This window comes from Dipodomys merriami, unplaced genomic scaffold (assembly GCF_024711535.1).
Source record: "Dipodomys merriami isolate MVZ:Mamm:240054 unplaced genomic scaffold, mDipMer1.0.p SCAF_40, whole genome shotgun sequence".
Classification (NCBI taxonomy): domain Eukaryota; kingdom Metazoa; phylum Chordata; class Mammalia; order Rodentia; family Heteromyidae; genus Dipodomys; species Dipodomys merriami.
Genome location: NW_027205604.1, coordinates 6,334,888 through 6,479,066, shown reverse-complemented (window position 1 = coordinate 6,479,066; position 144,179 = coordinate 6,334,888). Strand labels below are relative to the sequence as shown.

General features: G+C 43.4%; 3 protein-coding genes and 1 long non-coding RNA gene across 4 annotated transcripts; 2 read left to right on the top strand and 2 right to left on the bottom strand.

Moving 5' to 3' along the window:
* Window positions 1–102: 102 nt before the first annotated feature.
* Window positions 103–17,113, bottom strand: Tnfsf10 (TNF superfamily member 10). The gene is made up of 5 exons (XM_069991886.1): window positions 16,905–17,113; window positions 12,890–13,024; window positions 10,148–10,190; window positions 6,266–6,370; window positions 103–3,112 (listed from the first exon to the last, which is right to left on the bottom strand). The coding sequence occupies exons 1-5, from the start codon at window positions 17,079–17,081 to the stop codon at window positions 2,673–2,675; spliced, it is 900 nt and encodes a 299-aa protein (XP_069847987.1). The 5' UTR covers window positions 17,082–17,113; the 3' UTR covers window positions 103–2,672.
* A 3,718-nt stretch (window positions 17,114–20,831) lies between these two features.
* On the top strand, window positions 20,832–22,491 carry LOC138806522 (endogenous retrovirus group K member 7 Pro protein-like). The gene is made up of 2 exons (XM_069991956.1): window positions 20,832–20,921; window positions 21,994–22,491. Exons 1-2 carry the CDS (start codon window positions 20,832–20,834, stop codon window positions 22,489–22,491), a joined length of 588 nt encoding a protein of 195 aa, XP_069848057.1.
* Window positions 22,492–81,468: 58,977 nt separating this feature from the next.
* On the bottom strand, window positions 81,469–139,323 carry Nceh1 (neutral cholesterol ester hydrolase 1). Its single transcript, XM_069991885.1, has 5 exons — window positions 138,951–139,323; window positions 100,501–100,729; window positions 98,150–98,219; window positions 87,690–87,861; window positions 81,469–85,771 (listed from the first exon to the last, which is right to left on the bottom strand). The coding sequence occupies exons 1-5, from the start codon at window positions 139,086–139,088 to the stop codon at window positions 85,154–85,156; spliced, it is 1,227 nt and encodes a 408-aa protein (XP_069847986.1). The 5' UTR covers window positions 139,089–139,323; the 3' UTR covers window positions 81,469–85,153.
* LOC138806532 (uncharacterized) lies at window positions 114,595–120,103 on the top strand. The gene is made up of 4 exons (XR_011365909.1): window positions 114,595–114,681; window positions 116,802–116,905; window positions 118,032–118,113; window positions 119,935–120,103. It is a non-coding gene; the product is annotated as an uncharacterized lncRNA (long non-coding RNA).
* Window positions 139,324–144,179: the final 4,856 nt, after the last annotated feature.

Here is a 144,179-nt window from a genome sequence, read left to right as displayed (position 1 = left end):
GCTTTCTGGGTGTGTTCTTATCTACCCATTCCTTAGTTCTAACTTCTAACTCAAAACTCCTCATTTTACAGCTTAACATTTCATATTATTTCACAGCACACATACATTCAACGTATTTTTATTTAATAGTTCAATATTTAATATCATGTCAATAGTTAATAACACTCTATGTCAGTACATACTATGTCAGTATTCAACAACACACACTATGTCAGTATTTCATAATATTCACCACAGAGAGAGAGGGAGAGGGAGAAAGGGAGGGAGGGAGGGAGAGAAGGGAGGGAAGGGAGGGAAGGAAGGAAGAAAGGAAAGGAGGGAAGGAAGGAAGGAAGGTAGGAGAGAGGGAGGAAGAGAAAGGGGGAAGACAGAGACTGAGAGAAAGAAAGAAAAAGAAAGAAAAGAAAAGAAGATATTAATAAGATATGAATAAGTCCATTATACACTTGTATGGAAATATCATGATGAAAGCCCTTACTTTGTACAATCTAATATATGCTGATATAAATGACAATTTCTCTCTTCCTTCTATAAGGTGTACGTTGAAAGTAAGATAAGAAGCCCTTTTCACATTGTAGTAGTGTGAACCACACAAACACAAGCATGTAACGTTGTACTACCATGTTTTTTTATTGAAAACTAATGGCCATTTCTTCTTCTTCTGCAATCAAACTCAAGGACCCTAAGTGAAGAGTCCCAACTTTCAGAGGGAAACTTCACAAACCTTCACTTGGATGCAGTGACAATTATTATATCCCAGATCCAAAAGAGACTCCAAGACACCCAGTTAAAGGAGCTGGGAACTTTATTACAGCCGCACAAGGTCCGCTTCCTCCTACCAGGAAAGTAGAATGGCCCCGAGCTCAGGGTAGGGTGGGTTTTTATAGAGGTAGGTTACATAGAGTCACATAGCCGAGCCATGCAAGGCAGGTTGGCACATTTTCATTGGTTATGGTTATATGACCTTTAAATTCATTTGTTCTTTTTTGTTTGTTTGTTTGGGTCCAGTCGTGGGGCCTGAACTCTGGGCCTGGGCGCTGTCCCTCAGCTCTTCAGCTCAAGGCTAGCGCTCTACCACTTGAGCCACAGCACCACTTCCGGCTTTTTACTTTTTGCTTATGTGGTGCTGAGGAATCGAACCCAGGGCCTCAGGCATGCAAGGCAAGCGCTCTACCACCGAGCCACCTTCCCAGCCCCTCATTTGTTCTTTATGGTAAATATAATATGTGATAATTTGCAATAGGCCACACACAGTGAGACCACTCCGTGGTGGTCTTCGATTGGAGGACAGTGGTGATGTCACCTGTGGGCTCAAGGCCTTTCTACTGAGGCAAGCCAGCAAGGTTACAGCAGCAAAACATAGCAGAAGCATAGCCTTGAGTCACAGGAGCATAGGCAGAACATAAGCTTGACTTGGTCAGCATGATGGGTACTACCAATGCTATTGACACTATTACAGAAGTGATTGTTATTATAAGCTCCTGACTAATACAGAAACTCAATGCAGTTGGTGATAAGCCTCAAGGTTGCCAGTAGCCTTCAGCAAAGCTGCCAGCTTGGTAAACTTGAGTGAGATGTTCTTTTGCTTTTTAGCAAGGATGGAGGAAGGGCAAAGGCTGACCACTTGTCAGCCTTTGTCTGGGGGTTTTTCTTTACCAAGAGGTTTTGTCCTTCATCAATAATTTTGTTCTGTTTTCTGATTTCACATTTTTGTTCCCATGGATATTCTTTTCCCAGGGAACATGGGCTTCAGGGGAGACAGTAAATTCCCAACAGCAGGAAGGCCTGAGGCTAGACAATAAGAGGAACTTTCTGCCAGTGAATAGCAACTCAGATATTACAACATGCTCTTTAGTGGCATTTGCTGATTTCCATCTAATTCAAGTGTCATAACTTTCCATGGTTTAAAAAAAAAAACCTGAGAGAACAACTAGCATAGGAGAATTATTTACATTAGCTCAGATTCTTGGAGATTTTTGGTTTTTTGGATCCTTAGTCTTGGCTCATTTGATTCTTTGCCCAAAGTGAGGTAGAACTTCAGGGTGCTGGATAGCAGAGGGAGAGGACAGAACTGAGGAGCAGGTCTAGCTTGACAAGACATGACCTATTTCCGGTCAGGCCCCTCCGAAAGTGTCCACCATCTCCAAAGACAATGTCTGGTGAGGCTGGTGAGTGTAGTTGAAGCCTCATGGTTCACATCCATCTTAAAGACAACCGTCACCACAGCTGATCTGATTTCTTGGTTAGGGATCTTGTATTCCGATTGTCTTTCTTTGTGAGAATTATTGTAACATTTCCATAGCCTAATATCTCAACAGATGAATGATCCTTTTGAAGGTGTTGGTTGTTTTTGTTTTGTTTTGCTGTTGGAACTGGGGTACCTTTGCTTCCCACAGTCTCATTGGACTCTGGGCCTAGACATTGTCCCTTAGTATTTTTGCTCAAGGTTGGTGTTCTACCACTTGAGCCACACCATCACTTCTGGCCTTTTGCTGGATTATTGGAGAGAAGAGTTTCCCAGTCTTTTCTATGTGGGCTGGCTTTGAACTGCAATTCTTAGATCTTAGCCTCCTGAGCTAGGGTTAGTGGTATGAGCCACTAGCACCTGGCTTGTTTTTTTGGTTGTTGTTGTTATTGTTGTTTTTGTCTTCTCTTTTACTTGTACAGGTCATTTATCCAACTAAAAAGACTCCAAAATAACTAGCTTCTTGGTCCAAGTCAATCAAACTTTCATTAGTCACAGAGACAAAAATCCGGTCATTTTCCTTAAGTTCAAACACTCCCCCTTGATAGATAGAATAGAGTCCGTATTCGGAATCTTTGGCCCAGCAACTATTTCTAGCACTTTTCATCAGCAAGATCGGGTCAGGGTAGCTTGTGTTCTTGTAAATATATTGAACCATCTGTTTGACTCTCTTTCTAGAACCTGTTTTGGGAGATTCTTCCGGTTCTTGAAAGCGGAAGTACACTTGGGAGTAGATGTAATAGAGGCCTGCTTTGTGGATGATCAGCTCTCCATTCCTCAGGTGTAAATTGCTGAGGAAGGAATGACCCTTTCTTGATGATTCCCAGGACTTTATCTTCTGACCCAAGGTCGTGTCATTCTTGGAGTCTGCATGAGAAGTAAAGAGCAAGTGAACAGGGAGAATTTGGAACAGTGCAGAAAGACGCGGAGTCCCTGGCAAGCTATGAACAGTCAATGTCTGATGAGCTTGCCGAGGATTTCACTCTAATACCAAACGCCTTGCTCCTTCAGCCTCATGTGGATGATGGAATCTACTTGTGCAGAACTGAAGGAGCTCCTGAGTCAGCATGGCCTCCAGGAGGTCCCTAGAGGATCTGCACCTCACCTGCAATCGAAGTCACACCTGTCCTACTCAGTTCTGACTGGCAGCATGGGCAGCCAGAGGGCAGCTTTTCCCCATGGACAAAGCTCCCATCCTGAACTTCTGACTTCTTTCTTTCCTGTGCTGGAAGCTGGAAATGCAGACTTCAGAAAGGAACCCAAGCAATGGTGTCTTGCTTTCCTAAGGTCAAAGCTCGGGCCTTCTCACTGTTTCTTTAGGACTTTTTGAATGTGTCCTCAGCCTTTCTCAGCCTTTCAGTCAAAGGTGCCATCCAGCCAGGCGGCATCCACAATCCAAAATAAGAAAGGACAGGAAGTGCAGCTGTGGCTCAACCTGGTAGAGCATTAGCTTTGAGCAAAAGAGCTCAGGGACAGAGCTCAGGCTCTGAGTTCAAGCCCCATGACCTACAAGGAGAAGAAGAAGGAGGAGGAGGAGGAGGAGGAGGAGGAGGAGGAGGAGGAGGAGGAGGAGAAGGAGGAGGAGGAGGAAGAGGAGGAGGTGGAGGAGGAGGAGGAGGAGGAGGAGGAGGGGGAGGAGGAAGAGGAGGAGGAGGAGGAGGAGGAGGAGGAGGAGGGGGAGGGGGAGGAGGAGAAGGAGGAGGAGGAGGAGGAGGAGGAGGGGGAGAAGGAGAAGAGGAGGAGAAGGAGGAGGAGGAGGAGGAGGAGGGGGAGAAGGAGAAGAGGAGGAGGAGGAGGAGGAGGAAGAAGAAGGAGGACGAAGGAGGAGGAGGAGGAGGAAGAAGAAGGAGGACGAAGGAGGAGGAGGAGGAGGACGGAGGGGCGGGGGGAGGAGGAAGAGGAAGAAGAAATTAAGTATGCAAGCTGGGTGCAGAGTTGCTCATGCCTGTAATCCTAGTGACTCAGAAGGTTGAAACCTGAGGATTGCAGCTTAAAGCCAGCTGGGGCAGGACTACTCAGAAAAAGCAGGAGGTGGTACTGTGGCTCAAGTGGTAGACTTGAATATAAAGAGGCACAGGAATAGCAACCAGGTCCTGAGTTCAAGCCCCAGGACCAGAGAAAGAACAAAAGAAAGAAAGGAAAGAAAGAAAGGAAAGAAAGAAAGAAAGAAAGGAAGGAAGGAAGGAAGGAAGGAAGGAAGGAAGGAAGGAAGGAAGAAAGAAAGAAAGAAAGAAAGAAAGAAAGAAAGAAAGAAAGAAAGAAAGAAAGAAAGAAAGAAAGAAAGAAACAAAGAAAGAAAGAAAGAAAGGGAGAGAGAAGAAGGGAGGGAGGGAGGGAAGGAAAGGAGGGAGGGAAGGAAGGAAAAGAGGGAGGGAAGGTAGGAAGAAAGAAAGAAAGAAAGAAAGAAAGAAAGAAAGAAAGAAAGAAAGAAAGAAAGAAGAAAGAAAGAAAGAAAGAAAGAAAGAAAGAAAGAAAGAAAGAAAAAGGATTAAGGAGTACAGAATTAAAGACCCTTGGTTCCTTCATACTATAGCTGCCAAAATGTCTGAATGAAAAAGAGCTCTAACTTAGCCTTCATCTCCATGATTGGTGCAAAACTAAGCCTTTTGAGAGTGTCAAATTATTATCAAATTTGTTGATGAATCGCAAATAATAGTATTGCTGTGCTTATCTTACTTGTGGGAAGATGGGAAGAACATGCTAATGGTTTCTAAAACATGAATTCAGAAGGCAAGTTTCCAGAAAATGAACTCATAGAACAGAACCTTTTCATCTATAACTGATGTCTGAAATTACCTTAATATGGGGCAAAGCCCTTCCTCACAATAAAGGTGATCTAAGTGGCTGTGGCTCATGCCTGTGATCCTAGCTTGAGCAGCTGAGATACACAGTTTGAAGCCAGCTTGGGCAAAAAAAAAAATCCATGAGACCCTTATTTCTAGTTAACCACCAGAAATTTTAAAAAAAATACAAAAAACAGATTAGAGCTCAAGAAGTAGAGCTCCAACCTTGAGCAGGTGAGGCCCTGAGTTCAAATCCTAGTAGAAGCAGAAAAATACATAAATAAAGCTATTATTGAGTACTTAACTCAGACTATTTGCTTGTACTGGTCATCTTCAATCTTATGAATTAAGGATTGTCTCTGAATGTAAAGAATCTGGGGTTGGCTTCCTTACATCACTCTACACAGGCATCTAGGTGAGATGGAGCTAAGTTCCAACTTGAGTATTTACAGCACCAGACTATGGGCTGTATCACAGCGCTATATTCACACCTGGCTCTCTAGACAATAATCAGACTTAACATCGTTGTGGGAAACTGACATTTTGGTGAGATGTTTCTGTAAGTGAAGTGATTTGCAAGTCAAATGTTTCCTGTGATTCAACTTTATATAACTTCCGCTAGGTGCTCCCAGTGTGTCAGCGAAAGAATAAACGTGGAAAGTGGTGGAAGGCCAGGGACAGAGACAGATAGGCAGGTAGACAGACAGAGAGACAAAGAAGGAGAAGGAAGGTAGAGAGGGTATGAGAAGATAGTGTGAGATTCAGAGGAGATAGGAAAAGTAGACAGAGACAGAGGGAGGGAGAGAGGGAGAGAGAAAGGAAGGGAGGAAGGAAGGAAGGAAGGAAGGAAGGAAGGAAGGAAAGAAGGGAGGGAGGAAGGGAGGGAGGGAGGGAGGGAGGAGGAAAAAAGAAGGAAGAGCAAAGTCAATGGAGCTGAGCCTGGGAATTTCCAAGACAAAATTCTATCACATGGAGACCCCTTATACCATTATATATCCTATGCTACTTCTGTGTAACTTTTGTATCTGAAAGCAATCGATCAGAAATCAATCATTTTGTAGATTGCTGTATACATCTTTGAGGATAGCTATATAAATATTCAGATACAAGTTTAAAAAAAACTATTTCAAAAAATTCTTCCGCTGGCTTTGTTGTCAGACTTGTTTTTCTCGGGGCTGGAGATCAAGCCCAGGGCCTTGTGCTGTAGCACCCAGCTCCATCCCAGCCCGTGTCTTACGTGGCACTGAGAGCACACTGCTTCTCCGAAAAGTCCCGGTGATGTGAGCCGCCACTTTCTGAGGTCCCCGTTCTCTCATTAAAGAGGGAGAACCGTATTGCTTTTCTAAAAGAGAAATCACAGCACTGTCAAACTTATTCTTGAACATGGTACAGTTCCCAGCTATTGCAAATTAGGCCTTATCAGCACCTATTTCCTATGCCACTTCTGTGTAACTTTTACATCTGAAAGCAATCAATCAGGAATCAATCATTTTGAAGATTGTTGTATACATATTTGTAGAGAGCTGTGTAAATATTTCAGATAAAAGTTAACAAGTTATTTCAAAAAAATTCTTCCTGTGGCTTTGTTGTAAGACTTTGTCGTCAGAGTTGATTCTGAGTGCCACAGAACAACCCATATTTTAGTACAATAATCAATCTAATTTAATTTATGTCTAATTTGAAAAGTACTGTAGATAGAAAGAATGGTAGTAATATGTATTGTAAATTATCAGCATCATAGAGGTAAGCTCCAAATAGAGTAGAACAAAGTGAAGCTTCTGAACACTTTCAAAGAAAGAAAGAGGAAAGGAAAGAAGGAAGGAAGGAAAAAAGAAACTGTAGACTTGTAATAATCCTGTGAAGCAGTTCAGAGTGTGCAAATAACCAAGTATTGGCAACGTTTTACTTTACATATATTTAGAGCATGGCACCAATGGCTCATGCCTATAATCCTAACTACTCAGGAGGCTGAGATCTGAGGGTTGCAGTTTAAAGACAGCACAGGCAGGAAAGTCCATAGACTCTTATCTCTAATTATCAGAAAAGCTGGGAGTGGAGCTGTGGCTCAAATGCAAGAGAGTGCTAGTCTTGAGCACAAAAGCTCAGGCCTTGAGTTTTATCCCCAGTAGCAGCACACACACACACACACAAACTCACACACACACACACACACACACACACACACACACACACACACACACACACACACACACACACATACACACACACAGAGTTATATTTAGAAAAAAATAGTGATACCAATTTTTATCATCTCCACTATCTTGCAAGCTACTGATCCATGATAAACCATTGTCCATAAATGCTGTAACATGTCCACAGTCACCCAACATGCCCTCCATTGCCACAAAAAGAACAGGGATTGGCATGCTGGTTATAGAATTCAATGTATGAGTAAATAAGTTGCTTACAACAGAGCATAAATGAACAAGTAAGATTATCAACATCATCCAAAGTACCATAGAGCAACTTACAAATACAATCAAGTTCTCTCTTTAAAAAATTAGCTTACAACAGGCACCGGTGGCTCACGCCTGTAATCCTAGCTACTCAGGAGGCTGAGATCTGAGTATTGTGGTTCAAAGCCAGCCTGGGCAGGAATGTTTGTGAGACTCTTATCTCCAATTAACCACCAGAAAACAGGAAGTGGCATTGTGGCTCAAGTGGTAGAGTGCTTGCCTTGAACCGAAGAGCTCAGGGACAGCGCCCAGGCCCAGAGTTCAAGCCCCACGTCAAACCAAAAAAAAAAAAAATTAAATTATATTCATTCATTGAGTTCATTTGGGAAAAAGAAGACGTCTCTCTATACCATACAGGCCTACATGGAGTAGTCACTGACTTCACTGAGTGAGGAAGGCGGGCATGGATAGGAGAAAGACATTCCCACACAGCCTAAGCAGAGGTCAGAGGTAGGCGGCACAGTGCAGCCTGGGACAGGGCCTTACAGGATTCAGGTTTAGACTCAAGGAGGAGCCAACACAATGGAGCTTTAATGTTAACCTAGAGACTCACAGAACATGGAAAGACATGTTGTTCAGGAAAGCAAAGAGATCCACGTTCCACGTTAGGCCAGTTTCTTATGTATAGGACGACTCACGGGATAGATGGCGGGAGGGCCATGTGATGGCAGAGAAAGAATAGTTAGCCTAACAGGTGAGTGTAATTGGTCAGGATCAGAGCAGTCGGCCTTCATCTAGGCTGACAGCACAAGGGACCAAAAGGAAGTGGGACTTTTTTATTGAAAAAGAATGAATGGAAAATGAGAAATCTCTTTCCTCAACCTGGTGTTACTTATAAATTATTATCATTATTGTTGTTGTTGTTGCTGTTGAAGCATATTCTCCTCAAAGCAATCTCTTGAGTGAGTAACTGAGAAATTTGATAAAACTGTGGAGTTAGAGATGGGGTAAGAAAGATGAGGATAAATCATTAGTGGGGGGATGATAGACAAATGGACAGAGCAAATCCTTCCGAGAAGGTGGAAAAAGTTAAACAATACTTGCTGGCCCTCCTGCCATTTCACTCATCCAGGTTCCAGACCCTTCAATAGAGCAAAACTGCTTCTTTTTTTTTTAAAGTTGTATTGCTGAACATTAATTGAACAAATTGATGAGTTTCATTATGACACTTTTATACATATATAAATATACTTTCATTACATTCACCCACTCTTGTTCTTCCCTCTCCCCAAATAGTCCCTATTCTACTTTCACATCCTTTGGAGGGTGGGGGGAGGAACTAGATTCCACACATGGAAGAAAACATTTGATATTTGTCTGTCTGAGCTTTAGTGCTCCATCCTTATTTCTTAAAAATGATAGCATTTAATTATTTGTTCATGCTTGTATAATGTTGCATTGTGTGTATGTGTGTGTGTATGGGTGTGTATGTATCACTTTATTTGTTTGTCTGTTGACAGTCACCAACGCTGATTTCATACTTGACTATTATGAGTAGTTCTGTGAAAAGCACAACTATGCATTATCTTTTTTTTTTAATTTAAATTTAATTTATTCAAAGTTGATTTTTTTTTTTTTTGGTCCGGTTGTGGGGCCTGAACTCTGGGCCTGGGCGCTGTCCCTCAGCTCTTCAGCTCAAGGCTAGCACTCTACCACTTGAGCCATAGCACCAGTTCCGGCTTTTTTCTTTTTGCTTATGTGGTGCTGAGGAATCGAACCCAGGGCCTTACGCATACAAGGCGAGTGCTCTACCACTGAGCCAACTTCCCAGCCCGCATTATCTTTCTTGGGTGCTGATTGAGATTCTGTTGGATCTGGACCCTGGGGTTGTGTAGCCTGATTATGTGGAAGTTCTATTTGCTGTTGGTGGTGGTGGTTGTGGGGCTTGAACTCTGGTCCTGGGCACTGTCCCTCAGCTCTTCAGCTCAAGGCTAGCACTCTCCCACTTAAGCCACTGCACCACTTCTGGCTTTCTGAGTGGTTAATTGGAGATAAGAGTCTCACAGACTTTCCTGTCCAGGCTGGCTTTGAACCGCGATCCTCAGACCTCAGCCTCCTGAGTAGCTAGGATTACAGGCATGAGCCACCAGTGCCTGACCTAATTTTAATTTTTGAAGACCCTCCACACTGATTTCCATAGTGCTGAACTAATATAAAGTCCCATTCACAGTGTATAAGTGTTCCTTTGTCCTGTATCCTTGCCAAAATTGGTTCTTTTTTTTTTTTTTTGTCTTCTTGCATAAGGTAGAATCTCTGTGTGGTTTTGATTTGCATTTCCTTTATGGCTAAGGATGCTGAACATTTTTTCATGTATTTATCAGCTATTTGTGCTTCTTTTGACAACTACATATTCAGTTCATTTGCCAGGTTATCAGTTTGTTAGTTCTTTTTGTACCAGTCTTAGGGCTTGAACTCAGGGCCTGAGCACTCACTGTTCCTTAGCTTTTTTGCTTAAGGCTAGTGCTCCACCACTTGAGCCACAGCTTCAATTCTGGCTTTTTGTGGAGATTCAGTTAGTGGCGTGAGACAGTGAATGACATAGCCCATAGTCTGGATTGGGGCAGAGAAGGAGAACAGAAAGCCATGCACCCTGCTCTGAGGTCAGTGGTAGCAAATTAAGATAACAACAAAAAAATGACTACCTTGAATTGCAGGAGTGGTTTCCTCAAAGGTTCTCAAAACCATCTGCAAACAGTATTGAGTAAGCTTGTTAATACATGTTTTACTTATGACAGCATACCTATAGCTCTTCTTGCTGAAGTCTAACAGGACATTTCCACAAAGATGCTCATCGTGAAAGCCTTACATTGTTCAACATAGGGCTTCTATGTGGAGCGGGTAAATGGGATGAAGACTGAGAGAGACATCCCTTGATCTGTGGATCAAGACTTGGTCCTCTGTCTGGGAAAGTTCTGCCTCTGAATGAAGTCTTTGGAAGGTCACACTCAACCCACAACAGGAGGAAGAGGACATCTCTCTCAGGTCTCCCAGAGTAAGGCAGTCTAATGTCCCCCAAGGCACATGTGGCCCATAGACAGGGCAGCCACGTGCCATGGCTCACTCTTGTGGGGCATGTGTGCACAGGTGGAGAGGGAAGAACACAATGTAACAGCTTGCAGGTGTTGGACAGACCTAACCCTTACGCTTCCTCAGCCTCATGACACCCGCAGACATCACAGGTGTGTCCTGGTAAGCACAACATACACATTCTACATCCGGGTAGTATCTTCTCACACCTTTGCTGAACATCTAGTAGCCTCCACATTGGACCAATGAATAGGGAAAACCAATAAGAAAGTGTAAGCTGAATGCTTGTATTAAGGGAACAGAATCTGACTTAACTCAGTCACAGCTCCTGAACTGCCTTTATTCAGCTCTGCCATTCCCAAGCGCTCTGTTTCCCATCACTGTTGCTAATTTTTCAGATGCCATAAATATGCCTCTTCTGAACACCCACTGCAAAGCTGAAGCCGTCTGCTTCAACTCTGCCTCAAGGCTGGACTGCAATCAGTCTTGGGCTCTGCAGGAGGGGGAATAGAGTGGAGAGGAAGGAGTGTTCTCTCTCTCTCTCTCTCTCTCTCTCTCTCTCTCTCTCTCTCTCTCATCTATTTCTCTGTCTCATTCCTCTAAATTTGAGACAGGAAGGAAGAAAAAAAGGGAGGGATGGAGAGAAGAAGGGAAGGGAGGGAATAAGGGAAAAAGGAGAAAGAAGGAGGAGAGAGGAAGAAGGGAAGGAGGAAGGTCAAATGAGAATACAAGTTCTGAGATGTAGATATTAGCCCTAGGGTCTGCTCAAGCTAGGTAACAGACCAGAATTCCAGTTTCTTTCTCTACTTAAAAAGGTCTCCAGGCCTGGGATGTATGTAGCTCAGGGGCAAAGCCCTTGCCTAGCAAGTGACTGTCCTGGGTTGGATCCCCAGCACCAGAGAGGAAAAGACAAAAAAAAAAAAATACAGTTAAAAATGTCTCCATACAATGTATTTTGACCAATGTCACCCCTTTCAACATTCTCACCTGATCCTCTCCTACCCACCCCTTCCCTCACTTTTCTTAATTTTGTAGGATATACATTGAATTCTTGACTGCATTCTCCCCCTCTTCTCCTCTTTATTCATCTACCCCTTTCCCCTTGACCCTATCCCAGTACCCCCTTCCTGGTGTTTTATTTTGCTGTGTCTTCATTCAGCCCACTCCTCAGTTTCTCCAGTCTTCAGAAGCTGCTGGATTTACCCTGCCCACCTCCACCCTACTTTGGGGACTTCCAGGTTCTGTCTTTAAACTTCCATTACCTGGCCTTCCCCTTTCCCCTTCCTTCCCCTCCTCCAGTCCCAGCCACAGTTACTTCTGTATAGCTGTGTGCAGTGGGTGATCCATTCCCCACGTTTACTTCTAGGTTGGCCATGGAACAAGTGGGTTTCTGGGGTACCCAGGTAGATAGAAACCTGATTTCATTACTATGGAAAGAGCATCCATCACAGGATACATCTGAGTTCTGCTCCATAGACCAGGAGCAAACAGAGCAAAATACAACGGCTATCAGAATCACATCTGCTTCCTCCCTGGGAGATAGGAGATACCTACCAATGCTGGCCTGTGTGGGGTTTCTTAATTTATACAGAATGACCTTTGTGGGAGAATAAAAGACAACTATTTTTAAACTTTATCTTACAAAGAAGGAAGCAGTCAGAGGCTGTTTTGATTTGATTTGATCTAAAAGTAACATTATACAACCACATTTCGTAAAATCAAATGCAGTATTTTGGCCAGTGATCCTATTTTAACAACTTCCATAAACCGATAGTTTTTGTGTGGATGTGGGTACTGTGGCTTGAACTCAGATTCACAGTTAGCTTTTTTCCTTCAAGACTGGTGCTCTACCACTTAAGCCATGCCTCCAATTCTAGCTTTCTGCTGGTTAAGTATAGCTAATAGTCTCATGGACTTTCCTGCCTGGGCTAGCTTCAAATTGTGTTTCTCAGATCCCAGCCTCCTGATTAGCCTTATAATTTGTCATTTTACTGACTGAAGTTCCCAAAGTATCTCATTTCCCTTTCTTCTTCTATGCATACAAAAATAAAGTTGCATTTACTTCCAGAAATCGAGGAAGAAGATAAAACACCAGCTTGTCCCCTTTTGTTTTCTAAGTGCAAACAAAAATCACACCCATCCTTTATTACTAAGAATCCTTGAACACATTACCTTGTTTCCTCATAAAATAAAAAGGCTTAGATGAGGGGGTATAAGTCTGGATTATGTGCATGACTATGAAATCCGAAGAACTTGCTTCAACACACTGGGCCTCTGTTTCCTTATTTACAAAATGCAAAGTCTACACTTGATATCATTTTCCTCTGGCCAGATACACTGCTGGTGAGATGACCCACCTTTCTAGTAAGGTGCTCCAGTCGCTGCTTTACCAGCCAGCATGGACTATTCATTGCTCCTTCATTGCTGGAGCTCCAAGGGACAGCTTCCTCTAAAAAGCAAGCAGTGATACTTTCGGAGTACTTCTCCTGCATCTGCGGGAAAAAGTAAAATAACATGATGTCCACATACTTTTTCTGCTTGCTTCCTTGCTTCCTTCCTTCCCTTTCTCATGCCAGTTCTGGGGTTTGATCTCAGGGATTTCACTCTCACCTGGCTTTTTTGCTCAAGGCTGGTACTCTACCACTTGAGCACAGCTCCACTTCTAGCTTTGTGCCAGTCTTATAGACTTTCCTGCCCAGGCTGGCTCTGAACTATAGTCCTCAGATCTCAGTAGCTAGGATTACAGGTGTGAGCTTCCAGTACCCAATACCCAGCCTTTTTCTCTCTACACAAGTGGAAGTGACAACAGCAGAAATGAACCAGAGAATCAGGCTGAGTTTTGCTACTGTGGATAAATCCATGCTGTGAATGAGAATACCCATGCTACCCTTCATCCATTGACTACAAGAAAGCAGGTGGATGTAGGGGAAGGGTAAAGCTGTGGGCCAGGCATGTCAGTGGACAGTGACCTCTCTGCCCTACCTCTCACCAGCTCCCCATCCCTCTTGCTCTCCTCTTCTGCCTGTGAGCTGCCTGCAGTAATGTCTGAGGTCCCTTCCAGCTCTAACAAGTGTGAATCTATCTCACTCTAAAGCTAAAACACAACTAAATACCATGCAGGCAATGGAGACAGCTTAAATGCTAACATCTTCAATACAGTCTTTGCAACAGAGGCAATGTTCTGGTGTGTGTGTGTGTGTGTGCGTGTGTGCGTGTGTGCATGTGTGTGTGTGTGTGTGTGTGTGTGTGTGTGTGTGTCTTAATACTGAGGCTTGAACTCAGGGCCTGGGTGCTGTCCCTCATCTTTTCTTGCTTGGAGATAGTGCTCTACAACTTGAGCTGCAGCCCTACTTCCGACATTTAACTGGTCTCATAGACTTTTCTGCCCAAGCTGGCTTTGAACTTCAATCCTCAGATCTCAGCCTCCTGAGTAGATAGGATTCCAAGTGTGAGCCATCAGCACCCAGCAGAATGTCCTGTTTCTTAGTTTTCCCTCTGGCAGCTCCGTAAGTTCTAGCAACAGATGTGATTTCTCTTCCTTTGAGGGCAGTGGCAACTAGATAGGCTGCCCCTGGAACTTGGCATGGGGCTCAACAATTAATTACCCGTACTCCCTAGTGACTTGCCTGCCAGAAACTCTGCATACCATTGTAAGGTTTTCCTCTTGCTAGAAAGTAAGCATTTGTAATAGCTCCATTTCTGTCAACAAAATCCTAACTCTCGTAAACAAACACTTGCTTGGTTCCCCTCCCCTGCCACAAGCACACATTCAACACATCTTAACAAGGGCAGAACTCCTTTTTTATTATTTATTATTTTTATTTTTTATACTTTTAGAACTCCTTTTTTCTACAAAGGGAAATTTGAATATTTATAATGTCATTCTCAGGCTATACAAAATGGTCAATAGAGGTCAACGGGTTCTCAGGCAGCCACGGAGAAATAGACCAGAAGCAGTTATGCAGGTACAGTGGCCCACACTTGTAATCCTAACTACTCAGGAGGCAGAGATCTAAGGATGGAGTTGAATTGGAACAATCAAATTCACATGAGGTACATAGCATGCATTTCCCTAACAGACAAGTGACCCTCTCTGACTTTTGTGTGGGGATAGGCAGTACTGGACTTGAAGGGCCTCAGGCTCTTAATTAGCTTTCTCCCTAAAGGCTAGAGCTTTACCACTTGAGCCACAACATCACTTCTGGCTTTTTGGTGGTCAGTTGGAGATGAGAGGCTCAGGGACCAGCTGGCCTCCAGCTGTGGGCCTCAGATCAGCCTCCTGAGCAGCTAGGATTTACAGGCATGAGCCACCGACATGAACTCTTGTTCCTAGTATTCAGACCTGCATTTTTAGCAGAACCATCCCTGAGCAAAGTAGAAATTTGATTTGCTGTCATATCTACAGGAAACATCCAATGCTGAGTATAGAACTTGAAAAATTTCAAATAACTTCTACAGGAACCATAAAATGCTGAGTCTAGAACTTGGAAATAGCTCAAATAGTGACTTTATTACAGGCGTTGGCTGTGGCACACTCACCATGTCCAAGGAGAAGGTACAATGTCAGCCCTTTGCACTCATACAATTGCCAACCCAGAGCCACCTCAGCAATAGACCCAAAACATACATCAAAGATCTGCTTATATTTCCATGACCCACAGGTGCAAAAGGAAAAGAAACCCGATACTTCAAGACTGAATCTGATCTCAGTTTAACTGCTAGATTGGGAAAGCTCGGCTTGTGGATGTGAAGTTTTTTCCCCCTACTTATTTAATAATATTTAAGAGAATCTCAACTGGAGATGTGGTTCAAGTGAAAGAACCCCAGCCTAGCAAGTGAAAGCCCTAAGTAGGCTTACTGCCTGGTACTTAACCCAGTGACTGGACAAAGAATATGGTGTGTGTGAGTCTGTGTGTGTGTGTGGGGAGAGAGAGAGAGAGAGAGAGAGAGAGAGAGAGAGAGAGAGAGAGAGAGAGAGAGAGAGAGAGAGAGAGAGAGAGAATAAAGAAGAATGGAATTATAGCATTTGCAATAAAATGGATGGAACGGGAGATTATCATGTTAAGTGAGATAAACTGGGCTCAGAAAGATAAATAATGCATGATTTTCCTTATATGCAGAATCTACATTTGAAATAATGACATTGTTAGCATTATTCCCACTGCTGGTCCTCAGCTCCACCCAGACCTGGAGTTCCCACCATACAGCTGGCCACTCTTTCTCTCTGCCCAGACCCACCTGTGCACACAGCTGCCTCACTACCTGCCCCCAGACCCACTAGCCACTTGGATAGGGACAGACGCCATGTGCTTCCTTTCCCAGGAAATATGGCCCCTCTAATAAACCTTATAATCTTTCTCCTGTGCCTGCCTGCCTCCTCTAGGTCTCCTAGGATGGTTGTGAAGAATTACAAACATGACTGGGAAAGGGGGCTCTGCTTGGGAGTGGGGCACCAGCAAGTGGGGAGAGTGAGAAAGGAGAGTGTGCTAGAATATTACAGGGTGTATATGTATGAATTGTATATGCTACATGAAAATGTAAGTGTATGAAACCCACTGAAAGCTGTTAAGAAAAAAAAGGAGGGAGGAGGGTCTAAGATATATTAGTATCAATGGGGAAATTATGTTGTAAATGTCACAAAGAAACCTCTTTGTGGATACAGGTGGACCCACAAACTTTACAACTTTTGGTGCGGGGCGGTGGGGGGGGGGGAGGATTAGGTGTTGGGGGAGGGGAAGGGATGGGAAGGGGAAACAAAGGAGGAGGCTACAATGCTTGATAAGAAATGTACTCATATTCTTGCCCATGTAATTGTAACCCCTCTGTACAGTATTTTCACAATAAAATAATTAAAATTTAAAAAAAATTAAATTTAAATTAAAAAAAAAAAGAAACCTCTTTGTACAGTGAAATGTTAAAAACTTTCCAGGCTCATGACTATCACTAATGGCTCATGCCTGTAATCCTAGATACTCAGGAGACCATCTGGGGCAGAAGAGCCCTTGAGACTCCATCTCCAAAACAACTTAACAAAAAGTAGGATTGGAGGCATGGCTCAAGTGGTAGAGAACAAGCAGAACAAGCTTGAGACCTTGGATCTAAAACCCAGTACTAGTAAACAAAACAAACAAAACAATCGGAAGCAAAAAAAAAAAAAAAAGGAGCATAACTCAGACAGCACTCACAAACAGTGCCATTGCTAATACTGCAAATCACAGATCATTGGAAAAACAAAAGCCACAACCATCCTCAGGCCCCTCAGCCTGCACTTGGTCCTCACAATCCTGTAGTCTACCCACAGATCCACAACAAAACTTTCCAAAAAGAGCAGGCTGAGAATCGAGAAAAGAGAGATGACTGCATTGTACTCACCTGCTTCAGCTCACTGGAGAAGTATATGTATGTCACAGCCACAGAGAAAGCCTGCAGGACTACCTGCAGGAGTATGGTGAAGACCAGAATCAGCCCAAACGTCTGCCTGAGGCTGGGGTCTGCTGGGGGCCGCAGGGACGCCATGATCCTGCCTGTGCCTGTCTCCCAGCGAGTCATTTGCAGGGATGAACTTCTCTTTAGTTTAGTTTCCTGACCAGGAAATGACCAGCGCGCGCACACACACACACCCCTACAGAAAAACAAAACAGAAAGTTCATCCCCCAACGATTTTAGCTAAAACATTCACCAACTTCATTGCTGTACTTCCAAATTCCTAGAGTCTTTCTTAGTTCAAGAATTACTGCTCCAGATGAAGGGTAAACAAAGGAGGAGGCTGCAATGCTTGATAAGAAATGTATGCATTATCCTGCCCATGTAATTGTAACCCCTCTGTACAGTATGTTCACAAAAAAAAAAATTAAATTAAATTTAAAAAAAAGAATTACTGCTCCAGCTTTGGCTAAGTCACTTGATTAAAGTAACCATTTTTTTTAAAACAAACTCTTCTTTCTTTCTTTTTTTTTAAACTAGTTGGAAGAGTATTTTTATTCATATTTTGGGTGTGTTAAGTGAACCTACTCTGCTCAGGTTCTCTGAGAATTATGAGCATTTTCATTTCTTTCTAATATTAACCTGTTTATTCTCATGAGCATTTCATCTGTAGAAGCATGGTGGAGTGAATATGTTGACACATGCCTATAATCTTAGCTACTGGACAGGAATAGAGAGGGCCAGTTTCAGGCTGTCGCAGACAAAAGTTAGCAAAAGCCTATCTCAAAAATAAGCTGTGAGAAACAGATCGCTGTAATCCCAGTTGTACAGGAAAGAGAGCTGAGAAGAGCATGGTCAAATGGTAAATGTTTTCCTAGCATGCTCAAAGCCCTGAGTTCAATCCTCAGTACAACTACCAGAAGAAAAGGAGAGAAAAGAAAACAAGCAAACAAAAAAGGATAAGAGAAACTGAATGTATGTTTTCTCTGTTCCACCCCTCTTTTCTCTGCAGTGTAGTATTAAGAATTGAATCAGGGACTACTACTTAAGCTATGTTTCTAGTTCTATTTTATTTTACTGCACCCCTCCCTCCCTCCCTCCCTCCCTCCCTCCCTCCCTCCCTCCCTCCTTCCCTTCCTTCCTTCCTTCCTTCCTTCCTTCCTTCCTTCCTTCCTTCCTTCCTTCCTTCCTTCCTTCCTTGCTTCCTTCCCTCCCTTCCTTTGAATTTGAGATCTTCCTATCTCTGCTTCCAGATTAGCTTGGATAGGTAGGAGTCACTACATTTGGCTTCTTTTCAATTCTTAGCCCAATGACTGTCAAATGCAACATACATGTAAAGCACCAGGAAGTTTGTTCAAAAACATTGCTGCCTGGGCCTAATCCCACATAAATCCAGTCTGCCTCCATCCTTCCCCTATGCCTGTACAAAGAGAGCATGAGCTAAAGTTTGTATTAAAATAGTAGCTGGAAAAGGGAGGGACAGTGTGAGTTAGCTGTTCCTCATTGTGACTCAACACTTGATAAAAATCAACTTGAGGGATGAGCAATTTGTCCTGTGATTTTAGAGATTTCAATCCCCAATCACAGTAGACTCCTTATGGTGGTGAACACATGGCACCAGATTTGCTTATCTTACAATGGCTGCTGGCTGTTAGGTTTTTAAAGAAGAGGCCAAGTAAGAACAGCACCACGCACGTGGCATTTGGGTAAGGGGAAGGTTTATTTATCGTTCCTATATTCATCATTCCCGACTGGTACCAGGCCATGTTAGCACTCCACATGGCTGGGAAAGGCCTGGGAAAGAGGCATCTGGCCCTGGACTAGGCCTTATCTAGGGTAAGGGTGGGGAAAGGTGAATCCAAATGTGACCTCAGTGGATGCAGACGTGACCCCTTCCAGGTGTGCCAGTTGCCTGAGTAACGCAGGTACTGGGTGGAGACTTTGCTGCAAGGAAGGTAGAGTCTGCTCGCCATCCAGGAGCGGACCTTACATTACAACCTTTTAATAATCATGAAATAAGGAATGGATATGCTCTGGCTACTTCCTGCTGACAAGGGGGCATTGACATTAGGGGTAAAAGGCTGGAATGTGGTCCCCTCCCAGAGAAGGCAGAGAGCAGCAGCTGTCCCTTGGTAGGCGTGAGCCTTTAGATGAAGTCTGGAGGAGGCAAGTATCTTGGATGAAGTCTGGAGAAAGTCTCATGAGGCATTGAGGGACTGAAAAAAAACAATAGAGAGCAAATAAATGGCAAGAGGAAGGACTTTGGGGCTGAAAATTAAAAATTAGATGACTTGGCTAGAATGGCTAGTTCTTATCTCCTGCATTCCAGGCTGTCCTAGAGTTGGTAGAAAAGTCCCTAGCTACTTCTGACATCTGGCTACTAGGTAGGGGAGAATGTCAAGTAACAGAGGCAAGAATGTAAATTCTTGTCCAGTTTAAAGGTAGACAGGTTGGACAGTAGATGGGCAGGCTTCTTTGTTCTATTAACCTCCCGGCTCTGATTAATTTTAGAATGGCAGGCACAAAGTGGCTGATGTCACATCATCCCCTGTTACTCCTCTCCATGGTCCCTTGTTCCCCAGACTGACTGAATCACGGGGGTCTAGGTGCTTGTTTCTGGGATGGCTTGTCCCAGTTGGCATGCACAGGCTTTGAACTCAAGGCCTGAGCACTTCTGCTCAAGGCTAGTGCTCCACCACTTTGAGTTATAGTGCCACTTCCAGTGTTTGTTGTTTAATTAGAGATAAGAGTCTTGAGCCAGCTTCTAGCCTGGCTCTTTGCAGGTTAGTTGGGAGATGGAGTGTTAGGGACTTTTCAGCCAGGGCTGGCTTTTAACTGCAATCTTTGCCATAAAACCTTTATAATTTCCAATTAAAGCAACAAGGAGAGCAAATAGAGTAAGTAGAGCTTATTACCTGTTCCTTATCAGGAATTGACCAACAAATATTCTGCAATGACAAAACTCATTAGATGTGATGAGAATTTTAGCACAGATGTGCCCAATATTTTAGAACCACGTAGTCAGTAGTAGAATATACAACACCAAACAAAAAATGCAAAACTCAAAACCTAAAATTTTTTAGAACAATGTTTAGGCATCTTTGGTAACAAAGCACATCAGATGGTTGGGCCTCAGTTACCAGGCCCTGTGAAAAGAGCAACTTGTTAGCAAGGCACATGGGTGGATGGAGTAGTAAGCTTGGTAGAAGGGTAAGGGTCAGATGGGGTCAAACCTTTAACCCACCATGTGGCCAAGATGGCAAACTCAAGATGGCGAATTTCTGAAAAAAATTCAAAGAAAGCCTGAACAAATAGATCGAGCCTAGATTGGCTCACCTTTTTGAGAGGGAACCTAGAGGGGGGTCCCCAGGACCCAGCCTGCATCACACTCTTCAGGCACAAGCCAAATAGTTGTAGAAAAGAGAAAAGGAGAGAAAGTTGGACATGATTAGCAGAGAGAGCAAAGAGAGCCTGAAAGTAAACAGACTTCTGACCATTTACCATTGCAGAGGCAAAAATTGTCTAAATCTGAGAACAGCATAAAAAATTAGGTGCTCTGGCTTTCCAGGGAGTGCAGGAAGCATTTCAGAGGGGTTTCCAGGACCGGAGTGACACACAGAACCCCATTAAAAGCATAGGAGAGAAAAAAATTAGTGAGTGAAGGAGGGCTTATCGAATGGAAGCCGTGTCCTGACTTACCACCGAGCCCTCCAGAGAGGAGTGGCCAAGCAACCAGAGTCAAGCATCCTTGGCTCCAGACGTGACCAGCCTTTCAGTTAAAGGCCTAGTAGGTTCTCTGGCATGGTACCACGTCTGTAGAGAGACTGAGCGATAGAGAACCCTTAGAGAGTGGTTTACTCACCAAAATGTAGAAGCATGGAGGTGGATGCAGAGGCCAGCAGTGGTATTGATGTGCTGTGTCCACAGCAGACAGACTGGTCCCCCAAAAGGCCATCAGAACTGTGGGTATTCCTCAGAGCAAAAAAGGGGGGGAAAACCCCAAAAAAACAAAAACAGAGAGGAATCCCACCTACCCTGACTTTAAGCCCTTCCTGGGTTCAAACAGCACTATTTGTGTTAGGTTTTTAAAGAAGAGGTTGCCGTGTAAGAACCACACCACGCACATGGTATTCAGGTAAGGGGTAGGGTTTATTCATCTTTCCGGCTGGCACCAGGCCATGTTGGCACTCCACAAGGCTGAGAGAAGGGTGGAGTCTGCTCACCTTCCAGGAGCGGACCTTATACTGGCCGAGGGATGAGAGGGTCTCAAGACAGGTATAGCCTGGGAGACCTGCTTCCTCCAGCTAGGCCCCACCTCCCAGTAGCCCATTCAAGACAAGCACTCATCAGTGGTTCCTAATCCACTCATGAAGTGAATGCTTTTAATGGGGACGGTGAGGGGCTTCCCTCTACTTCCCAGTTTCCAGTACCAAGTCACAGATCCTTGAGATCCAGGCCTTGAGATCCACCGGCGAGTAAAGAAACATTTCCAGGACTCTTGCAGTAAGCAAAGTTTCACAAGGTGAAGTTTAGCTGGGATTTTTTTTCAATATAGCAGGAGAATGAGAAATGAGAACAAAAACAACCAAAAAAGGAAAGAAATATTTTCTGTTCCCCACACGGAAATGAGAGTTAAATGTGTGTTCCACACACTCAGAATGGAAGTTCCTATGTGTGAACTTTATAATACTTTCAGAGCTGGGAAAATATACCTTAGTGTTTCCTCATTGGTTTTGAGTGGGAGCTGAGCACCTGTGGCTCATGCCTGTAATCCTAGCCACTCAGAAGACAGAGTGTCACTGGACAGAGGTGAGGTTTAGTGAAGCTTCCTTTTAAATATGTGTGCCCTTATTCTTGGAAGAGCCTCTGCTACCTTTCAAGGTGTCCAAGTTTTTCCTGGTATTATTGATAATGATTATACAGGAGAAATAAAAATTTTGGCCACGGCCATTAATGGGATCGCAGTTATTCCAGCTGGAACTAGCTTGCACAATTGGTACTGTTCCCATTAAATTCAGGGGGTTCTTCCACTGCTCAGACCACACCGCAAGGAACTGCTTCTTTGGGGTCTTCTGATGCATATTGGGTTCAGCCTATCACTCAAAGAAGACCCACCCTCACCCTGCGAATTGAAGGAAAGGAGTTTAAGGGAATTTTGGATACTGGTGCGGATGCCACAGTTATTTCCCAAAAATATTGGCCACCAAGATGGCCCCTTACCTCGTCCCTAACTGACCCTAAAGGCATAGGGCAGTCAAAAAACCCTTTGGTCAGCTCCAGGGTTCTTAGTTGGACTGACAAAGAGGGCAATAGGGGAACTGTTACTCCTTTTGTTGTTCCTGACCTCCCTGTTAACCTATGGGGCCAGGATATCTTGACCCAGATGGAAGTTATTCTTGCTAGTCCCAATTCTGTGGTTACACATCAAATGCTCCGTATGGATTTTGTCCCTGGTATTGGTCTTGGAAAATCAGGACAAGGAATCCAAGCTACCCAAAAAACAGATAAACATGGGCTTGGGTATTCGGATTTTTAGTATCGGCCCCTGACCCTCCTGTGCCCCATGCAGATAAAATCATTTGGGAAACCCAAACCCCTGTGTGGGTGGATCAGTGGACCCTTACCCAAGAAAAATTGGAGGCTGCCTCCATGTTAGTACAGGAACAGTTGGTGGCAGGCCTTGTAGAGCCCTCTACTTCACCATGGAATACTCCTATTTTTGTTATCAAGAAAAAATCAGGCAAATGGTGCCTTTTACAAGATCTATGTGCCGTTAATAAAGCTATTTGCCCAATGGGAGCGCTACAGCCAGGCATTCCCACACCGGTGGCTATTCCCAGGGACTATTACAAAATGGTTATTGATTTAAAAGATTTTTTTTTTTACCATTCCCCTACATCCTGAAGACAGACCATATTTTGCCTTTAGCCTTCCTCGCATTAACTTTCAAGGCCCCATGCAAAGATTTCAATGGAAGGTACTCCCCCAAGGTATGGCTAATAGCCCTAGCCTTTGTCAAAAATATGTTGCCCAGGCAGTGGACCCTGTGAGAAAACGATGGCAGCACATGTATATATTACATTATATGGATGACTTGTTGATTGCTGCACCTGACACCCATGAACTTAGAAACTGCTATTTAGACCTTTATAAAGCCCTTACTGCCCTGGGACTACAGGTTGCCCCTGATAAAGTTCAAACACAGGACCCCTATGCTTATTTGGATCTAGAACTCCAAAATAATCAAATTCGAATTCCTCAAATTGAACTTCGTTTAGACCATCTTCATAGCCTTAATGATTTTCAAAAGTTGCTTGGAGATATTCAATGGCTTAGGCCATACCTAAGGTTGTCCACCAGCGTGCTTTTGCCTCTTAATGAGATTTTAAAAGGTGATTCTGACCCCCTTCCTCTCCTCGAGAGCTTACTCCCAATGCATGAAATGCCTTAACCCAAGTTACTGAGGCCATCGCCCAGCAGTTTGTTACACAGATTTCCTATAATCTTCCTCTGGTCTTAATTATTTTACATACCCCTCATACACCCACAGGATTGTTTTGGCAATGGATTCCCCACTCCAATAATAAGGGCAACCCCCTGCTTTGGGTCCATTTACCCACCACATCCCCTAAGATTATCACTGTTTACCCTGCCCAGGTAGCTTCTATCATTATCAAAGGTCGCTTGCTTTCTCGACAATATTTCGGCAAGGACCCTGATACCATTTTAATTCCATACACCAAGGACCAGACTCAATTTTTACTTCAGACTGGGGATGAATGGGGCATCGCCCTGTCAGGATTTTTAGGACTGACAGTCATCTCCCCAATGATCCCCTTTTACACTTCGCCCAGCTACATCCATTTGTTTTTCCCAAAAGGCTCCCATTCCTCAAGCCCTCACTGTCTTTACAGATGGCTCAAGCAATGGCTGTGCGGCCTTCGTTGTTAACAACCATTCCACCACCTTTGATGCCCCTTATCAATCAGCCCAGCTTGTGGAGTTATTTGCTTTAACACAGGTTTTTATGACTTTTTTGATAAGCCTATTAATATTTATACAGATAGTGCTTACATTGCTCATTCTGTTCCCTTGCTAGAAATTTCACCCACTATTAAAGCTTCCTCCAATGCGGCATTTTTATTTACTCAGCTTCAACAGCTAATTCAGGCCAGGAGACATCCGTTTTTTCTGGGACACATTAGGGCACATTCTGATCTCCCTGGCCCTCTTACACAGGGTAACACTCAAGCTGATGTGGCCACTCGTTCCATTTTTCCGGTTTTTGTTGGGTCTGTCCAATCTCCACCATCTAAATTCCCAGAGTCTTCGATTGCTTTGTAAAATTACTAGGCAGCAAGCACGGGAGATAGTAAATGCATGCCCTGCCTGTGTTGTCTCCCTTCCTGTACAACATCTGGGTGTTAACCCCCGTGGACTGCTACCTAATCAAATCTGGCAAATGGATGTTACCCATTTTCCTGAATTTGGAAAAACAAGATATATACATGTCTCCATAGACACATTTAGCGGGTTCGTTTTTGCTTCACCACACTCAGGAGAAACTGCCAAAGATGTTCTCTCTCACCTTGTTTTAGCTTTTTCTGTAATGGGAAAACCAGCCCACATAAAGACAGACAACGGCCCTGCCTATACCAGTGCCAAGTTTAAACAGTTTTGTGCTATTTTTCAGATTTGTCATACTACTGGGATTTTCTATAACCCCCAAGGTCAGGGCATCGTAGAACAAGCCCACCACACCCTAAAAACCTGGCCTACTCGCCTCAAAGCCTCTGCCTTTTCATTTTCCACTCCTAGGGATCGCCTTAGTTACACATTGTTCACTCTTAATTTTCTAACTCTGGACAATGAAGGCCACTCGGCAGCTGACAGGCATTGGCACCCATCTTCCAGTTCTGCCCGACTGCCTGTCATGTGGCGAGACCCCCTTACAGGCAAATGGAAGGGCCCAGATCCTGTTCTTATCTGGGGGTGAGGTTCAGCCTGTATTTTAGATCAAGAACAAGTGGCCCCAAGGTGGCTGCCAGAACGCTTGATAAAACAGGTTAATGGCTTACCACAATCCAAGGGAAACGTTCCCCCTGAGGATGATTCCTTTTCTCTTACAGATGCAGCTAGAACTCCAGACATGGACCCTCCTGTTTGAATTTATTAAATAACAGATTAATCTCTTGGCTTCTAAGCCCATACAGGTTCATCACCATCGCCTGGATATGGCAGACCAAGGCATTGAGATCTAGGATTTACACCAGGCTTTTAATTAGTGTTTTGCCATCAGCTTGTTCCAGTGGGAACCCCGCCTTCTTTTTTCTTATTTAGAAAACCCTTCTCCTTATTCATAACTCCTGACCATTCAACAGGCAAGACCTATTGCGCCCTTGCCATAAGGGATAGGTTCGCCCCTCCTCCTATAGGCCCCTCCGCTTGGGGGAGGATGTACCTATGGGAGGAAGAAAAAATGCTCAAATCAAGGGTACAGGTAAGACTGCAGGGGGATGGATCCACGAGATCCCAAAACCCAAGACCTGCCAAGGCCTGTAAAACTCCCCTCCCCGAGTGAGGACGCTCACTCTGGAGTGGAGAAAAACCCCGGGCCCTTAGAGGAACAGAGCCTCTGTCACCCCCTTAAAAAGAGCAGCCAACAATTGATGGTCAATTTTCTAAATAAGAAAGGGGGAGATGTCGGGAGCCAAAAGGGAGTCTCTCAACATGATTGGCTTGACTATCTCACTGGAACATCTTGAGGCTAGGTTTACAGAATCCGACCTTTTCACCCTGCCCTAAGCAAACACCCTGCAGCTGCTAGGGCCAATGAAAAAGCTTCCTTAATGGCCAATGAAAAAGCTTCCTTATTCCAAGCATATAAATACCCCTGTGTGAAAAATAAAAATTGGCAGCTTGATCAGAATCCTTGTCTTGCTGTCATTCTTCATGTCTCTTGTCTCTTCATTCCTTCTCACTTAGGTTCACTGCCCTCGTTGACGTCCTGCGGGTTGGGACATTTACTTAGGGTCCTTGACTTGGATCCCAAAATAAGAATTTCTGGAGAAGTCACAATAGTAAGAAAACCTGGCAGAGATTTATTGAGTAGGTAAACAAGCAGGCAAGCAGACAAATAGACAGAAAAGGAGACAAACAAAAGGATAAGGGCACACTCTAGCAGATAGAGACACAGAGATAAACATGCAGACACACACACACACACACACACACACACACACACACACACACACACACACACACACACACACACACACACCTGCACATGCAAGGAGACACCCAGACAGACCAGGAGGTAGACTCTTGTCTTAAAGACCTGCAACCCAGTACAGAGTTTGAACCAAACTCTGTACTCTCTGGGAGTACTCAAGCCCAACAAAAGCAGACCATATACACAGCACAAGGAGCAGAGCTTTTCCTGGGGCTGAACAATATAATGCACCATCATATTCTTTGAAGCACAGCTCTCTTTGCTCTCCTGGAGCTATGCACCAGCAATTCAAAGACTGGCATGTCTCACCTCTAGTCCTTTGAAGCTGAGTGGAAAGCTCCCACCACCCAGCTAGGCGCCAGAAGAACTTGTGAGAACAAGGTGATACTACTCAGACCCAGTCTCCTTTCTTCCATTAGATATGGGCTTTCTTGTTCACAGGTAGAATATCAGAAAAACATGCTTCTCCCATGCATCTCCCAGCTTCCCAATTCTGTTCTCTCAAATATAAGAAAGTTAGCCTCCTAAAATGTGAGGGTTTTCAGTACAAGAATTGTGTTAAATTTTTCCACTGACATATTTATAATCAGTTTTCTGTTATTTTGTTAAATAGTTTGAAACATAAACTTATAAAGAGAAAATATTTATTTTGGCCAAGAGTTGAAGAGGTTTTTTAACAGGATTTTTAGACCCCAGACCCCAAATCCAAGAGTCTCAACTTAGGTGCAGCCACTAGCTCCAATACACTAAATAAAAAGACATGGTATAGGGCAGAGAAAGGAGATTTCTTAAATGGCAGTCATAGGAATACATTTTAGTATATTCGATACATTTTCAGCTGTCTATAATGGTACAGACATTGGCCTCAGGTTACATACAGAAAATTGTGGTGGGAGGGGGAAAGGAGGAGCAAAAAGTGAGAAAGATATGCATAGTTAAGACAGTTGCAAGTCACTGGCATGGCTTGGTTGACCCTTAGCTCAGTCTTTGTCCATGGAGGCCTGGCCTGTAGTCTCTGCTCTTGGATAGTCCCTTCAAGATGATAAGAAGAAGGTATTTCACAGTGAGGAGCAGTTTGACATTTGTCACAGTTGTGTATCAGTAGAATCCTGTCTTTCATGGAGCCCCAGAGGCTTCTAAGGTGACTATAGGAGAGAATGATCAAAGAAGGGGGTGGAAGGAGGTTGAGGCCTCATGCCTAGCTTTCAGTTAATTCTCAGGCCCACAAAAAGCATCTTTGTGTGTGTGCATGCGCGCATGCATGCATGCGTGCGTGCGTGCGTGCATGCGTGCGTGCGTGCGTGTGTGTGTGTGTGTGTGTGTGTGTGTGTGTGTGTGTGTGTGTGTCTGTCTGTCTGTCTGTCTGTCTGTCTGTCTGCCTGTCTTAGGGCTTGAACTCAGGGCTGGGCACTTTCCCTGAGTTTGTTTGTTTTTTCTCTGTTGAAGGATAGCACACTACCAGTTGAACCACAGCTCCACTTCCAGCTCTCTTGGTTAGTTAATTGAAGATAAGAGTCTCACAGACTTTCCTGCCCATGCTGGCTTTGAACAGTGATCCTCAGATCTCAGCCACCTGAGTAGCTAGGATTACAGGTGTGGGCCTGGCAACAGAAACATCTTATTAGTTGCCTCTTACAGTTTCTGTCTGTGAATATCTACTCCTTTTGTTTTGGGCCTTCATTGAGGATATATACATATACATACACATATATATTCCATATACATACATATATATGTGTATGTATATGGAACACCTATATGTGTTTGTATATATGTTCCACACACACACACATATTTGGAGAAGTATATGGTAGAAAGAAGTCATAACCAGGGTATGAAAACAAGAAACAGGAAGATACTAGGGTCCCACATCCTTGGTGAGCAGAGCTACCCTCCAACAATTAAGACTCCCAAAGACGACATGAGCTAAGAATTCAAGCCTCTAATGCATGGGCCTTTGGGAACATTGTAGACATAAGCCTTAGCAAAATAGAATCATAGAACATGTGTGTAAGATTGGATAGTGTATTCACACCCATATGTACAAGGATGGGGTGAGGAGGAGAGGATTGACTTTTCAGAAATAGGCTCATGAGACAGTGGGAGCTGGCAAGTCTGAAGTCTGTAAGGTAGGAAGCCTGTAAGTTAGTCAGGTGTCTGTGGCTCACACCCGATCCTAGCTACTCAGGAGGCTGAGGTCTGAGGATCTCAGTTAGAAACTAGCCTGCAGAAATATTTGTGAGACTCGTACCTCCAATGAACTACAAAAATAAAGCTGAAAATGGAGATGTGACTTAACTGGTAGAGTACTAGCCTTGAGAAAAATAAATAAATAAATACAAAACTTCAGGGTTAGAACCAAGGCCTTGAGCTCAAGCCCCAGGACTGACCAAAATAAATAAATAAATAATACATACAAACCACTGTGATGACCGTGCAAGGTAATTGCTTTCCTTTGGTCACACCTCAGCCTGCATCATACCAGCCATTTCAGAATTCTGTCATCCCAAATTAGCTTCTGGCTTAGATTTTATATAAATTGAGTAATAATGTGTGCTCTTTGTGACTAGTTTGTTTGAATGTGTGTGTGTGTGTGTGTGAGAGAGAGAGAGACAGAGACAAGAGAGATAGAGAAAGAGACAGAGAGAGAGAGAGAGGGAGAGAGAGAGAACATTTGTTTACTTGTGTTTCACTGTTGTGTGTGTTTAGTGCTGATAATATTAAAATAACAGCACAGATCCACAAAGCCAGATGGGTAAATTTTGGACATTTTTGGGGTATTCATCTATGTACTAACTAAAACAGGATATTTTCATTGCTCCCAAAAGTTTCCTCAAGTACCTTTCCAGTTCATATCCTCCAGGTAAAATAGGATGTTTAGACCCCAGGCCTAAAGTCCAGGAATCTGGCCACTCACCCCATATGTCAAACAAAGATGAAGGGCGGAGAAAGGAGATTTCTCACATGGCAGCCAGGGAAGACAGCCCATCAGGACAACCCCTGCCATCTTCAGAGGCACAGACCTCAGCAGAAAGGTAAATACAAAGTTAAAACAGCCCCTGGTTTCAGGTACTGTCTTTGTCCCAGGAGGAATTCCAAAAATGTTATTCTTATTTTGTTACTGGCCTGGGACAGGAACAAGGTGATCTCCTGTTTTGTGCTGTTTGCTTTAAGACACTAAGAAGACATTGCTGGGTTAAGGGGACATGTACTATCCACACAAGATTGCTTCTCTGTGAATCTGGTCTTTCTTGGAACCCATAGTAATTGCAAAGTTGACTGTAGCAGAGAATAGATCGGGTCAAAGGGCACAGATTCAAAGTTGAGGGATTTTTTTACTTCACTCACAGGACCCTAAAACTTCTTTTAAGTTACTTCTTAACACAGGTCATTACTTTCTATTTTGCTTATAATGGTTTTGAGATTTATCCCTGTGTGACACAATTTTGTAGTTTGTTGCCTTTTGTGAGTAGCATCTGTAATTTGTACACCTACAGATGGCCAAGATGTTCGTTTTCATTTGAAAAGGCTACTTGGAATACCACCAACACATGAGCTCATGAAATATATTTAGCAGAACAATACTGAAAACTTTCCAAGTCTCCAGGGAAATACGGACAGCTGGGCGATGCAGGTGATCCAGGTGCATGCAGACACTTGGCCCAGCTGTTGGACTTCCACAGACATCTGGATGGAGCATAGTTCATGGGGAATAAACAGGAGGACTCAGTTGGACTTAGATGCTGTGCCAGTGCTCCCGGGCAGCAGGTCCCAGGCACTTGGCTAGCTACCCACTATGCTCACATGCTAGCTTTCCCTCTGTGGCTTCTGATGCCCAGAATGGATGTAAGCTAGCATCCAGTTTCAAGAAGGCGTCAAGCCATAGCTCTTAGGGGGTGGGGACTGCACAATCCTGGCTCCTCTGCTCTCTTGGTTCTGAGTTGGCCCATGTGGGGAGTCAGTGTGCGAGAGACAGGGGAGCCCAACTTTCATGTGTCCTTCCTGGGTTTTCCCCAGCGTCTTGACCTCATCCGTTTGCTGCCATCCCCCGGCTTCCTTTCCCCATGTTTCATATGCTCATTTATTCTTGCTTGTGGTCCCTTCCCACAGTAAGAACAAGAACTTGATTTTCTCTCTTCTCTCTCCTCCTCTCCTCTCTTCTCCTTGGGCCCAGTCTGGTGTTAATAGTCAAACAAGCAGTCCATGTGGGGTCAAAGTTGCCTGTGATCCCAGAGACCAGGCCTGAGACTTTGGAGGCAGAGAATGTGGGGGTACCACTGGCAGTGAATGGGTACCGTTGATATTCCATGAAGCCTGAACAAGCTGTCCTGGTTGTTTGATTTCAAACTCTCTAGAATTACTCTTAGGAAAACTGTAATTCAGCATAATTCTGGTTCCCTCACTTTTTCCAACTACTCAAACGAAGGTCAGTGTAACAGTTCTGTCTGCTGCCATTAACTGTTCAGGACTTAGAAGCTAAATAAACAGTCTGGACTGACTGAGTTCAATGCAGTCCCAAATAGATCATCTGAAATCTGGAACCCAGCAAAATTCTGGGGCTTTTAGATTGTCCAACTCATTGAACTAAACATAAACTTTGGAGTCTATTCAGTTAATATTAACAGTTGGGGATTTAGAAGCTGTGGTCCAATGAAGCCTACACTAGCATTTGGGGAATATTGAATTCAATGATGTCCTGAGTGGCTCTTATGAAAACTGCAACCCAGCATAATTCTGGTGTTTTCAGTTTGGTCAACACCTCCAACTAAATGTAAATGTAAGAGTTCATCTGACCATCATTAACTTTTTAGGATGTAGAAGTTGAAATTATTAAGACTACTTAAATAAGCATGGGCCTATGAGTTCAATGTGGTTCAGAACTGCTCATATGAAAACCAGAACCCAGAGAAACTCTGAAGCAGTGCAGCTAGGCCACATCCTGTAGATCACAGGCACTTGCCTGGGTAGTACCAGGAAAATCACCAGAGGCTCAAACACTTGTGGGTTTTTTTCTTACACCTTTATGTAGAGAAGGAAGTCCAGGGCTAACCTTAGCTCCTCCAAGAGTAAGTCTCTGGACATGATCTGCCTATTTCCTTCTTGTGCCATCATGAAAAGGGCAAAACCAAGTCTCAGTAGCTTCCAGATAGGTGAGATGTGAGAGTCCCAAACCTTGAAGACCCTAGTAATCATTCCATACATCAACACAGAGCTGGTATTTAGCAAGTATTTCCTAAATTATCAATTCACGCATGCTTCCTTCTAAGATTGCATGGGGTTTTACAACCTCACTTCTTTCTTCAGGAAAAAAAATTCTGGGCTTTCTATAGGGAGCTGCCATGCCTCTGTCCATTTTTCTTCAAGAGACAAGCACATTTTTAATTTTAATCAAACAACAACCAGCACCACCTCCAAAATAATAAGTTCTGTTTCACCTTCACACCCTGAAGCTCCAGAGGGGAAAGTGTACTCTCTTACAGGTGGAATCTCACTCCCAAGAATTGAGCTTCATTTCCAAACTGTGGATTAATTATCTGGAAGAGAACCTGTAGTTGCAGGGACCAGCAGATTAATTCTCTTTTTCTTTCTTCTTAAGGGTACAGCCAAAAAACCGCTGCCAGTAACACAGTACTACCCCTTGGCTGCAGGATGTTTTGTTCACAAAGAAACATGAAAACAAAATGATATTTGAAGGGCAGTTTACTACACCATGTTAACTGTACCTCAAAAGCTTTGAGGTAATTTCTATTGAATTCAGAGGAAAATGGGACTGTGTAATTGGCCACAAAATGAAGGCACACCGTCTGATTGCACCTCCATTATCTAACTAACGGCGGTCACTATATGTCTGATTGGGATGAAGGTTAATTATTCTGTTCGTTACACTGCAGGGATGTCAAGCTAAGTTGTTTTGCTCATCATTTGACTTTATTGGATCGCTGACCTTTTCCCTTTAAGCTATGACAGCCATTTTGTTGTGCCTTAGATTTTTCCATTTTCCATGGATTGTATTTCCTATAAGATAATGCTCTTATTCTGCACGGAGATCAGTGTCTCTATCATCTTATATTAGAATCATTCAGAGATAACGTGCAGAACTTCTAGTTGGGATGGGAAAGAATATCCAGAATGATGACTATACATTGATGAGGTCATGGTCCAAAGTCAATGTAACTTAAGGTCTCTGAGGAACATTTATTTATAAGGTGTTAGCAATTCCAGATTTTTTTAAACCTAGCAACTCTGGATTTATTTCTCACCGAAGAGTTCTGGATGAGCTGATTTGTGTCCAATACCTTGTCTTCCTGACAGTCGTGTGTGTGTGTGTGTGTGTGTGTGTGTGTGTGTGTGTGTGTGTGTGTGTGTGTGTGTGTGTGTGTGATTGTAAGGTGTTTCAGCTGGTGAAGGAGTTCAGATAGTGTTTTCTTGCTATAAATGGTTTACTTGTTGTATCCACTGACAGTCCCTCAGTCAGTGTCTGACCTAGTAACCCAGTGAGCTATTCACTTTAGGAAGCAACATGGTGTAGTGATGACATTTATGGGTTTAGGAATCAGGCAAGGCTGGATTTGATTCTGGGTGCTGTGGTTATGTCACTGGGTGGTGGTCTTGATTAGGTGTCATTCTAGATTCTTGGTGTTATGAATAAACAATTGAATAAAATGCTCATGACTAGTGAGATGAGTACAGGTTTCTTGAAGTGATTGTAGAGAGAGTAAAATGAGATTACATTCCATGGTATAGGAGCAGGCCTGAGAAAGAATGCTCCAAAGCCTGTTGGAGTGGTATCTGGAACAATCTATGGCAGAATTGTATTGACCAGAGGGACAGCGGGCTCCTCACACAAAAGGAATTCTGGGGCTGGGAAGGTGGCTCAGTGGTAGAGTGCTTGCCTTGTAATGCATGAGGCCCTGGGTTCAATTCCTCAGCACCACATAGGAAAAAAGTCGGAAGTGGCGCTGTGGCTCAAGTGGTAGAGCGCTAGCCTTGAGCTGAAGAGCTGAGGGACAGCGCCCAGGCCCAGAGTTCAGGCCCCACAACCGGACACCCCCCCCCAAAAAAAAACAAAAAAAACAAAAGGAATTCTTCATAATGGACAAGTTGTGTGTGTGTGTGTGTGTGTGTGTGTGTGTGTGTGTGTGTGTGTGTGTGTGTGTGTGTGTGTAAGTACTGAAAGTTGAACTCAGGATCTTTCATTCTTGCTTAACTTTTTGGCTTTAGTTTTGTGTTTTATCATTTGAGCCATACGTCTGGCATTTTTGTGGTTAATTGGACATATGAATTCTCAAATTTGTCTGCCTGGGCTGGCTTCGCACTGGGATCCTCAGATCTCAGCCTCCTGAGTAGCTAAGAAAACAGGTGTAAGCCTCTAGTACCACATTCATTAAATAGTTTTAAGATAATTAACCCAAAATTCAGATAATATTATCTAAGGAGAAGGTAAGTATACTTTATAGGACACTGTGGGAGTAATTGCTCCAGGTACATTTTTTTGGTTGAGTTCAGACTACTCAACATGGTTCAGAAAGAAGAATTTATAACAGTATGTCAAAATGTGGTAGATCTACATTAATGCATGTTGTAAACTGAAATCTGCCTCCCAAAATTCAAATACTGAAGTCCTACCAGTATCTAAGAATGTGATTGTGTTTGCAGATTGGGTTTGAAAGAGGTATTAAGTTAAAATGGGGTCATAAGAGTATGTTCTAGACTAGAGTTGGTGGCTCAGGCCTATAATCCTAGCTACTCAGGGGCTGAGATCTGAGGATCATTGTTTCAAGCCAGCCCAGGCAGTAAAGTCTGTGAGACTCATGTACAATTGGGCACCAAAAGAAGCCAGAAGTGGAGCTATGGCTAAAGTAGCTGAATTGCTAGCATTGAGCTGAAAAGATCAGAGACAGCACCCAGGCCCTGAGTTCAAGCCCCAGGACTGGTGTGCATGTGCATACACATTACACACACACACACACAAGAGTGGATCCTTACTTGTTGAAGTGTACTTACTTGGGGTGTGTGTGTGTGTGTGTGTGTGTGTGTGTGTGTGTGTGTGTGTGTGTGTGATGTGTAGGTCAGGGTCTCGAACTCAGGGACCTGGGCACTATCTCTGAACTTTTTTGCTCAAGGTTGGTGCTCCACCACTTGAACCAGAGCTCCAATTTTTGGTGGTGAATTGGGAGGGCAAATCATCCAGAGTTGCATGGCAAGAATTCTCTGGAGAAGCAGCTGGCACAGAGCTGGGTGGTGATTGGGACACCTGTGCAGATAGGGACCTGCTCGAGGTATTAAGAGCGTCATCCATCCCAGAATTCCTATGTGCTGGCCACACCCCCTTGCTCTTCTGAAAGTCACCCCCCTCTAAGCCTATGTTCATCAGGATCATTGTCGGTCTTCATTTCTGAGAAAAATTCCAAGAAAAGATTTGGTGGGATGAATTCCATCATTGGTCCTTGGATGGTCACTGATGCTGGATCCTTATCATCTCCCTCTCCCCACCCCCAGCAATCCTAGACTGTCAGTACATAACACTAATCTATGTGGCTGTGGCTTATCTGATGGAGTCACCCACATATTCACCTGTGAGATCCCCTGAGTCACAGCCTTCATAGGCCATCATTGCTGTAGTTTCCCAGCTATAGCTAAAATTGGGCATGGGCAATCCCCGCTCATGGGAGGAGACTACTTCACACGACAGATTTCTTCCAGAATCCATTCTGTATATCAGATTTATATTCTCATGATAATGAGAATCATTATGCTAACATTTGGGGGGAATCTGCTGGGCTATTAGTACAAACAACCTAAAACTACCAAGAGGGAAGCAGTAGCTTTAAATTTAGTAATATTCTTACTCTGTTCCCCCTTTGGAACTATAATATTCAGACCCACAGAGATAAAAGGGCAAGAATAAGTATACATTTCCAAAGTCCTATTCAGTATGGGTTCTCCTAGGCTAGCCTTTTGTTTTCTGGAATGCTATATTTTTGTTGTTAATTTCAGAACATATACCAGCCATTGGTTTAAGGTCTATACATTGAAGTTTTGTTCTCCATCACTGTGGGAGGTGTTAGCTGTACTCGGGCGTGGGCATTGTACTTTCAATAGATTGTCCACAGGGGTAGATGAATGAAGAGGAGAAGATGGGGGGAGAATTTCATGTATATTCTATAAAACTGAGAAAAGTGGGGGCTGGGAAGGTGGCTCAGTGGTACAGCACTTGCTTTACATGCATGAGGCCCTGGGGTCGATTCCTCAGCACCACATAAGCAAAAAGAAAAAAGCCCAGGCCCCACGACCGGACCCCTGCCCCCCCCAAAATAAAACAATAAAAATAATGTTTAATAAAACTGAGAAAAGTGATGGAAGGGATGGGTTGGGAGGGATGGTTGAGAATGTTAAAAGAGGTGACATTGATTAAGATATATTGTATTAATAAGCTACTTTATTAAATGGCAACTTATTTGTACAACTACTTTTTTTTTAAAGTATTAAATAAAAGAAGCCATCACAGTACTGTTGGAGGTCAGCAACTTGCGGATGGTGCTGTATGTGACAAGGCCAGTGGGTGCCATTGTGTTGTCTTTCAACTCCTCCTCTGTGCTGTAGTCCTTTGGTCTGAGATGGTGTCCTGTGGGACTGTGTTTTTGGGAGATTGGCCATTGGGCAATGACATTAACTGAGCAATTATATGGAAGAAAGGCAAATCCATACCTATTCAGAAAGAAACATATTTGCCAGGCCCCAGTGGTTCACGCCTGTAATCCTAGCCACTCAGGAGGCTGAGATCTGAGGATTGCGGTTCAAAGCCATCCTGGGCAGGAAAAGCCGTGAAACTCTTATATCCAATAAACCAGAAAACCGGAAGTGGTATGGTAGCACACATGGTAGAGAGCTAGCCTTGGGCTGAAGAGCTGAGGGACAGTGCTCAGGCCCAGAGTTCAAGCCCTATGACTGACAAAAAAAGGAAAAAGAAAAAGAAGAAGAAGAAAAAAAACATTTCTTCTCCCAGGCTGAAGGAATTTCTCGTAATCAACCTGCCACCAAGTAGCTGATGGACTCCTTTGAAGCAATAGTGCCCTGTCACTATTACTGTTCATAATCAATACGTGATGTTTTGGCTGCTATTATCCAAACATTCTTCATTTCTTGAGGAAGCTCTGAAAAATAGTGAAAGGCTGCTTTCCAACTTCCTGTACAGAAGCCAAAGGAGATGAATTCTATATCGGCTCTGCCTTAGCAGCTAGACTGGCTAGCCAGAACCCTTCCAAGTTCTTAATTTTCAAGACAGGATCAATCAGCTATCATCACTATATATAGTAAACAGAGTGAAATTTCCAGCATACAGTCTAAGAGAATCCTGTAGTGCAACTACAGCAAGAACAGCCAGCCAGCACTAGGTAACCATGTCAACCACAGAAAGTAACCACAGAACCACAGGAGGTAACCATAGCAATCACAGCAGGTAACCATGACAACTGTAGTGGTAACCATAGCAACCGGTGTGGGTAACATGGTAATAGCAGTGGTGATAATGTTCTAAGTGGTCATTCATGTGAAAAGGTTTTGGCTTTGCTGTGCATCTTTTTATTGTTGTGGTTAAGTAGATGTACAGAGGGATTACAATTCCATAAGTCAGGTTATGAATACAATACATCATGGTAAATATCATCCCTTTCTTCATTCTACCTGATTTTCTCCCTTCTGCCCCTATCCTCAAGTTATGTAGCTCATTTTTATGTATCATACATTAAAGATAATGACTACATTTTGAATATGCTTCTTTGGTTTGATTTGGATACCTAAATCTCTGATCTCCTCTCTGTGAAGTTCCAATGATTTGTCTTATTGTGTTGTTCAGAGTCAGCTTCTGTTTTTACAAAGAATAATCTGTGCTAATAATATGCACTCTTGTTTGCATGAATCACGTATGTAGCTGGATAGGGAGCACCAAGTCGCTGATGCATGAAGGCATAAACCTTGTGAAGATGGGTTCCTGGGCAAGCTAGAGTAATCCAGTGAGTCCATGGGACAAGTGTTCACAAAAGCTCAGCAGCTGGGGAAGGCCTGACTCACAGAGAATGACTTGAGCTATGCTCAAGGCTGTGGATATAGTTATTAGAGTAATCAAACAACCTATAACTATATTTCCCCTGATTGATTTCTGTTTTTGTTTCTTTTTTTTGATGAATTCTCAAGACTAACATCCGGATAATATGAGTAACCAGCTATCATTGTTGAGTACTACCTATCTTCCCATACAATAGGACAGTGTGAAAGGAGAAGTTATCATATCTGACTAGCACATTCAGAAATCATATTTTTTTGTTTTTGCATTTGCTGGAACAATAGTTTCCTTAAGACAAAAGAATTTACTTCCACTCTATTCTGAAATCACTCAGTCCTTCCTTCCTCTCTCCTCCCCTGCTCTGTTCCCTCTCTCTCCTTTTCGACATTTGTGTTGTAACTACTTCCTAGAACCGAAAATCAAGTTCAGAATGATGACTTTTTTTATTGTGAAAATACTGTACAGAGTGGTTACAATTACATGGGCAAGATAATGAGTATATTTCTTATCAAGCATTGTAGCCTCCTCCTTTGTTTCCACTTCCCATCCCTTCCCATCCTCCCCCCCACCCAATCTTCCCCACTCCCTCCCCCACCAAAGTTGTAAAGTTTGTTTTCGACATAACGACTTGTACATTTCATTGTTTCAGTGGGTCCATCTGTATCCCTATTTAAACGATTTGTTTTTCCCCTTCCCCTCCACAACTTATACCGACATCAAATACAGTGAAAGCAGGGGTTATACTGTGTGTGTGTGGGAGGGGGGGGAACATACAAAGCAACAAAGAAATAATCTTATAAATGTGTTAGAAACACTCGCATGAAAGAAAAAGAAAAACATTTGAATACATATCTTAGGGTTCATTTTCCTAACATCACCTTTTCTGCTTGACTCAGACATATACTAGATATTGCAAATAAGGGAAACAATGGGACCTATGTTTCTTTGGGCCTGGCTTACTTCACTTAATATAATTTTTTCCAAGTCTTTCCATTTCCTAACAAATGGGGCAATGTCATTCTTTCTGATGGAGGCATAGAATTCCATTGTGTATATATACCACATTTTCTTGATCCATTCATCTACTGAGGGGCATCTGAGTTGGTTCCATATCTTAAATAAATAGTGCTGCAATAAACATAGTCATGCTGGTAGCTTTAGTGTGATCTTGTTTGTAAACATTTGGGTAAATGCCCCAAAAATGACGACTTTTTAAAAAGTGAAATAAAACAGGGCAAAGTACAGTTGAGTACTGATGGCTCAGACTTGTCACCCTCACTACTTAGGAGGCTGAGATCTGATGATCACAGTTCAAAGCTAGCTCAAGCAGGAAAGTTTGTGAAACTCTTAGCTCCAAAAGCCAGAAGTGGAGGTGTGACTCAAGTGGTAGAGCACCAGCCTTGAGCAAATAAGCTAAGAAATACCATCCTGAGTTCAAGCCCAGTACTGGCACACACACATGCACACATGCACACACATGCACACACACACACACACACACACACACACACACACACACACAAATAGAAATGATCATAATAAATGCTTATCTCTCTTTTCCTTAGGGTTCACAATGATACTGATGGTAAGCTACGATCCCAATCTTTTTTTTTCACATTGACTTTGCTAAGTGTCACAGGCATTGTGTTACATGTGTAGTCTCAACTATTCTGCAAATTGAAGTCTCTCTCTCTCTCTCTCTCTCTCTCTCTCTCTCTCTCTTTCTCTCTCTCTTTCTCCCTCTTCCTCTTGCTGTCTCCCTTCCTTTCTCTCTGAGACATTAAAACTAAAAGATTCTAAGCAATTTCTGTACATGGATAGGACTGAGGTCTTAAGACTGAGAAAAATCGAAGTCTTCATGTGGCGCTCTAGGAGTTTGGCTTTAGGCTGATTTTAGATAAATAGAAATAAAATGTGTCACAATCTCTGTGTTCAGCCTGGCTCAGACTGCAGTAGATACAATAGCTAGCACTAGTCGGGGCACTGGTAACTTTGACCTTTACACCGGAAGGAAACACAAAGGCTACCCTCTAACCTGTGGAGATGTGATGTCCCAGCCCTTCTGATCGATCCATTTGTAGTTCTTTCTCTTTGTTGCTGTTGGTGGTGGTCATGGGGCTTGAACATGGGGCCTGGGTGCTGTCCCTGAGCTCGTTTGCTCAAGGTTAGCTCTCTACCATTTTGAGCTACAGCTCTACTTCATGTTTTCTGGTGGTTAAGTGAAGATCAGAGTGACACAGATTTTTCTGCCTGGTCTGGCTTTGTACTGCAATCCTCAGATCTCAGCCTCCTGAGTAGCTGGGATTACGGGCATGAGCCACCAGCGTCTGGCTTCATTTCTCATTTGTAGGAAAAGAAGACATTCCTGTTCTAATGTTTAGAACCTAACAAACTGCACACATATTTTTGATACTTTTATATTTCCCTAGGTGACTATCAGAAATTGTCCTCACCATGGTAACCACAGTACGGGCTCTGGAAAATGCCATTTCTGATTGTGTTGTGCTGAGCTGAGCACCAAAGGAAAATGATATGAAAAAGGGAGTGTGTCAGATCAATTCTTCAAAAAATTATCTTTTTAATATACTATTTAATTCATCTCAGTGTTTCCAACATTTTGAATGGCAAAGGAAAATCATGCTTTCCCCGTGAAATAAGTGAATTTTTAAAATTATTTGTGTGTGTGTGTGTGTGTGTGTGTGTGTGTGTGTATGTGTATGTGTGTGTGAATACTGAGGGTTGAACTCAGGGACTAGACTTTCTCCTTTAGCTTTTTTGCTCATCTGTCTCTCTACCTCTTGAGCCATGCCTCTACATCTGGTTTTTTGGTCCTTTATTGGAGATAAGATTCTCTCAGGTTTGTCCAGTCTGGCTTTAAATCACTATCCCAGATCTCAGCTTCCTGAGTAGCTAAGATTATAGGTGCAAGCTACCAGCAGCTAGATTTAATTAATGTTTTTACTATCTTTAGTAGTTGTACAATGGGGTTTCAATTCAACCTGTCAATTTGTGAATAGAGTGTATCTTGATCAATGTTACCCCCTCCACTGTTCCTCTTCATCTCTCCCAACCACACCCAACTCCTCAATTTACCTGGTTCTACGTTCACATATGCACATTGAATACTGTGACTGTATTTGTACACCTTTCCAGAGTGAATGAATTCGTAAATGAAATGAGGGTTTAAGAAAGCATGAGAGAGTAAGAACTGGTTTTGCTGTCCAGTTGTTGGTGGCCATTTCTTCTTTGTTCAGGAGAGCAAGGAGTTTGCTATTGAACTGGAGCTCAGCTACCTGAGTTCCTCAGAGCAGGAAAGCAATCTTGTGGAAAGGAGATGAGGTGCAGCCTGTGGATGAAATAAACACATTACAAACTGGGTTGGTGTTTTGCCTCTTTATTCCTAGGTCTGTTGTCTTTTATCTGTCATTTCTTATGGTTCTATCAGTTATTTTAAATTGCTGGTGAGGCTCTGTGAGAGTGTTCTTATTCAGAGTTCCTTCTCAAGTGTGTTGGGTATCTTAGGGTTACAACTTAAGCAGGGATTTGGGGCCTAGATGGGTTTGGACATGGTTGCATCTTTGGGCTGGGGATTATAGATGCAAAGGAGGCCAAGAAAATAGGCATCTGGCTGGCACCTGGTAGCTCATGCCTATAATCCTAGCTACTCAAGAGGCTGAGATCTGATGATCAAAGTTTGAAGACAGCCCAGGCAGGAAAGCCCTCCAAACTCTTACCTCCAATTAAACAGCAAAAAAGCTAGAAATGGAGCTGTGGCTCAAATGGTAAGAGTGCTAACATTGAGCACAAAAACTCAGAGACAGTGCCCAGGCCCTGAGTTCAAGCCAGAGGACAGAAGGAGAAAGAAGTAGAAGAAGGAAAGAAGGAGGAGGAGGTGGAGGAAGAGGAGGAGATGGAGAAGGAGGAGGAGGAGGAGGAGGAGGAGGAGGAGGAGGAGGAGGAGGAGGAGGAGGAGGAGGAGGAGGAGGAGGAGGAGGAGGAAGGAAGGAAGGAAATAGGCATTGATGCAAAATAGAAACACTCAGTTCCCCCTTGATACTCACATCTTGAAAAATACCAGAACTGCCATTGCTACCCTTGTCAAATCAGCCCCTCATCCCTTCCTGCCTCCCCAAACACACCCTGTGACTTTAAGAGAGATAATCTGTGACTGAGGGCCGTACCAGGTGTTGGTACATCTGCCCAACACAGATGCTGTTTAAAAAGTCACTCATCCTGTGACTCCAGGTATGATTGCTCTCCCACCTCAGCTCCTTCTTTGCACAAATAGCCCCTTCCCTTGGGAAACAAACCACCCCTGACCCCTTCTGCCTTGCCTGACTTCACTTTTCTGCCTGATAGAGAGGGACTCTAGCTGTGAGGGAGTGCTCCATTTTCTCCTCAGCTGAGCGGAGCGAGACTTGGTTTCCCGTCTCAGGTTTCCATTCCAAATAAAGCCTGTTGGTTTGTTGAGGTCACCTTTCTGCTCATTCTCTTTTCTTACAGGCATCTGCACTCTTGAAGCTTTCTCCTCATGGCAGCTGAAGTTGAGTACCAAACAGAGCCTCCAAGTCATTGATGTTAGAGCTGCTACAAAAGCAAAAGCAGGTATTAGACCCAGAGCAGCTCCCAGGTCATCCACAGGCTCATGTAAGAAGTCCATGTTTCTCAGCACAAGCAGCTTTTAAGCACCTCTTGCAAGCCATGCCACCCCATTCACCTTCTTACACCCCAGGAAGCAACTAGGCACCCCCAACTGGAGCCCAACCTGAGTCTGAAGATGACCGCACAAAACAGATGGTTCTACTTACCCTCCTGCTGCCTTGGGAAGTCCCTCCCCTCCCCAACTTTGTTCTAGAATGTGGCTGGACAGTCTTCCTGAACAGCTAGTCCCACCCTGGTTCAGGAAAACAGATTAGTGGTCCAATCTACCCAAACAGGACCCCAGAGGGCAGCCAGGCACTTTTTACTAAGTGGCTCAGTCTGCCAGATTTCTTAAAAGTCTCCCTCCATCTCCACTCCCCCACCACTGTCTCTCCCCCCCCCCCCGCCCCCGTCTCACTCCCCCCCCTCCCCCCCCCCCCCCCCCGCCCCAGCCAGCCCCATTCATCCTCCACCAGTCCCAGGAAGCAACTGAAAAACCTGTTTTTGGCACAGCTCAGTCCACTGAGTCCTGAGCAGATGCTCAGCCTTGCCTGCTCACCCACATTACCCTCCAGGAGCCTTGTGAAGTCGTGCCTATAACTCCTGGGCACTGACAGATCCTCTATCTGGACCCACTGGTGTGGTCTGGCCTCATGAGGCCTTCAGATGCTGATGCCTTGCAACTGGACAAGCTGTATAGCATCACCTAGACCCACTGGGATCTCAGAACCTCATGGATGTTCTATCTCTGCTGGTAGTACACTTCACTCGGAGCTGCTAGCAAGCCTGCCCATCCCAAAGGAGCTGAATTTTAATCTGTGCAACACCATAATCCCTGTAGGTCACTTAGACTCCCACATACATGGCCAATGTTGACTTCCTGAGGAAGCTACCTGGACATGACACCAAATTATCCACCTGGAACAAAACCAAACAGCATCTGCAACTAACCCCACAGACACATTGTCAACACATTGTCAGCAGAAAGCCTTTTACTATGAGAGCTATCCTAGGAAACAGGTAGGGGCAACCAAATGCAGAAATGGAAATACCAGGTACAAAAAGTATGAATAAACAAAGAACACTGATTCCCTTCAAAGAAACACAATAACTCTCTAGTAACCAGATTCAAAGAGAAGGAAATCAATAAATTGCCTTACAATTAGAAAACAAAAATTATTCTTTTTAGTACTAGGGCTCAAAATTAGTGCTATCCTCATGGTGAGCAAATGATTCACCATGGAACTACAGCTGTAGCCCCAGAAGATGACTTAAAGAAAACTAAATGGAATTCAAGAGAACATAGACAAAGGATTCAATAAAAATCAGAAAGGTATTCATACACTGGCAGGGATGACATTGATCCAGATGCGTTGTACCTAAAATTGGACTTGTTACATTTCAATGTACATCTCTTTGTGCAACTATTTAAAATATAAAAAAAGATATTCATGCTATATGAATGAAAAAGCCAACAGAGATTACAAAACGTAAGCAAGAAGAAAGGTAAGGCTAAAAAACTCAATAAATGAAATTTAAAATACAATAAAAAGCCTGAGCAGAATTGATCTGACAAAAGAATGAATTTCTAAACTTGAAGACAGGTCTTTTGCAACAAGGAAGCTCAATTGGAAAAATATTTAAAGATATGGACATAGACAATAACTTTCCAGTAGGTCTCCAACTGTCAAGAAATAAATGCTAGAACTGACAAATGAGACTACATCAAATTAAAAAGCTTCAGGACAGAATGGGAGAAAATCTTTGCAAATAATGCATTAAACAAAGGATTACTATCCTGAATATATTAGGAGCTCAAAAAATTAAATATCAACCCCCCTCCAATTAATGAGGTAATGAATTGAGCAGACAGCTCTCAAAAGAAGAAAAAATGACAAACATGTGAAGAAATATTCAGCATCCTTAGCTATAAAGGAATGTAAGTCAAAATGACAATTGGATTTCATCTCACCCCAATCAAACTGGCTATCATTAAGAAAACCCACAAGAAATGCCAGTAAGGAATCAGCCTTTGACAGTGGAATCCTCATACAACCTCATATATGTCAGTCAACATACACTGAAATACACTGGTACACTCATGTTTACAGCAGCACAATTTACAGTAGCCAAGCTATGGAATAATCTAAGGGACCCAACAACTGATAACTGGATAGGGTCCATAGATACAAAGAAGAGTGAAATTATGTTATTTGCAGGAAGATGGACAAACTGGAGACAAAACAAAAGAAGCTCAGAAAGATAGATATCATTTGTTTTACTCATATGTGAAATCTACACTAGCTTTCTGTGTGTGTGTATGTGTGTGTGTGTGTGTTGTAAAAATAGCATAGTAAGCAGGTGCCAGTGGCTCACGCCAATAAGCCTAGCTACTCAGAAGGCTGAGATCTGAGGATCAAGATTCTAAGCCAGTCTGAACAGGAAAGTTCTTATCTCCAATTAATCATCAGAACTTCAGACTCAGAGCTGTAGCATAAGTGGCAGAGCATTAGCTCAGGGACAACTCCCAGGCCCTGAGTTCAAGTCCCAGGATGGGTACCAAAAAACCCATAGTGAAACACACTAAAAATGTTTAAAAAGCAGGCCGGAGGACAAGGGGATTAGGAATGAGTAATATAGACAGGGTAAATAAAAAGTAAAAACAAATAATACCCCTAACTTCTTCTTTTCGTCAAAAGAATGAATCACAAGGTTTTAAACAACATACATGTAACTAATCTGTTTTTTTAAAAGTTGTGGCAAACAAGCCAGGTGCTGGTGGCTCACTCTTGTGAGCTGAGATCTGAGGATTGAGGTTTGAAGCCAACTCAGGCAGGAAAGTCCATGAGACTATCTCCAATTGATGATCAAAAAGTCAGAAGTAGAACTCTGGCTCAGGTTGTAGAGCACCAGCCTTGAGTGAAAAAGCTAAGGGACAGAACCCTAGCCCTGAGTTCAGTCCTAGTACTTGGGCACATGCGCGCACGCGTACACACACACACACACAAATTGTGGCCAAAAACACATAATATAAAATTTCCCATCTTCACCATTTTTCCATGGGATAGTTCAGTAGTGTTAACTACATTTCCATTTGATGCAAGCAACTTTTCACCTTATAAAAAGAGAAATTCAAGACCTGTCAATTAACTGCTTTCCATTTCTCTTTTCTATAAGTACTGACCACTACCTCATACTTTCAGTCTAATGAACTTAATACTTATGATGCTTCTTATAATTACAACCATATGAGAATGTCTTATTTCTTATGATGATGGTTTAAAGCCAGCCCCTGGGGAGGAGTCTACTGCCAGAAGTGGCGCTGTGGCTCAAGTGGTAGAGCGCTAGCCTTGAGCTGAAGAGCTGAGGAACAGCACCCAGGCCCAGAGTTCAGGCCCCACGACCAGACCCTCCCCCCCCAAAAAAAGTAAAATGAGCCACAATGTTTTTCATGAAGGATTCTTTTTCTACATACTATTTCCTGTTGACAAATGGATTAAGGTCAGGTTTGTCTTGGCAAAATCTCTGAGTCATACACAAAGCAAATAATAGTTGATCAAGAAGAAATAAACCTCTATTTTCTACAATAAAGGATAATAAATGGAAAAACATTAAAAAAACAAGTTCCATGGATTTAATCTGGGGAAAAAATAGAGTAGTTTATAGTAGCTATCAATCCAGGTTCCAACAGCTATCGTCTCCTCATTCTCTGTAGAGTCTGCTCTCTAATCTGACATTATTATTTTCTGAGGCCAAAATCTAAGTATAAAAAATGTTCTACTATATATAGCTGGGTCCCTGGGCTCACACCTGCAATCGGAAGGCTGATTCTTTTGCTATTCGGAAGGCGGGGATCTGAGGATCCCAGCAATTGCTTGCAATTAGTCCCAAGGTATAATAAGAACTTCCTCATTGCTCAGTCAGGGACGGGGCAAACTCCAGTGCTGGGATTACAAAGTGGCCCAGCCCAGGTAAATTGGATATCAGATGATTTTCAACATTCCATACGTGTTTGTTTGTCCATGGAGGAACTTCTACATTTATCGAAACCACTCTTCACAACTTACCAGTCATTGCAAAGGATGCATATCTCAATTGCTTATACTCTCATGTTATTCTTAAAAAAAAAAAAATCAATGTAGCTTGGCACCAGTGGTTCATGCCTATTGTTAGGCTTTTAAAAAGAGGTTGCCGAGTAAGAACCACACCACACATGTGGTATTCAGGTAAGGGGTAGGTTTGTTCATCGGTCCAGATGGCACCAGGACATGTTAGCACTCCATGCAGCTGGGAAAGGCCTGGGAAAGAGGGGTATCTGGCCCTAGGCTAGGCCTTATCTAGGGCAGGGGTGGAGAAAGGTGTGGCCACACGGAATCAGATATGACCTCTTCCAGGTGTGCCAGTTGCCTGGGTAACTCAGGTACTGGGTGGAGACTGCTGTGAGGAGGGTGGAGTCTGCTCACCATTCAGGAACGGACCTTACACCTATAATCCCAGATGCTCAAGAAACTGAGATCTGAAGACTGAGGTTCAAAGCCAGGCTAGTCAGTAAAGTCTGTGAAGCTCTCCTTTCCAATTAAAAGCAAAAAGCCAGACTAGAGTCATGGCTCAAGTGGTTGAGCTCTAGCCATGAGTAAGAAAGCTAAGTATGAGTTCCAGGCTCTGAGTTCAAGCTCTTAATGGCACACACACACACACACACACACACACACACACACACACACACACACACACACACACACACACACACACAAATGTTACACTGTTCTCACTAGTTGTAGCTCATTGAGAATAGTGTATAGTGTGTGCCTTTCATGCACAAGACCCTTTCATGCACCACCACTAGAAAAAAAAATCACCAGGGAAACAGAAAAGAGAGGGTAGGAGGAAAGAGAAGACGTTAAAAAAAATAAACAGGGAAACAAGAAAGGACAATAAACAAGGGGGAAAGAGTTATGCTGATTAAAGATTTACTATTCCTGGGTTCCCAGAAGCCGGATAAGTTTCAGGAATAAAAACTTCTTTGAGAGCCTTCTGGTGGTTTCATTTCCTTCTAATTGATATGATCTTTCTCAAATTAGTAGGCAATTTGATTGTCTATGCAGTCATGTTCTGATTCTCTTAGATTCCTGAATTATATAACAGCCAAGTAAAGAAAATAATCAATGAGAGTGTAATGTTTTTCTACAGCTTTTGATAAGGATTTTCAAGCATGAAAGAAAAAACCCAATCTGGTAGAAGTAAAGTTGACACTAGAAAAGTGAATGAATTAGACAACAGACCCAAAGCCCAGGAGTCCCAAGTTAGGTCTGGTCATTCAGCCCCATATGCCAAGTAAAGAGCCATGGTGAAAGGCAGAGAAAGGAAATTTTTCCCATGCAACCGTGGAAGACAGCCTTTCAGGACATCCCAGCCATTTCCAGAGGCACAGACATGGGCTGACATAGGAAGAACTGGGTAGATAGAAGATAGGGATGTGCAGTGCACAGGCATAAGCCTGCTGACCCACAGCTCAGTCTTTGTGCCTGGAGGAGTTCCTGAGAAGATAATATCACTTTCTTCCGAGTTTCTTCTGAGTTTTTTGACTGTTTGCTTTAAGATAACAATGAGCAGTCCTTGCTTGTTTGAGGGGCAGGGTGCCTTCCTGCAAGATTGCTTATCTGTAAATCTGGTCTTTCTTAGAGCCCTTTGCTAAATTGACTGCAGCAGAGAAAGGCTCAGATCAAAAGGCACCGATACAGAGCAGGGGAACTTAATTCAGAGGGCCCAGCAAAAACACCTCATGCGTTGTTTCTTACAATTATTTTTTGTTCAGTGGAATGAATCCTATATGTCTTATAGTCACTGGTCTATGGGAATAAAAGGGAATAAAAGGGAATATTGCCCTTTATTCCCCAGGCTGAGTGGTGAGAATGCCCTTGAATTCAGATTACAGAACTGATTATTGCTAGTGCAACTTATAACTTTGCCTTCCAGCTAGACTTGGGTCACGTTTTATGCTATTGGAAACTTTTTTCAACTCAAGAGGTAAAAGAACAGAGTAACTTAATTAATACTGAATACAGGCTGTCATTACCTCTTTATGTTGTCAGTTGTGGGGCTTGAACTCCTGGCTTGGATGCTGTCCCTGAGCTCTTTTGCTCAAGGCTAGTGCTCTATCTCTTTGAGCCACAGTTTTTCTGGTGATTAATTGCAGATAAGAATCTCACAGACTTTCCTGCCTGGGCTGGCTTTGAACCCTGGTCCTCAGGTCTCATCCTCCTGAGTAGCTAAGATTACAGGTGTGAGACACCAGCACCTGGCTTGTCATTACCTCTTGCATGATCATCCTGATCAGAGAAGAAGCTATTAGAGATATAAACAAAGCTGGGTGTACACATAAGTGCAATGAGTTCCTGCAATAGAATAGGTCGTAGCTACAATGCACAGAAAACTAAGTGCAAGCCCAAGATTATGGAGCAGCCTCAGACCTGGATTCATCCATGCATTCTTGGTGATAATTATATCTAAAATGGGACTAGTAAACTAAGTGATAGTGGCTCATTCCTATAATCCTACCTACTCAGGCAGCTGAGAGGCAAGAATCATGGTTCAAAGCCAACCTGGGCAGGAAAGTCTGTGAGACTGTTGTCTCTTAATAACCACCAAAAAGCTGGAAGAGGAGCTGTGGTTGAAGTGGTAGAGTACTAACTTTGAGTGAACAAGCTCAGGCCCTGAAAGTCTAGGACACACACACACTTAATAAATGATATATCTCTACTTCTCTGGGGTCCATGAAGATACTGATGGAAGCCAAGACCCCAATCATTTACCTTCTTTTGTTCACATGAACCTTGCTAAGAGTATTGTATTTTATATGTAATCTCAACTGTGCTGCAAACTAAAGTTCTCTATCTCTCTCCTTTCCTCTCTCTCTGAGAAAGTAAAAACCAAAGACCATAAGCAATTCTTCTAAAAGGGTTGAGCTGAGATCCTAAGACCAAGAAAAATGCAAGTCTTTCCTCATGAGGTGCTCTAGGGAGTTAGATTTTAGATTGATATCACCTTCGTGTGGTTATTTTACCTGAAATATCCTGATGAAAAGGCTGAGAGACTCACTTTTCTACATGTAAACTCAACCTTCTACTCTTAGGAATGGAATGTTGAAGGTAGAATTGGTGTCTTTCAGGTTTGCATAGTACTTGCTCATAGATAAGCTCATAGGAGAACACAACATCTTCTGCACTTAAAGCCACAGTGGGGCCGGGAGCGGGGGTTGGGGGGGGGTGAAGCAGGGAGGAGGAGGGCTGACACTGGGTCTTGGGTCCCTGGAGAAGCCTGTGTGGCCTGTGTTTAAGTGGAGGATCCATAACAAGGAGGGAAATGGGACCCCCACTGAACAATACAGAGCTGAAGCAGAAGCAGCCCCCTGAAAGCATAATGGTAGATGCCTGGTTTTGAGCACGGAATAGCAGGACAGCTCTTTAGACTGAGTGGCTCTTCCTCATTGCTCTTCCTCTCTGTCTTACCTTGTCTCCTCCAGTGTTCCAGGTGGACACAAAGGCAAGGGCACATGCCAATGTCAGAGAGGAACTGCTGGAGGAGAAATAGCCCCACTGTATCCTGGCTTACTCTAAGATAGGGCTGAGCATTAGAGACCCCACTGGGGACCAAGGGCTTACAACTTGCTATGGATATAAGAGTGAGAGGCACCCTTTCTGGCTATTCTGACCACAGAAGTTTAAGCCACTGTCATTCCTGGCCCTCTGTGGGTCAGGATGTCAAGTGATGCTGAGCACCAGCGGATATCAGGACCGTAATGCTAGTTACTCAGGAGGCTGAGATTGGAGAATTGTGGTTCAAAGCCATCCCTGGTAGAAGTCTGTGAGACTCTTATTTCCAATTAATCATCAAAAAACTGGCAGTGAGCTGGGCGCCAGTGGCTCACGCCTGTAAGCCTAGCTACTCAGGAGGCTGAGATCTGAGGATCACGGTTCAAAACCAGACCAGGCAAGAAACTCCGTGAAATTCTTATGCCCAATAAACCACTAGAAAACAGGAAGTGGTGCTGTGGCTCAAGCAGTAGAGCACTCACCTTGAGCTGAAGAGCACAGGGAAACTGCCCAGACCTGACAAAAAAAATAAATAAAACTGGGAGTGGAGGTATGGCTCAAGTAGTGGAGTATTAGCCTTGCATGAAGAAGCTCAGGAATAGCCCTGGTACCATTACCAAGAGAAAAGAAAGGGGAGAACAAAAGATGTCAAGTTATCTGAAAGATTTAGAACGAGCACTGTTATATATAGAAAGTCAGAGGAAGGGCAAATTAGTTAAGACCCAGGTCCCATGGACAGCCTATTGGCCTAGCAAGCTAAAGCCACATGAAAGACAGCCATTATTTCACACCATCTTGCCTCTGCCCCCCCCCCCCAGCTTCTTTCTAGTTTTGATGCCTTCCTGTAACCCTGGGGAGAGAGCTTGCTGAAGGGACCTGATTAGGAATTAACAACCAATCAGAATGTTGTGGGATTATGGGACCTAACCAAAACTAGAACAGGGGCAACCAATCAGAACACAGCCCAGGAACCCCTGCACTAACACATATGCACACACATATTCTGACATACACACACACACACATACACACACACACACACACACAGATGGATGGATGGTCATAGAACAGCAATGGCAGCAGTCTTCAAAACAAACACTTCTCTTCTGAATAAAGTTCTTTGTATTCATCCTCCATTGTCCTGAAATTCACTCTTCAAACTCCTGAGTCAGAACCCCAAGGGGGTCAGAGCAGGGCTGGTAGTAGAGCTGCATCTGCAACACCAGTACTAATAGGTACTGCCAGCACAGAGCCACAGCCCCACTGATCTCTGCCAGCTGCCAAAAGCTCTGTGTGTGCTCTGCCCACCAAGAGCAACAGCAGAAAAGTTGAGATTGCCAGTGCACACCCAGCACACCTAACTATGGGTATGTTGGCGCATTTAGCACATCGCTGATGATGAATCCCCCTTTGACCTGCCTCCTGTCCCTAGTAGGCCTCACTGACTGTGGAGGAATGTTCCACCCGATGGCCTTGTTTTCATTGTGAGGGATGTTACCTTTCAAGGTCCACCCAAATTCAACAATACCACATCATCTGAGCAGCAAAGAAGATAACTTGTGATGGGAGTGTTAACAGAGGCTTGGGTCTTGTGGTTCAATATTTTCCCATTTGAAAGGCTAGTGTAACCTAAAAGAAAGGAATCCAGGGCAGGGGAGTTTGCAGCAAGCTACTAACTCACTTCTGCCATGATTGACCATGCCTTATCAAACATATATATATATCTTTATTGTAAAGGTTCAAATGTTACTTCCCTTACAGAATGCTTGGCCCAAACATACACTGCCATTGACCTTACAATGCCTTCTGCCTCACTTCCTTCAGGCCAAGACCAATTCACTTAGCTGTGGCTGAGAATGCACCTGTCTGGCCATCTTCTCAGGATTATCAGCTGTCCTGTCCTGTCATCTGCCATCAAAAGGCTGAACTTACAGCCCGAACCTCTGCTGGAATGAGGTTAATAACAATGATTGGCTCCAATGACAAACATGCTTTTGAGTGGCAATGACCTCAACTGTCTCGATCATCAGTTCAGATAAGTGTCCAGGGCCAGTTCAACAAAGAACCTTTTCAGAGAATGATCTAGGCCAGATCCCACTGGACTATTGCAAGCACAGTGAAGGAGTCGTGAGCACAGTGCTCTTCAAGGAAGGCACAAGCCAGGGGACTACTCTGATAGGAGTCAGACTGAGTGAAGCTAAACATGTACATGGAAAAACTACAACCAACTTCTTCTAGGGAGCCCCAAGCCTCCCCACCCCAAGCTTCCAAGACAGATCCCATTCCAACTGTAGCTTATGGCAGGAGGAGACGGGCATCAGACAACCAGTCAGCTACAGAACTGGGACATCCCTGGTATCAGTAACTAAATGCTTAACTGTAAATAACCCTTGCTGGCCTGTCCCCGGACACTGACAGAGACAGAGCATGTCACCTGTCAGTCACCAAGTACTTTAGGACCTAACTTGCCTTTCATAAACGAAGTCAACACAAACACAACCCACAAGGTGAGACAGATCTGACAGCATTCCATCATGAAGTGGGAAAGGTGTCTACAGGACCACAGCCTCCTGGGGCTCCAGGCTATCACGTGATTTCAAGAGTTGGAAACTTCACAGTGATACCCAAGGTGTCACTGCTGACTACTGCTGAACCACTGGTGCCCCCCATTGCAAATTGGGGGGCCCTTCCTAGAGGAAGTTCTTCCAAATACATACAAATAAATCAACCCAAAAAATGTGCGACAGAATCCCCGCATGGCTGTGCCACCTGATCTTGAGACGACCAAATCCTGACCCATGAAGATGTGAGGAACATCAGCACCAGGGACAAAACAGGCAGCAGAGTGGTTGCACATGCAGGCTACCACCAATCCTTGCTATGTCTTCCCCGATTTCTAGACAAAGGCCACTGATCTCACCAAAAGGCCATGGAAATAGCCAACAACCAACCAAAACCAATTAGAACACATGCAGAATCATGGAACACACTTAAAGCTGCTTTATAGAAGAAGACAAGAATAAAAAAGGGGGCTGGGAATGTGGTTTAGTTGTAGAGTGCTTGACTAGGATGCAGGAAGCCCTGGGTTCAATTCCTCAGTATCATATAAACAGAAAAAGCCAGAAGTCATGCTGTGGCTCAAGTGGTAGAGTGCTAGCTTTGAGCAAAAGAAGCTCAGGGGCAGTGCCCAATGTAAGGTCCATTCATGGATAGCAAGCAGACCCCGCCCAGTACCTGTGTTACCTAGGCAACTGGGACACATGGAAGAGGTCACATCCGCATCTGCTGAGGTCACATCTGGATCTGATGTGGCCACACCTTTCTCCTACCTGGTCCTACCTCCTCTTACTTGGTCCCACCTCCCTTTACCTGGCCACACCTTTCCCCACCCCTACCCTAGATAAGACCTAGCCCAGGTCCAGATACCCTCTTTGCCAGCTATGTGGAGTGCCAACCTGGCCTGGTCCCAGCAGGCCTACTGAATAAACCTACCCCTTACTTGAATACCACGTGCGTGGTGTGATTCTTACTTGGCAACCTCTTTTTAAAAACCTAACACCCAGGACTGAGTTCAAGCCCCAGGACCTGCAAAAAAAAGAAAAAAAGAAAAAAAAAAAGAATAAGAAAGGGGACTAGAAGGGTGGCCAAATATGATGAAAATACATTCTATACACATATGCAAACATCGCAATAAAACCTGTGGTACAGTGAAACTCAACTTGACAAAGATATCTTGATGTTTGGACAAGATTTATGGCAAAAACGAAAATAAAACAGCAACAAACCATGAGTCCAGTGGTAGCCAGGTGTACACTGTAAGGTCTGCCCGGGGGCCATGCAGGCCCTGGCCTCTACCTCCTGCATAAGTCTCCACCCAGTACCTGCAACTGCCTAGTAACTGGCACACCTGGAGGCAGCTACCTCCCCCTCCTCCCAGGTCACATCCTGGGCCTCACTGTCACACCTCCCGTTGGACCTTGGGAGGGTCCCAGACTCTGAGGTCAATCTACATCTGGTGAGGCCACATCCCCTAGATAAGTCCTGCCCTGGGGGTGGGGCACCCCTATAGCCTATGCACCTCTACCATGCCAGATGAGACAACTAGTTCAGTAAATAAACTCCTCTTGCTGCCTGAATACCTCGTGGCATTCTCTTTAAAGGCTCCCTAATTAAACGTGACTATCTAATTACCTTACACACGTGCCTATATACTGTGAGCACTCAGGAGGCAGAGGCAAAAGGATTGGGAATTGAAGGCCAGCCAACGATACTTCATGAGTTCCACAAGCCTGGACTGCATAATGAAATCAAACCAAACCAAAATAAACAAACAGCCCAACAAACAACCCAGTAGGTGGAAAAATATCTTTCATCTATGTGGAGGATAAAGGCCCCTAGCAAAGGAAGAGAAATGAGAACAAGCAGGCCCCTGGAGGCCGACCCAAGCTCTTGGAGCCACTGGAGCTGGCTGGGTCCCTCAATCAGGGACCTCGGGCTGCAGCCCACATGCCGCCACATGCTTGACTTGAAAATACGAAAGCTTACCAGGCAGCTGTTGCCTGAGACAGATTGCTGAGAAGTACAAAGAGCCCAGGGAGGAAAACAGAAAGCCAAGCACCAGTGGCTCACACCTGTAATCCTAGCTACTCAGGAGGCTGAGATCTGAGGATCGTGGTTCAAAGCCAGTCTTGGCAATAAAGAATGTATCTCCAAGTAAACTCCAAAAAAAAAAAGAGCCAGAAGTGGAGCTGTGGCTCCAATGGTAGAGTGCTAGTTTTGAGCAACAAAGCTCAGGGACCACACCCAAGCCCAGAGTTCAAGCCCCGAAATGGGCAGCAGCAAAAACAAACAAACAAACAAACAAAATGAAACAAACAAAAGCCTATACACCACACAAAGAAAGAAAAAAGGAGTATAAAACAAAAAGGCAAATGGAATTACATTCAACAACCCAAGGCTAGCCCCTAAGTGACTTCCACAAATGGACCACATCTGGCTAATCCAGCCACCTCTGTCAGAAATTTAATCATGTCCGCCACAGTGGACACCTGTTCTGGGCTGGGACAGAGAGCCTGCCCCCCACCCCACCCCGCCCCCGCCCAAGTTGTTTTGTTTTATGAAGAATCGTGAAACATGAAAATAAAAGGTGGTGTTACAAGTTACTGTTATAATGGCTTTTTACAATCACCCTTTCATTTCAACCTGTACAACTCTCTAGCATTTGTTTCAGGGAAGGTCTTAATATTTCACTGACCTCTTTTTGTGTGGGTGTGCCAGTACCAGGGCTTGACCTCAAGGCTCTTGCTCTTCAGAGTTGGTGCTTTTATCGTATGAGCCACACTTCTACTTCTGACTTTTTGCTGGTGAATTGGAACTGAGAAATTATCAGATTTGTCTGCCCAGGCTGGCTTTGAAATGTGATCCTCAGATCTCAGTCTCCTGAGTAGCTAGGTTTATAGGAATGTGCCACACATAGCTTTCTTTGACTCTTGAAACAGCTATTTTGAATATAGGGTTCTTAGGTGACACACGTTTTTTTTTTCTTTTAGCACTTTAAGTGTATTAGCGTGTTGCCTTCTGGTCTTCAAATATCCACAGATACTTGATCAGAAATGTGGATATCTGTGGATGGTCGCATTGCGAGTTTTCTTTAAGTAATGAGCCACTTCTCTTCCTATGATCAAGAAAGTCTCTTCAGCTTTATCTTCAGACTATTTTATCAAGTTTCTTGATCTGGCTCTCCTTAAGTTCATCAGACAGAGTGCATTGAGCTTCTTGGATTTTTTTTCTTTTTATTATTATCTTAAATAGTTGCACAAAAGAGTTGCCCTCAACAAAGCAGTTTATGATACAACCCATCTTCGTCAGTGTCACCCCTTTCCACATTCTCATCCATCCTTCCCAAACCACTGCTTCCTTCACTCTTCTTCACTGTGTAGGACATACATTGGATTCTTGACTGCATTTCCCTAGGATTCTGGGCCCAGCCCATCATGCATGGCTCTTCTTGAAGGTTTGTGTTCTTGTGTCTCAACACATTCTGGAAGTTTGGGACCCATATTTCTTTGAATATTCTCTCTCTCTCTCTCCCCCTTTCCCTTTCTCTTCTCCTTCTGCAATTCCCAGAGTGCATGTATTGCAGTTACCTCATGGGTCCCCAACAACTCTTCTTTTGACCTTTTCCTCTCTGTACTGTAGAATCAGTAGTTTCCGTTGTCCTGTCTCCAAATTGGCTGGTACTTTCTTTTGCCTGCTAACATCTATCTTTAAATCCTTTCATTGATTTTTTTTAAACCATTTCAATGATTGTACTTTTCAGCTCTAAATTTTCTTTCTGGTATCTTTTTGGATTTTCTCTCTGGTGTCTTTTTGGGTTTTCTCTCTTTGTGGATATGTTCATTTTGTTTGTATGTTAATTTGTTAATTTTCTCCATATTTCCCTTTAGTTCTGTGAACACCTCCAAGACAGTAGTTTGAAAGTGGAGCAGATCTGCTCTCAGATAGTTTTCAGAGAAAATTTCAGTATATTTAGTTCTTGTGAATGAGCCACACTTTCCTGTTTCTTTGTACGCTCATTGGTTTTGATTGAAAGCTAGGATTTGAGCCTTATAATTTGATAATTCTGGAAATTAGATTCTTTGACTTCTTTAAGGCTTGCTGATTTTCTTTCCTTTTTTGTGGTTTTGATTATTGTAGGATATCTACATGCTAAGATGTAAACATAAGGCTTTCTCCGGTCTTTTCTGAGTCTGTGTGTTATGCTGGGTATGCATGGTGACTTTTCAATACCCCTAATAGATACAATTGCTTTTAAACATCATAATCTTTAATATCTGGCCCCAAAGAGAGAAAAGGGGGGAAGAATGAAGGAAAGGAAAAGGGTGCTTGCTTTTTAATTCCCATGGAAGTCACTTCAACCTGGGGAGGGGAGAGAAAATGTTCCAACAATGGCTGCCATTGTGACCAGAACCAGCAGAGATCAGTGTTCAAATCCCCAAGAACGGAAAGACGGGGACTCCTATGGTCTCCCCTGGAGCCTGCAGCTCTGGGCAAGTGTCCAGGGAGCGAGGGGAGCAGGGGTTAGCCAGTGTCTCAGTAGAAGAATGCTAGAGCTGATACTGACTGAAATAATTGCAATTTACCACCCAAGCCTTCTTCTGGAAGTCCTAAGTATCCATCCTCTCCCCCTTCAGAGCTTTGGAGCAGACCTGCTGAGTTCTACCCTGCAAACTGTCTCAGGAGAAGACACTAGAGCATTTCCTATTCCTGTCCTCCCAGAAGCCATTCCCAGAACTCTATTACTCAACAGAAAGGAGAATTACTGAACAGAAAGGCCTCATGCTTTTTACATAAAGAACTATTAATAACTCAGACACAAGAATACAATGTAACAACTTTCTTCTTCCTGGAGGTCCTGCTCATAGTGAAACCAAGGAGAAACGAAAGTGATACTTTAAAAGGAGAGGGAGGAAGGGGAAGAGAGAGAGAAACACAGACTGAAAACAGTGACACACACAGAAATTTCGTGCTTCATCTTCTAAGATGTCTAGGCTTTTCATTTACACAGTCTATCATCAGGATCATCATCATCATCATCATCATCATCATCATCATCATCCTGATACCAGGATTTGAATTCAGGACCTCCCACTTACTTGGCTTGCTTGCTCTGTTGGTACTCTGTCAGTTGATACACACTTCCACACTAGCTTTTAGCTGATTCATTGGAGATGGAGTCCCTCAGACTTTTCTGCTCAGGCTAGTTTTGATCCTCAGTTGTCTAGATCTCAGCCTCTTCAGTAGCTAGGATTAGAAGTGTCTGGCATGTTCTCATTATTGATGAAGGCGGTGTGTTATGTTTCTAAATGACTCAAAAGTTTTTAGCCACTCTAGAAGGATAAATATTAGGTTCTTAGGGGACAACACACCATGACCTATTCCTTTAACTCTCATTTCTCCACCTTCCTGTTTCCAATAAATAGGATTTTTTAAAACTCTAATTATGCTATTTTCCTGCTATTGTTTTCTAGTATAAGTATATGGAACCAATACATAAAACTTTCACCCCAAGATCTCAGGGCATAGAGACCTAGGATACGTGTGCCTCTCCTGGAGATCCCGGAGCTTGCACACAATTAATTTTTTAATGTGAACATACTGTACAGAGGGGTTACAATTACATGGGCAAGATAATGAGTACATTTCTTATCAAGCATTGTAGCCTCCTCCTTTGTTTACCCTTCACATCCCTTCCTAGCCTCCCCCTGCCTCGCCACCCAATCCTCCCCCCCCCACCAAAGTTGTAAAGTTTGTTTTCGACATGTCAACTTGTACTTCTCATTGTTGCAGTGGGTCCACCTGTATCCTTAAACGACTTGTTTTTCCCTTTCTCCTCCACAAATTATACCGACATCAAATATAGTGAAAGCAGGGGTTATACTGTGGGAGAGGGACATACAAAGCAACAAAGAAATAATCTTATAAATGCATTAGAAACAAATGCATGAAGGAAAAAAAAACATTTGAATACATATCTAAGTGTTCATTTTCCTAACATCACATTATCTGACCTTTTCTGCTTGACTCAGACATATATTAGATATTGCAAATAAGGGAAACCATGGGATCTATGTTTCTTTGGGCTTGGCTTACTTCACTTAATAGAATTTTTTCCAAGCCTTTCCATTTCCTAACAAATGGGGCAATGTCATTCTTTCTGATGGAGGCATAGAATTCCACTGTGTATATATACCACATTTTCTTGATCCATTCATCTACTGAGGAGCATCTGGGTTGGTTCCATATCTTAGCTATGGTAAATAATGCTGCAATAAACATAGTTGTGCTGGTAGCTTTATTGTGGTCTTGTTGGTAAACATTTGGGTTAATGCCCAAAAGTGGGATTGCTGGGTCATAGGGGAGCTCTATGTGAAGTCTTTTGAGGAACCTCCATACTACTTTCCAAAGTGGTTGAACAAGTTTACATTCCCACCAACAATGAAGTAAGGTTCCCTTCTGTCCACATCCCCTCCAGCATCTGTTGTTATTAGAGTTCTTGATTTTAGCCATTCTAACTGGAGTGAGGTGGTATCTCAATGTTGTTTTGATTTGCATTTCTTTTATGGCTAAGGAGGTTGAGCATTTCTTCATGTGTCTATTGGCCATCCTTCTTTCTTCTTCAGAGAAGTTTCTCTTTAAGTCTTTAGCCCACTTATTTATTGGGCAGTTGTTTCTTTGAGGATTTGTTGTTGGGGGATTTAAATTTTTGAGTTCCAAGTATATTTTAGATATGAGACCCTTGTCCATTGTATGGCTAGTGAAGATCTTCTCCCAATCCATGGGCTTTCTATTGATCTTGCTAGCTATGTCCTTTGCCATGCAGAAGCTCTGCAACTTCATGCAGTCCCATTTGTCCAACCTTTCTTTGATTTGTTGTGTTTCTGGGTCTCTATTAAGAAAATTTCGGCCTGCTCCAAGGAGAGCTAGGGTTTCTCCTATTCCATCCTGTAATGTTTTCAGAGTGTCTGCTTTGGATTGTCCTCATTTCTAAAAAGGGACCTCTGTCTATTTGGCATTGCTTGTAATGGGTAAATTTTATTTATGGAGACAATTTTGATCATTTTTGTGGTGTATTAGGACTTGAACTCAGGGTATTACACTCTCACTTAGCCTTTTCTATTTAAGACTCATTCTTTACCTCTTGAACCACAGCTCCATTTCCAGCTTTTTGGTAGTTAATTGGAGATAAGTCTTTTTCTGCCTGGGCTGGCTTTGAACTGTGATCTTCTGATCTTAGGCTTCTGAGTAGGTAGGATTACAAATGTGAGGCACCAGTACCTGTTTGTTTGTTTTTTTACATCATTTTTGACATGAGAAAAAAATGTATATAAAAACTGTGAAGAGATACAACTGGCAGAAATATCAATATTGGTCTTATTCATACTTTGATTTATCTTTGGACAGCTATTTGGCCTCTATCTCATCCATGAGGTTTCTGTGAGGCTCATCCAGGTGAAGGCAGAGAGAAGCAGATAACATGATTAGTTTGGGGATGGGCAGGTAACTCAGACTTGCCCAGTGAGAAAGAGTCAGCTCTGTTAGCCTTACTAGCGTCTGCAAAAAGACATTCCTTTCCCGTGTCTGGCTAACCTGGAAGACTAAGCCTGGATTACTAATGACCCTCAGTCACACAGGGAAAGAAAGAGCTTTCTAGGAATACAGCCAGCACGGAATAGCAGCATCGAGCCAGACATGTTCTTGACTTTAGGTCATCTGGGTTCAATTGCACTTCTGCCTCGGACGGTTTATGCAAAACAATGACTTCTTCCTTCTGGGCAAGTCATTTTTCACTTGATGTCTCTCCTGGCTAATGGAACCACAATAGAATGATTCTGTTATTCTTGGTTTTCTGGTTCATAGAATCTTCACACCTTATTTCCCAGTATGTTCTCTCTTCTTTAGAGATTTCTCAGGTCATTTTAGTTGTCTTATTTCTGTTATCATATTTTATTTTTCTTTTGCTGGTCATATGGCTTGAACGCAAGGCCTGGGTGCTACCCCTGAGATCCTTTGGCTCAAGGGCAGTATTCTACCATTTGAGCCACAGCTCTAAATTCTGGCTTTTTTTTTTTTTTTGGTAGTTTATTGGAGATAAGAGTCTCATGGACTTTCCTGCCTGGTCTGGCTTTGAACCCACCCTCAGATCTCAGCCTCCTGAATATCTAGGATGACAGACAGGGATAAGCCATCTGTGCCTGACCTACTTGTCTTATTTTTGAGATGTGCATCTCTCCATGTTGTCTTAATTGTTTATGAACACAAGCAATCCTTCTGTCTTAGCCTGATGAGAAGCTGGAACTCTAGGCATTCACTACCATGCCTGGCATGTCAGGTCCTTGAAGTATCTATTCCTGGCTGATTTGACAATACATTCATCTTTCTAAGGGAAGCTGGATACATAATTGATTTTCTCATAATATTCTTCTTCAGTAGGAACAAGTGTGTGTAGCTGGTTTCTGCATCAATAAGTCAATGCTTGTGTTTTGCCAGGTAAGTATTTTGAATATCATATCCATCTGGGATAAAGATAGTGGTCTAAATTTCTCTGAATATATTTTCTCTTCCCAGACAATCATCAAACTAAACCACAAATAATTTCCAGATAACTTACAATTTAGTTATAAATTTAACCTTTGATCAAATAATGGGAAAGTGTAGAATTTCCCCTCATGTTTAAACCAGAATAAAATTGACACTGAAGAGCCACAACACCTGGATCCCATCCTTTGCCTCTATGGCTTGAAGAGGGAGAAGTAAAAGAGCAAAGATTTATTGAAGAAAAGGATAAGCAGAGTTCCCACTACACAGAAGAGATCCCAAGGAAGGGCACCTTTTTTTTTTTGGTGGGGGGGGGGAAGGTTGTGCAAGGGTTAAAAAGATATCTCTAGGAGGAAGAGCTTCATGATTCTCAAGATCACTGGACAGTTTGGAGGAACATATCTGTCTCCAGATCCAAGCAGAGGCTTCCCAGAGACTCTCAATGCATCCTGTAGCCCCTCTGATTAGGTGCCCATTCTAGTGCACACCTTTAGAATCCAATCAGTCAGAAAGTATTCTAGGGGCAAAGGGCCAAGAAGTGATGCCCAGGGACTCCCATCTGGGACTGCTCAAGGCCATGGTGTCGTGATGTCTAGGGGCTTGCTCAAGGCCATGCTCAAGGCCCTGGTGAGGGTTACAGAACCAGTCTGGGAGGGAGCCTTTGCCCGGATGGCTTAGCCAGGCTCTTTTACTTCTCTCAAAATTAAATACAGAAAGGAAGAAGGAAGGAAAGAAAGGAAGGGAGAGAGGGAGGGAGGGAGGGATAGACGGAGAGAGGAAGGATACAGGTTCAAGGACAGCCTGGGTAGGAAGTTTTCTAGACTCCACCTCTAAAGCAATCAGCAAAAAAATAGTAGGCTTGATGGTGTGGCGTATGTGTACATATGTTCACTTTTACACAAAGCCAAGTTCCTTCAATTTTGCACTTAGTTTCACTGAACAGAATGAGCTAAGAGTTGACTGGTCCTAGGGCTTGAATTCGGGACTTGGGTGCTGTTCCTGAGCTTGTTTGTGCAAGGCTAGCACTCTACCACTTGAGCCACAGCTCTCCTTCTGGCCTTCTGGCTAATTGGAGAGAAGAGTTTCACAGGCTTTCCGGCCCATTCTCAGCCTCCTGAGTAGTTAGCATTATAGGCCTAAGACAGCAGGGCCAGAAATACTGTGTATATTCTTAAAAAGTCTCATCTTTGCTTCTGTGAGCTGCTGAAGAGAAAAATAGGCAGTGCTCTGGAATCCAGCGATGGTTGCTTAATTCCTTTTCTTAGGAACAATAACACGGCTGCACGGATGAAGGGTTCTAAGGCAGAAAACGCATGTGGCAAGTGAGACACAGATAGCAGACTGCAGAGCTCTGAGCTGGCTGGAACACAGGGTCTGTATTGGCCTCCTTTGAACTCAAACAAAGATTCAAAAAAGATTTATTATTTTTCCAGTCAGGGAAGGGCTAGTTGGAATTGAACTTTGTTTTTTCCCTAAACTCAAATTGTAACAAAGACAGGATGTCCTGGCTCCATCCGAAGGAATTTCAGTTTCCGTTTCTCTCATGGAACTCTTTCCTATGGCCCTCATCTCTCAAGGCAAAGAAGACAAGAAATATACTTAGGGTTCTTCTAAGGGGAAAACAATCATTTATTTTTAATCACTAGGCACCGTGATGAAGGCCCGGATACATACATATTGAATATATATGTGTGTGTGTGTGTGGTTGTGCATGTGTACTGCTATAAGCTTTGCTTAACTGAACAGTGAAAGCCAAGTGCCTTTGCTGTCTTGATGTTCTTCTAGGTGAAAACTGAATCTTCCCTGGCCTCTCTCTGCCTCAGATGAACAGATACTGGCTCCAGTCCTGGGGCCCAGAAGGTATGGGAGTTGAGCTGTGCAATTTAGTCACCTGGAAACAAGTCAGTTCCTGACTAACATAGAGATGAATTTTTTTAAACTTACAGAAAGTCAGTTTGGAATTTCCCAGCAAGTAGTTTGGAGTGTTTGACAGTTAATTTTTTTTAAATGAGTCTAAGATGAATAGAGTAGTGTATTGTGATGTATAAAGCTACACTTTGTTTTTCAATTTAGTTTAGTTTGTATTTTTTATTTGTCTATTTTGAGGTTTTGAGACAGGGTTTGTTGTGATTGTGTTATTTTTCCTGTCTGCCCTGGGGCTTGAACTCAGGGCCTGAGTGCAGTATCTGAGCTGTTTTTGCTCAAGGCTGGTACTCTACCACTTGAGCCATAGCTCTACTCAGCTTTTGGTGGTGAATTAGAGATAAGAGTTGCATTGAAAAAAAAAAAAAAAAAGAGTTGCATTGACTTTCCTGTCAGGGCTTCACACTTTTGCTTAGCTTTTCCTGTTCAAGGTTGGTACTGTGCCACCTGAGCCATAGTTCCACTTCTGGCTTTTTGGTGGTTAATGAGATGAGAAAGAGATAAAGTCTGTGGGTAAGAGTCTTGAGCTCCTCAGCTTTCAGCCTGTTGGGTAGCTAGGGTTACAGGTGTAAACCTGGCTTGAGACAGGTTCTTTCTGTGTAACCTGTGCTGCTTCCAACTCAACGATCCTCCTGCTTTCGTCCTCCTGAACACTGGAACTCCAGACCTTGCTTAAAGCTGCATTCAATTGCCAAGCATGGTGGCTCAAGACTGTAACCCTAGCTCCTTGGGAGGCAGAGATGGAAGGCTTGAGGTTACAGGCCAGCCTATGACGCTGAGTCTCCATCTCAACCAATGGCTGAGTGTGGTGGTGTATGATCATTATCCCAGCTACAGGGATGTACCACAGCTGGGTACAGAGGCCAGCGCCTGTCATCCTCAGCACAACAAATCGAATAGCTGCTGCCCAGGCCAGCAGCGACAGATAACCAACATATAAAGGGGCTAGATAGGAGTTGCTCAACTGGTGGAGAGATCCTGCCTAGCAAGCTTCCTGTTCTGAGTTCAGTTTCCACTGCTGTGTTATTATCAGTAAAGTCAGGAGGGGAAGGGCATGTTAATTGGTGAGGGGGCCGGCATGAGATGAATGCAATCAATTTCAGGGCTTATTAAAATAAAGGTTAAGCACACTTGCGTCTTGCCTGTGTTATTCATTACTACCAAGAAACGAAAGTGTAACTACCAAAGCCAATGGAAAGGAAATGAGGCCTGTTAGTTTGCAGGCTTTGTGTGTTAGGGCGCCCTCTATCGGCAACCCTGAATAGTGCGCCATATACTGCGCAAACCTTCTTCGACTTCCACACCAGACTTGTGATCTCGAACCTTCTTGCTGCAGCTGTGGACGCCACTGCCACCTGGAGACTCCAGGGCTGTTCTCTTGGAAAACACCACCATCTGAGGTCTATGTGTTTAAAGAAGTTTAAATGTTAACAACTTTGTCCGAAAGAGTATTTAAATGTTAACAAAGTCAGCATCTTTTCTAACTTCCCCTGCCCAATTTTCATGGCCCAAATCAGAGGAGTATAGAGAAAAGCATCCTTCCCAAAATAGATAAGCATAATTGGTCAATTAACACACCAAACATGAGCAATGGGAAATGTGCTGGCTTAAAAATCAAGATTTTAAAAATCTCTTTAAAACCATTTTAATTTAATTTATTAATTTATTTTTGTGCTGGTACCGAGCTTGGCCTTAGGGGTTCACACTCTTGCTTAGCTTTTCTGCTCAAGGCTGGAGCTCTACCACCTGAGCTACAGCTCCACTTCTGGCTTTTTGGTGGTTAATGGGATAAGAAAGATAAGAAAGTCTGTGGATAAGAATCTCAAAGTCCTCTATCTTAAAAGTGTTTTTTGTTTGTTTTTGGTTTGTTTGTTTGTTTTGGTTGGTCTTGGGTCTTGAACTCTGGGCCTTGGCGATGTCCCTCAGCTCTTCAACTCAAGGCTAGCACTCTACCACTTGAGCCACAGCGCCACTTCCACTTTTCTGGTGGTTAATTAGAGATGAGTCTCATGGACTTTCCTGTCCAGGCTGCCTTTGAAATGTAATCCTCAGATCTCAGCCTCTTGAGTAGCTAGGATTACAGGTGTGAGCCACTGGCGCCTGGATTTATCATCAATATTTTAACCCTTGCACTCCTTCGTAAGCTGCAGTATTGACAAGGGGGAAAAAAAGAGCAAGAGCAGCTTTCGCCATTTGACCTTGCCTGCAGGCCCCAAGCAGTGTTCTCTAAAATCTGAGAAAGAACATCCTAAGAACCACATCCTGGAGAAGCAACTTTTTGGAAAAATGGCTCCTCCAAGCACAAAGTGCTCATCTCCATGGAGAACACTTGTGGCAGGTCACATTCTATCTCAAGGATAAACACCAGTTTAAAAGTATATAGCAGATGGGCTGAGAAGGTGGCTCAGTGGTAGAGCACTTGCCTTGCATGCATAAGGCCCTGGGTTCGATTCCTCAGCACCACATAAGCAAAAAGAAAAAAGTCGGAAGTGGCGCTGTGGCTCAAGTGGTAGAGCGCTAGCCTTGAGCTGAAGAGCTGAGGGACAGTGCCCAGGCCCAGAGTTCAGGCCCCACGACCGGACCCAAAAAAAAAAAAAAAAAAAAAAGTATATAGCAGAATGCATTCTTTCCTGAAAGGGATGCCCAAACACAATGATCCTGTATTTAAAGTAGAGCTCTGCATCAGACAGAGTCTAAGTGGTAGATTAGGAGCAAAGATAAACACCTATCTGCATAGCTTTAAGTCAGACCCTCTCTTTACCACACATACATACACCCTTGATGCCAAGAATCGTGTGTCTCTCTCCCTTTGAGCGCACACACACTCGGCTGGAGTGTGCAGCATCTGAGTTTCTGTTGGCTCTTTGTCCGCTTGCTTACTTACTCAATAACGTTCTGCCAAGTTTTCTTACCATTAGAACTTGTCCAGAAATTATTATTCTGCAATCCAAGTCAAGGACCCCAAGTGAAGAGTCCCTAATTTACAAAGTAGAACCAGCACCAAAAAAAATGTGAAAAAGTGATAAAACAATTGTTCTTGGCACTGCTGTGATATATGACTAGCTTATCTCCATGGCAGGAAATAAGACCTATCTTGAAAATATCCGGCATGAAAGAAAAGTAGAGGTGTGGCTCAGTGGCAAGAGTGGCTGCTGGGCCATCATTAGGTCTTGAATTTGAACTCCAGTTCAACCAAAGGGAGAAAAAAACAACAGAGAAATAATATAGTGGGTTATATTATGTATGGTGATTCTAGTAATTATATATGAGATATGTGTTTAATTTTTAATGCTTTTCTTTGGTACTCATATATTATTATTTTGGGGAGGTTTGGGGGTTTTGTTTGTTAGGGATTTTTTGCCATTCTAGGGATTGATGTCAGGGCTTTGTGCATGCCAGCCAGGTAATCTACCCCTGAGCTTCACTTGTAGACTCTATTAGGAAGTCTTGAATAAAACACACAAACTAAACATCTCTTGTATCTATGTACAAAAGGAGAAGTATAGTAAATAATATTGTATTAAAGAATTGTCTAAAGTTAGATATTAGATGTTCATGCAGTAACAAGAAAAAGAATTACAGAAATAATAGAGATGTTGATTTCCTTTCCTGTAACCATCAGTTCATTATATAGATGTATCACCTTACAGATCTTAGCTATACACAATGAAAGGAAAGAAATAATTTGGAAAATAATTTTTATTGAAATTTATTTCTAAAAAAAAAAAACAGAAGCTGGCTACTGGTAGATCACAGTTTGAGCTAGCTTGGGCAGGAATGTCTGCGAGACTCTTACCTCCAATTAACAAAAAAAAAAAATTTTTTTTAAACCAGAAGTTGTCCAGCCTTAAGCAAAAAAGCAAAAAAGCTAAGGGAGAGCTTCCTGGACCTGAGTTTAAGCCACAGAGTATGAGCATACACATACACGCACACACACACACACACACACACACACACACACACACACACACACACGAATTCAACATTTTTGAATAGGTGTGGCTGCAGGAAAGTCCTGTAGGAATTTCCATATTATGCTCAGAGAGGATGGGGTTAGAAAATGGGCCTCATCTAGCAGCTGGCTGCGTCAGAGCTTACCCTGGCCTCTCCAACCTCGCAAACCCTCGGTGCTGGTTTTCAAGAAGGAGCCTGGCATTAGGAAACCTGCCTCTCCAGGAATAGAGTGATAAGATGCCAGGAAGCCCGGGACTAAGGTGGCAAATTCACTTGTGTCCCAAGCCTTATCCCAGCCTCTTTAATTGACTTTCTGTGTCTAACTGGACTACGGAGCGCCCAGATAGGCGGTCCAATATTATTCTGGGTATGTCTGCACAGATGTTTAGATGAGATTAATATTTGAGTCTATAGATTAAACTAAGGGGCTGGGAAGGTGGCTCAGCGGCAGAGCGCTTGCCTTGCATGCATGAGGCCCTGGGTTCGATTCCTCAGCACCACATAAGCAGAAAAAAAAAGCTGGAAGTGGTGCTGTGGCTCAAGTGGTCGAGTGCTAGCCTTGAGCTGAAGAGCGGAGGGATAGCACCCAGGCCCAGAGTTCAGGCCCCATAACTGAACCCCTCCCCCCAAAAGAAAGATTAAACTAAGAAGGTTGCCTTCTCCCAAGTGTGTGAGCCACATCCTATCTGTCCAAATCCTGAACAAAACAGAATGTTGGGTAAAAGAGAATTCTCTCCCACCCCTGACTGACTCTGCTGGGACATACTCACACCAGCACTGCAGCTCATCCACCAGCTCACTGGGAACAGCAGCTCTTCAAGTGCAGATCTTGGCACTTCCCAGCTTCTGTAACTGCATGAGTTAATTTGGAATTGACCATTTCATTACATGATATAAGACAATATTGTGACCCACATATTTTTATATAATACATTGTAAACATACCTTAAACACATGTGCATATATATTATAAAACATATATCATATATTATATAAGTGTTACATATTTGACATTATTTTATATAATTATATAATTACTTTATATAATACAATATATTAAATGATACATTATATAGTAATATATTACATTATATTACTATTATATAATATACATTGTATATAATAGTAATGTGTCAGTATAATATACATATTGACATAACATATTAATATGGTTATAATTATTAATACAATATAGCATATTAACATATAACATATATATCAGTATAACATACTATGAATATTAAAATATATGTATATTAATATAATATAGTACAATATACCATATAATTGTATAATATATTGAAATTAATATAATAACATATAATATACATATTAAAACAATATATTAACATAATCTATAATATCATATATTATATGTATTATGCTATATATTTGTATATATTGTTTTATATTTTATTTTATATAATATGTATATGTTATATATTTTATATTAGTATGATACATCATATACCTTAAAATATAATACATATTATGTTTTATGTAATATATGTAACATAATATATACATTATATAATTATTATATATTATGTATATTACATATAACATATAGTACACATAAAATCTATATTACATATAATATATAATATCTGTTTTCTCTGAAGACTCAAGACCAAGACATGTATGATCTTGGGTAAGCTAATGAACATTCACTTTCTTGATTCACAAAACTCAAAGTATTACAACTATTAGGGGAAAAAAATTTTTTTTGGTTGATCTTGGGGTTTGAATTCTGCGGTTTGCATGCTGTTCCTGAGCTCTTCAGCTCAAGGCTACCTCTCTACCACTTGGGCCACAGCATCACCTCCAGTTTTTCTGGTGGTTAATTGGAGATAAGAATCTCACACACATTCCTGCTCAGGCTGGCTTTAAACCATGATCCTCAGATCTCAGCCTCCTGAGTAGCTAGGATTACAGGTGTGAGCCACCGGCACCCAGCTGTTAGGGAAAAATGTTGTGACATGATTGTCCCAAGTATAAGCCTTACAAACATCAAATCATTTTTATTAGTGCTTCCCTCGAGATTTATTTTTCTAAAAACTATTTTTTTTACTTAGTATTTCGGGTAACAAAGAAAATAGTTTATAAATGGAGCATGGGTCAGTATAAGTTAAGAGCAATATTTTTAAGTTATTTTTTTAATTATTCAAACGTATCTACAACTTTGTTAAAAATTTAACCAAAATGTGGCATTGGTACTTTGTCAGCTCCATTTTCTTCTATTTTGGGATTTGAATTTCAGACATCCTGAGTCTTTATGTTATCAAACCTGGCAAGAAAGAAATGGGTCAGATCTGGCTATCCATGCACAACAAAGTGTTCTCTCTTATTTACAACGCTCTTTCTCCATTAGGTCATGCCAATTTGGGGACTGAAAAAACAAAAAATCCCGTCATGTTGAGATGCAGAAGACATTTTAATCTGGCTTCACAGAACTCCATGTGCTCAGTAGGGCACTGATTCATTATGGCCCAGGAGAAAGGAACAAATGACCATGAGAGCAGATAGAACATTGTTTGTGACATTAACTTGTTATTCTTCTCTAGCTCGGCAAAGTAGGAACGGAGCATGTAGCCTTGATTCGCACTGACCTGGTTACAGGCTCAATCCTAGAAATGAAGTCAGGGGATGGCAGTCATAGAACCCACATAGGCTACAGGGCCAGATCTTGAGAAAACATGGTCAATGAATGGTGCTTGGTGGTGGTCTTTCCCACTTCTATCTGATTTCTTCCTTTCTGTGCCAATTTTAGTTACATGTCCCCTTTTACCGTGATGGTCCCGGCTGATTTATGCTCTGCAATAAATAACTTAATATTTTGCCCTTCCAGGTGTATGTGGCTTTATTTATTCATTTTCAGGGTTTGAACTCTGCTTTGCACTTGCTAAGCAGACATTCTAGAGCCACACCTCTCTACCTTTCTTGTATTTAATATAAATTGTCTTATCTTTTTTTTTAATCGGTCATAGGGTTTGAACTCTGGGTCTGGGAGCTGTTCCTCAGCTCTTCAGCTCAAGGTGAGCACTTTACCACTTGAGCCACAGCACCACTTCTGGTTTTCTGATGGTTAATTGGAGATAAGAGTTTCATGGCCTTTCCTATCCAGGATAACTTTGAACTTCAACCCTCAGATCTCAGCCTCCTGAGTAGCTAGGATTACAGGCGTGAACCACTGGCACCCGGCTAAATTTTATTATCATTAAGTAGCCATACAGACTTGTTTCAGTTCAGCATGTCATTTTGTGATTGATGAATGTCATCGCTTCCATCCTTCTAAACAAACATGGCGGTCACAGAGCATTGCCCAGCATAGGGACGCGTATTCTATGACCATATTTTAGTTCTGTCGCCACTGTTAGTACTGAGCTTATCTGCATCTCAGTTACTCATCTGTGAAATCAGGATAAGAAAAATGACTTCCCAAGTTACAGTGAGGACCAGACAATATCTGTAAAAAGACACAAAAATCCTTCTGGGGAATGGGAACATGATTCAAATGGCACAGTGCTTGTGTACCAGGCACTGGGCTATGAGTTCAATCCCCAGTAACACACACAAACACATATACATACACGTCTACACACACATACACAGGAATGCAAACGTTATACTTACACACAAAAGCTTTGTAGAACTTCTGATTTCTGGTCTGGCATGGAATTATTGCTTCAAACTAAAATGCAAAATGCTGAACACATTTATTTAGAAGCCACCAAGTACTCTTAGAGATGCCAAGGAAGTGAGGTTACAGGGAAAATCACTGGTCTCTAAGTTGGAGAATCCAACAGGGAAATACAGAGAAGCACAACTTGCCACACGGGAAACCATGGGCAAGTAGCCACCAATGTCAAAGTAGAGAATCCCAAATTGTAACTGTCAAATCACCATCAATTTCCCTTGGGTGTGGACCACTCTGAGAGTTAAACACTCTGGGAGACCGGGGTATATAGACCCTCACTCCATGAAAACACATGGAGGAAATTTGAATGGTAACTATTAAGCAAAAGAAGCTCCCTTCCCCTCAAAACATGACTCCAGCCATATGGCATTCTGGGAAAGGAAAACTTATAGAGTCAGTAAAAAAGATCAGAGGGTATGAGGGAGTAGTGAGGAGGGAAGGAAAACTCTATTGTATAGAACTGTAATGTGTATGTCATTATACATTTGTCCAAAGCCCATAGAAGATACAACATCACTAGATAACCCTGTGTAAACTAAAAGATAGAAATGATGCATCAGTGTTAATTCAGCATCCATAAAGGACACATCATCCTGCTGGTGGATGGGGATGATGGGAGAAGCTGCAGGGGAATAGGGGACTGTCTAGGGAGTGTTTAGGAAATCTCTATACCATCTGCTTCATTTTGCTCTAAATCCAAGCTTCTCTAAAAACCAGAGTCTAAGCCAAGCTATTCCAGAGGCTGAAAGCGAAAGTGTCATTGTTCAAAACCAGGCTGGGCAAGAAGGTCTGTGAAGCCAGGCACCAGTGGCTCATGTCTGTTATCCTAGCTACTCAGGAGGCTGAGAAGTGAGGATCACAGTTCAAAGTCAGCCCAGGCAGGCAAGGCCATGAGACTCTTATCTCCAATAAACCACTAGAAAACCAGAAGTGGTGCTGTGGCTCAAGCGGTAGAGTTCTGGCCTTGAGCTGAAGAGTGCAGGGACAGTTCCCAAGCCCAGAGTTCAAGCCCCACAACTGAAAAAAAAAAAATCTGTAAGATTCTATCTCCAATTAAACAAAATGACAGCCTGGAAACATGGCTTAAGTGGTAGAGCACCAGGCATGAGCAAGAATGCTGAACAGAAGCAGGAGGCCATGGTTACCACACACACACACACACACACACACACACACACACACACACACACACACACACACACACACACACACACACACACACACACACACGCACGCGTTCATTTTAACAAATACTTTGGATTATTATAAGTATTTTTAGTTATTTTCATAATTATTATCAGCAAGTTTTCCATTTCCCGGCGTCCTCTAAGCCCTATGAGGTCCTTGAGTGCGGGGCTGGGGTCTCTGTGATCCAGACTCAGTCAACCAAATACTGGGATTACAGGAATGTACCACCATACCAGGCATAGTTCTTGTGAGGCTTTGCCAGAAAACCTTATGAAGACCCAGGCACAAAGAACAAAGAAAAGTTTATTGCCAGGAAAGGGACTGGCAAGACCCCTTCTCACAAGAGAGAAGTGCTGGCTATTGTCTGAGGTGACCTATATAACCTACAAGGTTAGGAGACCACAGAGACCCCAGTGTGGACATATGGACCAGGGGCTTCATCATGGCAGACTAGGATTTATGGCTGCTTCCCAAGTGGTAGATAAGGAGTCTTGTAGCTACCCAGATTTGAAGATCACTTTAAGGGGATCATATGGTTGGAACTGCCCCCAAAAGCGTGCCATCTAAAGGGGGGTGGAAGCTGATTATTTACTGCTTTTATCAAATGTACTGAGTGTTGCCTAGAAAAAGAGCATGCTAAGTGACGGGAGTGGAGGTTATTGGACTCACATTTCTTGCTTAATTAGAAAGTTTCAAGTATTGGGGAGTAAGGAAGAGATTTAGATAAATATAACTTTTTAAATGAGGAAACCAAAGTATACGCGAAGACTTACAAAATATATTTGCAATCAGAGCTAGAGCTTAGGCTTCATGTCTCAAATGTCTCACGGTCTAGTTCAGTGAATGATGATCATTAATCTTCAAACACTTTCCTTAGCTCTGTTCCTTAGCATTTTCTACTCAAAGCTAGCATTCTACCACTTGAGCCACAGCTCTGCTTCAGCTCTTTGATGGTCCAATGGGAGATAAGAGTCTTAAAGACTTTCCTGTCCAAGCTAGCTTTGAATTATGATCCTCAGATCTCAGCCTCCTGAGTAGCTTAGAAGACAGACATGAGCCACCAGCACCTAGTAGGTTTGTTGTTGTTAAGTATGGCAATCTCACAAATGTCTCTGCTGAGTATTAAACACGTGCTCTGGCTTTAGAAAGCTATCTAGGCATTAGGTGGCTGAGCCTAAATAATTTCTTGCAGATATCCTAGGCAGGAAATGGAGGGCTGTTCACTCAGCTCCAAGGTCTAGAGGGGAGACAAGCCGTTCTGTGAAGTGCAGATGCCTGGCTCAATGGGGTGAGCTAGGAGGGCTCTGCTTCAGAGAGATGCAGATGTCATAGCCTTAGGAAAGCTTTGCATACAGAGAATGCTCTGATTCTGCATTGATTAGCTCCCTAAATGGCTTGACTCACCAGCCTCTGAGTAGCCTCTAAGCAGACCCTATATGGGAGGTTAAAGCCTATCTTGCCTAGATGGAAAAGTTTTGCTGGTACCTGAGTATGTCCATTTAAGGTCTGGCATCTTGTCTTCACCCCCCCAACATACCTGGAACCCTGGAGACAGGGCCGGACACTTGGCTGATAGGTTGCTGAATCTGTCAGTCCAGTGTCTGGAACTGGAAGTGTCCTGTGGCCCCACCCCCTGCACAGATCCTATTTAGGCCTGGAACAGCAAAGGTGAGACGCCATGTTACCTGTTTCTCTGTGATCTTGTCCTGTCTCCTGGCTCATCTCCGATCATCATGGCATTCCAATTCAGCCCTCCCACGGAGCTGAATTGGCTTGTTGGTACTGTTTTTGTTCTTTCTTTCCTCTCTGGCCTATTTCCTAGCTGTGTTATGTGTATTTGGGGGTTGCAGGCCTTTGTAACAACGGGCTGCCTGCAGACTGTTAACTGTACAGTAAAGACTCCAAAATTCCATCTACCAGATGTGGCTTCTGGGATAATTTACCTCACAACAGAAAGACTTGCTTCTCCCTTCTTGGCCCATTCTTTCTGTAAGGTCCGCTCCTGGACGGCGAACAGATTTGGCCCTCCAAGTCTCTGCCCAGTACCTGCTTTACCTAGGCAACTGGCACCCTTGGAGGGGGTCACATCCGCATCCTCTGAGGTCACATCTGGATCCATTGTGGCCATACCTTTCTCCCACTTGGTCCCACCTCCCTTTACCTGGCCACACCTCTCCCACCCCTACCCTCGATAAGGAATGGCCTGGGCCAGATGCCCTTTTTTCCAACCACTTGGAGTGCCAATCTGGTCTGTTGCTAGCTAGTCTGCTGAATAAACCTATTCCTTACCTGAATACCACGTGTGTGGTGTTGTTCTCACTCAGCAGCCTCTTTAAATACCTAACATTTAATACCTAAATAATATTCAAAGGTGGAATACAAAGGATCGAGCCCACCCTGTTTTCCTAGGTGCATACAGAGTCAGGCAAGCCACCATAGATGTGTGCAGACTGCCTGACACAGGCTGGGCATGTAGCTAAGCCTGGCTGTAAACATTCCATTGTAGGCCCAAGCAAAAGTCCCCACCTCCCTAGACCTAATGGCTTTTTCATTAACCTCTGTTTCCCTGCTAGACCCCATAAAACGCCATTCCTGAGCCCACCTCTACACAACCTCCATACACACAAGAAGGTCTGTGTCCCTCGCTAGCCTGCTGAGATCGAGTCTGGCTGTTCCTTCTTTTCTCTCCATTTTCCTAACAAGCCTGACTTCACTTACTGATCTCAAAGACAGTCTTCTTCCTATCTAAGGAATCACAGTGTGGTTCTGGGTACGTGGGGTTGCCACCCAATACAAGAAAAAAGATAAAGATTCTCTAATATCCTGCTATCAAATAAATGGTCCTTCAAAAATAGGATACATTTTTTGACAAGTGGATAAATTCATGTTTTAAAAAGATGAAAAAGAAAAGAAAGACAAAGCATTTGGGGGAGCAGGGAGATGAGTCATGTTTTTACAAAGCAACGTGAGCCCTGCTTTGAGAATTCAGCCATTTCCTTTCGGGCACTCCTGAGGATTTACATTTTTCAGTTGAAAAAAAAAACCACAACAGCTAAATTTAATATATTCTGTGATGAAACATGACATGGCTTATTTATTTGCCTTTTGTAAGTTCAAGAATGCTACTGGAAAAGTTTCCTTTCTTCTGTGAAATTTTGGATGTAATATGAACAGCAGCAGATGGAGGGAGCTAATGCCAGTGGCTTTCAAGTGTGCCCTCTGCTGCCCATTTCCATAAATGCTTAAACTTCTCTTGAAGGCTCCAGGATTTCATCCTGTGGCCAAAGGTTTTCAGAGCACAGAAGAGAAAGAAAGTATTTTCCTGGAGAAAAACTCTCAGAGAATCTTAGATATATAAACAAGGCAGTCAGGTGTGTATGTGTGTGTGTGTGGGGGGGTCATGCCTGCATTCCTAACTTCTCAGAAAGTTGAGATCTGAGGATTTTAATTTGAAGCTAGCTTGGGCAGAAAGCTCATGAGACTTTTCTCTCTAATAAATTAGCAAAAACCTAACTGTGGAGTTGTGCCTCAAGGGGTAGAGCTCCAGGCTTCAGCAAAAAAAAAAGCTAAGGGACCACATCTAGGCCTTGAGTTCAAGTTCTAACACCCACACAAAGGAAAGAGCAAAAGGAAACAAAGAAGAATATAAGCAAGAAAGCATATTATACATAGAAGCATGGAGCATAATTTTACATATGAAAAAGAAAAACAAAAACCAAGTTTGGATCATGGCAACCTGAGAATAACAGAGTCAGCTTTCTCTGCAGAGATGATCAAGTTCCGATTTGGTGACTGGTGAACCTGACCACATCAGGTTCACCTAGCTCATGTAGAAACCATGCCAGCTCCATAGACCTTTCAGACCCACCCACAATCACCACACCACGTCGTACCTGGTGCCTGTGAGGCCTGAAGAGCCGGCCCCAAGGCTTCCTCCATGGGGAAGGATGAACAAAGGCCCAGCAGGAAGAGCAAAGAAAGGTATTGTGCATAAAAGACAACATGGTATCCATGTGGAGCATGTGGATGATGTGCTCAGCATGGTTGGCTGCAGTTCACAGTGGTAGCCAAGACAGGATACCCTAAAACAACAGTTCTTGCTCATCTTAAGTCTCAAAAACATCCAAAGAAATCATTGAGGAACCCCTCCCAAGGGCTTTGGTGATATACATTTTATTTGTTGATAAAGCCTATCATCTTGAAAACAAAAACTGAAAAATGTGAAGTGTATTCATTCCTTCATTTAATTACATTATCTATTTAGTTCCATAGTGTGTGTTTTCTAGGGAGAATTTTTTTTTCTGGTACAAATTAGTGAGAGAAGTGTGGGGCCAGCACACATTTTCACAAATCTCTCTCAATACCTTCTGTAAGTGAGAAGGCTGGAGCTGGCGTCTGTTATTCGGGGTACTGCAGCATTATATGTGGTAGCTGCTGAAGGATGCCCGTGTACAAAGGCACACACTGTCACAGTGTGATGACAAGCTGGTGGACCTTCTGGTCTCCCAAGCACACTTGGGATGTTAACCGAGAAAGAGAAAGCAGAGACAAGGTCATGAGGGAGGCCTGTGCACATGGAAGGGTGTCAAGCTCAGGAATACACCATCGAGCTGGAGTTCTAACCCAGTGTTCCTGGAAGCTGTGGAGTGGCAGGACTCGAGGGACACGAGATTAAAAGCAGAGAAAAAAACCAGTCACTCACTACTAGTTTATTTGGACAAAGAATGAGGGCTGGGTGTCTGGTGATGGAAAGGAAGGAATGGATTTGGGAAAGGTTTAAGAAGTAAAAGACATGAGGGCTGGGAAGTTGGCTCAGTGGTAGAGGGCTTGTCTCACATGTATAAGGCCCTGGATTCGATTCCTCAGCACCACATAAGCAGAAAAAGCCGGAAATGGCGCTGTGGCTCAAGTGGTAGAGTGCTAGCCTTGAGCTGAAGAGCTGAGGGACAGCGCCCAGGCCCAGAGTTCAGGCCCCACGACCAACCAGAAAAAAAAAAAAAAAGAAGAAGAAGTAAAAGACACGAGACTTGGAAAGTAGAGCCAGCAAATGTCCTAATTCTACCTTGGGTATGTGCACACCAAATGGGCCAAACACTGTGGAATTAATGCTAGTGGGGGGGAGGCAGGGGAAGGGAGTAAATTTGGGGAATAGCTCAGCAGACGCACCAGAGGGTGAAGGTGTGAGTCTTCTGCAGGAGTAGGTTTGCTACAAAACGTGAGCTTAGATGCCCTCATTTGTATGAACTGTGTTAAGGAACAGGAGAGCCCCATTTGTAAGGGCTAGGGGTGTGTGGTAGAGGGCTTGTCTAGCTGGCCCTAAGCTTGATATCATCACTAAGGTAGGAAGTGAGGAAGGGGAGAGGAAGAGAAAGGATGTCGCTGACTTTAAAGTTCACAAACTTAAAATACTTTAAGTGTGGTAGTTTCATTCTTTTCACTGCAATTCTTTCTCCATGTTTCCTCCATGTCAGATGACTTGGGTGACAGCAGACATTTCTACTCATACTATTAAGGGAACATTGAAATAAGGCTACATTTAGCTTTTATTTGATGGGGTATATGTGACATGCAGCTATTTCTTTTAAGTTACACTGGCCCAGCCAGTAGATGGATAGTTTCTCTAAAACTCATAACCCACATTCTGCTGAAGGTAAGCTAGAAGGATGCAATATGAATGAATCCTAGCTTCTCAAAGGGTTGTGAGGATCCCACTTCAAAGCCAGCCCATGTATAAAAGTCCAAATGATTCTTATCTGCAATTAATCAGCAATAAGCCAGAAATGAAGGTGTGACTCAAGTGATAGAGTGGAGAAGCCAAGAAAGAATATAAGGCCCTGAGTTCAAACCCCAGTACTGGCACCAGAAAAAAAAAAAGACAGGAAAGGGGAGAGGGGATAGAAAGAGAAAGAGAGAGAGGAAGGAAGGAAGGAAGGAAGGAAGAAAGGAAGGAAGGAAAGAAGGAAGGAAGGAAAAGAAAAAGAGAAAAGAAAAATAGAAAAGAAAGAAAGAGCTAAGGGAAAAAAAAATATTCACGGGACCAGATACAATCTGGAAATTCTCCCCATCATCAGACATAGAAAACTAGTAAACAGAGAATGTTGTAATCATTTAGTCACCATGGAAGTTCTCTTCTGGCAAGAATTAGAGTGCACTCAAAGATGGCTGTAAGTTCTCTGTCATGCCTTCCATTTCATTAGAGTCTGTTTCTCCTCCTTGCATCTGGAGCTGCTCCAGCAATTTGCTTTGACTAGTGGACTGTGATAGGAGGGAGGTCGGGCAACTACATGCTGTGCATGTGGATGCCCAATTCAGATGGAAAGGCCATGTGCGAGGAACAAGGCACTCAGCCCCGATCCCACAAGCTGCCCGTGTGCAGTGCCTGGAGGAGAAGTCAGTCTGCAGCCCCACTGAGCTAACCCCAGCCAACCCCGAGTCCTCAGCTAACAACTACCTCTGCTTTTCTTTTTGTTTCTTTGTTTTGTTTCTGCTTTTCTTGTTGTGTTGCTTTTGAGACAAGGTCTTGCTTTGTAGCCTATACTAGCCTTGAACTTATAAGAGCCTCTTGAATGCCAAGACTGTAGATGTGTGTCACCACGCTTGGCTACAGCTACTGGGTGTTGGTTGGGTTTTTTTTCCCTGCTATTGTTTCATCTTTTAAGTTATATTTTAGTATGTTTAAATGAAGAGATTGCCATTTAACAACTCAGTTTATTAGTAGAATGCACCTTGACTGATAGTAGCCCTCTCTTCATTCTCCCCCAACTCTCTCACCCAACCCCTCCCATAAACGTTTATAGTTAACCAAGACAGGCATTAAACACCCATTACCTCCCTCCCTCCCCACACACTTCTTCCCTTCATTCACTACCAGCTTCCTCGGAATCCTCCTCAAGTATCCGCTTCTACATCTACTGCTTTTAACGAGGCATGTCCAGGTGGCATGTGCCTATACTGTAATCCTGTTTACTCAGGAGGCTGAGATCCAAGGACTGCTGTTCAAAGCCAGCCAGAGCACAGCAGAAAAGTCTGTGAGACTCTTATCACCCCAAAAAGCAAGATGTGAAGCTGTGGCTCAAAGGGGGAGAGTGCCCGCCTTGAGCAAAAACGTGAAGGGACAGCAGCAGGCCCTGAGATCAGGCCCTCCTACCAGGACCAAAACAAAACAAAGCCATAAAAACAATGAATCAAATAACTAACTAACTAGGTGTGTCAGAATGATTTGTTACTCAGCAACAGGTAACTAAAAAGGCATTACAGCACGTGCACTGGTACTGGATTTGTCTAAAAGGAACTGAAGGAGCTTCAGTTTATGAGAACAGAAGAAATACAGTATGCAGCTTAGAAAACCACTATTGAAAGTAAAATACATGGATTGCTGCCAGAAACTCATGCCTGTCATTAGCTACTCCGAAAGTGGAGCTGGAGAGGATGGAGGTTCAAGGCCAGCCTCAAGCATCATTATGAGACCTAAAGAGATGGGGGCTCGTCTGGACACAGACAGTGTCCGGCCAAGGAAGGAGAATAAGCTAAAATGTCAACAATGAACCATGCATCTGTCAGAAATGAAAACCTGGGGGAGGATCCTTCAAGCAGAAAACACATGGATGTGTATACCATCCACCTCTCTTCACTCCCATGGAAAATGACATGCTGAGTGACATGCAGGCCCCACAGACATTATATTTACATTTCCAATTTTTGGATCTGGGTAATCTGATATGGAAACCAGTATTGTCTAGAGAGTTAAATAAAGTCTCCATTAGAAAGAAGGAAATTTAAAACAAACAGATATGGGGGCCAGGCACTGGTGGCTCACATCTGTAATCCTAGCTACTCAGGAGGCTGAGATCTGAGGATCCTGGTTTGAAGCCAACCCATGCAGAAAAGTCCATGAAACTCTGATCTCCAATTACTCTGCAAAAGGCTGTAAGTGTAAGTGGTAGTGCAAGTGGTAAAGTGCCAGCCTTGAGCAAAAAAGCTAAAGGACAATGTCCATACCCTGAGTTCAAGCTCCAGGCACACACACACACACACACACACACGCACGCACACGCACACGCACACACACACACACACACACACACAACAAAAGGAACAGATAAAAACTTGGAAAATAAAATTCATAATCAATGAAAAAAAAAACAGGGGGCTGGGAAGGTGGCTCAGTGGTAGAATGCTTGCCTCGCATGCATGAGTCCCTGGGTTCCATTCCTCAGCACCACATAAGCAAAAAGAAAAAAGCCGGAAGTGGTGCTGTGGCTCAAGTGGTAGAGTGCTAGCCTTGAGCTGAAGAGCTGAGGGACAGCACCCAGGCCCAGAGTTCAGGCCCCATGACCGGACCCCCAAAAGAAAACAAACCAAAAAAACAAAAACAAACAAACAAAAAACCAGAAAGTTGGGATTGTTAGTGGTAGGTGCTTGCCTAGCATATATGAAGCCCCAGGTTCTTTTCTTTTCTTTTTTTGGGGGGAGTCTGGTCTTGGGGCTTGAACTCTGGGCCTGGGCGCTGTCCCTCAGCTCTTCAGCTCAAGGCTAACGCTCTGCCACTTGAGCCACAGCGCCACTTCCGGATTTTTTTTCTTTTTGCTTATGTGGTGCTGAGGAATTGAACCCAGGGCCTCATGCATGCAAGGCAAGCGCTCTACCACTGAGCCACCTTCCCAGCTGAAGCCCCAGGTTCGATTCCTCAGTACCACATAAACAGAAAAAGCTGGAAGTGGCACTGTGGATCAAGTGATAGAGTGCTAGCCTTGAGCGAAGGAAGCTCAGGGACAGTGCCCAGATGCTGAGTTCAAGCCCCAGAACTGGCAAAAAAAGAAGAGAAAGAAAGGAAGGAAGGAAGGAAGGAAGGAAGGAAGGAAGGAAGGAAGGAAGGAAGGAAGGAAGGAAGGAAGGAAGGAAGGAAGGAAGGGAAAAGAAAAGAAAAGAAAAGAAAAGAAAAAACAGAGTTACATCTAATGCCTCAAAGAAGAATTACTGGAACCTTTGATGAATATTTTTTATAGCCACATACCAGCTGCTTGTGAAAAACACAATTATAATTGGGGGGAAGTGAATCAGGATACATTGTATACATGTGGAAATGTTACAATGAAACACCCCTTGTACAGTTAATGTATGCTAATAAATAATTGTAAGCCAGGCACAGGTGGCTCATGCCTGTAATCCTTGCTACTTAGGAGGCTGAGATCTGAGGATCTGAGCAGGAAAGTTGAGAGACTCTTATCTTCAGTTAACCACTCAAAAGCTGGAAGTAGAGCCATGGCTCCAGTAGTAGAGCATTAGCGTTGAGTAAAAAGTTTAGACATAGCACTCGGGCCCTGAGTTCAAGCCCCATGGTCAGCACACACACACACACACACACACACACACACACACACACACACACACACACACTCACTCACTCACTCACTCACTCACGGTCACACTCTAGTCTATGACTTTGTTTCCTCTTTTTTAAGACAGGGTCTCACCATGTAGCTCAGGCTGATCTCAAACTTGTGAGTTTCCTGCCTCAGCTTCCCAAGTGCGGGATTCTACCACGCACTTGTACACCACCGTACTTGGCAATGTGGAACCATTTAGTGCATCCATCTATATAATTGAATCTAAAGAGAATCCTTTGTAAATTCCTGTGTTTGCAAGGCTATAGACTATGTAATACACTCAAATGAGAAATGGTGTAACAGTTAACTCGAGAATTTTTCTTTAGTGATCCAGACAATTCTTTGGTTGAAATGGCTCCAACCTAGACTTTTTTTTTTTTTTGCATTATCCTTTCCTACTATGGATATTAAAGATCCCCACAATCCCAAAGCCCCCCAACTTTTATGAATAGTCTGGCCAGTCTAAGGCAGGTTTCACTTAGGTAAGACAACATACGATGACTCCAGGCACCATGACACAGTATCATCCAGGAAGTCATGAAGCCACTTCCCATGACAGAAAGACAGCTGGGCGATACAGTGGGGAGAATCTGGGGAGTAGGGATCTGAGGTACAGGAAAAATAAAAAGAGAATATGAAGTACTTTGTCAAATAGAAACCAATGGGAGCAGGAGAACTCATAGAGCTACAGTTCCAGATGGAGGCATTTTATTTCCAAAGAGAGACACATTACCATCTCTATACTGGTTCTCATTTTATAAAATTTATTCGCTCCTAAAATCCTTCATAGAACCTTCCTTCCCACCACCCCTTTGCAGTGGGGTCAAAGGTCAAAGGTTAAAGATCATGCATAAAATATGATATCCACCCATATAATCTTGATACACATCTCAATACATCATAAATCAACAAGAAAACATTAATTTACACTTCAGATTAATTTACACTTCAAGGTTTTCTGCATATATTAATATTCTTATTTCACATACACTCATATTACAAAAAGATGATCAACTTTTTTCCTAAGATCAGAAAAACAGACAAAACTGTACTAGAAAAAAAAGACCTATCAGCAGAATACCAAAAAAAAAATCATTGTTTATAAGACTAAACCCTAAAGGAAAATAAAACTCAAGTATTTTGTCAGGAATAGGGTGGGCCCCTCTTTTTCCATTCAGTTTTCACTGAGAGAACTCTTGCGAGATCTGAAAACACTTAGCTGGAATTACTGTTGAGTTTGGCTCACAATTCTGGGGAAGGGAAATGTCATTTTATGGAACTGTGCATTTATTATAGCATTTTCTCAGAGACAGACAAACACATAATAGGACCTGTCTTTTAATGGTATGAAAAAATTTATAGGCATGGAGCCAAGCTCTCTTGGCTCATACCTGTAATCTCAGCAGGCTGAGATCCAAAGATTGAGGTTTAAATTCAGCCCAGGCAGACAAATCCATGAGACTCTTTTATTTCCAACTAACCAGCAAAGTCAGAAGTGATGTGGCTCAAGTAGTAGAGCACCAACTAGCCTTGAGCAAAAAAGTCAAGCGCAAGTGCAAGGCCTTGAGTTCAAACACCAGTACTCTCTCTCTCTCTCTCTCTCTCTCTCTCTCTCTCTCTCTCTCTCTCTCTCTCTCTCTCTCTCTCTCTCTCTCTCTCTCTCACACACACACACACACACACCAGCAAAGGGGTAGAGGTGAGGGTCTGGCTCATTAGAGCACTTGCCTAGTATGTGAAGTTCTGGGTTCAATTCCCAGCACCACAAGAAAAAATATTCTTAAAAAGTAGATACCAATAGAACAATACTTTCCCTAATATTCTCATGATTATTTTCTCCTAATCTCAGTCAAAAATGAGCACCAACTTGTATGCCAAGTAGGAAAGAAAGGGCTCAACAGACATCTTTGATGCCACCTGGGTGTAGACAGAAAGTCTCTGAGTTGGAGAAAAGTGTGACAATGCATCTGTCTATGCATACAGAATCCTAACAACAACAACAACAAAATCACCATAGGAGGACAGTACACTACCAGGCTGGAAATGTGATTGGAATTTATAGCTGCAAGAGACTTCAAAGATGAAGTAATTGAGCTCTCTTGATTTTAAGGAAAAGGGAGACAAGGCCCAAAGATGATCTATGATTCACCTAAGTATGCTCTGAAGATAGCTTGTATGATTATTGCTACACACACACACACACACACACACACACACACACACACATACACACACACACAATTGGCTCTTGCAACAACTATGTAAAATTTCATTCGTTAGCTCATTGGCAGAAGTGGCTAAGAAATACCCTGCCTTCAAAGGAGTGAAAAAGAGGATCTACTTTCTGTCCCTCATGTACTGTGTCCTTGCTCAGTCAGACTGTTCTTTTTCACAGCCCCTTGGCTAGTGTTCTACCATTTGAACCAGATCTCTGCAGCTGGATTGGGGCAGAAATGGGGTAGCAGGAAGAAGGGCAGAGCGCTCAACTGAGGTCAGAACTGGAGTTTCTTGAGTGCACCTATGCTCACACTGGCAGTGAAGATCTTACATGAATGTAAGTTTGGGTTGTTAGAACTTCTAGATCTAGTTGGAAATAAAAACAAAATTAGGGGTGTAGGAATGAGGTGCCCAGGCCTGTCCTTTACCCAGAAAGTGAGGGCCCCTGTCACCATCAAGAGCAGAGATGATTTACTTGGGAAGCTGAGATCTGAGGGTTGTGGTTCGAAACCAGCCCAGGTAGGCAAATTTGAGAGACTTATCTCAATTAGCCAACAAAGAGCCAGAAGTGGAGCTGTGGCTCAAATGATGGAGCACCAGCCTTGCGCAAAAAAGCTAAGCAAGAACAAGAAGACAAAAGTTCAAGCTCAGTACTGGCACAAAAAAAAAAAAAAAAAAAAAAAAGAAAAGAAAAAAAAAGGAGAGAAAGAGAAAAGATAAACATGAACTACAGGTTGAATATCTATATCCTTCATCTAAAATACTTGGGACAAGAAGTGTCCCAGATTGGGGATTTCTCTAGATTTTAGAATATTTGTCTACATATAATGAGATCTTAGGATGGGACAAAATGCTAAACGAGATATTAATTTATGTTGTAGAAATACATTGCAAACACAGTCTGAAAGTAACTTTGTATACTATTTTAAGTATTTTTGAGCATGGAACAAATTTTTGTGATGTAGATTTCCCTGCTTGTGGAATCATAGTAGTATTCAAAGTTTTGGAGTTTGGAGAATTTCATATTTGATGTGAGAGATATCCAAGCTGCATTAAGTTTGATGGCTTTACTAGGTATAATCTGAGTCGCTAGTTATTTAATTCAAACATGAATATAAATATCAAAATATTGTGTTCTAATATATAGTACTAATAATTACTTCTTCCATAAAATTATTTGTGGGTATAACTCTAAGGTAGGTTTTTTAAAAATATCACTATTTTAAATATTGATTATAGATGTCTTTCAGAAAAAATCCTGTCTAGCTACATATTAACATTACATAACTTAAAAAAATAAACAGTGCATCATATTATACCAAAATAGTCCCTGTTGAAAGCCATATAAGTGAAAAAAGTTGAGTCTCCAAGAATGGACTAGACCTTCCAAAGGTTTTTTTTTTCATCATTTAAAACTAATATTAAATATGCTTTTATTTCCCAACTATACCAAATATATACATACTGCTCTTAGTAATTTATACCAGAAGCATTTTTAATGAAACAAATAGTTTCATTTGCCTATTTTTACGTATTTCACAATGGGAAATTTATCCTATATTTAAATAAATTTGTTCCCAAGGAAAAGATAAAACCAAACCACAAAATTTTAACTATATGTAGATAGATATTCAGTGCATGCAAACTCTTGTTTTCTACTAATAGTGGTTCAAAGGAACTTTCAAGTATCATGAGAAGCCATGTGGTAGTTACAGGTGGCTCTCTTACAGAATCAATGCTCTAGAGAAACAAAGCCTTCTGAGAATGTGTCTTGCTAAAAGCCTTGTTCCTATAGGACACACAACGATCCACAAAGAACAATGGGCACTTGGTCCCTAGCACTGACCTGAATGCACCCATGTAACTAGTTTTTGACCCAAAGTAAACTCTAGAAAGTTGAGGATGAGCCCACATTTTCTTAACTCCTTAGACATTCTTCTTTTATCCACAATTTTAAAAAAAACACACATCTTTTCAGACAAGATGGCCCACTTTGGGGACCAAGTCAGGTGTTTTGCACTTCAATGAGTCAAATTCACTTTTTTTAAAAATTAGATGATCATAAAGTCTGCAAGGAACAGAGATTCCAAAACTTGCAAGTAACAAAAGGGAGGCGGGGAATAGAATTAGGCCACAAAGACAGTTACATCTTTCCTAAGCAGGTGCAGGTTATCAATAGGGACTCGAGCTGTCTAGAAGTTTTATTCCTTTATAGGTTTTGATCTAGCCACTTGATGTAACTATACCTAGTCCGGACTCCCACTGAGAAGTTGGTGGGCCAGCTGGTGAAAATCATGCAGCCGTGGAAGCCATCCTCGAAGTGGTCGAGGGTCACGTCCACACCCGCATTCACCAAGCGCTTGGCGTACATGATCCCGTCGTCCCTCAGAACATCGTGCTCACAGGTTAGGATGTAGGTCTTTGGCAGGTGCTGAAGGACTTCCTGATCTGCAATGAGGGGGGACGAACGGGCATCCAGCAGCTGAGGCAGCTCCTTGATGATCCTGGCATTGCCTGTGGTCTGCACCACAGGCTTGTAGTTCTTTGTGATGGATGCGGGCAAGAGTGACGTCCAGTTGAGATAAGCCCTAAAGGCAGCCGCCTCGGACACATCCAATGCAGTGTGGTTATTCACTACCATCGCCTGTACAAAGTCATAATCGCCTTTGAAGTAGTCCACCCAGTACTTCGCCATGACATAGCGGGGCAGGATTGGGGTGTTCACGTTTTGCTGATAACTGGGTGTGTTAAAATCTAAAGCTTGAAGGACTGGATAGATCAGAGCTTGCAGTTTGAGCTTATTTCTTACGCTGGTATCTTGACTAAACTGGGAAAGAGAAAAACAACATTTCATTTGGTGTAGATTCTTTCAAGCCAACTATACCTTAGAGAGTTGCTTCAGGGTTTGCTTTCCAATCAGTCAAAGCTGATAGTGTGAAATTACCAATAAGCACTAAGCAATTGTAATGGTTTACATCTAGTAACTTCTCCCCAAATCTTGTAATATGTTAAAGATTTGGTTGCCAGTTGGCTTTTTGGAAAGCAATTGACCCTAAAGACTCTAATCTCCATTGCTGTGTTTGAGTGTGTGTGTGTGTGTGTGTGTGTGTGTGTGTGTGTGTGTGTATTGGTACTAGAGTTTGGACTCAGAGCCTCCTTGTTTGACTTTTTCACTCAAAGGTGCCACTCTATCATCTGAACCACATATTCATTTCTAACTTTTTGCTGATCTATAGGAGATAAAGAGTCTCACAGTTTTCTGCTTCGGTTTTCAGTCAAGATCCTTAGATCTCAGACACGAGTAGCTATAATTCCAGGTGTGAGCTTCCTGTATTGGGCCCACTGGTACATTTATAATTTTATGGCATTATTGGGAGGAGGTAGGCCTTACTTGGAGGAACTAGGTCACAGGAGGTGTACCCTGAAGGGGTATGTCTTTCCCTGCTCCTCCTTTCTCTCCGCCTCTCCCTCCCTTTCCCTCTTCCGTTCTGTCCCATCTTTCCTTCCCGCTCTGCTTCTGAATGCCAGGAGGTAAGAACCAGCTTTATCCCACCCAGCCCTTCTGCCATGATGTTCTGCTTTGCCTGAGGATTCAAATAATAGAGTCATCTGACATGCCTGAAACCTCTGAATCTGTAAGCCAGAGTAACTCCTTCTTCTTTGAAGTTGGTTTCTCCTTGGTATTTTTGTCATAGCAAGGACAAGCTGACTAACAGAGCAGAGTGGTTTAAAAAAAATGTTCACCATCACTTCCCTGCCAAGATTCTAGGTATTTCCTAAGAAAGGACCAGTGTGCATAACTCAATAATTTTGAATGAACCTAGGGCCCATGACTTCTGAGATCTGTAAACCCTCATGAACACTTTATTTGCATCATGGTACTCAGTATACCTTGCTGGGTATTATTGGTGTATTATCTGTAATCATTAAATGTTTTAATTTTTCAAAAGGCAAAGTCTTCCTAGAGAGGAATAAACAGGTCTGGCTGTGCTAGAGGAGAAGGGGAGGAAAAGCTAAATGAACAGACCATAAAGTGTCCTGGTACACCCCCCTGGAGGAGCCCTTAGCCTTCAAGCTTGCTGAGAGAATGACAGCTGACATAACACAGACAAGGGACCCCGGACAGGCTACACTGGAACAGGAAGGAAGTGCCCACTGCTGCAGATCCCAGCACCCAGCAAGACTGCAGCCCTCCCATTTGTAATTCTACTTTCTAAAACTAGACATTTTTCCTGTAAGAACTAAAAGGAAACTGAATAGATTACTAGGCTGCATAGGTTACTTTCATGCTAAAAGATCTTCCAGTGAATTGGGCACTAGTGGTTCACTACTGTAATCCTAGCTAGGCAGGAGGCTGAGATCTGAAGATCAAAGTTCAAAGTCAGCATAAGAGGAAAGGTCAATGAGACTCTTATTCTCCAGTTGACTAGCAAAGAGTTGGAAGTGGAGCAGTGGCTCATATGGTAGAATGGCAGCTTGGAGCAAAAAAGCAAGGGAGAGCACAAGACCCTGAATTCAAGCCCCAGTTCAAACACAAAAAATAATACATTGTATATTATTTGTATTGCATCGTAACAATACAATACAATACAATAGTTAGTCTCCTCAGGCCTTTAGAGACCCATTTCCCTTCTCTGAGCTATCTGAGTGTGTCATATCAATAGAAAGGCCGAGTAAGGAGCAACCCCATGAGGTACCATCCATCCTCTCTCTTCCTACCAGCTCATCAGGTCAGTTGGTGTTACCTGTTGTGCAAGGACAGCAGCCAAATTCCCACCAGCACTGTCACCAGAAATGCCAATTCTGTCTGGGTCAACATGGTACTGCTGCAGGACTTCAGGCTGCAGGAAGTACTTTGTGGCACGCACAACGTCGTGAATTTGCTCAGGAAAATAGACCTGTGGAACCAGCCTGTATCTGCAAAGACAAAGACAAAGCTTGTTTTAGGACTTCATTATCAGTTATTTAAAGTTCACACACGGGGCTGAAGGCAAGGCTTAAGTGGTAGACTATCTCTCTAGCAAGCCCAGAGGCCCTGAGTTCAAACCCCAGTACCACCAACAATCAAAGTTAAAAAAAAAAAGTTTTAAAGACAAAAATGAAAAAAAAATAAAGACAAAAATGTATTCTTTCAAAGCCCGAAATAGTTTTGGAAATTAAAATAATATATAAACTATAAAGGCAAATGAGGTATTTCCTTTTAAAAATAGACTACAGCCAGGTACCAGTGGCTCATGCCTGTAATCCTAGCTACTCAGGAGGTTGAGATCTGAGGATCACAGTTCAAAGCCAGCCTGGGCAGGAAAGTCTGTGAGACTCTTATCTCCAATAAGCCACCAGAAAACCGGAAGTGGCACTGTGGCTCAAGTGGTAGAGCACTTGCCTTGAGATGAAGAGCTGGCGGACAGCACCGAGGCCTAGAGTTTAAGCCCACAACCAACAAAATTAATTAATTAATTAATATGAATAAAAATAGACTAATAAATTGTATGAGCAAAAAGACCTTTTTGTTTTATGTTCTCAGCCCCCACTCAAAATCAAACACGTATGTGGCTAAGTGCTGGTCCCTCATGTTCATAATCCTCGTTACTCAAGAGGCTGAAATCTGAGGATTGTGGTTCAAAGCCAGCCCAGGTAGTATGAGACCCTTATCTCCAATTAACCAGCAAAAAGAGAGAAGCGAAACTATGGCTCAAATAGTATAGTGCTAGTCTTGTGCTATAAAGCCAAGTGAGAGCAAAGAGATGCTGAGTTCAAGTCTCTCTATATACACATACAACACACCACCACCACCATTAACTCAAAATTGAAAGCCATCACAGAGTTTGAAAGTTCCTTTCTGGAGGTCAGGGTTTTATTGACAATGCCTCTGGGTTATGAGGTGATTTGGCAGCATTAACCACAGTGAATAATGAATAAGTGAATAATATATCTCCATAATTCATTTGATAAATAACATGAAACTGCACCCTATCAAAGAGTTCATGCTCTTGCGACACTGAACCAAAGCCATGCGTGGCCTTGTCAGAACACTGGAAATAGAAGGTCCACTGCTTGTTAGAGGAAAGGTAAGTTTTAGGTAGCATAGCCCAGGCCTCTAGCATCTCTCTGCGGCTCCTCCTGCTGGCACAGGCAGGAGGCTTTTGTGTTCCTATCCTGTACAAGTTGTAAGAGGTCTGGTTTTGTCAAATTCCCTGCTGGGTGCTGGTAGCTCACACCTGTCATCCTAGCTACTCAAAAGTATGAGATCTGAGGATCACAGTTCAAAGCCATCCAGGCAATAAAGTCCTAGCTCCAATTAACTAACAAAAAGCAGGAAGTAAAGTTGTGACTTCAGTGGTAGAGTACTAGCCTTGAGTGAACAAGCTAAGGGACAGCACCTAGGCCCCAAGCTCAAGTCCTAGTTCTCTCTCTCTCTCTCTCTCTCTCTCTCTCTCTCTCTCTCTCTCTCTCTCTCTCTCTCTCTCTCTCTCTCTCTCTCTCTCTCTCTCTCCTTGCCCATACCTTGTATGTGCGTACTGCAGGTCTGCTTACCCTCCTCCTGTGCTTGTCAGTCATGTCTCCCTCACTCCTTGAGTCTTACTGGGAGGTCTGTGTGGAACTGCACTTGCTTGCAGCACTGGGGTGGCCACTCCAGACACTTACATACACCACCAATTTTGTCCTTCATGTAAAATGTGTTCTTCTTGCTTTCTTTGAAGGTCATGCACTCTCTTTGATATAAAGGTCTGCGCTTTGTCATTTGTTTTTGTGCCGGTATTGTGGCTTGAACCCAGGGCCTGCATACTCACTTTTAGCTTTTTTCCCTCAAGGCTGGACCTGTATGACTCGAACCACATCACTACTTTCAGCTGTTTACCAGTTACTTGGAGATAAGAGTCTCATGAACTTTCCTCCCTAGGCTGGCTGGCTTTGAATGGTGATCCTCAGATCTTGGCCTCCTGAGCAGCTAGGATTACAGGTGTGAGCCTCCACTGCCTGGCAATTCTCAGCCTTTCTGGTTAATGTCAAGTGAAACAACTCATCATGTTTCTAATTTCTATGCATGGTGTATCTAATAACACTGTTGCTTTTGTTTATTTGGGATTTTTTGCTTATTATCATTATTAGTTTTGGTGGCAGTGAAGAGGCTTCAATTCACTTGGCCTTTTTGCTCACAGCTGGTGCTCTACGACTTGATCCATGCCTTCAACCTCACTTTTCATGGGTTATTTTGGCGATAAGAGTCTTGCATACTCTTCTGCCTGGGCTGGCTTTGAGGTGCACTCCTCCAGGTCAGCCTTATGAGAATTAGGATGACAGGAGTGAGCCACCAGCAGGTGGCTCTCATAAGTCTGTTTTGAGTATTAATGTAGCCTCACCTTGTGAATGAAGAAACTCAGGCACAGAAAAGTGACTAGACTTGTAAAGTAAGTCAAACATACAACACAAAATGAGAACGGACAAAGTATCTAATTACAATTCCAAAACAATCATTTCAGATTGTCTTTTAAATTTACATCTCATAATCAATCAGCTTACTGTTTTTCTAAGTATTCTATAAAAAGTCATTTATTTTTCTCACCTAAAATGCCTATATTGTGAGTGTGGGGGGAGGGGGTTAAGTACTGGGACTTGAACTCAGGGCCTGGGTACTGTCATTTAGCGCCTGCCCTCAAGGCTGGAACCATTTCAACCACAGCTCCACTTCTGGCTTTTGCTAGTTAACTATGTCAAGAATACAGAAAGGGAGGGCAGATCTATTTGTTTTCAAGTATTTATGTGAACTAGTAAATGTGATTTAAAAAAAAAAAAAAAAAAGAGTCTCTCAGACTTTCCTGCCCAGGCTGGCTTCAAACTGCACTCCTCAGATCTCAGCTTCCTGAGTAGCTGGGATTAGGCATGAGCCATTGGTGCCCTAGAAACTCAGACAGGTAATTAAAGATTTTCACATTCAGTTCAGATAGTCAACTGGATGAATATTTTTGAAATATTATGATAAATAGAGAACATAGAACTGATCACTGTGGAATAAGTATGTTTGACATTAGAAATTTTAAAAATCCCTTATGAGAGATAGGATCAAAGTACATTACCTACACATTATAATATACACTAACAAAAAACTGAATTCCTGGAAGTGGCGCTGTAGTTCAAGCAGTCAAGAACTAGCCTTCAGCTGAAGAAGTTGGGGACAGTGCCCAGGCTCAGAGTTCAAGCCCCACAGCTGGAAAAATTGAATTCCTTAGTTACAGTCATATAGAATATAAAACAAACTTTTTATTTTATATCTTAGTTTTTCATCAGTGGTACCACTGACCATCCAAATGAGTTTTAATAGGCAGGAATAGGAGTACATGGTTTATTCCACTAGGTGGCGACATTTCACAAGATTCGACTTACCCCTGCTTTCCCCCTCACTTCCCCACCCCCAAACATTTTAGAGGACTTCAGTATTACCAAACTGAGTTCCTAATTTTAAGAAAAAAGGCTATTTTACTTCTTTTAATATCCCATGTATTCTAGTAAACAGCTTTTCTAGTTGCCTGAGTTTGGAAGATAGCCATAAGAGGCTTTATACATGAATTACATTGAGTTTTTCAGTCCTGTTTCAGAGGTTTCCACGTCTTTGGATCAAGAGAAACTGGCAATCTTATAGAGTATGTTGGACTGGAGGTGTGGCTCAGGTAGAAGAGGACCTGCTTAGCAAGCACAAGACCTCACGTTCAAACCCCCCACTTAATCAATCAATCAATCAGTAAGTAAGAGCTACTTGTCAGTTAATAATTCCTGCAGGTAACAGGGCGAACATGTAAACAGAGCTAGGATGTGGCTTAAGTGGTAGAGTACCTGCCTAGCAAATGTGAGACCCTGAGTTCAAAATTCATGACAACCAAAATAAAAACCAAACAGATCGACAATGTTATAGTCCTCCTGGCACCATTAAAATCCAAATTCTAACCCCCATCTTATGGTTGTTCAAGCTGGAAATATTATTTTACTTTATTCAAAAAGGAGGAGCACGATTTTTGTCAACTGGAGAAAATACTAAGTCAACTACCGATTTCTTAGGTCCCATGGTATCACATGACCCTTCAAAGTAGCCAAAATTGGCCTAGAAGAAGAATCAAAGTTTGTGTTTGTATCAGGAAATTCCAGGCTGGGTTAGCCAATGAAAGCACACAGAGCATACTAGCCCTCTACTGCTTGTGTTCAAGGCTGTGTGTGTGCACAGTTCTGGAAGAAGATGCTAACCATTTTATTTAAAAACCAGGGACACGAATTAAAGCTTCTAACACACATATACCCATCTGCACATGTCTGTGTCAGTTCATGCAGTGTATCTCCCTCTCTCCTTCCATACACAATGTAATAATGAATAAATGTCACTGGGTTCTGTCTGTGTGACAGGGTTAGTCAGTAAGGGAAATGAGCTCTCTGAAGAGCTTATCATATTTCTTCCAACATCAAGTATTCTACATAGGAGTCAAATTGCAGAAAACACCACTGGGCTGGCAAACCTGTAATTCTAGCTACTTAGGAGGCTGAGATCTGAGGATCAAGGTTCAAGTCAAAGCCAGATTGGACAGACAAACCCAAGAGATTCTTATCTCCCATTAACCAACAAGAAGCCAGAAGTGGAGCTATGGTTCAAGTGGTAAAGCACCAGCCTTGAATGAAAAAAAAAAGCTTAGGGACAATGTGAGGCCCTAAGTTCAAATCCTCATATCAGCACCAAAAAACAACCAAAATTACATTCACATTGTGTTTTTTATCTGAAAAAGCCCCAGAGGAACAAGCTGTTTAGTCCTCTCAGTCCATTAATAGAACAACAAGCCTGCAAGATTGCAAGAGAACCCAGAATTTGGACCGTTTTCCTTATTCTTCAAATGTCATCGGGTTGAAGGAAGACTTCCTTGTTTCTACCCTCAGCATTGGTCCCTTGAGATGCTCTGACCCCCAAGGACTCAGCCGGGGAGACTGGAAGTCAGCACAGGCCTTGGCTGGCTGAATAAGAAACACATGGGAAAGGATGAACAGAAAAGGGGAAGCTAGGCCAAAGTCCTTAGGAGGAGAGTGGGGCTAGAATCAGGATCTGTTTCAACAACGTGAAGCTTCTGATAGAGTTCCAGGGGCTGTGTGGGTGGCTCCTGTGTAGAGCACCTGCCTAACATGGAAGAGGCCTTGGGTAAGACTGGCCCCCCGGCTTTGGGTTTATGGAAACCACTTCCACCCATTCCCAGGCAAATCTTGGCCTTAACATCAAGGGCAAAGAGGGAGCCAAGCGCTCCGGCAGGGGTCACAGAAGCGGGCTCTGCGCCATGACCTTCCAACCTCCTCTCTCTCTCTGGTGTGGTTCCAGAAGCTAAAGATAGCTACGTAGGCCCAGGTGGGAGGGGGCCCAGGCTTCAGGAGCTGGGAATGGTGTTCAGGCACGTGATGTGGACTTCACTGCAGCCACAGAGAGCCAAGCCTGGTTTGCTTTTTAGCGTTAGTAGAGATCAGGGCCAAGAAAATGGTAAATACGTATAAAAGGAGTGGCTTTTTAATTAATAGCAGCAAAGCAAAGTACCGACTTTTTAGAAGTTATAGTTATTCTTTCTGTAGCAGTAAATTATTTGTAATTAGTATGATGGTATAAAAGATATGTTTTCAGCAAGTCTTTCCTTCCTTCCTTCCTTCCTTCCTTCCTTCCTTCTTCCTTCTTCCCTCCCTTCCTTCTAATGCTGGGACTAGAACCCAGTGTGCTAGAGCAGTACTCTACCTCTGAACTACCTGCTGTGGCTCTGTGATCAGTGAAGATTCTCCCCTGACTCTGAGGATGAGCAGGACAAAGGGAATGGGACAGTGACAGCTAGGCAGCTATCATTCTATGTTTATCAGAGTATCTTTTGTCTACCAGTTCTTAGGGAGCGCTGAGACTGCTGCATTGTGCATCTGATCTGACAGCCAGAGTCTCACTGCTTAGTTTCCTCAGTAAGGAGCGACTTAACACCAGCACTCTTGCATGTGGTGGGCCATAAGCTACATTAGAAACATGACTCTACATTAGGAACATGACTTTTTAAAGTTCAAAAATCTTTACGCTCCCTTCAATGCCCAGCCAGCCATAACCGGCAGGTGGCGGGCATAGAGAAGTCTTAAGGCACCGCCACACAATAGATTGTAAATGTAATAAAGAAATTAAATTATAAGCAAACACAAACCAAAAATTAAATAAATGAAAAGCAAGGTAAATCCCCTGTAGAATTTAATAATATCCGACATACCCATACTTTATTATTTGCACTTTATCTTTTTCATTTGGTCTTAGCCACAAGGCTGAGAAATGGCACTTTATCTTTTATAGAAAGATATTAATCCTTCTTTTTATCTTATGGTTCTAATGCTGTACTTCATTGAACAAATATTTATAACTCTCACTGAAGTTTATGAGTATAAAATAAGTTAGCAAATATAAAGTAAGACCTGCCGAGATTTCACCACCTTTATAATAATAATAACTTTAAAAAATAACCAGCACAAAAAGGTGTAGGCATGGTCCAGTGGCAGAGCACCTGTCTAGCAACTTTGAGACTTAGAATTCAAACTCCAGTCCCACGCATATATCTGTGCATGTGTGTGTATGTACATGTGTCTAATAGTTCTTCATAGAAGCAAAGTGAGAGAGAAAAGCTACAGAGAGGAAATATGCTGCCACATGAGCTCTCCCAACATTCTTTCCGAGAGAGAAAACACAGTCATCTGACTCTGGCTGTGTCGCAACTCGAGCACAGGTCATAATGCCCTCTGTGTCCAGGCCGAACCTGAATTGCCTGGTGGAGAAAAAAAAAAAGAACAAGTGCTAGGGATCACAAACACACACTGGGCAATAGGTGTGTGGCCTGGCTTTTGTGCTATGGGCTACCACACTAGTTGTGCAGATTTGTCTAGTGTTCTAGAATATCTGAGTCCTTTCAGAGCTGGATGGCTCAGCTGATCCCCAGGGCAACTCTGTCTGTCAGTCTGTCCGTACTTAGCATGCATGTTTGAAGTCTTGAACGAGGTGGGTGCTAGGAACCCAAAAAGGTGATTACTTGTTTTGATTCTAAACACCCAGGAAGGGTTCCTAACCTCATGACTGTAAGGGACTTGTGTGAGGGGCCGGGCATCCTGTGTACCATGATGTACTACTCCTCATGACAGCACCCCATTGGTAAACATCTGGATGGTATATTATAAAAATGGGGCCCAAAAGGAAATTATGATAACATCAGTCCTTGGAATTTTAGTTGTCTTGAAATTAAAAAAACAAAAAACAAAAACAAAACTTCTAGTCAGGTGTTAGTGGCTCAAGCCTATAATCCTAGGGAATCGGAGGCTGAGATCTGAGGATTGCAGCTAGAAGCCACATGGGCAGAAAAGTCCAAGACTCTTGTCGCCAATTAACCAGCAAATCATTGTAAGTGGAGATGTGGATCAAGCAGCAAACACCAGCCTTGAGCAGAAAAGCCAAGCAAGAAGGCAAAACCTTGAGGTCAAGCTCCAAAATCAGCACCAAGAAAACAAAGCCTTCTTGTCAGCCAGGGCTCACAGCTGTACTCCTACCTGCTCAAGAAGCTAAGATCTGAGGACCAAGGATCAAAGCTAGCCTGGGGAGACAAATCCCAAGAAAATCTTACCTCCACATCACTTGCAACAAGTCAGAAGTGAAATCTAGCTCAAGTGGTAGAGCACCAACCTTGAGGAAAAAAGCTAAGCTAGAGCTCAAGGCTGTGAGTTCAAGCCCCAGTACTGGCAAAGACACACAGAAATGAAGTTGTGATCTCAATTGGGGCACCATAATGGCCAACAACCCAAGTGTTGGTTTTATATTTTAAATCAAAGCAACACCTTAGAGATGTAATGAGAAAAACTAGGAAACTAGGAAATTGAAGGGAGGGGTGAGGCTGGGAGGGATTAGGGAAAATAGTGAAAGTGACATTGATGGAGACACATTGCACTTATAAACTGATTGATTGAATGGCAACTCCTTTGTACAACTACTTAAAGATAGTAAAAATACCATTTAAACAAAAAAGAGAGGCTAACTTAAAAGTTTTCCTTGAAAACAAAAAGGTACTAAAACCAAGCAGTAGTAAAACACTTTTCCACCCAACTGTATTATTTGGTCACCAAAACTGAAAAATTAGTCTACAGGTTTGTACCAAGGAATTTTTTTTTGTCAATGCTGAGGATTGAACCTAGCACACTGGATATATATATATATATATATATATATATATATATATATATATATATATATATATATATATGGTATTTATCCCAGGGCCTCCAGATCTCACTTGGCTTTTTCCATTCAAGAATAGTGCTCTACCACTTGAGCTCCACTTCTAGCTTTTTGCTGGTACCTGGAGATAGAGTCTCTCAGATTTTTCTGCCCAGGCTGCATAGAACTGGGATCCTCAGATCTCTGCCGCTTGAGTAGGTAATACTACAGGCTTCAGCCACCAGCACCTGGCCTGAATTTCTTATTCATAGTCTTCTTAGTCACCTAGAAAAGTAGCATGCAGAGAAATGGTGGGGACAATTCAAAACACTATCATTATTAACAATTATACCATTAAGGTTTGTTGAACACATTTCTACTTTCTAAGGTCCAAGTCATGTAAATGAACTAAATGAAAATAGCTTTTCCAACCTTATCTAAAGAGAGATTATTTTAATATCATTATTGCTTTTTACTTTTTTTAAAAAAAAGTTAACATCAAACTTACATGGTTAAGATAGCTGTATTTGTATTGTTTCTCTCCCAAAAGTTTGTAAAGCCAAAATAAATAGGCAGGGCTAGATATGGTAGTGCATGCCTGTAATCTCAGCCCTAGGGAGATTGAGGAGTGAGACTCTTGAGTTTGAGGACAGCCTTGGTTACACAGTAAGACCCTAACTCAAAAATAAAAATAGTCAGACACCAGTGGCTCATGCGTGTAACTCTAGCTACTCAGAAGTCTGAGATCTGAGGATCACAGTTCAAAGCCAGATTGGGTAGGAAAGTCTGTGAGATTCTTATCTCTACTTAACCATCAGAAAACTGGAAGTGGAGCTGTGCCTCAAAGTGGTAGAGCTCTAAGTTTGAGTGAAAAGCTCAGGGACAGCCCCCAGGCTCTGAGTTCAAGCCCAGAGACCACCCCCCCCTACAAAAAGAGAGAGAGAGAGAAAAACAAAATGAAAGTAGGCTCAAAGGTAGAATGATTTTCTAGTATGCATAAAGCCATGGGTTTGATCTTCAGAATGTGATAATGATAAAATTATAATAATTTTGAAACCCACCAGTGGCTCCCACCGTAATCCTGCCTACTCAGGAAGTGAGATGTGAGGATCAGGATTTCAAGCCAGCCACTGAAGACAAATATGAGAGACTATTGTCTCCAATTAACCAGCAGAAAGCCAGAGGTGAGGGCATGGTTCAAATGGAAATGGTAAAACACTAACCTTGACCATGAAGACCTGAGTTCAAGTGTTAGTACTACACACACACGCGCATGCACACACACACACACACACAAACACACACATGCACACAGGCACACAGGCACACAGGCACATAGGCACACAGGCACACAGGCATACAGGTTAAGTGTGGTTGCAAATGCCCACAAATGGCACATGCCTGTAGTCCCAGCAATCAGGAGGCTGAGGCAGGAGGACCTCAAACTCCAAACCAACCAGGGCTGCACAGTGAGGCCCTGGGTCAAAAACAACAAAAAGAAGGTAGGCTGCGACTATAGCTCAACTTAGAACGGTGAACTTTCTAGTACATATGAGGCCATAGGTTCAATCCAAAGGACGATGTTAATTCACACTACTAGTAATAATGATATAAGGTGAGGCATTTGTTAAGTGGGACATGCCTGTAATCCAGCACTCGGGAGGCTGAGCCAGGAGGATCTCAGTTTGAGACCAGACTGGCTACACAGTGTGATCTAGGCTAGTCTGGGTTACAGAGTGAGACCCTTTTTCAAAAAAAAGAAAAAGAAAAGAAAAAAGGAAGAAAGTAAATAAATATGCAAACATAAATAAATGTATTTCAGTTAGGTTATACTAGAAGTCTTTTTTTTTGATGATGCTGTGTAACTTCTGGGCACATGGAGCATTTTGCACTCCAACCCCTGTAAAATAGAATCACTACACTGTTACCGAGATGCCTTTGTTATCAAAACTTGTGCACCTAGCATGGGTGACTTACTCAATGGAGACAATGACAGCATTCAGGTCCTCTGCCATCGCCATGCACAGCTCGTCGTAGTACTTGATTTCTGAAAGAGACACAAGAGCAACTTCTATCAAACTGCTCACTCAACACCATCCCTTCTTCAAGTCTGCTAAGTGTGGATTATCTCACTGAAATAAATACCTGTGCACATGTGAATATCACATGTGGTTTCTGTCTTATAACTAACTGGAAAGGCATATTTTGTTTCCTTTCAATATGTTTGGGTTTTTTTGTGTGTGCCAGTACTGGGGCTTGAACTCAGGGCCTCAAGCCCTCACTTGGCTTTGTCATTTAAGACTGGCAACTCCACCATCTGAGCTACAATTCCACTTCCAGCTTTTTGCTGGTTAATTGGAGAGAAGAGTCTTGGGGACTTTTCTATCCAGGCTGGCTTCAAACCACAATCTTCAGATCTCAGCCTCCTGAGTAACTAGGATTATAAGCGTGAGCCAGCAACACCCAGCTTCAACTCTGGCCTTCTGCACCCCAAGTCCTAGACCCCAGAAACAGCTTAGTCTGTGGCAAATCTACATACTCAGTGAACATCTACTGAAAATGTGAATCAGAGAATAACAAAACAATTGACAAAATGAAATTACTATGAGAAGTGATGTTTTTAGATCTTACCCCCATTAAAAAAAAAATTAGAGCCAGCACCAGTGGCTCATACCTGTAATTCTAGCTACTCAGGAGGTCTAGATCTGAGGATCAAGGTTTGAAGCCAGCCTGGAAAGGAGACTCTTGAGACTCTCGTATATAATTAACCACCTAAAACCAGAAATGGAGCTGTGGCTCAAGTGGTGGAGTACTAGGCTTGAGCAAAAGCATCTCAGGGACAGGGCCCAAACCCTGAGTTCAAGGGCCAGGACAAAGAAAAAGAAAAAGAGCCCAGTGCTGAGGGTTCGCTCCTGCGATCCCAGCTACTTAGGAGGCTAAAATCATCAGAATCATGGTTCAGTGCAAAAAATATAAATAAATAGAAATCAAGAGAGCCCTCCTCAACTAATGACTGGGTGTGGTGGTATGTGCCTATTACCCTAACTACCAGAGAGCCTTATCTACATAGATGGACCACACTCAGACATTCACCTGAGCAGCGAACGAGACCTTACTTGAAAACAACAAGGAAAAATCAGGGCTAGAGGCAAGGTTCAGTGGTGATTAGCAACTTTGAGGACACCCCCTTCCAAAAAAATTACATAAGGCTACAGGAATGGCTTAAGTGGTAGAGAGTATCTACTTAAAATCATGAGGCTTGGAGTTCAAACCCAATACTGCCAAAAAAAAAAAAATCATATGAAACAGGTTTTATGCCTGAGGGTGTTTTGTTTGGTAACCTGCCATTTTGATTCCATTCTACTCAGGAAACGGATTCAGCTCCAAAGAAAATATCCTTCAACTTGGCAAGAATGTCTTTTTTTATTTTTATTTTTTGCCAGCCTGAACTCTGGGCCTGGGCACTGTCCCTGAGCGTCTTCTGCTCAAGGCTGGTATTCTACCACTTGAGCCACAGCACCATTTCTGGCTTTTTCTGAGTAGTAGAGTAGAAGAGTCTCATGGAGTTTCCTGCCCGGACTGGCTTACAACCACAATACATAGGTCTCAGACTCCTGAGTAGAAGAGTATCTCTTTTTAATAGTTGTATAGTTGTACATTTTAATTTTTGGTATCATAGGCTGATACAAATGTTGCTAATGTGTATCAGGGGGTAGCTCTTGTAGTATGTAGATGTCAGGACAAGAGAAGTGAAGTGAATTATCTCACACTCAGTGAGACCTGACTTTGCTTGGAAGAAAGACACTCTTATGGACACTTAACAAATAAGGCTATAATTTGGATCACAGGAAGCATTTTCAAAAGTCTGTATTAAGAAACAAACCAGGTTGGGCGCTGATGACTCATACCTATAATCCTAGCTACTCAGGGGGCTGAGATCTGAAGATCAAGGTTCAAAGCCAGTTTAAGCAGGAAAGTCCATGAAACTCTTCTCTCCAATTAACCAGCAAAAACAAAAACAAAAACAAAAAAAAACAGTGGAACTGTGGCTCAAATTGTAGAGAGTTTGCCCTCTGCAAAACCGCTCAGGGATAGTGCCCCAGATCCCGAGTTCAAGCCTCAGGACCAACACTAAATACATACATACATAAATATAAAAAATAAAATGGGACCCTTTAAAGATTGATAAAGAGGTGTTATCATTGGTGGCCTGGGCAATTAAGATAAGTGGACACTCACTGAGCACCAAATGAACCGTCTCTTCCTGCCCATTTGATCTACCCAGTGCCACCCCCAAAGCAAACCAGGTGAAGCTGGCAGGGACGTACTGGCACTGGCCAAGGCCCAGCCTCCTCCGTGGATGTATACGATGCTCCGTCTCAGGGGCTCCTCCGGCTTTGGTGACCCTTCAAACACCCGGACTTCCACGCCATCAAAGGCAGTGTCCCTCACCTTCACCTGGGCAGATGACAGCGCATTTTTCTTGCCAAAAGAAATGATGATGAAATTCAGGGCAATCAGATGATGGCTCAGCCCCAGGTAGTGGATCAGGTTACTCTGTGGAAGGAGGGTTGGAAGAGGAAAGGGTTTGCTAGGTGAGAATATAACACCACCAGCTCGGAGCCCAAATTCTCACAAAGCACTCACATTGGTCTGCAGTTGGACACCTGCCACACAGCAACAAGTTGTTTTCACTTTTGGACCCATACATCTGAACTCAGGACTTCACACTTGCTCGGCTTGCTTGCTCAGCTGGCACTCTATCACACGAACCACACACCTCCAGACTAACTTTTTGCTGGTAACTTGGAAGATGAAGTTTCTCAGATGTTTCTGTTCAGACTGGCTTTAAAATGTGATCCTTTAGGTCATGATTAGAAGTATGAGGCACTGGCACACAGGTATATTTATCTTTTGTTCTTAGAGCTAACAACGTATTTCTCTATATGAGATGTCCTGTCTTATTGTGTGTGTATGCACACCAGTACTGGAGCTTGAACTCACGACCTCGTGTTCTCACTTGACTTTTGAGCTCAAGACTGGCATTCGATCACTTCAGCTAATCCACCACTTCTGACTTTTTGGTGGTTAATTGAAGATTAGAGTCTCATGGACTTTCCTGGCTGGGCTGTCTTGAAACCATGATCCTCCAATCTCAGCCTCCTGAGTAGCTAAGATTACAGACATGAGCCAGCCACCAGTGTCTGGCTGCATTTAAATATTTTGAAAGTGCTCCGAAGCCGATCTACATAAGGGCATCTGGTTGTTGTAAGCATAGGAGACAGTGATGCGTGTACAGAAGATGGAGAACAAGGCTCGCAGAGCTGGAGCATTTAGAAGCAGAACAACAGAGAGGCTTAAGTCACCCATCCAGTCAATGCCCCTCCAGTTTCTTCCTCTTTTCCTATTCTGCATTCATGTTGCTGAGGAAGGGAACACTGCAATTTTGTAGTGTATAAACAGAATCCTGATGATCACTGAAATTCTTAATGTCTTCTGAAGATGCTACCGAAATCAGGAGTGCAGGATGGCTACAATATATCATACCCCAGCTTCCTACTGTATACACAAGGCTCACCCATGAAGGAGGGTACAGGTCCCTCTTAACCTTTAAGCCACTAGGCTCTTCAGTGTCCCTTATTTATACCATTACTGTCTATTACACACATGAATAAAGCTGGAAAGCACTGATTCATGACAAAACCATTAGCCAGGCTGGGTGTAGTGGCTCATGCTTATAATCCCACTTACTAAGAAGGCAGAGATCAAGAAGAACAACCCGAGCAAACAGCAAAACCCAGTCTCAACATAATAGTTGAGTGGGCACTTGTTATCCAGCTACTGAGTAGAAGTAGGAGGATCGTGGTCCAAGCCAGCCTGTGTACAAATGTGAGACCCAACATGAAAAATAACTAAAGCATAAAGGACTAGGGTCATGGCTGAAGTGGCAGAGCACTTGTCTAGCAAGCACAAGGTGCAGGGTTCAAACACTGGTTATCACTACTGCCCCGCCCAAAACATTTCTCCAGTATTCATGCAAAAGAAGAATAAGAGGCAATTAATCTAACAATGAGTGGCTATGTTAGGAATTAGGTTACAAGTATTTGCCAGCAAGTCTAAGCATACACAGAGCAAGTGAGTATTAAAACAATTCAGCTTCTATATGTGCTGTCCGTGTCATCCATTGTCAAAGTTAGTGAAAAAGTGAAATAACTGTTAACATTCTTCACAATAAGTACGTCCATGAGTCAATAAGTGAAATATACAGGAACATTCCAACCATCGACTGAAATTATTTGGCTACAGGGCACTGGTGGCTCATGCCTGTAATCCTAGCTACTCAGGAGGCTGAGCTCTGAGGATCAAGGTTTGAAGCCAGCCTAGGCAGACAAATCCCTGAGATTCTTATCTCCAATTAAAAAAGCCAGGAGTGTAAGGTGTAACTCAAGTAGTAGAGTGTCAGCATTGAGAGGAAAAGCCTAACCAAGAGTGTGAGGCCTGGAGTTCAAACCCCAATACTCACCAACACACACAGAATAAGTTAAATAAATAAATAAATACCTTAGCCAAGACATGGTGCATGGACATGATAAAGTCTGTCAACACTGTACAATAATTAACAAAGAGCAAGCAGGACCCATTCTGCTCCTTGCTGCACAGCTGGCTGGAGAGCGCAGAATGCCGCACTACGAACACAGAGGTAGCAGTGGCTCCACTGCTTTCTGGACTGTGTTTTGCTTTCTTTATGGGCTCTATTGGTCCAAGCCTTTCAAGGCACACAAACCTGTGTTAACTCGCACCCACAGGATTACTAAAACCTTGTGGATTGTTTACAGCAGTGCAGGGGAGGGAGGGGGGGCTGATCAGAACAAACATTAAGAAGAAGAAAGACAGGAATAAGAAAGCTAGGTGGGAAAAGAATCCAGAAAGCTGCTAAATGAAAATATTTGCAAATATCAGAACTACATGGATAAATTAGAAATTAAAAGGTTACTCAACAACCAATGGCGAGATTCTTTCAAAAACTGAAAATGAGCCAGGCACCAGTTCTTTGTGCCTTTCTCCTAGCTACTCAGGAGGCTCAGACCTAAGGATGGTGGTTCCAAGCCAGCCTGGGAGAAAAAATATCCAATTAATCACCATAAAAAGCCAGAAGTGGAGGTGTGGCTCAAGTGGTAGAGGACTAGCCTTTAGCAAATAAGCTCAGAGACAGTGCCCAGGACCTGAGTTCAAGCCCCAGGAGCAGCACACAAGGAAGGAAGAAAGGAAAAAAGAAAGAAAGAAAGAAAGAAGGAAGGAAGGAAGGAAGGAAGGAAGGAAGGAAGGAAGGAAGGAAGGAAAAGAAGAAAGGAAGGAAGGAAGGAAGGAAGGAAGGAAGGAAGGAAGGGAAAGAAAGAAAGAGAGTGGGGGATAGAAGGAGGGAGGGAGGGAAGAAGGGAGGGAGAGAGAAGGGAGGGAGGGAGAGAAAGGAAGGAACAAAGGAAAAAGAGAGGAGGGAGAGAAGGAGAAAGGAAGCGAAGGAAGGAGGGAATGAAGAAAAGAAGGAGGTAAGAAAATAGAGAAAAGTGCCGGGCGCTGGTGGCTCACGCCTGTAATCCTAGCTACTCAGGAGGCTGAGATCTGAGGATCGCGGTTCAAAGCCAGCCCGGGCAGGAGAGACCATGAGACTCCTATCTCCAATAAACCACCAGAAAACCGGAAGTGGCGCTGTAGCTCAAGTGGTAGAGCACTCGCCTTAAGCTGAAGAGCTGAGGGACAGCGCCCAGGCCCAGAGTTCAAGCCCCACGACCGACAAAAAAAAAAAAAAAAAAGAAAATAGAGAAAAGTGGGCTGGGAAGGTGGCTCAGTGGTAGAGCGCTTGCCTTGCATGCATGAGGCCCTGAGTTCAATTCCTCAGCACCACATAAGCAGGAAAAAAAAAAAAAAGCTGGAAGTGGTGCTGTGGCTCAAGTGGTAGAGAGCTAGCCTTGAGCTGAAGAGCGCAGGGACAGCAGCACCCAGGCCCAGAGTTCAGGCCCACGACCAGACCCCCCCCCCAAAAAAAAAATAGAGAAAAGAAAAAGAAGAAAGAGAAAGAAGTTAAGTATGGCTTGGTACAGGTGGCTTACACTCGTAATCCTGGGAGACTGAGAATGGGAGGATCGCAGTTCAAGGCTAGCCCAAGTGGAATAGTTTGTGAGCCCCTTTCTTGACCTACATCTGGGCACAGTGGTACACTCCTTTCAGTCCCAGCTGCATGGTAGGCTGATATTGGGAAAATAATGGTACCAGGGAAGCCTGAGCATACATACTATGTCTCCATGAATGGGAAGCTGGGCCTGGCAGCATGTTCTTTCCAGAGAAAACTGGAAGCCTGAAGGAGGCAGATCTTGGCTCAGGCATGTGCAGAGTAGAAAATGGGACCCTACCCTGGAAATAACTAGGAAAGCTGGGCACTGATGGCTCATTTATGTACTTCTAGATACTCAGGAGGCTGCGATCTAAGGATCACAGTTCTAAGATAGCCTGGGGGAAAGTCTATGAGACTGTTATCTCCAATTAACCAGTAAAAACCCACAAGTGGAGATGTAGCTCAAGGGTAGAGCAGCATTAAGCAGAAAAAGCTAGGCAAGAGCAAGAGGTCTTGTGTTCAAGCCCCAGAACTGGCATCAAGACAAAAACAAAATAATAAAGACATCGATGATTACCTAAAGAGTTTCTGTGTGTCAGCAAGAAAGAGGGGAGGAGGAGGTGTGGGGAGAGCCAATAATGTGATACTCTGCCCACATAAATAACTCAACATGCGGCTGGGTTGTATCATGAATCATGCACTAAGAGTGCAGAGCCATCGATTTTACCTTTGGCCAGTTTCATTTCTCTTATTCCATGATTTGGATTTGAGGTCAGTGGGCATTTCATGCTGGCAAACATCTTTTTAATTCTCTCCAAATCCTGTTTTTCCCTGTGTGCACTGTAGGGAAATCTAGATCTTGCATGTTAGTTTTTCTGTATGAAAGACTATCATCGTGATTTCCAAACACTATCAAGTCTGAGTGTACAGAGATTTTCAAAGATTTTTACTCGTATACATTAGCTGTTTGTGATAGGTTTCGTTGTGACATTTCCTTATAAGCATAGAGTACACTCTACCAACCTCCCCGCTTCTGCCACCCTCCTGTATTCCCTCCCGGACACTTCTTAAGACAATGTGAACAGGATTCATGGTTCAATTTGCATATATGCAAAAAAGGTCATTGGACCACATTCACCCTCCTTTACCCTCGGCATTTACTTTCCCCTTCCACTGGTGTCCAAGCCTAACAGGTTACTTGTACTAAGGGACTTCATCCTGATAGATCACATATACATATAGTGTGTGTGTATATGTACCAGAGCTTGGAACTCATGTTCTTCAACTCTCACTTGACTTTTCCACTCAAGGCTGCTGCTCTACCATTTGAACCATACCTCTACATCCAGCTTTTTGCTTGTTAATTGAAGATAAGAGTCTCTTGGTCTTTCCTGCCCAGATTGGCATTGAACTGGGATCCACAGAGCTTATTCTCCTGAATAGCTAGGATTACAAGGCGTCAGCCACCAGTGCCTGATGTACTGAATTAAAGATTCAGTTTTGGCTGTCGCTATGGGCACATGACCTACATGACTTGCACTGGGGTGGCACCAGAGATTCCCTGAGATTCCCTAATGCAAGATTTCTGTCCACATGTAATGAGATCCTTGTCATGAGAAATACCCGAGGTAGGTGCTAGAACCTAGGGGTTCATAGGCTGGAAGTTTAGGCCTCTGCTTGCTGATGTGACAGGCAAATGGTGGCCCTTTAAGTTGAGAAGCCCATGAGGGGACCTCAGGGCATTGGGGTGTGTCCTCATAAGGGATTAAGGTAATTCCCTCAGGTGCTGAGTTAGCTGTCTGAGAGAATGGGTTGTTAGAAAGCCCTTGAACAGACCCCTGAATCTGTTTTTGCCTTCTGAGTGATTTCCCTCTCACATGGCTGCTTCCCCTTATGGTCCTTGCCAGAGCTAGGCTGCCGATGCTATGCCCTTGAACCTCTGGAACTGTGAGCTGAAGCAGCCTCTTTACAGTATAAAGTAACCTGCCTTGAGTATCTGGTTATAGTAATGAACAAATCAAGTTAAACTGTCATCCAGCTGTCACGCAATAAAGATTAATGAGGGACCTACGCATGACACACATCACAAGAATACAAATACGGGGGTACACCCAGGACTTAGTAGGTAAACATGCCTCTTCTGGTGTTTCCCCACTTTCCTTCAATTTTTTTCTTTCCTTTAAGCTTGTAGAGTTCCCTAAGCTTCCTCTAAGAGTTTAGTTTTTAAGGGAAATTCTGTGACAGCTGAAGTCTTGATTTGAGTTCGTGTTTTTAAGTTGCAGCACAAACAAAAATGTCTGAAGACTGTTCATTACAGCTTGCAATATAGATATGATCCTGTCAGACTAAATAAGCAGCTGAAAGACAACAATCACTTAAATGTCACATTTAAGTGACGACATTATTCAAAGGTAAAATAAAAGTGTTTGTGCCATTCCTGGCGCTTGAATTCCGGGCCTGGGTAGTGCTGTCCCTGAGCTTTTTTATCTCAAAACTACTACTCTACCACTTGAACTACAGCTCCACTTCTGGCCTTTTCTGGTTGTTAATTGAAGATAAGAATCTCCTGGACTTTCTTGGCCCAGTTGGCTTTGAACTACAAATACTCCAGATCTCAGCCTCCTGGGTAGCTAGGGTTACAGGTGCCCAGCAATAAAAGGCTTTTGTTTGCTTGTTTGTTTTTGAGACTAGATCTTGCTCTGGTTGGCCAGAAACTTACTAGATGGCCCAGGCTGAACTTGAACCTACAATCTTCCTGCCTCATCTTCTGGAGAGTTCTGCTGAGATTACAAGCATGTGCTACCTCAGCCGACTATAAACAAGATTTTTTTTTTTTTTGGTGCTGGATCTGGAGCTTGAACTCAGGTCCTAGGAGCTGGTGCTGAGCTATTTTTCTCAAAGCTAGTGCTCTATCGTTTGAGACATAGTTCCACTTCTGGCTTTTTTGGAGTACTTAACTAGAGATAAGAGTCTCTGAGCCTTTGCTACCCAGGTTGGTTTGAAACCATGATCCTCAGATCTCAGCCTTCTGAGTCTCTAGCATTGCCCATGCCTGGCAAGATTTTTTTTTTTTTGGTGGGGGGAGAGGAGAAGTACTGTTGGTGGTCTGCCACTTGAACCATTACTCCAGCTCTTTAAACACTTAAATAAAGGAGCCTAAGCTTTGGGAAGAACAGTCAAGAGACTAGAGGCAAAAATCAAGAGCTCTGAGAATGTAGTGGAGTCCAATACACCTTATGCAATGTGTGTTCTCTTTCATGCTACATGAATTGGTTACTGTCCACTTAGAACAAATGAGGGTCTGCCCCCAAGGGATGTGGGGGACGCAGTGGGGCAAGGGAGTTCCCTAGAGCCTGGGTGACACTGGGAATAGACAGAGGCATCATGAGGTACAAAGAGAAAGGATCAAGGACACTGAAGGGTTTCACTAGAGCACGAGAAACAGCGGCACAGGCAGACCGGTTGGGCAAGGTGAGATAAACTCTACTTTTAGATTATTTCATTTAAAGCTGATGGGAAAGCCAGGTGCTCACACCTGTAATCCTAGCTACTCAGGAGGTTGAGATCTAAGGATTAGGGTTTAAAGTCCTCTTGGAGAGGAAAATCCATGGGACTCCTATCTCCAATTAACTAGCAAAAAGATCTAAATGGACCTATGGCTCAAGTGGTAGAGCTGTATCTTTGAGCAAAAGAGGCCAGGCGCTGAGTTCAAGCCCCAAGACTGGCACAAAATAAAGGACATCTAGATAAACAGTACCCCAATGAAGAGATCAGGCCCTGGGGGGGGGGGCATGGGGGGCGGGAAGCCAGCCACAGTGAACTATTAACTATCCTGAAACAAGAGGAAGGTTCAGGAGATGTAGCAGAGGCCTAACCTGGACTCAGGGACACACATCATGGAGGAAAGTATCATTTTACAGGTGGAAAGCAATCTAAAGAGGTTGGAGAAGTGAAAGGAGAATAAAGAGAAAATCAGAATTCAGAAACCAAATGTGCAAGAATGTCAAAGGAAGAGTTAACAATTCAGCATTTAAGGAACCTAAGTGTTGAAAAATGACCATGAACTAGAAAGCCATCACTGATAATCCAGGAAAGTTTCAAGCCTACCATGCAAGTAGAATCTGATGGGCATCTGCTTTGTTCTCATAATTCAGTATGGCTCCCATGGCTTGGCCCACTGACTCCCCTTTCCTCAGGAAATCTTCCCCAAATTCTTTCTCCAGCCCTGAATCTTAATCTAAATATGAAATTCCCCACCCCTACCCCCAGGTGATAGACACCTGAATTCCTCCAAGCAGATGGGGCAGGGGACTTAAAGAATAGATTCCCTGACTTGCCAGACCTGCACCATAAAACTTGGGAGACTCTTTGAACCCTGGAGCTCCCTGTGACTCTGCCCCCTAACCATGACCCTGCTTAGGCCCCTCCACCCCTGCTGCCATTGCGCCTGGTATCTCCTGACTCTCCTCAGGTCTCCATGGCGTTCTGCTTCAACTCTCCATTAGAGTTGATCTGATCTACTGAGGTCATTTTCTGCTCTTTCTTTATTCTAATACCCTCATGACTGGTTCCTAACATAATCCAATTATTTCATATTCTCTTCATGGTTTTTAAGATACCACCTTCTTATTCTCTACTGCTTTCTTTAGAGATTTAGGGGACCAGGTGCCAGTGTCTCACACCTGAGAGTCTGAGATCTGGAGGATCAAGATTCAAAGCCAGCTCAGGCAGAAAAGTCTGTTGGACTCCATTTCCAAGTAACAAGCAAAATGCCAGACTGGAGGCATGGCTTAAGTAGTAGAGCACTAACCATGAGTAAGAAAGATCAATGAACACAAGGTCCTGAGTTCAAGTTCAGTACTGAAACACACACACACACACACACACACACACACACACACACAATTCGATGGTTATTCAATTTTTGGTTATGTCAAGATTTTTGACCTGACACAGTGGTGCCCACCTGTAATCCTAGTACTGAATTAAGAGCATCAAGAGTTCCAGGCCAACTTGAGAAGTATAGTGAAACTCTGTCTCAAAAAACAAACAAAAACATAAAGCCGAGTGCTAGTCACTCATACCAGTAATCCTAGCTCCTCAGGAAGCTGAGATCCAGAGGATCACAGCTCAAATGCAGCCTGGGCAGAAAAAATGTATAAGATTCCATCTCCAAAATAACTAGCAAACCCACTCCCACCAAGCTCTCCAGCTGGAGGCATGGCTCAAGAGTAGAGCACCAGCCTAGCAATGAAGCCAAAAAAGCTCAAGGTCCTGAATTCAAACTCTGGTATCAGCCAAAAAGGGAAGGAGGAGGAAAAGGAGGAGGAGGAAGAAGTGGTGGACTAGGAGGAGGAAGAGGTGGTAGAGGAGGAGGAGAAGGAAGAGGTAGTAGAGGAGGAGGGGGAGGAAGAGAAGGTGGAGGAGGAGAAAGAGGAGAAGGAGGAGAAAGGAGGAACAGGACGAAGAGGATGAGGAAGAGGAGGAGGAGGAGGAAGAGGAGGAGGAGGAGGAAGATAATAGCAAAACCTTAAAGAAAGTAAGATTAAGTGCTCTGCCTAGAGAGAAAAACAAAATCACCCTACAAATGCAGAAGCCAGGGAGATACAGACAGCCTTTGTGTGGGCTGACTTCCTTCCAAGCTCATTCTTGGAGGGAAACAAAAGCCAGAAGCACATTTTCTCAATGTTATACAACCGAGCCATTTGGGCAATGCTCCCTGCCTTGTGACTCAACAACACCCAGACTGGCTCCCCTCCACTGGAGAGCAGGACAAACAGCTCCAAAATGAGAGTCAGATCTGACTTCCACCACTGGCCAAGTCTTCTGTGTAATGCAAAGTTATTACATCACTCTGATCTGGGGTGTGTGTGTGTGTGTGTGTGTGTGTGTGTGTGTGTGTGTGTGTGTGTGTGTGTGTGTGTGTGTGTGTGTGTGTGTGTGTGTGTGTGTGTGTGTGTGTGTGTGTGTGTGTGTGTGTGTGTGTGTGTGTGTGTGTGTTCCACATGCTAAAAATAACAAATCCAGCCTCCTTTCCCTGTGTGTGTGTGTGTGTGTGTGTGTGTGTGTGTGTGTGTTCCACATGCTAAAAATAACAAATCCAGCCTCCTTTCCCTAAATTACTGTGAGAATATAAAACCTCTGGGGTACGTAACAGATCACTCAGAAGATTTATTCTATCACACAGGCCAATGGTTCTTATAGTTAGCAGCAGGTTAGATCACCTGGAGGCTTCTAGAAATTACTAATGCCTCAGCCCCAACCCCACGCCTATTAGACAACAATGTCTGAAAAGGCAACATAAAGTGTGGGTTTGAACTCCCAAGGCACTGCTAAGGGCAAGGTGAGGATCACTGAGGAAATCGAGCCAACCTTGACTCAGTGCCTTTCTGATCGGAACTGTCCTGAGCTTGGATAAGGGACTGCTTTCAAGAAGCAAACATGTTGAAGAATAGACTAGACATGATAGATGATTATGAGTGATGAAGAAACTTTGTTAGAGAACACAGCCTGGCTGAGAGGAAGCAGACAGTTCTAAATGGCTGTCTAACATAGATGAGATGAACTGACTTTGTGTGTGTGTACCAGTACTGGGGCTTGAACTCAAGTTCTAATGTTCACTCTTGGCTTTTATGCTCAAGGCTGGAGGAATACCACTTCAGCCACATATCTTTTTTGCTGGTTAATTGGAGATAAGAGTCTCTTGGACTTATTTATCTGTCTAGGCTGGCTTTGAACCATGATCCACAGATCTCAGCCTCCTGAGTAGCAAGTATTACAGGTATGAGCCACCCAGGGCCTGGCATAAATTCACTCAAATGAGTATCAATAGGCTGTAGAAGGAAGGGACTAGGGAGGGGAAAGCACTTGTCTCAAAGTAGCTGTCTTAATATCTCAGCTCCCAAGTAGGTGGTACCAAAGGATTTCACACAGCACCTGGCAGAAGACCATTTCTGGGAGGGTAATAGAGGGTAATCTGTTAAGGAAAGCAGGAATTACAAGGATGAGGAAAATAAAAATTGGAACTGTGGAGAATATCATCACTCAAAGCAACACTGGGATAATCTTGACACCGGCAGCTCACCTCTGTAATCTTAGCTGCTCAGAAAACTCAGACCTGAGGACTGAAATTCCAAGGCTCCCCAAAAGTCTGAGATTTCAATCTCCATTTAAACAGCAAAAAGCAGGATGTGGAAGTGTGGTTCAAGTGGTAGAGAGCTAGCCTTGAGTGAAAAAGCCGACTGAGAGCTCAAAGCCCTGAGTACAAGCCACAGGAACAGCACTATAGATCTATCTATCTATCTATCTATCTCTATAATCTAATCTAGATATCTATAGATAGATGAGATAGCTCTATCAGGAGCCATCCCTTCATCTATTTATCTATATATGTAGAGATACATATATCTATAGATAGATATAGTGAGATAACATATATAGCTCTCTCTCTCTCTCTCTCTCTCTCTCTCTCTCTCTCTCTCTCTTCTCTCTCTCTCTCTCTTGATACCAGTACTGGAGCTTGAACTCAGGACCTAGAGCTCTTATTTGGTATTTTAGCTCAAGACTGGAACTCTAACACTCAACCACACCACCACTTTTTGTTGTTGTTGTTGGTTTGTTTCATAGACTTTTCTGTCTAGGCTGGCTTCCAATTTCAATCTTTTTTTTTTTTTGATGGTCTTGGGGCTTAAACTCAGGGCCTGAGCACCATCCCTGAGCTTCTTTTGTTCAAGACTAGTGTTCTACCACTTGAGCCACAGCTCCATTTAACTGCCCAGGCTGGCTTCATACTGTGATCCCCTCAAATATCAGCCTTGAGAGCCATTGGCACTCAGCTACAAATGATTCCTTAAATGGCCAAACTCTAATCGTATAGGCAGAGAAAATTCATAGATATCTACGATGTCAGAAGAACCAGGTGCAAATAATAATTAATGGGAATCTGCTCTGTTCTCATTACCCAGCTCTGGTACCTTGGCCTGGCCCCTGACTCCCCTTTCTTCAGGAAATCTTTCCAAAATTCTTCAACCTAATCTCCAGCCTAGAATCTTAATCTAAACGTGGAATTCACCTCCATTCCCAGGTGATCTGCTCCTGAATTACTAGAAGCAGATAGGGCCAGGACTTAAAGAATAGTTACCTGACATACCAGACCTGCACCATAAACTTGGGAGACTCTTTGAACCCTGGAGCTCCCGGTGACTTTGCCCCCTAACCATGACCCTACTTAGGTCCCTCCTCCCCTGCCGCTATTGCCTCCTGTCTCCTGACTCTCCTCAGGTCACCATGGCATTCCGCTTCAACTCTCCATTAGAGTTGACATGGTCTGATGAGATTGTTTCCTGCTCCTTCCCTGTGACTCAGTTTCCTAACAGCTGGGTTGCTGACAGGGAACAGTGTTCCCTGAGGACTCTCATCTTTGTAGGGGATGCTGTATTTCTATCTCCTACACACACACACACACACACACACACACACACACACACACACACACACACACACACACACACACACACACACACACACACACACACTGTCACTGTCTCCCCTCTTTTTCTTCCGGCCTTCTGACAGCCAGTCGGTCCCTCCTGCTTGCTATAGCTCAACAGCAGCCAGAATGCCTCAATGCCATGTAAGGGACGCTAGGCCTTGACGTAGGTCTATAATTACTGGTAAACTGGAAATCTCTCTCCCTCCCCACCTCCTTCCCACTCCCCCGCCTCCTCCCTTTCTTCCTCTCCTCTTTGTCCTTTCTGAAACAGCGGCTTTCAGAGAGCCAGACAGTCCCTCGAGACTACTAACAGGTGCAAAATCCCCCTCCCCATCCATCCCACCCCACCCACCCCTAAACTGTGGCCTGTGCGTGACTGGAAGTCTCCACCCTCACTGGGCCACCGCTTCTGCCGCCTACGTGGGCAGCTTATTCTGCTGCTTATTGACTGGATTGGTAAACTCTGCTGTTAGCCAGCTATTAGGGTCTGCCTGGGCAAAGGCCCACGTTTCTCCATGCCAGTGGGCACTTAGACTCCCCTCCCTCTCCCTTTGCTTTCTATGTGGGACTGCGTATGTCTTTCCCCAGAAGTCTCTGCACAGCCACCTGCCTTACCCAGGTGACCTGTCCCCTGGGGGCAATTCCCTCCCCTTTCTCTGAGGTCACATCCTGAACCTCCCCGGCATGGCTCCTTGGATGGTGGGAGGTTCCCAGACTCTGAGGTCACATTCGCATCCGCCATCACCTCTCCTCCTCCCTGCCCTCTCCCTGCATTAACCTCAACCCCCCCCCTCCCCAGATGTCCACCCCTTCTGCCCACCTCCATCTTGTGAGGACTGGCAATTTGGAATAAACTCTCCTTTTTCCACCTGAAGCCTGCATGGCAGTTTCCTATCGGCCAACCTTACATAATGGTGCTGAACACCCGGAGGGGCTTTTGAGTCAGGAATGGCCGAATTCCCTGTGCTTTTCTCTTTCTGAAGGCGAATCCACATCCCGATCACATCCTTTCGTGGCCCAAACTGCCACAGGAGCTCCATGCTGGGCTTCCCATTTTCACCATTGCTGTTGCCTACAATCCATGTCACCCTGCTCTCCCACCACACCTCTGTTTCTGGTGAGTTTTGACTACAAGTTCCTTGACTCTTTGTCTTTTAGACATGGTATCATGCCAGAGAGCTCCTAAGGCCTCTGCTGGTCACTGTCCATTCTGGGAATGCCTGATTCAGAAATTTGGCCCTCGCTTTAAAGAGACCGAAGAGGCTATGGACCCCTTCCTTCCTGTAACCTCTTTGTGCTCACCAGACTCATTCCTGTGTTTCCAGTGGGGTGCTGCCACGGAAACGGGACACCCTTCTAGGCTGCCTCCTACGATCTCTAGATGTATTTTCCCTTAAGGACTCTGTAAAGCCAAAGTGTCTTATTCTTTTTTCTTATTGCAATAAGGCCTGGTCAATACGTAGACTAGATAATCAGTCTCATTGGCCCCAAAATGGGACTTGTGATTGTACTATTCTCAGAGACTTGGACAATTTTTGCTGTTGCAATGGCAAATGGTTAGAAGTTCTATACATCCAGGTGTTTCTTAGCCTCCGCGCTTGTATTTCCCCCTGCCAATCTTGTCCAACTTTCCCTATCTCCCTGGCACAAGGGCAAACCATTCCTGCCAAGTCACCAGAGAACCTGGAGATTACCCAGAGGACCTGATGAAATTCAGGATGAATTTCTCAATCACCTCAGGGCACATCAGCACTATGCTAAGAAGAAGGGTACGGTTATTCTTAAAACTCATTTTCTCTTAAGGCTGAGGACGGCCCTCAAACCCCACCACAAGATCTGGTGAGCAAGGCCTTGAAGTTTTTCAATTCAAGTTGCTCATCTCTGCTCCTATCTATCTCCTCTAGAAAGGTAACTTTCCTTGTCTTGTTAGGCGTTCATTCTCCTCCTGTCTTCCCACTGCCCCCCCCCCGGGCCTCTCTGCTAGTGCCCTTGAGAGTTGAGACACAGGCAGGGGCCTGGGGACACCCCTAAGTTCACTCTTCAAGGCTAGCCATGCTGGCTTGAATTCTCTTACCTAAAACTGTCTCTCTGTCTCTTCTTGAGAGCACTCTCACAGTGTGTCTGGCTTTTCTGCTTATCTGTCTGCCTGCTTACTTGCTTAACTTTAACTTTGCTCGTATTGTAGAAGTCCCCCGCCTCCCCCCCCCCCACCGCCCGCTGCCCCCATCTGCTTGCTTGCTTTACTTTATAAAACTTCACCAAGCCTTCTTACCATCCCGACTTGTTTTTTGCCATCTTGGCCATGTGGTGGGTTTTCTTGCTACCCCTACCTACCCAAGTCAAGTGTTCAAAGGTGAATTTGTATGCTCATATGCCTTAACTGCCTAGATCTTGTTAGCTGTTTTGTTTATTGGCAAAAGTATTTCCTTGTAAATTTTAAGTTTTCTAACACTAACCATGTAATTCTCTCATATTGGGCAAAATAATTCATGTTGCTTCCAAAAGAGTCTATGGCTAATATTCATTTTTGCATGCCTTAAAACCTATGTGCACAAGTGTGTGTATATGTGTATGTGTGTGTGTGCATGCACATGCATATATGTCTGTGTCTGTGTAAATTTGTTCAAGGTAATCCGGCACTGCAATCAGGAGTTATTTGGCATAACAAATTTTACATTTCTTGAGGACTTAGGGTTTCTTTAAAATTTCAGTCCTCCCTACTATTAAAAATTGAGACTAAGTATCATATATTTAAGTGTAAAGTTTTCTTTCCACTATCAGAAATACCTGACAATAATATGGGTAATAAAATTAGTATTCCTGAAAAGTCCCTCTTGGGATGTAGTAAAAGAAAAAAAATGGGAAAAGCTTTAAAAGGAGAGTTTAAGAAAAAAAAGTTAATCTCTCAGTATAATGCAATTTGCTCTCAATGTAGGTGAGCATGTGTACCATGGCTTAACATTTAACTTTAAATTTAAATACTTTTAAGGTCAAGCTTAATATACTGATGTAAAACCAGCATGGTATGAGTATGTTTTAAATTTATAAGATAGAGGTGATAAGTAAAGTTGGTATGTAACCAAGCTGATTTAAATAAGGTCAAGATTAATACACTGGTGTAAAACTAGCATGTCATTCTTTATGTCCATCTATGAAACTAATTGTTTAAGCCTGTAATCCTAGATGCTCAGGAGGCTGAGATCTAAAGATCGCAGTTCAAAGCCAGCCAAGGCAGGAAAATCCATGAGACTCTTAACTCTAACAAACTATCAGAAAACTGGAAGTGGCACTGTGGCTCAAGTGGTAGAACACTTGTCTTGAGCTGAAAAGCTGAGGAACAGTGCCCAGGCCCAGAGTTCAAGCCCCATGACCAACAACAAAAGAAAGAAAGGAAGGAAGGAAGGAAGGAAGGAAGGAAGGAAGGAAGGAAGGAAGGAATTGTGCACTATTATGTTTGTCAAGTTTTTAATATGTGCCTCCCAAGTATGTAAGACACTTTGGATGCAGAGCTACAAGGACCATTGACTACACTATATTCTTCATCGTAATCAAAAGGCTTAGGGACATCTGCAATGTCTTAATCTCAATTAGTATCCTAAAGTGCTATGTTCAGTTAATCAGTTGCTGTTTGAAAACTCTCACTATGTCTACTGAGTTTTGTCATTACCGATTTTAGCCTCTGTAACATTTAGCCAGACCTGTAAATAAATAACTCTTGCAAGTATTTGTTGGTCAATTCTAAACAAGTTACAGGTAAGTCCTGCTTAACTTTCTTTTTAATCACCTTGTTGCTTTAACTGGGAATTTCAAAGGTTTTGTGGCAAAGGCTCACTTGATTTAAAAATCTCAGTCTGAAGCCAGCCAGGCAAAAAATGTCCCTCTGAGACTCTTCCCGCTAATTAACTAGCAGAATGCTGAAAGTGGCACTGTGGTTCAAGTTGTAGAGCACTAGTCTTGGGCAAAAAGAGCTCAGGGACAGCACTTAGGCCATTGAGCAAAAATGCTAACACTGGAATAAACCATCCCAGCAACCCAGGCCAAGGAACAAAAAATGTCAACTGGGACAAGCCATCCAGCAATGAGCAGACCTCTGGAACAAAGCCAGTCCTGGTGATGAGGGACCAGGAGAGGGGTAAGAGGAGATGATGTCACATTCTAAATGGAGTCACTTTGTGCCTGCCTTTTCACAACTAACCAGAGCTTGGAGATCAAAAGAAAATACTTAATGAGCAGCCTATCTAATATTCATACCTGTCTTTTAACTGGACAGGAACTTAAAGTGAATCTTAGACTTAGGACTGTTAGCCTTGGCAGCTTCTTGGGTCTCCCATACATATTCAGTAATCCAGATATCTACCAAGGCCTCCCATCAGGCCCTTAACCACTCCAATCTAGCCCCAGCTTTTGACTGCTTATTCCTAACCAGTTTACCATGCTCTCCCCTTCCTAGTCACCAAATGTCAGAAGTAGTGGTGGACATTTTCTACCAATTCCAGGACTACCTGGAATGCAGGAGACAGCCAAATTAGCAAAGTCATCCAATTTTTAAGTTTCTACCCTGAATCCTTCCTTCTGCCATTTGTGTGCCCTCTGATATATTTTCTTATTGCTGAGCCCCTGCCTTGTTAGATTCTTTCAGATTTGATCCAAGGACACATACACGCATTCACCAACAAGGAACAGTTACCACCTGCTGCCTTCTCCCGGACCAGACAAACAACTCTACCTTCTAATCCTAACATCAACCCCCTTGCCAGCAGGAAGTAGCCGAAGAGAACCAGCACCTTTATAACTATCAAAAGCCTGGAATGCTAGGTCTGCCTAGCATTTTCTCCATGCCAGGCTGCACATTCCCCTTTGTTTTCCACGAAGGGCTGCACATGTCCTTCCCCAGAAGTCTCCACACAGCACCTGCACACCCAGGTGACTAACACCCTTGGGGGAAGTTACCTCCCCTTCCTCTGAGGTCACATCCTGGACCTCCCCATCATGCCACTTTCAGACCATAGGAGGTTTCCAGACTCTGAGGTCACATCCACATCCACTGTGGCCACTCCTCCTCCCTGCCCTGTCCGTACATTAACCCCAATCCTGCCAGATGTCCACCCCTTCTGCACATCTCCACCTCATAAGGGGTGAACAATTCAGAATAAACTTTTCTTTTTCCACCTGAAGACCACGTAGCAGTTTCCTATTGGCCAACCTTACACCCACTGTCTCCCCAAATCTCCTCTCTCCCTTTCTCTGACAACCTGCAGATGGGAACTCATTTGCCACTGGACCACCTACACCCACCAGCAGACACTTCTCCTGTGAGCAACTCCCTTTGGGCACTGTGAGGTAAGTGTTTGATTTCCCTCTTGAAGGGCCCTCAAGAAGGAAAGTTCCAGTGAACAAGTCCCGGGGCCTCCTCTGGATAATCTGTTTTGGGGGATGCCCAGCCACTTGGTGGAGAACATGCGCTGTTTGTCTCTCTGATCTTGGCTTACCTCCCTCAACATAATTTGTTCTAGTCCCTCAACACGATTTGTTCTAGTTCCACCCAGTATTTTATGCTTTCTAATGGCTGTGTAAAATTCCATTGTATATAGGATCTACTCATCTATGTGGGGCATCTGGGTTGTTTCGATATCGTGGCTATTGTAAATAGTGCAGCAATGAACATGGAGGTGCAGGTGTCCTTGTCATATCCTGGTTCATGATGCTCAGGGTAGATGCCTAGGAGTGTTGTAGCTGTGTTGTAGAGAAGGTCTGTGTTCAGTTTTTTGAGGAACTTCCAGGCTGCTTTCCAGAATGGTGGATGTACAGTAGGGTTCCTTTTCTCTACATCCCCACCACCATTTGTTGTCTGAATTCAGAATATTAGCCAGTCTAACTGGGTAAGATGGTATTCTCAGGGTTGTTTTGATTTGCATTTCCTTTACGTCCAGGAACAGTGAACATTTCCTCATGTGTTTCTTTGCCATTCTTACCTCTTCTTCTGAGAAGTCTCTCCTTAGCTCTCTTGTCCATTTAGTGATTGGTTTATTAGGTTTGGGAGGGATTAGTTTCTTAAGCTCCCTGTATATTGGTATTAGGTCTTTGTCTGATGTATTACTGGTGACAGTCTTTTCTCAATTGGTTAGCTGTCTTTCTGGCTTAGTAGCTATGTCTTTGGCTATGCAGAAACTTTTTATTTTGATGTAGTCCCATTTGTTGAGTTTATTGCCTATCTGTTGTACCCCTGGGACATTATTTAGGAAGTTCCTGCCTGTGCTTATAAGTTCTAATATCTCTCCTACTCAGTCTTGCAGTAGTTTCAGTTTCCAGTCTGATGTTGAGGTCTTTAATCCAGTTGATGTTAGTGCATGGTCAGAAGCAAGGATCCTCTTTTAGTTTTCTGTATGTGGCTGCCCAGTTTTCCCAGTACCAATAGTTGAAGAGGCTGTGTTTTTTCCGCTGTGTGTCTGTGGCTCCTTCGTTGAATATCAGATGAGTGTAAGTATGTGGTTTTATTTTTAGGTCTTCTAATCTGTCCCATTGATCTTTGGGACTTTTTTTTTTTGCCAATACCAAGCTGTTTTGGTTACTATGGTCTACCATAGAGCTTGAAATCTGGTATTCTGGTACCGCCTGCATTGCTTCTTTTGCCTAGAATTGCTTTGACTATTCTAGGTCTTTTGTTGTTTTGTATGAATTTGTGGAATGTTTTCTCTATTTCAGTAAAGAGCATCATTGAGATTTTGATGGGGATTGCATTGAATTTGCATATCATTCTTGGCAGTATAGCCATTTTCACAATATTGATTCTACCTATCCATGAATATGGAAGGCCTTTCCATTTCCTGGTGTCCTCTTTGATTTCTTTCTTTAGATTTCTTTGTAGTTGTCACTAAATAGATCTTTTATATCTTTGGTTAGTTAATTACTAGAAATTGTATTTTTGAGGCTATTGCAAATGGTTTTTCTTTTTCATGATTTCCCTTGCTGCATATATGTTGTTGGCATACAGAAAGGCTACTGATTTTTGTGGGTTAATTTCATATCCTGCTACTTTGCTGAAGTGGTCAATTAGTTCTAGGCGGTTGGGAGTGGAGTTTTTTGAGTCCTTCAGGTGTACAATCATGTCATCATCAAATAGAGATAGTTTAACTTCTTCTTTCTCTATGTGGATTCTGTTAGGTATGCCTAAGAGAACAGCCCCTCCCCCGCTTCCTCTTCATCTGCCTCAAACCAGTAATCACCTGACTGCCAATCACCTGACTGTGAGTCAGCAAAGGATCCCAGGCTCTGAGGTCACTTCCTCATCCACTGAGGACACTTCCTGAACCACCGTGGTCACACCACCAGGGTGAGAGGTCCCCCATCGGCTCTGGTCCCACCTCCTGCCTTTCCCTATATAATCCGGCTCAACAGGACTCTCTCTCTCATTCTCTCTCTCTCTCTCTCTCTCTCTCTCTCTCTCTCTCTCTCTCTCTCTCTCTCTCTCTCTCCTTCTCCTCTCTCTCTCTCTCTCTCTCTCTCCTTCTCCTCTCTCATTTCTCTCCTCTCTCCTCTCTTTTTCTCTTCTTCTCTTCTTGGATGATTACTGGTTTCAGGCAGTGAAGAGGAAGTAGGGAGGGGTTGTTCTCCAGGGCAGACCTAACAGATCCCTTTAATGTCCTTTTCTTGCCATATTGTTCTGGTTAAGAATTCCAGAACTAGGGGCTGGGAAGGTGGCTCAGTGGTAGAGCACTTGCCTTGCATGCTCGAGGCCCTGGCTTCGATTCCTCAGCACCACATAAGAAAAAAACCGTAAGTGGCGCTGTGGCTCAAGTGGTAGAGAGCTAGCCTTGAGCTGAAGAGCTGAGGGACAGTGCCCAGGCCAAGAGTTCAGGCCCCACGACTGGACCCAAAAAAAAAAAAAAAAGAATTCCAGAACTATAATGAAGAGGAAAGGAGAGAGTGAGTAGATTTCATTAGTTTTTGTTTTGTTTTGTCAGTTGTGGGGCTTGAACTCTGGGCCTGGGCGCTGTCTCTTGAGTTCTTCAGCTCAAGGCAAGAGCTCTACCACTTGAGCCTCAGCGCCACTACTGGTTTTCTGGTGGTTAATTGGAGGAAAGAGTCTCACAGACTTTCCTGCCCAGGCTGGCTTTGAACTGTGATCCTCAGATCTCAGCCTCCTGAGTAGCTAGGATTATAGGTGTGAGCCACCAGTGCCCAGATTAGAAGTATTTTTAAGAATTCAAAATACAAACTAAAGAAGAAATCAGGAAGAAGACAAGAAAATGTAAAGAAAGTGGGAAGTTAGTAAAGAAAGCACTGGGAAGGAATTAAGGAAACACAAACTGGTTTCTTTAGATAAGAAAGGATTTTAAAAAGTAAGAATTGTCTTAAATGCTTGTTCTAAAATGGAAAAAAATTAACTACAGAAGGTTCCAGTAAATAGCAGATTGTATGAGTCTGCCTTAATTTCTTATGATATAGAGTTTATTAGTAAAGCTAGTGAACTTGATATGTAGTTAATTTGACTATTATTTTTTAAAAAATTAATCTAGAGATTTTTCCCAATTTAAAAACTAATTGAAAGGTTTTTACCCCCAAAATGAAGATTAATATACTAATGTGAAACCAGTATCCCATCTATGAAAGTAATTGCTGTGTTCTATTAAGCTTGTCAAGTTTTAAACAAAATTCATTTTTCATTTGTTTGTTTATGTCAAGATCACCTTTTAAATAAGTATGTAAAACTATAATGTTATTCTTTGTGGTTTAGTATTTGTTTCCCAAATGTTTAAACTGCCTTAGATACTAAGCTCCTGTGTTCTTGCACTCTTCATTATAATCAAATAGGCTTAGTGACATCTACAGTGGTTTCTATCTTAATTAGTATCCTAAAGTACTATATACACTTGTTTAATCAGTTACTGTTTTAAAACTTTAATAATGTTAAGCCTTGTTTTTACAAACTTGATCATCTGTAGCAATTACAATCACCCACAGAGGGACAGATGACTCTTAAAAGTTTGTCAAATTTGACTATTCGTAAGTTCCAGGTAAGCCCTGCTTAAAAACTATTTCTATTGATCTCCTTGTTGCTGAAATTGGAAAGAACCTTTTCTTGGCACCAACTTTTTTATTGGCACCAACTCACACCTGACCTGTCAATCACCCCTTCCAATGTGGGATTCAGCCAACTGGGGACACATCATCCCAGCAATAAGCAACACCAAATAGGACACTATCCTAGCAAGAAGATACCTTCCAGACCTACCAGGACAGAGCTAGTCCTGGCAATGAGTGACCATCCAGAGACTGTTGGAAAAACTCAGATAAGAGGGGATGGCATTAGATCCTACATGGAGTCACTTGTGCTTGTCCCTTCAAAAGTAATTAGAGCCAGGAAACCAAAGAAAATAGTTCATAAGCATGCCTATCTAATGCCCATACCTATCTATCTCATGGAGTCAGGATAGTTGGCCTTGGCACCTTCCTGGTCCTCCCATTCGGCAGACATTGATAGCCTAATTACAGGAAGTGAAAAGGCCCCCTGCTGTTCCCTTTACCATTCCAATCCAGCCCTAAATTTTACTGCTGGATTTGTACAAAACCAGACCCCACACAATATCTGGCTGTTATTCTCAACCAGTCCACTATGCTCTCTCTTACCCAGTTGTCAGATTTGCCCCCAGTTCAGATATAGCACTTCCTCCTTACCTGTAATGGGCCACAATGCGGTTTTGTGCTCCAAATGGAACTTCTCTGGCTTGTGACCAGGGTGTGTTCTTACGCATCATTCCTATAAATCAGTCCTGCTACCCTGTCACCCTTTTGTCTGATATCACAGTTCTGTCCAGGGGAGATGCTCCACTCATCTGAAGGCCTCCCTAACATTCTTGGGGCTTCCCCACTATTGCCATTTCTCTATTAGCCATGCCAGGTACAGTCCTCAGAGCCAGTGGTATCAAAATGTCACAGGTCCTGTGCCAGGGGCTGACCCAGGAGGTCATAGTACCTTATAGCCCTTACCAAATAGATGTGGGCTTGACTTACTCACTGCTGCACAAGGGGCACTTTTGAGCCTTTTTACAGGAACATGTCATCATGATAGGAGTCATTCCAACAGACATCCTGATGGGATTCCCTCTCATAGTGATCTCCTTGGCTATTAGCATCTTTAACAGTCATCCTCTTACTCCTCTTTCTTGGGCCCAGATTTCTTAATCTTTTTCAAAAGTTTCTCATTAACAAGATAAAAACCCTCACTCAGGGACACCACCTGGGAGCGAGTCAAGGCCACCCTATTACTGCAAGCAACCCAAGGCTTCCCTAACACCCTGCCCGGCTCAGTGCAGACCCAGACCCTGAAGATCCCAGCCCAGTGACTCCTCGACAACCCCTTGTGAGCAGAAAATAGCTAGAAAAGACCATGATGCCCATCATCATCGATCTTTTATATGCCTAATGGGAACCTGTTTTGTTCTCATAACTCAGCATTGCTTCCATGGCTTGGCCCACTGACTACCCTTTCCCCACGAGACCTTCCCAAAATTCCTCAGCCTAGTCTCCAGCCCAGAATTTTAATCTAAATGTTAAATTTCATTTCTTCACCCCCCCATTCCCAGGTGATAGGTGCCTGAATTTTCCTAGAAGCACACTGGGCAGGGGACATAAATAGGTTCCCTGACCTGACAGACCAAAATTCAAGAGTCCCTTTGAACCCTCAAGTGCCCTGTGACCCTACCCCCTAACTATGGCCTTACTTATGTCCCTTCACCCCTGCCATTATGCCATGCCTTGTGTCTCCTGACTCTCCTCAGGTCACCATGGTGTTCTTCTTCAACTCTTCATTAGACTTGATCTGGTCTGTTGAGATTGTTTCCTGCTCTTTCCCTCATGACTCAGTTTCCTAACAATGATCATAAATACTCTTTTGTACACATAGACATTGTACGCATCACACAGGTGATCAAGATTAATAGATGCATACTGCATAAAATACATAATAATACATGACACACTCGTTTGTATGGGTTATTCACAACCATTTGAACTTCAGCTTCTCTGAATCTTACAAAAATAGGATGGGTATTGAAATCATCTTAGGCACACTGTTGGCTCAGAAAAATTGCCACACCCAGAGCCATACAAGAACATGAGTGTACACCCTTGTTTAATTTATTGTGACTCATTCATCTCTGTTATTACTCAAAAACTCAAAATACAACCTCTGTCCAAGCAGAATGTAAAGCTGGGCCTCTCCCATCTCACAAGTTTTGCAGCCCTAGCAAGAAAAAGGCTTAAAATCAAGGTGGAGAAAGGAAGCAGATCAGAAATCCTAGAGTTTGTATTCCAAATCCTACCCTACTGGCAGAATTTACTCTGCCAATAGGTCTACTCAGTTAATCTGAGCAGAACCACTTTGCCTACATAAACATTACCTGATACTGGGCATTGGTGGCCTGTAATCCTAGTTACTCAGGAGGTTGAGAATTGAGGATTGAGGTTCAAAATTATCCTTGGCAGGGAAGTCTGTGAGACTCTTATCTCCAATTAACCACCAAAAAGCCAGAAGTGGAGGTGTGGCTCCAGTGATAGAACACTAGCCTTGAGTGAAAAAACTAAGGGAGTGGGTCCAAGCCCTGAGTTCAAATTCCAGTACCAGCACAAAAAAAAGGAAGAGGAAGAGATGGAGGAGGAGGGTAAAGAAAGGACACTGAAGCTTCTCAAATGTCTGAAACTATATAACAAGACATATAATACTCTGTCTCTTAGATCTTTTACTTATGAATTCTCTTGGTGGTACTAGTAATTGAATCCACTACCTCACCTTCTCACTCACCTTTCTTCCTCCTGGGTGGCACTTTACCACTTGATCTACACTTCCAGCTTTGGCTAGTTAGAGATACAATTTTTTTCAGGTTTTTGTGCCCAGGCTGGTCTCAAACCTTGATCTTCCAGCCTCCTGAATAGCTAGGGTTACAGGTGTGAGCCACCAGTGCCTTACTCTTAACTGCACACTTAATTTTTGTTGTAATCCCATCCTCCCACTTTCCTACTCCACTTGCCTCAGACCTGGAAGACAGAAGCCATGTCTTCACAGCATCAAGTCTAATCTAAATCCTCCCTGTCTGCAATCTTTCTGCCCAGGATCAGACCTTTCTTGTATGTCTGCTAGGGTTCAGATGTCTAAACCTTCCATAACCATTTCTGATGAACCAGACATAAGGTCTGTCAGTTTCAGTGGAAGTTTGCATTGGACAGTGATTACTATTTTGTTATGCTTGCTGTTAAAGAACTTGGTCTTGTTAGGTGCCTATCGATAATGCCTGTAGTTCTAGCTACTCTGGAGCCTGAGATCCAAGGATTCGAGTTCAAAGCCAGCCCAGGCAGACAATTCAGACACTCTTATCTCTGATAAATAAAAAGCCAGAAGTGGAGAGATATGGCTCAAGTGTAAAAAGCTCAAGGACAGCACCCAGACCCTACTACCTGCGCACATACTCTTTCTTCCTTCCTTCCTTTTTTCCTTCCTTTCTTCCTTTCTTTCTTTCTTTCTCTTTTTTCTTTCTTTCTTTCTCTTTTCTTTCTTCTTTCTTTCTTCCTTCCTTCCTTCCTTTATTTTTCTTTTTTCTCCTTTTTCTTTCTCCTCCTTCTTTCCTTCCTTTCTTTCTTTTTCCTTTCCTTTCTTCCCTCTTTCTTCCCTCCTTTCTTCCTCCCTTCCTATCTTCACCCTTCTTTTTATGTACCTGCTTGCTAGTCTGGTATGCCATTGAGAGTAAGAGAAAAGATTCTGGCTAAGCTCCCCTCCCACTCCATGCCAGGTTGCTCCCCTCACCATAGCCTAGAATAGTTTTGTCCTGTTTTGTGGGCGTTGGGCATCAGGCCCTGGCTTGTGGCCCCAGGAAAATTTGCATGTGAACTGCAGATTACTGCCTAAGGGCACCCAGTGGAGGCACTACAGGAAGTATGAAGAGGGCATGCATGCTATACAAAGCCTCTGATTGGGTCAGAGGGCTGACATGGCCCTCAGGCTGTTCAATGACCTCAAGCAGCCTGTAGCTCATTCCTGAAGGCACCTTACTAACCCCTGAACAAAATGTTCCAAACAGTAGCCCTCCCATGTTTTGGGAGCTCTGCTGATCTTTTCCTCAATAAATCATGCTTTGCCACACTTTTATTTGTGGACCCATTGTTCAACCTGATCAACATCAACAAAACAAACAACAGGATCCAAGTGTTTCGTTTTTTTCCCATCTCACTACCACTTGAGCCATGCCTCTGGCCCAGCTTTTTGCTGGTTATTTTGGAGATGGAGTTACACAGATTTTTCGCATCAGGCTCATTTCAAACCTTGATCCTCCAGATTTCAGTCTCCCGAGTAGCTCTGATTACAGAAGTGAAGTCAAAGCTCCCAGAGTTGGGTGTTTCTATTAAAGTGCAGGATCCTCCAAGTTATTGACTCTTCTCCGATCTATGCATCTTTCTTATGAAGCACAGCCTACAGGAAGAAATCAGAACACTGCAGATGTTTAGAGCAAGACTGTCTTAACTGGATTGCCTGCAGGATTTACTTGGAATATAGTCAGTGAGACGTACCCCAAGGGGTTGCCATGGGAATAACAGAGACACAAAGACTCGATCAGAACAGCTCAAGGAGCCAACTTGGGAAAAGTACCAAAGGACAGAACCAGAGAGCAGAACAGCAGGGGAGGGAATTTTGTACAGCGAACAAGGGCTGAAGGTTTCAGTGACCCTGCCATCAACTGGGCTTGGGAATGCAGCTTATCTATTCTCCCAGATTCAAAATGTATTCAGCTTTTTTTTTTCTTTTTTCTTTCTTTCTTTAAGACAAGGACTCCCAATGTAGCCCAAGTCCACCTCCAACTCAAGATATTCCTGCCTTGGTCTTCTGAGTAGTGGAATTACAAGTGTATCCCAGCATGCCTAGTTTATGTTCAACGTGTGTGTGTGTGTGTGTGTGTGTGTGTGTGTGTGTGTGTTGGTTGTGGGGCTTGAAATTGAGGCCTGGGCACTGTCCCTTAGCTTTTGTGTTCAGGCTAGTGCTCTACCACTTATGAACCACAGTTCCACTTCTGGCTTTTTGTAGTTAATTGGATATGCTTCTCATAGCAGAGCCTTTCCTGCCTGGGCTGGCTTTGAACAGAGATCCCTAGGTCTCAGCCTCCTGAGTAGCTAGGATTACAGGCTTGAGCTGCGGGTACCTGGCTATGATGGTTAACTTTTTTTTTGGGGGGGGGGGGAGTCCTGTCATGGGACCTGAACTCTGGGCCTGGGTGCTGTCCCTGAGCTCTTCAGCTCAAGGCTAGTGCTCTACCACTTGAGCCACAGTGCCACTTCTGGCTTTTTTCTTTTTGCTTATGTGGTGCTGAGGAATCGAACCCAGGGCCTCATGCATGCAAGGCAAGCGCTCTACCACTGAGCCACCTTCCCAGCCCTGGTTAACTTTTTATAGTGAAACATGAGTTAGTGATAGAGCACCAGCCTGTCTAGTACAAGGCTCTGAGTTCAGAGCAAAAGTAATTCAGTCTTAATTTACTAAAGGGAAATGTGGGGACACCTGAACACAGCAGTGACATTCAGAGATTATGGGTATTAAAAATTCTCAAACACCCACCACTGTCCAAACATACCCTTTACCTAAAAGCAGTTCTGTATGCTCCCTGTACACACCCTGCCTGCCCGACTTGCCTGCCCCACCCAGGCTACCCACAGTTCTTCTTGAGCCTTCCTGTACTGAGGTTTCCATCCCTCCTCCTTATGACCAAACTCCTCTTCATCATTCAGTGTCCATCTCAAGTGCACCTCTTCTGGATCACTCTGACCAGCTCACTCCTTGCACACTCACTCCTACCTTTGTGCTTGCCAGGGTTTGACTCGAGCTTCTGCTTTTGAAACTTGTTCCTTATCAAGCTTCCAGAGTAATCTCCTTCATCTTTGTTCCCTTAGGTCTAGAATACTACCCTGTACATAATTAGTGTTCAAAGCTGGGCACAGTGGTACACACCTGGAATCCCAGCACTTGGCAAGATAAGGCAGGAGAATTTTAAATTCCAGTTCCAGACAGTGAGATATTGTCAAAACAACAACAAAAGCCTGTTCAATAAACAGGGAAATCCTGTTCAATAAACACGAATGAATGAATGGATGAATGGATAGATGGATGGATGGATGGATGGATGAATATGCAGTATTGCTGTGTTTCTTTTTTCTGTTGCCTCTAAACTCATGCCTTCTAAAGCAGTAGTCAGTTTAACATGTTTTTATGTTAGGCCCTTTATGGAAAGGAAACAGAAACCTAGAGCAAAAGCAAGTAATTCTGAGGACTGGTTCTGCCAATCAATTGTTATGTTCTAAGGGAGGTATCACCAACACTCTCTTTATGGAAGCTGTCCAGGGACATTGAGTGTCTCATTCATTATTCTCTCAGGAAGTTTGTGCTGGCTACATTTTCTGTGCCAGTCTTGGGCTTAAACTCAAGGCCTGGACATTTTCCCTGAGCTTTTCTGCTCAAGACTGGCACTCTACCATCTGAGCCATAGCTCTATTCTGGTTTTAAAGGGGTAATTTATTTGAGATATGAGTCTCATGGACTTTCTTGCCCAAACTAGCTTTGAACTACAATCAACACATCTCAGCCTCCTGAATAGCTAGTATGACAGGCATGAGCTACTGGTACCCAGCTTGTGCCAGGAACTTTGAAGATCTGGGTATACAGATCACGTCCCTTTGACTCCAGAATTTCTAGCTAGGCACAGGAGACAGAATTACTTAAGGAGAGAAATTACATAGACATAATCAAGCAAATACACTGGAAAAGAAAGGAAAGAAAGAACTGGATAAAATGAGAGGAAAACAGGGAGAAATCTAGACTCTATAGTTAGAACAAAATAAAGGTCATGTTCTATGCCTGGGAAAACAAATCCATGAGACTCTTAATCTCCAATTAACCAGCAAGAAGCTGGAAGTGGAGCATGGTTCAAGTGATAGAGGGTCATCCTTGAGTGAAAAAGCTAAACAAGAGCTTGAGGCCCTGAGGTCAAGGCACAATGCCAGATAGAAGAAAAGAGTCGCCGGGCACCGGTGGCTCATGCTAGCTACTCAGGAGGCTGAGATCTGAGGATCACAGTTCAAAGCCAGCCCAGGCAGGAAATTCCGTGAGACTCCTATCTCCAATAAAACACTAGAAAACCGGAAGTGACGTTGTGGCTCAAGAGGTAGAGCACTTGCTTTGAGCTGAAGAGCTCAGGGATAGTACCCAAGCCCAGAGTTCAAGCCCCAGGACCCACCAAAAAAAAAAAGAGTCAAGATTGTAAAACATGCTCCCATAGGTGTACCCACTAGCATAAATTTAGTTACTTGGGGAACAAATGTTTCTTTATATATTTTACTATTTAGTATGAAAGTGATATTGAGCTGGGTACAGTAACTTATACCTGTAAGTTTTTTGGGAGGTAGACATTGGAAGAAGGCACATGGTTTGAGGCTAGCTCAGGCAAGAAGTTAGTGAGAGCATATCTCAATTTTTTTAAATGCTAGCCATTATAACACTCATTTGCAATCCTAGGTACACAGGAGATGTAAATAGAAGGATCATGGTCTAGGCCAGCTGGGACAAACAATGAAAGAAAAGAGGGGGGAGACCTCATCTGAAAAATAAGGCAAAAAGAGTTGAGACATGGGTCAAGTGGTAGTATGCCAGCTATGAGCAACTTAGGGCTCAAGGTTCCGAGTTCAAGCCCAGGGACTGGCATTAAAAAAAATAGCCTGGGCACTGGTGGCTCAGGCCTGTAATCCTAGTTACTTAAGAGGCTGAGATTTGAGGATTGTGCTTCAAAGCCAGCCTGGGCAGGAAAGCCCAAGAGACTCTAATCACCAATTAACCACCAGAAAACCAGAAGTAGAGTTGTGGCTCAAAGTGGTAGAGTAATAGCATTGAGCAGATAAGCTTAGTGGCAGTGCCCAGGCCTTGTGTTCACTGTTCAGGCCCTATGACTGACAAAAACAAAATAACTCTTAGATTTCAAACTTTCAAAGGAAAACTAATTTGAGTTTCAAGGCAGGGACAATACTACAGAACAGGGAGCTCAAAGAGGGACTGTCATTCATGTCTTATGGGACATTCACCACTTACCCCATCCAAGAGAAAAAGTGAAATGTAGGAAATTTGCCACTAATCTTTGAAGGCATAGCCAACAATTGCAATTAGAGCTAGAACAGGTAGCTAAGCCATTCCAAATTGAAAGGCAAGCATAAATCTCTAAACATATGATGAGGAAGTTAAAACCCCAGAAAACTGCTAGGCTGCAAGAAAAAAAAAAAAAAGAAGCTGGGAAATGATACAAAAAGCCATTTTTGGCTAAGTTGAGAATCCGAAGCACTTAGAAACAAAAGTTTTGTCCCATGAATAGATGGAGTCACAAAGAGGAGGCAACTGAAAACAGAATCACGAATCCCTAATTTTTGTTTCTGGGTTTGTTTTTGTTTTATTGGCAGTTTGTCTATCATAAACAATCCTCAAACCAAACCGTAAACACTAAGAGGGGATTGAGTGGTAAATGGCAAGAAAGCAGATGACTTGGTGGAGAGCCATAAAGGAAAAAATGCCAATCCAAGGAATGAGATGTATAAGGGCTCTAAAAGCAAAAGGAAATGCTGGCAGGATACACAAAGAGAAATGAAAGCTGATTAGGGTTGTGAGGGGACGAGGAAGTTATAAAAAGAGATGTGTTTGGAGTTGATGTTGAAAGATGTGGAGATGGTGGGACATACGAGGCAAAGGGAATAAGAGGAAAGGCATCAGACACAAGTGTGTAATCTCTTGCCACATTTAGTGGCACATACCTGTAATCTCAGCACTCAGAAGGCTGAGGAAGAAGGATCGTGGGTTCTGGACTAGCCTGGGCCTCATACAAATCCTGTCTCAAACCACAAGAACAAAAGCAAGTAGATGAACTCTTTAGGAGTGATTCCAGCTAAGGAACTTAGTATTTTTGTTCTATAGGGAAAGGAAGGCAGAAAGGCTAGAGGAGCACCAGGCATTGGAGCACAAGGTCAGTTTACAACTTTGTTTACACAGCTAATGTTCTTAAGTCACATACATGTACTATAATCATCTACCCAGTTCATCTGGGAAAGTTCTGGTTTAAAAACTGTTGTCCTGAGCTGGGCACCATTGGCACACACCTGTAAGCCTAGCTACTCAGGAGGCTGAGATCTGAGGATCGAGGTTTGAAGCCAGCCCAGGTAGGCAACTCTGTGAGATTTTTATCTGTAGTTAATTATCAAAAAGCCAGAAGTAGAACTGAGACTCAAGTCGCAAAAAAGCTTAGTGACAATGCCCAGGTCCTGAGGTTAAGCCTAGGACTGGCTCAAAAAACCAAACAAACAAACAAACAAAAATCTGTTCTCATGGTCTGATTGTTAACAGCAGTCCCTGTCACTCACACACAAAAAATTATGTTACATGGAAATCTAGATATATGTGACCAGATTATCTGTGTTTAATAGTAATGATAATAAAAACACAATTAAAGTCACAAACTGTCTAAACATGACCTTTCGCATAGATACACTATAAATGGGTCATAGATAAGCCATCTAGACTGATATTTACATATACTGAAATACTTTTAAATCTCCTTAAATTTGTAAGTATATTTTATTGTAAAGATACTGTACAGATGGATTACAGTTACACGAGTAAGGTAATGAGTACATTTCCTGTGGAGCAGTTACCCCCTCCTTTGTTTTTCCCCTACCATCCCTTCCCTCCTCACCTCTCAAACTCCTCTCCCAACCAAGTTGTAAAGTTCATTTTCAACATTGTGTCTTGTATATCTCATTGTTACAATGAGTCAACTTGTATCCTTATTTCAGCATTTTGTTATTTCCTTTCCCCTCCCCAAATCAGAAAAATGTATATACAAGATGCAGGGCACTGGAATCAAATACAGTGATAACAAGGGTTATACCATGGGGGAGGAACATACAAATGAAACAAAAAAATCACATAGTACATTAAAAACAACAATGACAAAGATAAAACCTTTTGTATCTCCATTTTGGGGTTCTTCTTAAATTTTTTTCATCTTGAGGATTGAACCCAAGGCCTTATGCAAGCGAGGCAAGGGCTCTACCAGTGAGCCACCTCAATAGCCAAGATTTGTTTATTAATATGATTATTATTTCATTATTATTATTATATTACATGTCAGTTTATGAGTACAGAGCATGTTTACCAATGTCATCCATCTTTTTCTTTTTCTTTCTTTTTTTTTTTTTTGATACAACTCCTCACTTCATAGCCCAGGCTGCTCTTGAACTATAGATCATACTTCCTTCACCTTCCAAGAGCTAGAATTATAGATGTATATCACCACCATCTCCAGCTGAAAACCGTGTGTGTGTGTGTGTGTGTGTGTGTGTCTGTGTGTCTGTGTGTCTGTGTGTGTCTGTGTGTGTGTTTCTGTACACATGTGCACATATATGTTAGTACCAGGGCTTCAACTGCACCTCATCTTGCTTATGGCTAGTGCTCTACCACTTGCACCATACCTCCAGTCCAGCTTTTCATTGGTGGTTTTGGAGTTGGAGTGTATGTGAATTTGGTTTTATTGGGGTTAAGGACATAAGATGAGAAATATCATCTCCCTACCCCTTCCTGCCCCCAGGGAATGTGGAGATGGAATCTAGACGATTTTTTCCCCCTGGGCTAGCTTTGCATGGTGATCCAAAGCTCAGCTTCTTGAGTAGCTAGGATTGTCAGCCTAAGTCACTGAGGCCTGTCTTAAAATCATTTCTTATAGCTCTTCAAAATATATTAGTGTTGGCGCTGTATGTGAAACCCATCTGGATAACCTTATAAATTGGTTGCATTTTGTCATTCAGACCATGCAATTCTCCCCAAACAGTAGAACAGCCACAGCATCTGCACGATGCACCCCAGCGGGGCTGGCTTCCATGCCAGCCTCTGGCACCATGGAATCAAGTGATCTAGGGGAGGCACCATCTTTCCAGGAACCTGCAAGGGTTTTAGCTGACACAGAAGTAATGATGCCAGCCTCTGCTTGCTGTAAATTCCTAACCCAGGTGGCAGAGGTGAAACCCATCATCAAGCTCCAGGGCTATGTAAGATGAATGAAAGTCATGTTTTATTTTGTGTGTGTGTGTGTGTGTGTGTGTGTGCGCGCGTGTGCTCTGTCCTGGGGCTTGAACTCAGGACCTGGGTCTTGTTCCTAAGCATTTTTTGATCAAGGCTAGCACTCTATCACTTGAGCCACGGCTCCACTTATGGTTTTTTGGTAATTTATTGGAGACCATGGGCACACCACTGGTGTCCCCCAGAATCATCTTTGGTAGGTTTCCTCATCTGTGTGTGTGTGCGTGTGCATACCACTAATAGGGTTTGAACCTAGCCTTCCTGCTCTTGCTTGAGTTTTTTGTTTATAGCTAGAGCCATGTCTCCAGTCCAACTTCGAGCTGGCTAACTGGAGATACGAATCTCACAGCTTTGTCTTCCCAGGCTCACTCTGAACTGTAAATTCTTAGGCCCCAGACTCCTGAATATCTAGGATTACAGGTGTGAGCCACTGCACGTAGATGGACCTTCTCATCTTCATCCGTATTCTTTTCCAGCATTTTCAAACACTGGGAAAGTATTCCACCCAATGGCCACAAGCTCTCAAATGTGTCTCTACATTCCAGAGCTCTAGCCACTCATGAGCACTAGCCTAAGACCAGTGCCCCTGACAGGCAACAATAAGGCTCCACATGCTGTCTTCACCCTTAGACAGGTTGCTGGCAGAGCGATGTCACCCACTGAGCCCAGAGTCTGCCCTCATGGGTCCTCTTGGCTTCTTTCTCAGCAGCAGCTCTGATGGGCAGCTCCCCAACTCCCTTCCCCAGAGTGCCTGCTCTTACCCCATCAGTCCTTCCTAAGTATTATCTCTGGCTTTCAAGTTTGCTTTCCTAAATGCCATTTTCTCCACTGCACAGAGAAGGAATGTTCTTGGCTTGTGGTATAGGTGAGAGGTCTAGTTCTTGACTAGTATGTAGGAGGACCTAGGTGTGGTCCCCAGCATTGGGGGAAAATCAAACAAACCCACAAACATTGCTAACAATGGCTGTTTCTAAAACACAGATTTGACCATGTGTGCCCTCCCCCCCTTACAAATCTTTCTGCCTTTCATCACCCAACCCATGTTTCACTGTCTTGGGGGGAGAGGGGGGATGTGTGTGTGTGTGGTGTGTGTTTACACTAGTACTGGGGATTGAACTCTCAGATCTGTGCTTCTGAGGAAGCTGACTGGCATAAGCAACTCAGGGATTGGCAATGACAATTCAAAAGAAGTGACAATTTAAAACAAGCAATTACGTAGAGCATTTGTGTACCAGTTTGAAATCAGCTTTCAGAACTTCACTAAACACTTTTTCTTCCTCTGTCTTCTGCCATCCTGTTTTCATAACCTTGCTCCACTGGTCTTTTCAGGCCTACTTTTATATTTTCTTTCTTTGTGTTGGTGCTGAGGCTTGAACTGAGGACTTGGGCACTGTCCCTGAGCTCCTGTGCTCAAGGGTAGTGCTCTACCACTTGAGCCATAGCTCCACGTCCAGCTTCTTGGTAGTTAATTGAAGGTAAAAGTCGCATGGACTTTCCTGCCCAGGCTGGCTTTGAACCATGATCTTTGGATCTGAGTAGCTAGGGTTATAAGCGTGAGCCACCGGTGCCGGGCACAACTTTTCTCCGCTCACAAGTCTAATGAGGCTCTGCTGTAACACTGAAATTTGCCTATATTATCCTCTTGCACTCGTAGAGCCAAATTATCAACCAAGTATTCTGAGCAACTCATCTATACCAATAAAATGGGAATGGGCTCATTTGCAGCAAATATGACTTGAACAGTTAAAACAGAATACATTATAACAGCAATACATTTTTAGTTCCTTTTTAGAGTAATGTTCAAGTTTTGTAGCAACTGAAATCATGGGGTGGTAGGTGATTTTTTTAAACACTGGTAAAAAATATTTATCTCTCACAGATTCTATATAAATGTAATATTGTGTGTGTGCACATGCGTGTTTGTGTGCATACATGTGAATGTGTGTGTGAAAGAGAGAGAGAGTGTGTGTGTGTCTGAGAGCAGAGCATCAGGATTTTGTTAAGGGTTCCTAGAAGACCACCTAGGTAGAATCTGTGTCAGGGATGAGTTGAGAGACACCATACAGCTTCTGTTTAGGTAATACCAGAGGATGCCGAAAAGTAGCACAAACATAATCCCTGTAATCTGCCTCCTGCACAAAGGAGATACAGGGGGCGGAGGGAGGCATCTGCCAAGGACAAGAGGATAGATTAGTGCTCATGTTTCTGGGGTTTTGGGGGGGAAGAGGGGCTTGAACTCAAAGTCTGGACACTGTCCCTTAGTGTTTTCCCTCAGGGCTGGTGCTCTGGTAGAGCCACAGCTCTACCTCTAGCTTTCTGGTGGTTAACTGGAGATAAGAGTCTCATGGACTTTTCCTGCCCAGGCTGGCTTCAAACCCCTATACTTCAGATCTCAGCCTCCTGAGTAGCTAGGATTACAGGCATAAGCGAGCCTTCCATGCTCATTTTTCTTGATACTGGGTAGGTGCAGCTGTTAGGAAGTAGGTCATGCCTCATCTCTTCAATGGCTTCATTTATATTGTAGTTGAACCAATTGGTTCAAATCAAAATTATTTGATGGAGAAAGTTTATGCCATGCAATGGAATATAGCTCTCTCTAGGTTTCAATGACACACATTGCTCTCAATTTCTTCTCTCTGCTCCCACTTTGCCCCTGGGGATGGGAGCTGGGGCCTTGCACTTGCAAAGCAAGCACTCTATAAGTGAGCTATGTCCCCAGTACCAGTTTACCTTTAGTTATCTAAGGACCCATTAGGGACTATGGGCAATCCTACAGATTTTCCTGTAGTTCCTAATGGGTCCTTAAGGTCAAGTTAAAATAACTGCAGGTCCCAGACATTTAAATTCACCCCCTGGCCAAGCACAATCCAGCTGTACAATGCTTGACAAATGTACATAAGGCTCTGGTTTTGATTAAATCCCTCTCCCATGGCCCCCGCGCTGCCAGCTCCATAGCTTGAACTCAGGGCCCTGACCTCTCATTTGCCTTTTCACTCAAGGATGGTTCTCTACCTCTACTTCCTGCTTTATTGCTAGCTCACTGGAGATGAGAGTCTTTCAGATTTGTCTGCTCAGGCTGGTTTTGAACCATATTCCTCATATCTTAGCCTTCTGAGAAGCTAGAGTTAGAGGCATGATCCACCCAGTGCCTGGACAGAAAATACTTTCATGTGATCTCATGATCTTGTCCATATTTCACAATTCAGAAAAGAAGTGAGAAGAGCTACTCCTCTGTAAAGTGACAGATGGCCTCTTGATCTGCTGTGTCAGGTAAGGACACCTGTCATCTCATCTACTGCTAGAATGCAGCCCAACCTTTTCCCTTTTCCAAACACAGCCCAGGACACTTATAGACACTTATAGACCCCACATAACCCTGCCCTTTGTGGCCCAGCAGTCTAGATGAGTAAGAAAAGCTAGTCTCACAACTGGTTTTCCCCAAATTATATGGGATAAGGATAAGGAAGGCTTCCTTGGTGACCTGAAAACATGGAATGATCTGCTGCCAACATAGCAGTTTCTCCTTTCCTGTTTTCTTTTTCCTTATTCTTTTTGTCATGGGGCTTGAACTCGAGGCCTGGGTGCTATCCCTGAGCTCTTTAGCTCAAGGGCTAGTGCTCTACCACGTTGAGCTACAGTGTCATTTCCAGTTTCCTGGTGGTTAATTGGAGATAAGAGTCTCAAGGCCTTTCCCGTCTAGGCTGGCTCTGAATATCAATCCTCAAATCTCAGCTTCCGAAGTAGCTCAGTAATACAAGTAAAGCTAGTGGTACACTCAGTGCTGAACTCTTCCTGATTTTGAATGTACTATGGGTGACCATTTAATCCATCTGGGTAAACACTAGTTTTCTCCAGAATCTATGAAAGGTGTTGATTGCACATTACATATTTCCAGGAGGAAAGTGAGGGACTCCAGGATGCTATATGAAGACTGAGTTTTTGGTAACAATGCTGGAGTATGGTACTGCCAACACTTTGGTTAGCAGCAGGAAGCAGAATAGCAGTCTATAACTTTAGACTTTCTCTGACAAAGCTAGGCCTTGGAGTTGGAAACTGGAATCAACCATTAGGCGTGTAGTAAGCTTTTTTTTTTTAATGGTTGGTCATGGGGCTTGAACTCTGGGCTTGGATGCTGGTCCCTGCACTCTTCAGCTCAAGGTGAGCACTCTACTGCTTGAGCCACAACACTACTTCAGGTTTTGTAGTGGTTTATTGGAGTTGAGAGTCTGGACTGGACTGGCTTTGAACTGTGATCCTCGGATCTCAGCCTCCTGAGTAGCTAGGATTACAGGTGTGAGTCACTGGTGCCTGGCAGTAGTAAGCTTTGAATAGGGCAAAGCCACAGACAGGGAAAAAGAATCTAAATCCTTTAGGCAAATCATGTATTTTCTCTGTCTAGTTGTCTTTCTGAAAGGACTCTGCAAAAATAACATAGATTATAGCCAGATGCTGATGGCTCATGTTTGTCATCCTAGTGTATCAGGAGGCTAAGATCTGAAGATCACCATTTTAAATTAGCCTGGGCAGAAAAGTCCTTGAGACTCTTATCTCCAATTAACTGCCAGAAAGCAAAAGATGGAGTTGTAACTCAAGTGGTAAGAGTGCCAGCCTTCAGCAAAAACAGCTAAGATGCCCAGTGCTGGTGGCTCACACCTGTAATCCTAGCTATTCAGGAGGCTGAGATCTGAGGATTGTGGTTCAAAGCCCACTCTGGCAGGAAAGTCCAGAGACTCTTATCTCCAATTAATCACCAAAAAGCTGGAGTGGAGCTGTATGTAGCTCAAATGGTAGAGCACTAGCTTTGAGCACAAAAGCTCAGGGACAGTACCCAGGCTTTGAGTTCAGGCACACACACACACACACACACACACACACACACACACACACACACACACACACACACACACACACACACACACACACACACACACACACACACACACACGGAATGCTCTGAGACATAACCGAGGACATAACCGAGATCCTGCGTTCAAACGCTCAGACTGGTATACACTTCCCCAACACAAGAAGAGTTTAGATAAGGCAGTCTATTCAGAAATACTATCCACTCACAGGGCCGGGCCTTGGCTTCAGGCTGTAGTTCTGTTACAGAACACAATACCTTCTATCATGGAATCCAGAGCCGGATACATTTTCCCGGGGACCGGGAGCGGGGTGTAGAAACACACACCCGCATACAGAAGAGGGCAAAGCTACCCTTCCGGTGAACGCCGGCTTCGGGCCCAGGCAAAGGTTATCTATCTCCTTGACCGGCAAGGACAGAAAACAAACGCAGAAGGGCACCACCTCCCGGACCTTGCAGCCCTTCGGGCCTGCGGACCGCCGTTCTGGGGCTGAGAAGCAGCACCGATGAAGCGGGGGCGATCGCGCGGTTTGAATGCTAGGGGACCTTGGCCCGCCATCCCCGGAGCCCTTCCACCCGCCCCGCTGCACTGCCTGCAGCTTCTCATTTCTGCTTTTCGGGCAGCCTGAACCTGTTTCCCAACATTTAACCCATTCCATGCGGGGCCCCGATGGGGGTGCAGGCCAGTGGTTTCTCAGATGCCCGAGGGATTCGGCTTTTGACCCCACAAACCAAGAAGCAGAGGGGGCGGAGGGTGGGGGGAAGGCACTGGAGGGGGAGGGGGAAGGGCTCTCGGGGCGGGGGAGGGGCGTTGCACAGCGGTGAAGCCCGTGCAGGAACTTCAGCCCCCAGCACGACACACGCAGGTCGGGCTCTCCTATTGCAAAGAGGGGCGAAGGGGGGATACCCCGAACGTGTCGAGCGATCGCGTCGCTGCATTTGGAGGAAAAATAAGGGGAGCACAAACATGCATTTTCGTGCAACACGGTGGCGAAATGTGGTGTCCCCCATCCATCCACCCACCCACCCATCCATCCATCCATCCATCCACCCACCCACCCATCCATCCATCCATCCATCCATCCATCCATCCTCCCATCCATCCTCCCATCCGTCCCCCCCATGCACCGCTCACGGGGAGGGAGAGGGAAGCAGCGTCCGGCTGCACCTCACCAATTGCTGTGCGCCCCGGAAAGTCGCGTCCAGCAGCATCAGCTTCCAGGGGTCGGACACGGAGCTGGGCAGCGGGATGTAGATGTAATAGGCGGCCAGCGCCACCAGCGCGGTCAGCAGGACCAAGGACGACCTCATGGTGCCCCGGCCTGGGGTCCCTAGCGATGCCACCCGCAAGCCCTCTAGCAAGTTTCCTGCCAGCCGCAGCGGCTCCTCCGCGTTTATGATAAGCCCGGGAGCCAATCACCGGCGGCGTCGGGAGGAAGTGGCCGCGCGGACGCGGACGTGCCCTCTCCCTCCCCGGTGCCCGGGCGAAGCCGTGCCCGGCGTCCCAGGTTGGAGGAAGCCGCCGCGGGCGGCGCGCAGCGCACCCCGGAGGACGCGCCCGGTACTGCAGCTGGGCAGTTCTCTGAATGGGGAAGCTGGAATCCTTTGGGAGGATAGGAAGGGGTGAGGGGGTCCTCTGGCTAGAGTCTCTGGGCAATTCTGGATTCAAAATGACGATGTGTTGAGACAGATAATGATAATAAAAATAAATAAATAAAACTCCTCTCTCTTGACCCAGACTTATAATGGAATGTAAGTTTCAGCTGATGAGCGGTGGAAAAAAAGAGAATTAGTAGAATCCTCATAATTCAAGCGATGGTCCATCAGCATCTCAAGTCTTGCTTTCCAGATCCAGGTCTCCAAAAAAAGAACACACGCTCTTTGCTCCAACATCCTTAGATAAAAGGCTGATTCCAAGCTGGGACAGGCAAACAACAAGATAAAGCTGCGTACCAAAGGATGAAAAAAGGGTTCAAAATGGCCCCGAGCTGGTGGCTCGTGCCTGTAACCCTAACTACACAGGAGGCTGATATCTGAGGATCATGGTTCGACGCCAACTTGAGCAGAAACCTCTATGTAATGCCTATCTCCAATAAACCACCAAAAGCCAGAAGTAGAGCTATGGTCCAACTGGTAAAGAGCCAGCCTTGAGCAAAACAACTCAGGGTCATTTCCCAGGCCCTGAATTCAAATCCCAGTAACAGCGCAAAAAGAAAAAGGAAATCACCAAAACAAATCACCTAGAAACCATTGAGTAACATAAAAATCCCTAAGTCGGTTCCAATGTAATATAAATAAAGAGAAAAGCCTTTTCTTACAATAGAAAAACATTTCTGGGGCTGGGAAGGTGGCTTAGTGGTAGAGCGCTTGCCTTGCATGCATGAGGCCCTGGGTTCGATTCCTCAGCACCACATAAGCAGAAAAAAAAAAGCTGGAGTGGCACTGTGGCTCAAGTGGTAGAGCGCTAGCCTTGAGCTGAAGAGCTGAGAGACAGCGCCCAGGCCCAGAGTTCAGGCCCCACGACTGGACTCCTCCCCCCCCCAAAAAAAAATAACTAGTACATAGCATTATTCATCTTAAAATAGTACTATAAATTTAATTCACAGAAGTGAGATAACTGTAGATACAGACCTGATGTGAGATTACCAGGAGAAAGTTGATTATCTGTTCAAGGTTGGAGGTAAACATTTATTTGTAGGGGATACTTCAATAGTGTTTCAAATAAAATGTGATATATTTCTTTTATATTTTTCCTTTTTAAAATGCTTTTTAATTTTAGTTATTGGCTCCATACCTAATCTCTAAACAGGGTTGTATATCCTTCTGTGTGAGGATATATGCAGGATGGTAGAAGCTAATCTTCATAGGTAATTAAAATTTCAGAGAACTATAGAACAAGATGAGTACTGGACTTGATTACTCATTTAGGAAACCCACAAAATAATTTGGTCTTATCTTTTAGATTTTTATATTTGTGTGTGTGTGTGTGTGTGTGTGTGTGTGTGTGTGTGCTAGTCAGGGCCTATGTGCTGTAGCTGAGCTTTGTGTTCAATCACTGTACTTCTTGAGCAATAGCTTCACTTCTGGCTTTTTGTTGGTTAATTTGAGGTAAGAGTCTCAGGAACTTTTCCTTCTCTGGCTGGTTTTGAACCATGATCCTCGGATCTTAGCTTCCTGAATAGCCTAGATTACAGGTGTGAGCCATCAACATTTTATACAAGATCTACTGCCCCAATCCTGTCACACTGAGAATATTAGTTTGCATTGCATTAGTAACTCAAAATAAATAATCCCTCTAAAAAGTTTACTCCACAAAGTAAGGTCAGGCTAGTTAAAGCAAACACTATATGTGTGTTTTACTATGGATTGTTTTTTACAAAACAACCATTAAATTTTGTTTTAGGAGGAGCGCAGATTCCCCAATTATGTTAAGTACTTAGTATACATTCAGAATTCGGAGATCACTGAGGTGATACTTAGGATTCTCCATGTCTCCATACCAGGGAAGATTAAGGGAGCTATAGTCTTGTTCAATGAAATAAAATCTTTTGTCAGATTATTGAATATTTACTGATTGAGAAAACTAATGTTGAATAAGGTGATACATGCCTATTATCCCAGCGGGAGACTGAGGCAGGAGGGTTGAAAGTTTGAGGCTTGAGAGCCAGCTTAGGCTACACAGCAACACAGTGAAAGAAAGAAAGACAGAAAGACAGACAGACAGACAGAAAGAAAGAAAAAAAGAAAGAAAGAGAGAAAGAAAGAGAGAGAGAAAGGAAAGAAAGAAAGAGAAAGAGAGAGAGAAAGAGAGGGAGGGAGGGAGGGAGACAGGGAGGGTCAGAGGGAGGGAGGGGGAAAGAAAGAGAAGAAAGGGAGAAAGAAAGCATGAGGAAGGGAAGGAGGGAGAAAGAAAGAAAAAGAAAGAGGGAGGGAGGGAGAGGGGGGAAAGAGAAAGAGGAAGAGAAGAAAGAGAAAGAAAGAGAAGAAAGAGAGGGGAAAAGAAAGAGTATGAGGAAGGGAAGGAGGGAGAAAGAAGGAAAGAGAGAGAAAGGAAGGAAAAGAAAGAAAAGAAAGAAAGAAAGGAAGGAAGAAAGAAAGGAAGAGGGCTGGGAAGTTAGCTCAGTGGTAGAGCACTTGCCTTACATGCCTGAGGCCCTGGGTTTTGATTCCTCAGCACCACATTAGCAATAAGAAAAAAGCCGGAAGTGGTGCTGTGGCTCAAGTGGTAGAGTGCTAGCCTTGAGCTGAAGAGCTGAGGGACAGCGCCCAGGCCCAGAGTTCAGGCCCCACGACCGGACCCAAAAAAAATAAAAATAAAGGGTTGGGAAGGTGGCTCAGTGGTAGAGCGCATGCCTTGTATGCCAGAGGCCCTGGGTTCGATTCCTCAGCACCACATAAGCAAAAAGAAAAAAGCCGGAAGTGGCGCTGTGGCTCAAGTGGTAGAGCGCTAGCCTTGAGATGAAGAGCTGAGGGACAGCGCCCAGGCCCAGAGTTCAGGCCCCACGACCGGACCCTAAATAAATAAATAAATAAATAAAAATAAAAAAAGAAAGGAAGAAAAGGAATTTCTTCTGATTTTCAGACTAAAGTAAATACCATTGGTAACATTTAAAGGTGTATAGTCCTGTAATCCCTGGGAAAATCATTTAATAATTTTTAATATAATGAGACTTCTTGTGTTATGTACACATTCAAGAACCAGATATATGTTTATAATCTAGGCATGGAATAATAAACCAAGGAGCTGACAATATTTAAGCTTATACAGCATCACAGTGTGTTAAGTACCTCATCACCTTTGCACCTGGCCCTGTTCATCAGGCTTGTGCAGGCAGTGGAAGGTACAGAGAGACACACAAAAGAGACCATTTCCTCAGGGAATTGTCTCATGAAACTACAGAGGCTGAAGAGTCCCTTTTTTTTTTTGATCCATCATGGGGGATGAACTCAGGTCCTGGCACTGTCCCTCAACACTTCAGCTCAAGGCAAGTGCTCAACCACGTGGCACCACTTCTTGTTTCCTGGTGGTTTATTGGAGATAAGAGTCTCAGGGACTTTCTGCCCAGGCTGGCTTTGAACCACATCTTCAGATCTCAGCCTCCTTAGTAGCTAGGATTACAGGCGTGAGCTACTGGGGCTTGGCTGAAGAGTCCCATTTTAAGCTAGAGCTAGGAAAGCTTGAATCGCTGCTCAAGTCCAAACAAGGAGGGGACTTGGTTCCCATTCTGATGCTGAACATCGGAGGAATTGTGAAGCCACTGATGCAAATTCCAGAACCCAAACAGGAGTGGGTGTGAAGTTGTGATATCCCAGGGGAGAGAGGAGGGGAGGGGAGAGGAGGGGAGGGGAGAGGAGAGGCCTTAGCCACTGAAAGGTACCCTACTCACAGTGGGTGAGAGCATACCTTCCTTAGGCCACAGGTCCAAATGCCAGTCTCTTGTATTTTGTGTTTTCCTTATAAGTTCATTGTAGGAAGGAGTTTCCCCGTGATAATGTGCCATGTACCTATCATATTCTTTGAAGCCAGGCACCAGTGTTTCACACTTGAATCCTAGTTACTCAGGAGAATGAGATCTGAGGATCCTGATTCAAAGCCAGCCTGGGCAGAGTAAAACAGACTTCAGCAGACAAATCCAAGAGACTCTTACCTGTGATTAACAATCAAAAAGCCAGACAGGTGGGCACCAGTGCCTCACGCCTTTAATCCTAGCTACTCAGGAGGCTGAGATTTGAGGATCATGGTTTGCAGCCAGCCAGGGCAGAAAAGTCCCTGTGAGACTCTTATCTCCAATAAACCACTCAAAAGCTGGAACTGGTGCTGCAGCTCAGGTGGTAGCCTTGAGCACAAAGAGGCTCAAGGACAGAAACCAGGCCCTAAGTTCAAGCCCCACAGCTGACAAATAAACAAAAACAAAAACAAAAGCCAGAAATAGAGGTGTGGCTTAAGTGGTAGAGCACCACCTTGGAGCAAAAAAGCTAAGGGACAGAACCCGGTCCTGAGTTCAAGCCCCAGTACCCCCATCACTCACACACACACACACACACACACACACACACACACACACACACACACACACACACACACACACACACACACACGATTTACTAATTATGTAAGATGTCCTAGGGCTTGAACTCAGGGTCTGAGCCCTGATCTATTTTTTAATTTATTTTGTGCTCAAGCCTAGAACTCTGCCATATGAGCCATATCTCCACTTTTGGCTTTTGGGTGGTCAACTGGGGATGAGTCTCCCAGACTCTCTTTCCTGTAGTAACTTCAAACTGTGATTCTCAGATCACAGCCTCCTGAAAAGCTAAGATTACAGGTATGTACTACTAGCACCTGGCATTCTATAAGAATTTTAGCACAAGATATTTTAAAGGGCCCATGAAGCCTTAAAA

Coding starts and splice junctions, on each gene's coding strand:
- Tnfsf10 (XM_069991886.1), bottom strand. CDS start 17,081: ATGACTCGCTGGGAGACAGGCACAGGCAGGATCATGGCGTCCCTGCGG. Junction 13,025..16,904: donor TCTCCAGTGAGCTGAAGCAG/GTGAGTACAATG, acceptor TTTTTCCCGCAG/ATGCAGGAGAAGTACTCCGA. Junction 6,371..10,147: donor AACCACTCCTGCAATTCAAG/GTAGTCATTTTT, acceptor TTTCTCTTTTAG/AAAAGCAATACGGTTCTCCC.
- LOC138806522 (XM_069991956.1), top strand. CDS start 20,832: ATGGAGGTGGATGCAGAGGCCAGCAGTGGTATTGATGTGCTGTGTCCA. Junction 20,922..21,993: donor AAAGGCCATCAGAACTGTGG/GTATTCCTCAGA, acceptor TCCACTGCTCAG/ACCACACCGCAAGGAACTGC.
- Nceh1 (XM_069991885.1), bottom strand. CDS start 139,088: ATGAGGTCGTCCTTGGTCCTGCTGACCGCGCTGGTGGCGCTGGCCGCC. Junction 100,730..138,950: donor TCCGGGGCGCACAGCAATTG/GTGAGGTGCAGC, acceptor CTCCTTCCACAG/AGTAACCTGATCCACTACCT. Junction 98,220..100,500: donor CTGGGCCTTGGCCAGTGCCA/GTACGTCCCTGC, acceptor TGTCTCTTTCAG/AAATCAAGTACTACGACGAG.